This window comes from Metopolophium dirhodum, chromosome 3, assembly GCF_019925205.1.
Source record: "Metopolophium dirhodum isolate CAU chromosome 3, ASM1992520v1, whole genome shotgun sequence".
In the NCBI taxonomy this organism is placed as follows: Eukaryota; Metazoa; Arthropoda; class Insecta; order Hemiptera; family Aphididae; genus Metopolophium; species Metopolophium dirhodum.
The window spans coordinates 27,295,932-27,418,843 of record NC_083562.1 but is presented as its reverse complement, the minus strand read 5'-3'; the positions used below and the strand labels follow the sequence as shown (position 1 = coordinate 27,418,843).

General features: G+C 31.8%; 3 protein-coding genes and 1 long non-coding RNA gene across 5 annotated transcripts; 2 read left to right on the top strand and 2 right to left on the bottom strand.

The window, feature by feature from the left end:
• Positions 1–29,481: 29,481 nt before the first annotated feature.
• Positions 29,482–91,695, top strand: LOC132941484 (RNA-binding protein Musashi homolog 2). Of its 2 annotated transcripts, XM_061009571.1 has the most exons (5): positions 29,482–30,200; positions 66,537–66,637; positions 66,796–67,031; positions 88,675–89,218; positions 89,322–91,695. In XM_061009571.1, exons 3-5 carry the CDS (start codon positions 67,003–67,005, stop codon positions 90,144–90,146), a joined length of 1,398 nt encoding a protein of 465 aa, XP_060865554.1. In that variant the 5' UTR covers positions 29,482–30,200; positions 66,537–66,637; positions 66,796–67,002; the 3' UTR covers positions 90,147–91,695. The 2 variants fall into 2 exon arrangements, with proteins under 2 accessions (XP_060865554.1, XP_060865556.1); XM_061009573.1 differs by lacking the exon at positions 66,796–67,031.
• A 1,481-nt stretch (positions 91,696–93,176) lies between these two features.
• Positions 93,177–103,459, bottom strand: LOC132941486 (uncharacterized). Its single transcript, XR_009664169.1, has 3 exons — positions 103,148–103,459; positions 102,395–102,587; positions 93,177–93,649 (listed from the first exon to the last, which is right to left on the bottom strand). It is a non-coding gene; the product is annotated as an uncharacterized LOC132941486 (long non-coding RNA).
• Positions 103,460–112,299: 8,840 nt separating this feature from the next.
• On the top strand, positions 112,300–113,598 carry LOC132940612 (uncharacterized). Its single transcript, XM_061008332.1, has one exon. The coding sequence runs from the start codon at positions 112,300–112,302 to the stop codon at positions 113,596–113,598; it is 1,299 nt and encodes a 432-aa protein (XP_060864315.1).
• A 4,730-nt stretch (positions 113,599–118,328) lies between these two features.
• On the bottom strand, positions 118,329–121,157 carry LOC132941853 (uncharacterized). The gene is made up of 4 exons (XM_061010067.1): positions 120,158–121,157; positions 119,848–120,078; positions 119,538–119,708; positions 118,329–118,784 (listed from the first exon to the last, which is right to left on the bottom strand). Exons 1-3 carry the CDS (start codon positions 120,406–120,408, stop codon positions 119,606–119,608), a joined length of 585 nt encoding a protein of 194 aa, XP_060866050.1. The 5' UTR covers positions 120,409–121,157; the 3' UTR covers positions 118,329–118,784; positions 119,538–119,605.
• Positions 121,158–122,912: the final 1,755 nt, after the last annotated feature.

The following is a 122,912-nucleotide window of genomic DNA, read 5'->3' as shown; positions in this document are numbered from 1 at the left end:
CTCTCTCTCTAAGTACTGTCTATTATAGTTTATAGGTCTATGGGTATAGGTTTAAGGCCTACTAACTATCTGTGTGTTATTATACTTATTATACCGATTACGCATATTTCCATCATAAAATCATACAATCTAGTAATAGTTTCACTTTAATAATGCTAGTATTCATGTTTTACAAAAATATAACATATGTAATATGCAAAGATTGTATAGAAGTTTGTGTTATATGTATAATATTGTTCGTAGCATGTATGGAACTGACGAGGACTACACGCAAAATACACAAGGGGTAAAGTTATTCAATGAATTTTAGATAAACATAAAGTCATAAATTAAATAAACAAACACTGAACTATTAATTCAAATAATATTACTCATAATATTAGTGTTATTATCTGATGTACAATCGTTGTATACGAGACGCATGGTGTATAATTCAATGTATAACTTATAATATCTACGCACAGGCCTATATATCATCAAATTTCACATTCGTGATTTATAATGGTGGGCACTGAACTACTGATTAAAGTTTTCCTTGAAATTAAAACAAATTTCAAATCTTATACCCTAAAAATATTTTTATTTTATTTTTTTTTGTAAATGGGCGTGATGAAGAAGTTAAGTCCAATTTCCCATTAACATTAATTTTAAAAAGTTGACGGCGCATAATGAGTTTAAATAAAGTCGTAAAAAGTATAAATATTTATTTATATTCCCTATATAGGCACCTACGCGTGGGCGTGGTAAAACATTTGCATTTTTTATGAGAATTTATAATGTTATTATTAAGAGCATATTGAATCACCAGCAAATACATTAACAATCGATTTGAATATTTCGTCTTAACTTTGGAAATTAAATGACAAATTGAAAATAAAATCACAAACGACTTTGATCGTGAAAATAACTTGACTCGTGATTTTAGGGCACCATGATTTATATTTAATGAAATTAGCTTTATAGTATGGTATACTGTGTAGTGTAGACGTAGCAATACAATATGAACATTTCGGTATACTCGTATTGTATTTATATATAATATTGTTGCGTAATACGATTTATTAAATTTTCAATAGCGATGGAATGCCAGTTAAGAAAAAGGAATCTTCAAATCAAATATATGTCAAGTACTTAATACTCTCCTGAACATGACACTTATATGGAACGATTTTAACGATAACGCACACCATAATATCATATGTACTGTGTTTCGAAGATAATTGAGCTTCTGTTGAAAAATAACTAACACGATAATTGCAAAATTAGTAACATATTTATCGACTGTTCAATTGCACGTATACCGTAAGTAATGTACTAATACATTACAAAAGTACCCAAAACGATAGTTGTACATATTAATATATATTGTATGCATTTCATTAACCAACATTAATAGTGTTTACAAAAAAACGCTTGCCAAGTCAGGGATCGGCATGTAAACTTTCCTGAGTTTTAATTTTTAGAAATTTATCAACTGATAATCACACCCAAGTGGTATAACAATTTAAATCCAGAAAAATATCGGTGTGAACAGCCCCACAAAATATAATTTTCATTTAGTGAGATAGATCTCCGAAACTGGAGAGCGGATTGTGTTGTTTGGGGTTTTGTTAGATTCACATTGGTTAGGAGAAGTGCAGTGAAGATTTTCAGAAGTTTATCTTTAGTAGTTAATTCACTACAGAACATTAAAAAAAATTAAAACAAATTTTATTGGGCGTTTTTGATGTTTTTTAGCTTTACAGCTTTGTAGTGAATTAACGATTGGAGATTAAGTTCTGAAAATCTTCACTGCACTTTTCCTAGCCAATGTGAATCCAACAAAACCCCAAACAACAAAATCCGTTCTCCAGTTTCGGATATCTACCTCGCTAAATGAAAATCTAGCAAAAAATAACTCTTTTTTTATCAGTGAAAATTTAAATATTTTTAAAAAAAAAATTTTAATACGACATTTTGAAACTACTTGATAATCTCTTTTTGATGAGTTATCAACCAACTTTCTAGCTATCATAGTTGAGGATAAAAGTTAAAAAATAGAAATTTTGGGACTGTTCACGCCGACGTTTTTATGGATTCAAGTGGTTATACCGCTTGGGTGTGATATCAAATCTCTCTCATTAATATTTTATATTAAAGCTAGCTAAATTACCCACCTACTCATCATAACTGAGTTACATTTTTATTATTTTCCTATTCAACACAAATTCTTGAAGTGTTCAAAATTCAGACTTTTTTCATTTCAATTACTATACTTAATTGATTAAAAATCAAGAAAGTAAAAAAGACCTAATAAATAACTTACAACCTAATAAATAACTTCTCGATCCGTTCAGATTCTAATTTCTAAGAGCTAATAGTCTATGAAATAAATGATTACGTTTTGTTTAAACATCTGGCACGAAAGATGAATTCGGGAATTCCTGCCCGAGTTCTTGCGATTCCGTGATAATATCGTCAGTAGCAACTACAGATATGTTTAATAATTAGATACCCGGCTCCATATATAGGTACAACAACATTATTAAATTATGATGCCCGACGCCATTTGTATGACTTTGGCAATGCTTACAAATTCTAATCGTTTTGATTGGGTACGGGCTTGTTTGATATGAAATGTTGTTGTTTATTATCATATTACCTTTCTAACGATTAGTAAACATTGCCAAAATTGCAAATGGCTGCCAGCGTCATTGATAAGAAGAAGTCGGGTATCTAGTTATTATATAATATATACCCGTGGTAGCAACAATGTCAGCATTTGGGTTGTAATATTTTCGTGATCTTTCTGAAGTCAAAATGTGAAATAATATTTGTGCACGAAAACATCGATATCATAATACCGTCTAAGCAATGTTGAATACACCGTCTTTATGTTTGGTAAGAGTTATTTTGTCTACGCGCACGTGTGTGTACCTATATATCGATGTCATGATAGGTTATAAAAGTCTGAAATTAGGTTAAGTCTGTAACTGAGCTAAGATTCCTGTAGCCGATGGCCCAAATCGCCGAGGCAGTTCACAAAATGTAAAAAAAAAATTTTAAAAAAGTCTGAAAACAAGTTTTTTGTAAGACCTGCAAATATTCAATATTATGGAACAGTAAGATTATTATATAATGTCAAATTTAATTGTGATTTCAATGTAAAATTATTGTCAAATCCTCCTGCACACACACACACACTGCACCTACACCTGTACACACATAATATTATTATACAGTGTGACAGTGTGTAATGAGTATATTATTATAATAATATGTCGTAAGTATTGTGCGCGAATGAAAAATTATTGAAGCACGTGTTCGTCTGCACGAGAGCGTCACAGGGAAGAGTATATAGGCACACATCATTATAAATCCAATAGGAGCTAGGTTGCTGCTCCCTCCGTTCGGAACACATCATAATATTATTATACTTGCTGTTGGATTTCTACATAACCACCTCACGAAATCATTATACAAATAATAACGTACGTGGTGGGTACGTGATTATAATATTATGTATACGCTTATTGACGATCATCGTCGGCAGTCGAACAATTTTATCGAATAGATTGTTTTTCTTTTAAGTCTATACTGTTTAATATTTTTATACACGTGGGGGTATAGGTGTATAGTCATACTTAAATACTAGACGATCGGGCGCGGAGTTCGTTATAAAAATGACGGTTACAATTATATTTTTGACATTTTCGGGCCATGTGGCCTTAAACTATGTTATTTAGATTAACAAGTAAGAACTGCAATAATTATATACATACTATATAAGTTGGAGAGCGTAACTTTTGTTATTGTTATGATAAAATGATGGTTTTTTTCCTCCGACGAAAAACAAATTCGTTTTCGTAATCTCATTTAAACATCGAAGAAGATGCACTGACGCCTTTGTCACATGCACATACAATACTATAATATTATATTATTATACTGTATACGCGCGTATAATATAATAATAATATAATAATAATAATAATATAGTCATTGATGGCTGGAAATATTGTACGCGTGTTTTGTGTTCTCCGAAAACAATAAGCGTCTATTGATTTTTAGCTCGTCATTGTATTTGCCGTTTGGTCGCGGACATTCACAATGCGGCATATAACAGTATTATAACGCGACCCAAAGGATTTTGCAAAACGTTCAGATTTTTTTTTTTATTCAGAAACATTTTTTTCCCCTACCCTGCCGCCGTTTTCATTAGTTATCGTAACCAATGCGATTTAGACATCCGCTGCAACATGATTAAATAATAGGTAACAATTTACGTCAATTATAGTTTATATATCGTATAATATGTGCACGCATTATTATTTATTATTAGTACCTTTTGTTAGCGGATGCTGCGAATTTGCTAGTCACATTGGTAATAGCATAAAATTACGATTTCGTGATCCACGCACACCCGACGACATCGTACGACCTACCTCTACTCTTGGCCACTGCGACTGTAGAAACCTGCACACACCTTAATATTATTCTTGTACACACCGATTAACGCTATAATACGATGACCTCGGAACGTATGGCGTGCGGATCAGCGTAGTGTACGGGTTAGGGGCAATAACGTCCCTTGACCGTGTCGCTGCGATTTTGGACATTATATCATTATTGTTGTACATTATTAAAATATATACATCGTATAGCCGTCTGGTCAGCGCAATAACCGAGTGACCACCCGGTGAGCCCTGCGTGTAACACCCATCATGTCGCAGTTACGATATTGTTGTATTATTGTAACAATATATACGCGTATGTATACACATTCCAACCGAATTATCTTGAAAACGCTTAGTGTATTATTATATCACACGAAAAAAAATCCCCACTAGACGTTATAACTTATAATATCCATCACATATGTACCTACGTGTGAAACGTTATACAAACTTAAAAGCCAGAATTGCGGATCATCTGCACTTTAAGGGGTGGCATCATTGTTTTACAAGGTGCAGCACAATGCTGTGACTGAATCTTTTGATTTTTTTTTTAGAAATATTAACCTCAGTTACTTATTTAAATTTTATTTCCGTAAATAAATGTTCACAAATAAGTTAACAACGTTTATTACTATTATTACTCTAATAGAAATACGGATTTTATAGCATTTAAAAACGTCTATAGATATAGAATACGTGATACAAAAAAAGTAATCTATAGACGAGCGAAAACTACTAAAAACGCTAAATAGAAAATGTAGTGAATTCTTTTTTATATTAATTTATTTAACAGTACCTATTGTAGTTATAATTAATATTAGAAAGGTAAATATGAACTAGGAACTCTATTATTTACATAATATATGTAACTCATAATATATACAATACACAAATACCTATATACATATACTAATTATTAGTTTAAGTTATAATAACACTAATATAATAATTTTCGATTTAAATATAATCTATGTAATATGTATTTTAGTAAATATGGTTAGGTATCATTATTTATTTATCAACATTACCTATATTGTTAGATAACATCAAACCCTGATAACTATGAAATCATTTTGCATAAAACATTTTTTTCCAATTTATATTATAAGAAAATAATGTTTGATTGTGTGGGACATGTTATAATACAATTTGGCGTATTTGTGATTCAGCTAATTATTCTTATTAAGGAAAAATGTCGAAACCGGTACGACTGCAGATCTGACGATGCCGAAACCAAAGTAGAAGGAACCCTCGTTGTCCGCTAGATACCGCATCGTCTATCTTCCCCGTAAAGTTTTGATTTTTGATTTTCAAACGGTCGTATAAATTACTGTGCGATTATAATATTATATTTTTAATAATATACGGACAGCTTCAGGAGGACGGCGTAAATTGTACGACCGTTTAAAAATTCCTTTGAAATTGTGTGTCGGCCGCCGTCGCGCCACCGCACGCGTGTTTCAACGCTACAAAATACCTATAAACTTTTATTTGTCGACTGTTTAATGCGCTTCGTGAACGAGCGGCCTGTCGTCGGATAGTATACATAATAATATTATATATATGTTTAATAATATTCACAGACTTTATAACGTTCGCGAAGTTGTAACGCGTCGTAAACGTCATTGACAAATTAATCTAATTCATATTGTACACCATGACGTATACATCGCAGCATAATATGTACATAATATATAGAATGCATTCTATTATTATATTATTATGTTTGCATCTTTAGATATTTTAAAGCCCGACAACCCCAGCGCCGGACAATATTATTTTTATTTATGAGATGACAAATGCGTCTATGTTAATATTATATTATGTTATGTGTACTACTGTGTTCGAGTGAAATTGACTCTTTATACAATGCGCGCTAGGAAATTATAATACGTTTGACGTCTGTAAACAATATTAACATCACAATATCACATCGATTATAATATATTATATTTTATACAAAGTATTAACACGAATATACTGTGTTATAATATTTATATTGTATATATAATATACAATATAAATGTACACACATTGAATAATAAACGAATGACGTAACACATTGTAAACAATGATTTTTTTATTTTACATAATATCCTTTAATCTTAAAGTTTATAATATTCTTGACCCGATTTCAAATACCTTAAAATTTTATTTATATAAAATGGCATATTCTGTACATATCACATCAAATATGAATATTCAAAGTTGTATTGTAAAATATAATATGTGATACTTAGGTATAGGTTAAACATAATATTATTATTAAGTATTATTTAGTTTTTGTTCTACAAAAGTGACATTACGTCTGTATGGCGGTATCCCTTTAGTAAAACGTTAACTATGAAAGATTATAGTCTATAGATATAGATACGGGCATACTATCAGCATTGATTAAATATACATGTATATTTAATCAATGCTATCAGTAGGTACTTGGCGGATTTTGTGAATTAATTCTTTAATACATTTTGGTCCCTCTTTTGTTTGGTACAGTAGGTAAGTGCAGACGTGCAGTAAGTAACGCTTATGGTTTAATTTAATTTGGTACGTTTCACTACATAAAAATAAAATATTATTATAAATGAAATATACTATATTTGTATCGTAGATAATATTATTATAGTCGAACCGAAAACGAAAATATCGAAATTTGAGCGCATAATATAATATAGTAATAATAATAATAAAATACGTTTGTCGCTATTTCGGTCGAATGGACGTGCGTATACTACATATTATTATTATAATAATGTGTGGTTCAATACGTTGGAATAAAGTACCTACAAAAACTCCGAATTTAAAAGTGCAAGTAGAGGAGAGGCGGCATATTTCTATACTAATAATAATAAACCGATGAGGGAAACGCACATCAAAATGCACATCACGTTATTCACTCACATGGCATTAGTTGCCATGATAACCATATCTTTCGGAACGCAAAAATTTCCATCGCACGTTTACGTATAATTTGACAACCTAAAGCCTACCCGCGTCACGCGGAATACGATACTGGTGCACTGACGGCGCAGCCATCACGAAACGTGTTGGGGTCGCGACGGCAATCTTGTGTGTTGGTAGGTATTATTATTATTATTATTACAATAATGACATTATTAATTATTATTATATGCGTACCTGCGTACAATGCATTTTTTTTCCTGTGCATATAAATAACGAACGCGTGTGTGTGTAAATTGAATAATATAACCTAATCTAAATATATGTACACGAGTGTGTGCGATTAAAATAAAATAAAACGCGAAAAACAACCCTCACGCGAGAAATTAACGACCTTTTATAATGTTTTTTTGTTACGGGAGGAAATAAATATAACGCGGTACGTCTGCAGCAGCGGTGGCGGCACCGGCAGTGGCATCATCGGCAGGGGCGCGGTGGCGGCGGGAGTGTCGCGGTCTCCATGACTACGAGCTCGGAGAGCCATCGATGCACCGAAACCCCTTTTCAGCTTACCCTCCCCCACGCCTATTTCAAACACCAACCCACCCTCTGCGACCGTATGTGTTTACTCGCTTTGTTCGCTTAAATATATATATATATATTCACACACGCGCTCTGTCCTAAATATGTGTGTGTGTGTGTGTGTGTGTGTATCGTACTCGCGTATCGTCTCCGAAAATCTAAGTATTATGTATAATATTTGTATATAATATAAATACACAGCGGTTGCTTGTGTGCCGGTACATAATATATGTAAGTATAACAGACTGCGATGAAGACTACGACTATACTCGCCACCTATATGGACCTATGCGTATAATATATGGACATCGGTGCTGCAGGAGACCTGGACGGATCCTGGAAGATCGCCGCCGTCGGTGTTGGTCGTCGGATGTTGTGAAGGCTGAAAGGGGGATAGAACAGCTTATGCGATGCCGCCTTCAGGAGAATATCGCCATTATTGACACTAGCGCCGTCGCGGCCATCGAAATCGTACACCAGAACGCTAAATACCCCAGCGTATTTTTGCAAGGGTACCCAAAATGGCACCACTTGGCACCCGCAATTCAACTGCCTATATACATTGTTATATTATTATCATCATTACACCATATTATTATCCTCTGCAGGCGACGTGTATGCCCCCCCCCCCCCCCCCGAAGAGTATTATTGTACGATGCGACCCTCCAGTGACGACTATAACTTTCTCCCGAAAAATAAATACGTCCACCGTTCTCAATACAGTTTATAATTATGACTACTTATGCGGCTTTCGTCCGACGGTGAAAAGATAACCCGGTCTTGCAACCCTCCCACCCAGCCCAGATTCGTAACCGAAGACGCAGTTTGGATCGTAAAAAAAAATTCACTTTTACGAAGCAGAAATTAGAAACGAAAAGTTATCCGTCGCATTACCTTAAATTATAAGGCGTTAAGAAGTAGTGTTGCAGCGAAATGAGATGGAGTTTTTTTCTATCCACGTGGTTTTTACGAATTTTTTTACCGGTTTACTTTTAGCCTTTGGGAAAAAATATATCCAAACGACTAATTACTTCAACAATATATAATGTATATCATAATATGGCGGAAAGGATACCTACTCAATACTTTAATGTTTCGCATTGCGTATCAATGTTTCAGGCCTTTAGTGTTTCTATTGTTTTAATAATTCAATAATTTAAATTTAATCAAAGTTTGATTATTACAAAAACATAACGTTAATTATCTTGTTTAAAATATACATATGAATATTTGCACAAATACTATACGATAATTATCGATATAAGTCGTGTAAAACTGCATAAGTATACAGTACCTATAACAATACAATTATTATTTTCCAAAATGGCCAAATCACATATTAGTGGTGTTTAAACGATTTGCTAAGGTCGCCACTTGTCATAGACTATATTTAAGTCTATTCAAATTCGTTTAAAATTTTAGGAACCCGATTTTTTCTTTTAAACCATGTAATTTTTAAGTATTGTAAATTTTTAAGATACTGAATACTGATACCAAAGATAGCACCCCTGTTGATATTTATATACAAAATTATGGAATGATGTAAAAATGCTATAATGCTATTGTATGTATATGTATCGACCGGAAGAAAACTACTTCCACTACTAATAATAAGCGCATATACCTCAAACACGCATTATAATCTATTATAATCAACGACAATAAAAATATTTTATTTCTTTGCATTTAATTAAGCATTTGTGAATGTGCCCATAGGTACCTACTATGCATAAAACATTAAAACTATAACATATAAGTAATACAAAAAGTACTCAAGTATAATATTATCGGGGGCGTATGGTAGAAAATTACAATCTGAAACCTGACTGGAATGAGATTAAACGTTTTCCGCGGAAATCCATTATCGAGATTATTAATTTCAACTTACTATTCTTAGATAATTACACGAATCCCATGTATCAGGCTTTTAGCATATAAATTTGTAATAGCTCTCGATAAACATTGAACAGTATTGATTTTACGTCTATTATAGGTTTAAAGCCGCACACATATTATTACTATGTACATTGTACACAGCATCATAATATGTTAAATGGGATTTATTGAAATTGGTACACAACGCCACGCTGCACCGGTCAGTGGATATATTATGTTTTGATTTTTATCTTATTCTGAGAGAGTTTATAGCTATGTATAATAATATTAATTGACGATAGACAATTTCAGTGCTTTGCAGCGCCATACGTAATTAATTGAATGTTTGATATCCATTTGTTTTGTTTGTATTATCTGATTTCAATTTAAAATCGAAATTAACTCATTAAAATGTATTGCTAATTACTACCTATACTTATTTATAATTAGTAGAATATAAAAATAATAATATTCTACAATACTGTTGTAAGTGTGTTGTACAAATAACTTGTATACACTATACATAATTCAAAATTATTTTATACATGATGCGTATCATATAGTTGTTTAAATCTATAGGTAACAAGGGATCAATAAGAGCTGAAAGGATGAGAAATAAGGAAGATAAATGTTCTGTATAAAAAGTGTAGTAAATAGTGAATCGCGTGTACAATGTACATGTACGCTCAAAAATTTCTGTTTGGTAAAATTATCCCTAGAGTCTTCTTTCCTTCTAGTGCCAATGATTGTTGATGGAAAATTCCATGTAAGACCATACGTACCAAACTACCAACACCTAATATTTTTACAACAACGATTCAACAAATAAGTTTCACAATGAACGCGTCTGTTTTGAATTGAAACGTAAAAGTAAAAGATCAACGCCATTGTATCTCAGACGTGATTTTTGCTGAATCCAATTATTTAACCAAAAACAGCGAAACCTAAGTTTTATATAACGATTGTACAATTTAATAATATAACAAAAAACAAAGATAATATTATTATTAAAAAACCAGCTATTACGAAAATTATATTCACAAATTTCTTTCAAATTGATACATATTAACTGTATATTTTGTATTTACTTATGATAATCACAACAAATTGCAACATACCTAACTATTAAGTTAAATTAAAAGTTGAAAAATATTTATATTAAAATTACAATAATAGTCGAGTCTATCTCTATATTATATAGTTTAGACAAATAGTAAATGTAACTAATAAAATACACGCAAGTACATAACTGTATCTACCATTTAATCAAATAGACTGTCGTTCTAAGGTGCAGAGTAGGAGAGCGGATGCCATATTTGGTATTACAATTTACAATATAATGTGTTTATTTTACGTAAAACACTATTTGTATAAAGTAATAAAAATGCTTCAAAAGTTTCATATAGCATGTTTATCGATTGAAATTAGGTGCAGATGGTACTTCAGGTCTGCGAGCATTGCAAAGTGCGCAACACTTTTTGAATAAATTGCAAAAACTGCGAAAAAGCTGTGACATATTTTATACATTTATTATGAAATTGTTATTTTTTTCGTAGTTCTTAAAACTCTTTTACGAAGGTAAAAATGTTGTAAAACTGTAAAAGTTTTATATGACTTAATTTTCGATTAGAATTTATAGTGAGATATTGGGACTGTAAATTACAAAATTACGACACATGAGATTTGTAAAAAACTTGAGAAAATTCACCAGAACAACTGTGTGTTAAATGCAGTAGGTACGTATTATATATAACTGAATTGTTTATTGCAACAAATATAAAAAAAAAAAAACATTTTGAACTTGTTTTATTAATTAAACAGAAATAAAAATATAGATATATTTTACTATAAAAATGACTAAAAAAACTCGTCATTTTCTATTCGCATTTTTTAGAATTCCACAAATCACAATGAACACAATTTTACATTTTAAATATACATACATCCCAAGTTCCAGGGCCGAGTGGCTCATACAAAACAGCTGTACTTGTATACATATTGTAGTCTATATCCACGATGAGTAAAGAATGCTTAGTGTTATTTAAAAATGAAAATAGATAAGCTATGACAGAAACAAAAGCTTTTTAACAAATGAACTTCTGCAAGTTTTCAAGCAACCGTCGACTCGCTGTTAATGAATGATGAACTACCTAGCCCATACACGTATATAATATAGGCGCTATACAAGTGAAAATCACCAAATGACACATGATGTTTCTTGACATTTGATTTCACACCATGAGATCATTAATATTAGTGTTTGCTAACTATTCTAACATTAGCGTAACTAATATTTTGCACGGATGGTTCCAATCAAAAGTAAGAGAACAAAAACCTGAGTAAATATACTATAGATATTAATATATTATAATATACTAACTGCAGTATGTACCTATATATACAATCCAACAATGCAACGACGAAATATTCTGAATGTCGTTAAAGTTAATGTTTAAAATATGTTCAGACTCGTTGTACGCAATAGTTTTGACAAAGTTGAAATATAAATTATTAATTCAACTCTGTATAGTTGTTATTGTTTATTAGTATAACAAGAAACACATTTAACGAAACATTTAAGAAACTACTTAAATGAAAATGGTTCAACGAAACAATTGTAATTATTTGCATCAGGCATCAGCTAAATACTTTAGTTGTACTTTTTAAAATATCATTATATTTTTAAATTGAATTTTTATTGTTTAAAGTTATTTCTTACCTAGGCACTTAATATTGTTTAAATCGGAAATGCAGTGTATATTTTTTTTTATACGTCAAAATTTTAATTGTTTGTTATATCAAAATTTTAACACAGTAGTATTCATTCATTTAACATTATAATAGTATAATTTTTTTTAAGTAATTACATATTTTGCATATATCCCATAAAGGAAATTAGAAACTTCAAATAGATTTACAAAATTAATTTAAGTTTGTTTTTTTTTCTAGTTATAAGGATGAACTTTTAAAACACAACATTGTATTTTATGAATTTATGACGATTATCCATACAATTATATTATTAATAAACTTATAAAATTGATGTATCCAAAGTGTCAATTGTTCATGTAAAATGAATTTTTCATTAAAAAATGGTGGTACCTATACCGGTCGAATTGTTTTTTTATGCCTGATGATTTACCATTCATTATCGATTCAAAATCGTCAATGCCAATTGACCAAATTACTTACCAGCTCATGTCTGAAATACTCGTTTCATATAATCGTATTTTTCAATAGTAATTTGTATTTATAGTTACATAAACACTATTCAAGTTTGAGTATAACATTTTATTTTTTAATTCTGGTTTTTTAATAATTATACTTAATTTAAGAATTTATTGTATAACTATACACTATTATGTACTAATTACCAATTTTTGTTGCAAGCTAATAACCTTAGCAGTTGATGCTGTACCATGAATAAAAAAAAAAAATAATAATTATACCATATAATATTATTATGATACAATTAAACTTTTATCGACCTATGCTATAATGCATAAATCATATTTTTTTAAATAAAAAAAACGAACTAATCTGACGTACACGTGTTAATTCAAAGACACCTCCCAAATAGATGTTACACTATTGGAATTTTATGGAATAACAATTTAATCATAAAGATAATATCATGTACGTACATATCGTGTATGAATGGCACATAATTATATACCTACTACAGTCTACAAGTAACGGAGTTACTTACTTATAATAATTGTAGTCACCTATAAGTTATAGGATAGAGCAGTATTGAAATGACACTCGATCTGCTAAAATATTATGACCAGGATTTTGTGTACCTACCTGTGGTAAGTCTGTGCTTCCGAGTAACATGGGAACGATTAACGAGTCCACTCACCCAACTTGAGGTTAACGTTTGTTTACCCGAGTTACGGAAACGTTTATTGCCGCGGTGTGTTCAAGGCCACCATCGCACGCCAAACAGTGTCGGTCTAGGCCTGTTTGTGGGTAAACGAGTAACAAAAAAAAAAACACCTGTCTGGCGACCGTATTATTGAGAATATCCCATGTATGCATAAAGTAATGTCTGTATTGGATTTTGAAATCAATGGCATACTTTATAATTTATGGATCTTACATATTTTATAAAATAAAATTAGGTTAATTGTTTTCCGTTCACTATTAATTAACTGAATATAATAGTTTGAGTAAAAAACCTAAATATTATTTTATGATAATGATAATTTATTATAAAAATACGATCTAATATTTTATCAAAATATTTTTATATTATTTTAAAAGAGTGATTATGTAGACAATTTAATTGAAACTACTCTATTTCTAATATCATTACAAAAAATGCATTAGCGCCTAGAGTTTTCTGTGGACTGTTTTTCATGTTCATAATATAAACGATTTATTTCTTGAATCAAATTCTTTTCGGTAGACACATTTAAACGTCTTATCATTGTTTTCATTAAACTAACTCACTAACTAACTCATTACACAATATTATGAAATTTGAACATTTTAAGATGTATTAACTCATTAATAATGTTGTACTATATATTTATATGACGTATACTATAATTACAATAATACAAAATAATACGGTCAAGATTTATAATGTGACCACTGACCGCAACCCAGTTTTTATTATTTATTATTAATTAAGTATTACTTAGGTATAAACTAGAAAGCAATGAAAATTCTCGTATTCTATAATCAATTTTTACCGATAATAGCAGCTTTAAATACCTACTATTATAGTATTATATACATAATAGTTATCATATAACTATATTATACCGAATTACCGAGTACCTATATAAATCGGTGCTTACTTGTTGTATTACATACTTGGAAGGATGAAAATTAATATTTAATTCTAGTCTAGGTATAAACGAGAAATATCGTACAATCTATAATCAATAAAAACACCAAAAACGTACAATTTAAAATTACTAAACAAAATCTAAAAAAAAATCTTAAAATGTAAATTATTATTGTATTGTTTGTTTTATCAAATAGTTCACTCATAGTATCAAACTTAAATTACCTATATTTAAAAAAAAACAATTGTTAAAGCCAAATTTTAAACATTTGTTAGCCTGTCCTAAATAATTACCTACCTAATGAATGTTTCATGCGTTTGAAGTATTATCTTTACTATTTTTTTAATACTAATATTTTTTATTGAGAGTGTAATAATTTAATTGCAATAAAATAGCCTAAAACCATATTTTTAAAATAGGTAATATACCATACACTTTATACATTTCCAGTAAGTTATCCTAAAGCCTAAGTACCTATACCATATTTATTTTAATTATCTTTTTTATTTAGATAATTAGACTGTAATACATTTAGTGTGAAATAACCTACCTATTAAAAAAATTGTGATGCATCATGATAGTTTTGAATTTTGATGCACTCGTGTGCTATCTCCTTTCCTCTAAATAGTGGTCACATACTCACATGCATAACTTTTTTTAGTCTACATATCACAAAGCACAAGTATAACACTATAACGATAGTAATATTACTAATTAACTAAGTAGTATAATTCAGGGGCTAAAATACTGTGTCCCCTGACACACTTTGTATCCCCTGAAAATTAAAGTGTATCCCCTGAATGACAAATGTGTGTCCTAAGCTTTATAACGTGTTTTTAGTTTTGTAGAAATAATAAACATTAATTATTTAATATTTTAATTTACTAGTTACCTATTCTGTTAACTTAAGTTAATTACCTACTTATTTTATTCCTATACTATGGACAAGTTTGTTATACAAAAAAAAAGAATAATTGATAATGGGTCAATTCAAAGTAATTAGGTAAGTGCCTCAATACAAAATAACTAAACATGCTGGTACATGAAATATTTAAATAATTCTATGCTGTGTCTATTGAAATACAATATTGCTTACTGTAATACCTACTAAAAAGTTAACTAGTAGGAGCATCGTAATTTATAGAACATTGTCATAATATTATATAATTAGGTATATTATGTTCTATAGCATATTATAAATATGTATTATTGTTTATTTTAAGTCTAAAATATGTTGAAATATTAAAAAATTTAACTTATTAAACTGATTATAATGATCATAAATATGATTTTAAAGAATTAGATAGTTATTTTGTCTTATTTATAAATATAACTAAAAGGATCTACATACATAATAATATACATATAATATTATATTATAAATTTATAACAGTTTATTTAACAAACCCAATATTATTTTCTAAACATAATCAAGTTTGTTTTTTAAAAACCTTGAATATTAATTCTTATCATCTATTTCGTTACATAAAATATATTCTAATTGATGATAATCACATACCAAAATATTTAAATATTTTTCAATTTACTAAACACATAGGCTTTTACTGCTTTTAGTGATTTAAAATAATTATAAAAGTTACCTCACTAACTCACTTTTGTGTGTTACAACCCCAACAGGTTTTTTTTGCTATAGAAAACTGTCAAAGGCCAAAAGTAGGTAACAGTTAAATTAATAAGTGTGGGGGGTGTCCCCTGAAATCAGATGTATTTTAGGCCCTGGTATAATATTATTTAAACGGAGGATGCTTTACGTAATTATATATAGGTAACCATTAAATTTAATTGTTCCTATCTTAATCATTTTATTATATTATAGCTTTATGATTAATTTCCATAATAATTCATAGTATATATATCGATTAAATATAATAGACCGAAATAAATTAGAATCAATTTAATCAAAATTTAAATAAAATATCAAAAAAATGAATTAAACGTAAGTACCTAATTAATATTTAAAAACGACAGATCAGACGTTATCGCGAGTAATAAATTAAGTAATAGTACCAATAATTTTTTTTAAGTACAATAAATAGGTACTGTTCACGTGCCATCAATCCATTCTCTAAACATAAATTTGCGCTTTATATAATATAATACATTAATACGTGATATATATAGGTAAATACATTAATATACCATCGCAAAACACGATTCAAACATCAAGGTCATTTTTACTATAAACTAGATAATAAAATTATGATTAATTATCATTGAATTAATTAAATACAATCAGATTGACTATTATACATTTACACGGTAAATAAAAGTTGAATTTTTTTCGTAAAATTGACTAAAATGTAAACAAAATCGATAACTTGTTGGGAATAATATACAGTTTTCAGGCTTTCAGCTGCTTATTATTATAACTGAGTTAATGCTGATACTACAATATGTATTATAGTTATAATATGTTGATAATTGGTAGTCGCAGCCGGTAACAGATGAATAGATGAATACTAGGTATAGATACCTACATTTTAATATACGTTTTCCTTATATTCCGAAGGGTTAGACTGACGCAAAGTGTGTTTTTGTAAAATATAATACGCACTAGAATACTCTTTTACATTTCTTTAATACCTACTCAAAGGACAATTGGTCAAGGACATTTTAAAAGAAAATCCCGGATCCCCGAGCCAACCTCTCGTGTAGACGTAAAGTTGTGTATGAATAATGCTCTTCATCGAGAATGCGTGCTTTGATAAAAGGATTTCAATTTAAGTACTGCAACACAATGACGTTCGAGTCATCAATAATAGGAAATTGTGTCCATTGTTTCGTCTTTTTAAAATTTTTTCATCGTATTTATATTTATTAATGAAAATTGTTAAAATATAAAATGAAGATTTATTAATGATTGTTTATTAATTATTATACATTATAATATTAGAGATATACTTTATTAATGGGCTGATACGTGATTTAGACGTATTGCACATTTGCAAGTATAATCGTGCAATAAAAATAATCGTTAAAGTGTGATATTAATATATATGATAATATAATATACATACAAGGTAATTAAGTTTTAAAAGTATCTATAAAACACTAATTTTCTCGAAAAGTATTAACGTTATTGTAAATATTTTTTTTTTGTATGATTTGAAGTCATTACAAATCATCATTTAAAAAAATTATATTTTCACTTTTATTATCTTATTATTTTAAGTTTTAAACCAACTTGTTTGAATTACAGAATATGACGGTACATTTTTAATTTAATGTTCTTAAGCAGAATAATTTTATTGGAATTCTCTTAGAATTGGGATGTTTAGAAAAATTTTGAAGAGTAGTTATAATGAGTAATAATTTAAAAGTTTTTAAAATTATCCTAAGCAGAGTTAAGTAGCACAAAGGTACCCCGCAAAATGTTGGCCAATTACTCATCTATGCTTTAAATACTTATAATTTATAAAGTTATAAGTTATAACAAAAAATTAACTACACATTTGAAATTTGATTTTTATACATGAAAATTATAACAATAGTATTCTGTTTTGATGTATGAAATTAAAAATCTATGCAGACATTCAATATAACATTAAATTTAAAATCATAACGATAAAAAAGGTAAAAATACCTTATTAAAACTTTTTTTTAAATTTTATTTTGTAATGACTTCAAATTATGTAAAATAATATTTTTATAAAAGTGTTTGTATTTTTTTCAAAAAAATAAGTATTTGGATTTAAAAGAACCATCTTGTACCTCTACCTATAATTTGCGCGTTATTTCAGAAACGTTTCGAGATAGATGATCTCGATTCGATATCCTCGGAGTGACTTGAAAAATGCGGTCCAATATATAATGAGAGAAGAAAAGTTTGATGAGGATATACAGTCGAAACAGTCAAACAGACGGAAAAAAATTACAGCTCGAATAGGCGAGCTGCAGTGGAGGTAGGACGTTATATATAAATCACGTGTGCACACGAATCAGTCAGTCTGCAGTGAGGAACGTTACAAACATGTGTAGGACACGTGAAAAGGGCAATTCGAGATGCTGGAGTGAGGGGGTGTGGAAAACAATAGGTAGATACGTACAGCATACATTTATTAATAGAACGGACGTTATAGTAGAAAATCGATCAATCTGTGCGGTTTTTATCCAATTTCATAAAATATTATCACGGATAACTTACCTTCGCGTAAGGTACCTTCAGCGGAGGCGGCAGATTAAAATTGGGCCCGGGGTAAATGTATCGTTTTATTCTTATGTCGTAAAATCTTTTCGACTTAATCACTACAAGATCGAGATGCCATCCAAAACATATGTCATAGAAACCAGGGAACTCGCTCTGCCGTATAGTAGATGTGAGTGTGCCTCGTATTGAGTAGATCGCTGTACTGGATGCGTGTCCAATATTTTAATTTGAATAATTCAATACATTTTTTTTTTAGCTTTTACCGATTATTTAGAAAAATATGTACAAATAGTAGATATTATTTTCTTTCAGAAACACCATCAATATTGAAGATTGAAACATTTTTCTTTCAAAAAAGTATCGCCAGACAAAAAAACTACATTGCGTATCCATAGTATATTTTAAAACCAATACATTTATCGCTATATCCACTCAGAATCCAAAATATATTGGACCTAGTAATATATATCATAATAGTTACCACCTGTATAATATATAGTATATGTATTATATAGTATCCTGGCGTGAAAATAGCAATAATCTAATTAATCAGTTTTACTAATAATTATTTTTTTTTTAATGTGACTTATTGTCAAATACTTAATACAATACGTTTCTGAAGAATCTGAATAAAATTTACTATATTTTTTGTTTTTCATATTTCATAGTACCTATTACTTTGTTTTAATAGGACTTACGTATCATATTATACGGTAAGGATTTATATTTGTTTAAATAATTTCAAACTGATGTAATACAATTTTGAATCAGTATCGGGCAGTTTGCACCAGCACTGGAACAACTAAGTACAACCGTACGAGCCAGCAAGTCAATTTAAGCATTCAACAATTTCTTTCCTAAAGCTCCCAGTGATCGAGTAGTAAGATTAATCGAAGTTTCCCTCTAAACCTCGCTCCGTGATTTATAATTACTGCTGATCTCCACCAAGCCAAAGCGCCATCAACTATATAGGTACAAAGAATTTCTGAATAAATAACAAAATGTAAAGTCAAATGCCGACTTGTGATCTTACTAAAAATGTTACATTTTATTTTTAACATAATATTTTTATATTATTATATATATATTTATGTAACTAAATTGATTAAATTAAATTAACATGACAATTCTAGCCTTTTATGATATATATAACCATAATAGTCATATACGCCATTCGAGGCCCATTTGCGCCCCCATTAATGTTTTTACAGCACTTTAAAGGGATGTGTTTGTATGAGGGGAAGGGATGAGGGTTTTGTCTTCGTAAATACAAAGACAGGAAATAGTGAGACCATTTTCGCACTATAGCTATTCACGTCTTCTGGTGCCTTAGAAAGCGAGAGCGTTTCGGAAATTGTGTTCGTCCGGGGCATTTGGACACTATACGTTTCCGAAACACGCGATATTGTTTATATTCGGATCCGTCACTGGAATATAATATATTATTGTTATTATTATGGTATATACGCTAGGCTAGTAGTCTACAGCACAGCGCATAATTATATTATTATACTGTATCGTGTTTTTTTTTTTTTTTTTTGAGGAGGAATTTTTAACGTCACCGTCATAATAGTAAAGTGGAAATATTTTTGAAAAAAAAATTTAACTAAATGTATACATAATGTAATCACAGTTCCAGGGTAGGCATAATTTTTCGAACAAAAATAAAATTACTTACACTTATCTTTCTAATGTCTGAAATTCAGCGTCTGTATACTTTATAATTGTGTATGCGTTCTATATTACATAAAAACTGTATAAATACTATGTAGTATTTAATAGGTAGTTATATTCATAGACCTTTTACTTATAGATCGGCTCATTCTAAAAAAGATAACGGAGACATTTACGATAGTAATATACATATTATGAAATCTTTAACCTATCGTGTTTGAAAAAACTTTTTAGACGGATAAAAGTAATTCAAAACTTAAACATTACTCATCGTTCGATCAAAAGTTTTATGTTTAGTTAATTATTTAAACGTATATATTCTAACTATATAAAAATAAAAATTTGCTATAAAATTAGATACAATTGTTTACATTTCATAAAGTATATAAAACACCGGTTGAATAATTAAACTTTTATATAATGAATTATGCAGACTGAGATTTTAAGAAAAGGGATACAAGAATAAAATATGTTCGAGTCACCGGGGCTGGTTAAAAGCAATGGTTTCATTTACAATTTACAATTTTTTTTTAACTCTCTAAAAAACCAGAGGAAAACGTGAAAAATTGCCTGCGGTAGGTCTCTATACCAAATTAATATTAACATTGTTTTATTTTCGAATTGTTTAGTTGAATAACTGATGCAAATAATTTATTGAACTATATATTTTTATATTCATCAAAAACCTACTTAGATAATCAGTACCTATATAAACCTAACAAAGCATACATAATGTCTTCGTAGAATCGATAGAACTATCGCTACACTCAGAATCTAAAATATATTACACATAAATACTGTATAGTATACTAGTATATATTGTATATCACGGTTTTATTGACTATTACAATTAATATTAGTTACTGTTTTCGCACTTTAAGTAATTTATATTTTGTAAGCCAATTTCATGCGTCAAGCCTTTATATATTTGTTCATACACAATTATCACAATTGATAATCCTCAATGGTTTATTTTCCAAGTAATTTAAGTGAACATAATGTACTATACAGTGTCACTAACCATTAATTTATTATATCCTACCATAATTATGGTTAAAAATACAATTTTTATTATTAAATTAAGTATAAACTTAAATATATTTTATTTATAGGTCAATATTATATTAATATGCATAATTATGAGTTAAGTTAAAATAAAATGCTTTTTTAAAACAATATTATATTGTATACTGTGTAAAGCGATATATCAAGCAGTTTCCCCGATTTTCAAATTTTGACCATTTTAGACCCTAAACGCATAGTAATTAATTTTTAATTGGATATTTCATATATGAAAACATATTATACAAATAAATAATAACCGTTGTTACGTGAATTGGGATTTTGTACAAAAAACTAAACTTAAGATCGTTTTGTAAATTATTTCCAAGTATAAAAAATTAAGTTATTCATAATTTACTTATGCGTGCCCAAGGCGTGTTTTATTTTTTGCTATTATGTATTATACAAGTCGCATGTGGATATATACGGTAGGGTTGTGTTTTAATTATACATTTTTTGTGCCCACCATTCACTAACGCTAACGACTAGCTGATACATCAAAACAAAAAACTCGGAAGAAATAAAAAAGATTCTTTAGCTTGTTTTTTTATGTTATTAAAACAGAGAATATCAAAGACGGTAGTAAAATTTCACCCATTCAAAAAATCTTATCCAGTTATGACCTAAAAATAAAATGACACAATCAATTTTTTATGGCTTTCCCCAAACATCGATCACTATAACTTCACCTTTTTTAGTTCTGATATTGTCATAACTCCGCCAATAAACTACTAAATATCGTAAAAATAAAAACCTGAAATTGTATCTTAGACAAAAAATCTGTGTCAATAAAGAACATGCCAACTTAGTATAATACATTGCAGTAAGTTAGTGTGTTACATTTAACATACTATACTTAATACTTGTATTATCAGTAAATTGTCGTTATGAGGATGCTACTGTTTGTCTAGGTCTTACATATTATAAACAACATGGCAAATTCTTCGTTCACAACAATCGATTTTACTCGGTTATTTTTTAAACAAAATATTATCACTTTCGTTAAAACGATGTACAATTGAAATTAGCCAGAACTTAGCATCTCAACAATTAAATACATGCTGAGAACTAACTACTAATAGTGAGTAACATCGCTTAAAAATTCATAATACTATGTAGTTATTTTGTACCTAATGATCAAATGCTCGGACTAAAACTTGGGTGTTCTATAGGTAATGTATTAAAAACTAATTGCAAAATTACGTTTATATGAGTATTTTTATTATTATAATAATATAATACACGCACCCGTTTTAATTTTTCTATGTATATTTTTAGTGATCATCATATTGTAATCTATATTATACCATATTTAATATTATCACATATTAATATACTTGCCTAGTTTATATTATGCCTGATAGAACATAATAATATAAGCTATTTTTTTTTTACTTTAAAGCTATACCCTATAAAACATACGATTTAATATTAATATTATGTTTATTGTACCACTATTTAGCTTATACCTAACTATATAAATTAGAAAATATTTATAAAAATGATAACATTTTTGAGACATTTATAAAGCTTAATTATAATGAATAAATATTAAAAATAAACTTACCTATTCATTTATAAAATTATAACTATATTTAACTACAAACAAATATTTTTACTATTTATTCAATGTTGTTATAAACATTTAAGCTTTAAAGGTAGAACTTTGATGAATTTAATTATTTTTATTTTAATTTTTAATAATTTTGTTGTACTACATTTAATAAAATGTTTAATTTTGGGTTTTAGATTTAAAATGTTGAAGACTTGAAATTGAATTGAAAAATTAATTTTACTGTTTTTATAGTATACATTTTAACCTATACATTTTTTTTATCTTTTATTTATTTAATTAATTGTGTCAACATACTTAGTGGCGTGTTTTTACAGTGTTACAATAACATAAATATTACACATCCTTATTGATTTATTGACCATAATCGGAAAAATTTATTGGATTATAAAACAGAGAAATATTAGCTAATATGCTGTCTAGTTGGTCTTGAAATATGTTTATATCGACATTTTCGTTATAAAATGTTTGTTTATAACCGTTTGAAATATGTAATTCAGAAATTACAATAACGTTTTCCAATTCTACAAGAATAGCAATAAATAATTCCTATATAGAAACATAACTACTGTTTATTATTGTATTTTTTCTGTGAAATATTTTCGAACAGTTGGAGTGCTCAGTGCTCTAAAAGTTTCATGTAGCCCCCTCTAGAGATGAGAAATTGAGTCTGGAGAATTCGACCTGATTACTCTGTACAGATCTTTTATCGATTTTCTAAATAGTTTTTATAATCATAAATAAAAACAACAGACAGCAACTAGAAAATATATAAGACATATCAGAATTTGTGACTTAACTTTACTCAAAATCGTTTTTCCTAATGTCATAATCAACACAACAAATTACTATCCATCTATGAGGCGAGTCGAATGACCGGCACAACAACAACTCATATAGTTCCTTAGTATTCAAAAGTTTAAATTTGAATATAATATTTAATTGTATCATATTAGAATATATATTACTTTGCTTTTCTCAGAATAGTTTTTATTATAATTATTTGTTATTATATTTGTGGTATTTATATATAGATGAAATTGGGAAATTCTTTTTGTGAAACTGAAACAAATTGAATGTTAACTCTATGTATTATAAATGTTTATTTAAACTTTAAAGCTCCTTAAAGGATCACGCCTCCTAAAATTCAACTTCATAATGGTTAAGAAAATTATGCAAGAATAATTAATTTTGTTTCAAACAATTTTAAACACAAATATTTTTTGGATATATTATACATTTTAATATACGTCAAATAAACCTATAAACAATTATTATTATTAATTATTTATTGTTAGTACAGTTTTTTAAATAAATATTTTTCAATAATTTCCATAACGTACTTCTTCGAGTCTATACCTATATAGAACATTTAATTCGTTAGCTTTTGACTATTGTACTATAGTATAATACGTTATAATTTATACTATCTATAGATTCTTACACATTAAAAAAAAATTTATTGCAAGTTTTAACTCTTTTAGACATTTTATATGCCAATGAATATATTGTAATATTGAATATCGTATTGTATATATAAGTAGATATTAAGTTTTTTTGAAAAATCTAATTACTTTTAAATCTGACTTTAAATTAACAAAAAAAAAAAACAATGGACTTTATTGATCTTAAAATTTAATTAATGCAATTAAAAAAAGAAATGGCGTTATTTAAAACAACAGTTTTCTTTAAAAGTTTTTTTGCATATTAAGCAATATATTATCTATTATTATTGTTCAAATTAAGATTACATTAGGTATATATATAGCTTTAAATTTAATATCGAAATATACAGTTACCTATATATTAAAATAAACTAATGCCGTGATATATAATATATTATAGTGTGTTGTGTATTTTTTTTCAATCAAATTAGAACTAATAAATTAAACCTTTTTAAAATCAATACCAGAAAACATAATTATTATTATAATAAGAGTGCAATGGATACTAAATAAGTCTGAAAGTTAAGTTTAAAATGCAATAAAATCATTAATTTAATTTGTTAGTTAGTTTCTTCATTAATCAACCAACTTATTGGGTTGAGTTTTTTTTTTGTACGAATTAACGTCATCGCGTTTTAAAGTTAATTAAATTGAAGAATATAGTATAATATACTTTTAATCAATAGTTGTAAAAATAATGAAATATTATTATACGCTATGTGAATACGTTAAGTTCGTAACTTTTACTTTTACACCTTAATTAAATTTGGTATAGCCGCATCATTATATACATTTGAAACATATAATAAAATTTAAAAATGATTACATATGCAACATAATAATACATACATATAGGTAGGTAATAAAATAAATAAACTTTCACTGTGTTAATCATTATCATGTGATTCACCAATAAGTATGGTCACCCCCATTTTTATTTTTAACAATGCATTTATTCAAATTCCAAATGTATGCGTTTTAAAGTACCTACCTATGCGTCAAGACCATATTTTTCATTTAATTGAATATTATCCAAATTATACATACAATTTAGTAAATCTGCAGAAAATTTTATATATAAACATTTTCAAAAAAAAAAAAAAAAAATGGGGGAAGTAAGTAACCACCCTGCTAAATAGTAGGATTTGAGTGTACCTATTTTGTCATTATAATGGTAGTGTTAAATAACAATTCAATGATACCATTACATATAGGTATGAAAAGCGATTCTGAGCGGAAATGGTCTGTCAGTCTATAATCATATGAATAAATATATTACTATTAATTATTATAGTAACTTATTTTACTATAAGCTTTAGGCATTGGCACACAAATATTCTAAATTTTTTGAAAACGTATAATTTTGTATACAATAGTATATGTATTGTGTGCAGGCAAGAGCGTAAGTGATCTATTTCAGTTGCGGACAACGTGTGCGGCACGAGCTGCAGACGAGGGCCGCATTTCATCCAAGACTGAAATTGCCTTCTCGCACGAGCCACACATACTATTTTCTATCACGCATCTGAGTTCATTGATCACAGCAAAGGTATTGCAGGGACCTATGGGAATTACAAATACGCTGTGGTAAAGCATTACAAAGACAATTAAATACCACAATGCCTGCAGGAATGGAGCCACCATGCTAAATACCTCGTAGTGACCCTGAATTACAATCTAAGATTTGAAAAACATATCAGAAATAACTTATAAAAAGCGCGTGGCGCCCGGGTGTAACTGTGTCCCGTGCTAAATCGTTATAGTGGAGTCCCGTTACCTGACAGATTGAAAATCTACAAAATATATCTCAGACCCATCGTGCTGTATGAGGCATCAGTTTGGAGACACCTCACTGGTCAGCGCACGTGGACCAAGATCGAGACCTTCCAAAACATAACGTTACTCACTATGACCGGCGTCCACTACCTATAGTAACCAACCAAAATCTCCTCAATACCACCAATACTCCTGCTCTTTGGGACGAAGCACTGCGCCTAGCTAAATCCCTTGCACGCTATCCCACAGCAAGTACCCACACCTTTCACGGCTAACCTATTACAGGCCAAATACTATCCTGCACAACAACACCTCACATCATCATAGCCTGATGCTCTTGATAGGCCTTTGGTCGTCCAACCAGAACGACTTTGACCATTTTAAAATGTTAGTAATTATTAATGTCTAATATACCAGTAATGGTTTTGTAAAGACATCAAAGGAGGGGGGAGTAAATTTAGTATCATGGTAGATAATATTATATGCAAAAAAAAATGTTTTTATCGTCTGCCGAAGATCTTCCAAGTGAACCTTCGTTTAATTATTTTATATTTTAAAACTTTTATAATATTTACAATTTATAATATTTACTTTTATAATATTTTCCATAGATTATTATTTTTAATATTTACATATTATTAAAAATAATTAACCCGGTCCCGAGGATGCCCTATCCCCACTGTATATAATTGCAGTATAATATATTATATAATTTAATATAGTTATATGCCCATTGGCAAATATACCCAAATATATACCCATATAATATATACCCAAGCAATAAGATGTTTTCCATTGATAACAACAACAAAATTGTGTCACACATTAGTAAACAATTTGTAATTTTTCGTAATCTTCAATTCGTAATTTGTAACTTTATTTTAACCTTATTTTTTAACCCTTTATTTTGTAAACCCCCCCCTCCAAATGGTCTGCTAAATTACTATGCAGTAGTATACCTGTTAGTATTTAGTAGCATTATATTATATTATATGTTAATATTTAATAAGACAACATTAGTAGGTATACGTAATACGTATCATTCACTATAATGTCTAATATTATGTATATCGTAGGGTACTTATTATATGATACCTATTTAAGGCTAGGTGGTTGTAATTATAATAATGACAATTTAAAAATATTGAATTATAATACAAGAATGGCCGAGTGGACTAAGACGTCGGTCGCACCGTCGCCGGTTCGAACTCGGCCACGGCGGCATTTTTTTCGGGCAGTCACGGAGGCCGCCATCCCCCACTCGGGCATGCCAGATACCTACGGGTGTCCTTTTAAAAATTCTGCCAAAACAAACAAACACGTGTTCAAAATCTATAATATACCCTCCCCCACAGTTCCACAGGCTAATGACCTCAGTTATCGAAGCCTCAACCCATAAAAAAAAAATATAATTACATAGGTAAGTTGAAAAACAATAATGGTATTTATCATCATCATAAGAATCGTTTGCAAAAATTATCGTAGTGAGTCGTAAGTCTCAATGGATTTACAGCATCCAAATTACACAATTACACGAATTACCTTATAAAACTATCTAGGTTGGTTTGTTTTTTATTCGAATAAAATTACCCTGCACCATCCTCTCACTATACCCATGTAACATATTATTATTATTTATTGTATAGTTTTATATTTTATTATGACCGTTAAACTGACTATTACGCATGCACAGTATGATGGTCTGCCGCACATCCCAAACGACAATTTAAAAATTGCAAATTCTCCAAGACAAATTTCTGAGAATAACACTCACAGCCTCTGATTAATTGAATTAAAAAAACTACATACATTATATATTTAACGTATTATCCGATTATCGATGTACATATTATGTATATCAATAAATAATAATTGTTTCAAAAAAATATTAGTCGGGAGTAGCACGTTAATTGTAGAGACGCTATACAGTAACACACGTAAACTTTATTTGTACGTAATATCGATACATTACACGCAATGTATAGCGAAATATTATATTGCGCTAAAAGAGTACCTATAGATTTGTATGCAAGCTATTAATGATTAGCATAGCGAAAATCACTACTGCTTCCTCGATGATAATTAAATTATATTTTATTGTAAGACACACTTCCAAAAATTTGAAAACGATTTAAAATTACATTACCTACCTACTGCATAAAGAGAAAGCGCATTGTCTATATATAGGTACATTATAATTTATAATATACTATACATAATAATATGATAGGTAGGTGCCTATTATATGATATTACGATAACGATGAATGTATTTTTCGGGTATAATAACCTTTGATTAGACAATGTAATTGATTCGATACAATTTAAAAAAATGTAAAGAAAAAGTAGCGTGCGTTTGAACAATACCGTTGGAAGTAAGTATAGTGTGCAACAATTTAAAATCAGCTGTAGTGGAAATAGCGAGGTCCTTTTTATCAGGAAGTAGCTGCAGGCTGTAAAACAATAGTAGTGTCCAACCACTAGGAAAAACTAGGTAAGTATCAGGTACTGGAATACATTTTTTTCTACTATTTATTAAAATCATATTTTTGTAATTAAACCCATGAAAAATAGACTTAAACGTACATCGGAAGCAGTTTATGTAAAAAGGACAACTATAGGAATTAGGAGACAATTTGAGTCACTTTAAATAAATCATCTAAGGTAATTCCAGTGCATCGGCTATACGCTATTGGCCATTTTAGGCAATTTTAGTCACGACGTCCGCGAAACCCCTCGACGAATCCGTATTATGATGTGAAACTTCGGTGCAGGAACTTCGAAAACGTGCAGAACGGTCGAAAGTCACAAGCGGACGTTGGGACGTCTTGCAGTGGACGAGGAGGAGAAAAAATAAATAAATAAGACTCGCACGCCGAAACGAAAACATCGCATCGCCGCAGCAGCCGTTGCACAGGCGCCGTGGACGCTCTTCTCGCGCGAACCTCCGCCGCCCTGCCACCGACGGTACCCTCTCATCACCACCGAACCCGCCGCCCCTCCAACCCGCACCATCATTGTTGCAGCCGTCTTCGCCCTTCGGCTGCGGCCTCACCACCACCGCCGCCGCCGAACACAAAAGAATAGAACGCCGGCCACGCACGCACGCACGCACGCACCGGCGCGCCCGTACCACATGTGAACTCGACGGCGGCGACGAATCACTGTGGTCGGCAAGAACGAACGACGCGGCGCAGTGCATTTCGTACCACCACCGAACGACGGTCGACGGCGGCACGCACTCACAAAAACCAGTACACACGACGGCGACGACGGTCCACGCTCCACGCGCGTCACTCCGCCATTCTCTCTCGCTCTCGCTCCCCGCGCTCTCGCTCACCTATCTCTCTCGCCGCGCGCCGTCGCGACGTACGACTGCTGCTGCAGCTGCTATATACAAAAGACAGAGAGCGCGCGTGCGCGCGATAGCACGCTCACACAGGCACACTGACGAACGGTTCGCGGCCCGTCGCTCGTCGCACAAAACCCTTCAGTGTCTCACGTGCTCCGCATACGTTCAGTGGTTGTTCGCTCTTATTCGCACGTTATACTACACTTTAGTACACCGCATACACCACCACCAAACATATACAAAACGTTATTGTTATACCCACCGTACCATAATAATATACCATAGTAATATTGTGTTTATACCGCGGTATATTATTGTTTTAATACATGTACTCGCGTTCGTTTCCGGCAATAAATCCGCTAGGCCACAGTTGAAAGAAATTTTGATAATTATAAAAAAAAAATCGTTTGCCACATACCGCGGATTTCAAGTGTTGCGATATCGCTACCGCCGTCGTCATCTGAGATATTCCACCCCCGATCAGCCGACTCGCGTCCATGACCAAGGTCGTCTGCGTTTGCTGCTGAAACCGTTTTCGCGGTTTTAAGTTTATTTAGGGTGAGTAAAATACTCTCTATACCATAATAATATAATATTATACATTATTACTTTTTATAATTAAAAACATTGTTGTTGTTGAAGAAACGTATGAAAATATTTTTTTACTCGCAAACAATTCGACCACATAAATATTGCACAGGTAGTAGGTACTATACATCGAAAACTGCGTCGTGTGTTGTACAGGGTTTTACCCAATTTATTAGGTCGTACCGCCATCCGGCATCCCGGCTGTGTGTTGGCCTCCCGCCGGCTTGTTGTCACGGCGACCGGACGCGCTTGCGAGTGCCGCTGGTAGTCCGCTACACGGGAGTTTCGTTTTCGATAGGTATTCGTAAATCTAGAGGATCGCCGAACAACCGTCCATTGCTCAATAACATTGTAAAAATCCAAAAAAATATAACGAAACAAAGGCGACAACAGGCCGAGTACAACAAACCGTATCACGACGGACAACAATAAAACGTTGAGAATATTCTATGCACGCGGTCTTTGTCCAAACGCGCAGGGTTCTTTTTTTCTCACCGACCCTCACCCTCTCGTTGTCGACCCTCGTGGTGGATAAAACACCCTACAGTGGCGGCAGTATAATACGTATATTGGAACATGTTTTATATAATATTTTGTTTGCATGGTGTGCGAATTGATCGGCCGAAATACTAAATATCAATAATAATATTGTTGTAAACGTGTTTCGAAAGCAATCGATAGTAAAATCACTACCAATTATTATTATTATTTATTATAAATTTATAAACACACGCGGACCATAATTTTCAATCGATTACTACCTCGAAATGCAACAAATATTGTGACTTATACGTAGGAACAGTTAAATCTCCAGTTATAATTTTATATTATATTATAGTATAATAAAATATTAAAATATATAATAGATAATTGTGATTTATAATACAGCTGATTGTCATAACAATCAATGTTATTATTACCTATTCAAGACTAGAAAATATAGGTACCTACGGGTAAACTCTTGTGTTTTGAAGTAATGTTATTTATAAACGGTTATTTATAATTTTTTTCTATTTAATATTGCACCGTGTTACGTGTGTTTCGCAATAATTATAAGTTAGAATATTTTAAAACCGTAGCTCATATACTAGCCAGAACACAACGTCGGACGGTCTGTATAAAATTAATAAAATATAAATTTCTTCTCGACGGATTCTGACCATGTACCCATGCCAGTATGTCTGTAGTATAGGTTTATAAACGTCGCGTTTATGCTGAATCTTTCAGTTATCTAAGTTTTTCCGCGAATTTTCATCGTTTCGTCCATCTCGAAATTTACCGAAATCCGGCGAAGACGATGAAGTTGTAATTATATATTATAAAAAAAATAATAATAAAATAAATTAGGTAATGCAGTTTCAAACGCGTGTTGTAAACATTGTCGTGGAACCACCACCATCAATTATTACGCCCGTGAATAAAATATAGACGACATGTGTCGGCGGGCCCTGCGAGGTCTCGTCGGCCCAGTGGTGGTGGTGGTGATGTTGGTTGGTAGTCTCTGGTGGGGGTAGTGGTGGTGGTGTGATGGTCGGACGCAGCAGCCGGCCGGCTAGCCACGACAACCGGTCGTCCTTCGCAGTTGTAGTTCACCTAGTCGTGTTCGTTCGGCTCTCTCTGTATACAAAATATTACACATTAGCTACACTCTGTATGTTAGGTTGTATAGTGTGTTATAATAAAATGTATTACTGACCATAATGTGACATAATATAATGCGCGAACGCTGCCGCTGCATGTCGGCGTATACAATTTATTTAGGTGGCCGACACAATCGGAACGTTTGCAGGGTGGTGGCGGGTGGGAAGGGCTACACAACGTGCAGAGTATTTTTCGGGAAGTCCTCGGGCCTCTGATGACGAGGAGCTGCAGAGGGCGTATGGATCGCTGTCGTATGTGCAACGTATAGTACGTACATATATATTTAATATAATTCGACTGTGATTTACCGTGCCGTGTAAGCTGCGCGGTGAATATAAAAATGCAAAACAGGGGTTAAAGCGTGTGTATACGGAAATGGCTGTGTGAAGGGGAGGGGTAAAAACGACGAAGAAAAAAAAAAACGTTCTGAAAATATCCTCGTGGTGGCTTTTTGCTCCCTCGGCATCATAGCGACGACCGACATACGTACCTATACATTATATACCACCCACGTTCCCACACACTACACTTCGTCATCTCATGAGACGCGGTGGGGGTTATATATTGTGGCTGAAGGGGGAGCCACTTGGAAATTCCGACGTTGACTTTTACAACCCGAAGTAATTTGAATAGGTCGTTGAACAAAAGCAAACCGCTGCTACGGTTGCCGCCGCCAAAGCCACCATCACACTTTTAATAGTATACTTGTGCTTGCAATTTAATCCGAAACGACGACTGCGTCGAGGAAGATGTACGAGGCGCATATTATTATAATGCAATATCGAATGCCGTGGCTAAACGTGTTGTAACTCGCAGAGACGTGTTTCGATAGGTAGACGGTGTATATTATATCCACGCAGACGCCCGCAATCCTAAAATTGTAGAAGTATAGTACTAGATTTTAATTATATTTACCATTATTAGTATTCAAATTTTAAATCTCATGATGTTCACAATATGATGTATCAGACCCAAAAAATAATTAATTGTGAATTAACATCAACAATTAACATTAGGTAATTCAACATAATATAATTTATTTTAAGCGATAACAATATTATATACCACGTACCTACATGCATACACTAATTATTATATATAAAAATAAGCTTTATAATACAAATGTATAGGTACACTATACGTAAGACTTATAATAATTTATGTTTTTTTAAAATTATTATTTCAATAATACGTAACGTACCTGAATAATATAATAGATAATGTAATTCAAATTATAAATATTGTAGATACAATAATAATTATGAAAACCTGCTTTGGTATAGTTAATTTAAGATATTACACATTTGCATTTTACAGACTATTAAAATTGACCTCACTTGTAAAAGGTCAATATTACATTCGAAATATTATTTGAAAAAATTTCCTATATTCTAAAATATAAATAATTGGAAAGACCTTAAAAATAATACATTCCTATATATACAATATTATATTTTTTATCAACCGAATAAATTATAGGGTACCTTACTACCTTTTATGATTCCTTTCACGTTTAAGTTCATTATTTCTCTGCGATTTAATATTTATTTGATTTTCTATATACCTTACAATTATTCAGTAAATTTGATAATAATATGATACAATACATATTATATTATTATCGATGATGTGCCTCAAACTAAAACTCGTTATAAAGTATAAATCTGTGCGCGTAATAATTGATTTGTTTGATTTATCGTTAGGATACATACCGGACTATAATAGTAACCGTACCATTGTTATACACATAATAATATATTATTCTCCGACTCTCTTTATACCGAGCTTTATACATTTATTTATTCACGGTGATTTTCGCAGTTATTACATAGTTTGCATGGTAACACATTTATCCATCGCCTAAACTAGAGTAGCCTGTGTTTAGGGGCGGGGGCACATCATCTTGTCACCGGGCCAGAGAACGGTACATGTATACTGTTTATATATAGGTACTTCATTATGCTAATGGTCGTACAAAACAGGCAGCCCAATAATTACACCCTGCCGCTGGTTCGGTAAATTGCCAGATAGCCGGTCTGCCAAATGCCACTTGAATAAACGCTGCTACAGTAATAGTCATCAGTAGGTACTCATCACGTAGTGCATTATTGGAGATAATATTATTATTATTGTATAGACTTAAGTGCATACCTATTGCTATTTGCTGCAGACACCGAAAATCGAGTCTCTTCTAATCGTACCGGGTACGTTGCCCTTACGACAAAGAAGGCTTTATCATTGCGATAAAAAAAAAAAATGTTTGCGTATAATACATTTATATAATATTAGACGTGCAGCGTGTATGAAACCGGTACTGAACTGCTTTTAAAGACAGACGTCGAGACTGTGGCGGTTCGAACGTTGCGGACGAAACGAAAGGGATACTTTATTTTTATTTTATGTTTTTACTTTCACTCCTAGGTACGTGAAATGAGAGTGAATTTCTGTATCTGTGCGTGAAAAATATAATTTAGACTCACGTGCATATAGGTAGTTTCTATTGAAATTTGAAATACAGGAAATATGCGTGTTGGGAGAAAAGTGTTTGACTTCATCAAAATATGGTGCCTATATATATTGTATCGTCCAAACAGTTATTATTATTTTTAACGACACGCCTGTCACTTGTGCAACAATATATTGTATTATATTGTAGTTCTTTACTTCTGTTATTTACGTCCGTATTCGTTTAAATGTTTAATGATTTATAAAAAACAGTTTGTTCAATATTTCCCATTGGCATATTATAATCTGAATTTGTAGTATTAAGAAGACCCGCAGTGGTTGCTCTGTCTTACAAACGTATAACATGGCAAATTCTATTTTGTGTTTTAATATATAGTTTTAATTTTATTGACTATAGTAGATATAATATTATTGTTATTGTAATTGTAGCATAATAATACCGTTAAATTTCCTATGTAAACAAAGTTAATTAAACAAATAAAATAATAAAAAATTAAAGTAAATTGATCTATTATTAAATTTAAAGGTAAAAATATTATCTGCGTTCTATTCTCGTTTTTTTATATATTTTTTTATTTTAAAGCAAATTATACGCATTTTAAAGTTTTAATATTTTACATATTTAGATTTTTAAACTTGCCTTAAAATTAAAATATTAAAAAACTAACGATAGAACACAGATAATATTCTTACATTTAAATTGTATAATAGGTCAATTTACTGTAATATTAAAACGGACAACAAAAATGGATTCTGCTGAACGCAAATTTGCTTTGTTGTAAGTTTATAAGACGAAAATAACACATGCGGGCATCACGTCCTCATAAATAATAATAATGAAGACCATAATATTAAATACGTAATATAATATGCGTATATAAATATATAATACGCCTAGTATTGATTTTTAGAAAATATTTCAAGTTCTAGAAGGGTTCAATACAAAATATTTTTTTTTTCATTAAGAGTTTTTTTTATGTTTAACAGTACGGTCTACTAAAATACTTGTCACATAATATATTATACTTGAGTATTATGAAAAGCATAAAATATTTTTTATAAAATACGCTAAAACATCCACAGGTGAATATACCAACTATTTGCTCATATATACTATTATACTAATAGTCAAATTCCCACCAGGCACATAGGGCCACTATAAGAATAACAATTTGATGAGCAACAAATGGCCGACCTTTTTTTAAAAATACAAATTGGCTCGTTTTTCCAAAATTTGAAAGGTCCTATTGTTTTGAAAAACAATACCCTGCGAATTATTTTGTTTAAACTTATTTCTCTAACCACAATTCGTGGTTGTTTTCTTTTTTTCGTGGTTATTTATGGTTTTCAATTTAAACAAAATTTAACATATTTTCATTCGAAAGACAATTGTTTATAAATCATAAATTTAGACGTTATATGTATTTCCATTTTGTAATAACTATACATTTGACGATGTCATTTATATAATAATAGCTTTTCAATTTATAGTTATGAACTCGAGCCCATTAAATTCAGTACACTCGAATAGGTATGGATTTGAGAGAGTAGAATTTCCGGTTCGGCTTTGGATGCGAATATCATAATATTTATGGATATTAGAAAAAAAATATCAGGGAAAAAGCAACTCAACTGTAAATTTCCATATTTTTGGTGTTATATGTTGCATAAAGTATCGGTGGTATCTAAATATATCTTAAAATAATAGTTCTGTGTCCCCTGTGCAGTCTGTGTAGATACTGCATATAATTTATAAACCAAAAATTGTACAACATTTGTATAATTATAAGTAGTAGGTACCTACATAAAATTAATTAATATTTTACATAATTTATACATATATTGTAAGTACCTATATTAATAATATTGTGCTTGACGAATGTATATGTTTAAAACATTATCAATATAATTTGTATAAATAGTAATTGAATATAAAATGTATTCGTCCCTTCATTACTGATTAGTGATTACTGATAACTATTAGAAAATCAGTGTCTATTTTGTAAATTAATTTAGGTCTTAACTTAATGTTCATTATTTATTTAACTGGTTTATTTTGTATAAAGTATGTTATGAGGAAAGTCATTACCTACGAAATCAATTGATAGCATTAGTATTTATGATATTTAAATATTATAATATACATTATAATGTACACAGTTTCAGTGGCGGACTGGATAGGGTGGTGGGTGGGCGATACTCGCCTGGGCCTGGCGAAAATTTGAACTGCTTGAATAAATTTGGGTCGATAACTTATAAATATTTTATTATACTAGCCCAAGATTGGGCCGAATTTCTGTTTCTCCGGGGCCAATTTTTATTTCCAGTCCGCTCTTACACAGTTTTAAAATATTAATTAGGTAGCTTAATTTAGTATAAGTATTTAGTACCATATGGTAAGATTTGATTACTACCTGTATACAGAAAGAGATAAAAAATTAATTCTGATAATATACATATTATTATCCAATTTTAAATACTTACTGAATTAATTATAAATAAGTAATTATGTAAGTTGTAAATACACGTTTGCATCTTAAAGTTTAATCTGTCTTCTTTAAGTACTAATGCGATGCATTAAGTAATGTAGATTGTAGGTACTGTTTAATGTTTTGTTATACTCGCACAGTCGTACATAATATTTTCATTTTAACTACTAGTCAATTACTATTTACTATAAAAAAAGACGACTGCTTATTATTTTTCTCACTAAAATGCAATTCACGATATTTTTAAACAACAAAACATGTCGTTTAATTTATAGAAACGATAAGTGGATAAATAAATGAGTGTATTACCGTTACTTAATGAAAAACCGATTGTTTTTCTTTGTACTGTTAGTTAAAATAAAATCATACGGAAATGCAATGGATTACAAGACTGATCAGTGATGACACTATAATGTTGTGTTTTGATATTTATGTATTGTAGTCTGATCGAGTTATTTTCGACGTACATTTAACGTACGTTTCATTGATTCTTGGTAGATATAAAATAAATAGGAAAAGTGGACAAGTGGAGAGAATAATGTAATAACACATTGTTGGATACGGAAACTTCTCGCGGGTTAACCTTATTGAATCGTCACGAGGTTGTGGTATAATGGTTGAGAGGGGGTAGGAGGGAAAGAGAACAATAACGAGGCCAAGTAAAGCGACTATAGTGTTATCTAATGTACGTGTATATTTTTCTCTTTCTTCTTCATCTCAGACGTCTCTTATTTTTTCGTAACAAGGACAACGAAGAGAAGATTTAAATTGGCGCAAAATCATGGACCCAAAATAAATTAACCATTTTTCAAGCACCGTACCAGATGATGGTTAGTCTACAGCTGCGTTTGATAATTAGGCGTTGTATTATATTGAACTGGTTTAATATCTATATCGTATAATATACAGATTACAGATACCTATGAACGAATTAAAAAACATTATTCCTCAAAAAGTATTAATACAAATTACCGGGTAATGTTTTTCGCGTTTGTTTATTTCATTATCTCTCTAATGAAATCCCAACGTTGTGTAAAGTAAACGATATTTATTCTACAACAAGCGCAAACAGTCTACCCTGCCCGAGAAATGTCCCGTTAACAGTTTTTTTACAGACGCTGGCAAATAATATATAATCTATAAAATATATCTCTAGTTGTGCAATTTTTCTTTGAATAATTAATCTTCACCTTTCGATATAATATGCAATGTCTGTGAAGACGCTGGCAAAATGCAGTGACCTATATTAAAACGGAACAGATGTTTCTGATGTATATTGAAACATTTCTATAGAAAATCGCATTTTAAACTATATTAGATATTATACGCTTCCATTTTCAGTTATTATTTTTAACTTTTCACTTTAATAAATTAATTTGAGTATTCGACCAGTTATAAACTCTGGATACAATATACCAAAAAAATAATTTGATTTAATTACATATACTATTAGTTCATAATCAAGTAGATACATTGAGTAATGAGTGTTGTACACTGATTTAACTGATAAATAGTATATATTTTTTTTTACTCTTGTAAGTGCCAATAGACAAGTCATTATAAATGAAATAAATAAATGTTTTCTCTTAGGTTTCCGTGTGGTTTCATTTAATTTTCATGTACCTGAATCATATAAACGGTACCTATTCAATGTTATAATGAAAAAAAAAAATAAAACAACCTAATTAGGTAGGTAGTCTAAATTCTTCCCATCTTATTTTCTTATGAATTCGAACTTGGTGCGCAAATATGATTGCGTTTTGGCTGCATTTAATATTTACTTACATATTATTTATACCATAGACCTAAATTAACTATACGTGGACTTGTTGTATATTAATAGGGCTATATGGTTAACACTAATGGTATGTAATAATATGTACCTGCAGTGCTTAGGTAAAATCGATTTCCGGAATGAAATGTGTCTTCGCCTGGGATCCTGCAGTGTATGCGTTATCGTCCGTTATCCGGACAACATAAAATATATGCCGAGGGGACAGATGGTTAGCAGACGGCGTGGTAGAGACGCGTGCCCGGTTTCTCTGTCGACCCCCTCACTCCATCTCTTTCTAATTTTTTTTTTGTTTCCTCACCACCTGGCTCCTTTCCACGCAAACCCGAACAGATGTCCCTAGCATAGCGCAAACAGATCTACCAACCCCTGGAATAATCTGCAGCATGAAGTATTAGGTCTATAAATTCTTAATGATTTCACCAACCGCGTGTAGCTGTCCCCGGCTGGTACGACTCCAGAATAATCAAACCATAATAATGTAATAATATATTGATCGTGGGTCCAAACTTCGAATGCGAAAATTATGAATGAAAACACGGTTTAACGGTGTATGCCAAAAACACGGCCGATTTCTGTCGAAAATATATTGTATAATATGCGAAATGTCTGCCTCTCCGATCGTTATTTAATAAGGATATTTCAATATTTGTGCGTGTTTGCGTATACATCGTCGTATTTATTCTTTTCCAATGCAAAAGCGGATACGAACAAATATTTACTGATACCTATATCGTTGTGTACATTCTATGGGTATATTAAAACCTATATGTGTACCTATTCGATTTTCCACCCTTACAAATCGTTTTTTTCTCGTTTGATAATTAATTATTGCTCGATGGACTTGTAAGTGTATTATGTATACTTTTTAGAGATCATAACGGTTTTTTGTGTAAACACATCTGCGGTAATTAAGTATTTTCCCGCTTGGCTTCATTTATCATTTCTAGCGTGATTTACATTTGTTAGTTTATAAACATCTAGTATTGTATATTTAATCACTATATACGTAACTGGACACAATTTTATGTTTTCAAGGAATATACATTCATTTTTTTTTTTAAATGACTTACGTATATAATACTATATATTATAATGTTTGCCGATTGCAGGGTAGTTTCATTCAATTTTTCCATGTAGTCCAATCACACGGAACAGAAATACAAACTATGATAAATTCCATTAAGTATCCAACTATGAGGTAATCGGCTTGTGGAAAATATGTATATAGTTCCATGATAGTTTAAATATGATAATAAGAATCTAATAACAATAATACATTGTCATTTTATGATAAGGATATTCTTCTCACAGTTTACCTAGTTGCCTCTAAAATGTCGAAGACATCATTATAATATACGAGTATTATGCTGGGTAGCACAAAGGAATTTGATCCGTTTGATTCGAGTTGTTTATTTATTTTTATTTTTTGTCAATAACGAGCTCATATAATCTCTATATGTTTAAAAAAACTAATAGTTTAAATAGAATGAGCAGAGGTGGTTTATAGGTACATTAAAGAAAAAAAAATCCAAACACAAAATGACAGTGCTGAAACAACATAAATCGTATACGTTTGATTTAAAACGTTTTTAACATTTTTAGACCGTCTCAAACGAGTTCCAGATGTTACTCGTAGAAATTGTCTTTTGTTGTCGATCGACATTTTTCAGTTGAACGTTGTTTGGTTAATGCGTAATATCGCGACAAGAATAAATTTGCGTGAAATGTTCGTGCATTATAAAACTTGTAAGGACTTCTCCTTGTTAGGTTAGGTTTCTGGATGTAGGTAAAATACCTAATAATATTATATTATACTAATATTATGGTGAAAATGTGAGACAGAATATATTTTAGACATAGATGATTTGACATAATAGTATAATAATAATATGCTATTCAACCGTTTCAATATACCTCCGTAATACAATAAATAAACATTTTTAATCACAGAGTGTTTTATAAACATTGTCAATATTATCATATATTATTGTACCTAGGTATATGAGTTTAATATAGCTTATTATAATATTGCTAATAAAAAAAAAAAAAACTTGCCCTAAATATTAATTAAATTCCCTAACTTAAGAATAAATTAACAAATAAAATTGTTTATGTTTCTCTAAAAAATGAATGAAATCATTGGAACCAGTGTCATTGAACGTGTTCCTTCCAAACACTGATAAAGTCTTACTGTGGTCTTGAGGTTCTGTGACAGTATTTTTTACATTTTAGGTTATCCAACGTATGCAGTCGTATAGTTACCTACTTTATTTTTCGTTTTCGTTCTGTTCGCTCGATTTTCATTAGACTAAAAGAACCACAACATAATATCATATTATAATATGATTTATCGGTAACGTATTTTTTTATTGTTTATTTATTTTTCATCGTTGTTATGCACTACATTGTCGTCGTACACCACGCACACTGCGATCTGCACACCGCTGAAACCTATGGCCGAGCTCCAAAAAACATAAAAATGTAATCATAAAGACAGAACGCACGTAACCCCTTTTTTCTCTTATTTTTTTTTTATCTATCTCGATAAGCATCTCCGCGTACCACCGCCGCCGCCGCCGACCGTTCCACCGCGCAAACAGTGCGTGACGCTCGCTACAGCTGAAAACGTTTCCCGTTCGCGCTCCATTTCATCGACCAAACCGTCTTCGTGACTTTTGGCTTGTGTCTTGTGTGATATGTTTTTGGAATTGGTTTTTCGGGTAGAAAAAATGAATTACACGTTGTATAATGTAATAGCTATAAGGTATTAGGTAGGTACATTGTTTCGAACCACATTCAGACGTCGCGTGGCATAGAGAACCGGCGGCGGTAGCATTGGTGGTACATACGAATAAGAAAAAAAAACAATCCGTTAGAAAGTAGCCTATATATTTTTATATTGATCTCATATCAGCTTATTCGTCGAAAACCGATTACATTTTGAACGTTCACTTTGAATTTGTTATATTGTTTTTATTTTAAGTAAGTACCTACCTACCTATATAAAAAATTAAAATATTATCTTGTGTATACCCATATACGAGTATAAATTATATACTACACCTAACTGTACATACTGTACTTATTTAGGAATACAAACCTATAAAAAATAATATTTTTTCCAAACTGCAGCTGACTTATTCTAATTAGGGGACGTAATGCTAACGCAGTCCTCCTCCGGTTCTCGATACTACGAAAAAAAAAAGAAAAATGAAAGATTTATTCTAATTTACTCGATATTATTGCCAAGAATTTAACTGAAAAAAATATATTATTTTATTTTATAAACTAGGCGACCAATGTATGTAAATAATAGAAAAATGTATTTAGTTCTCTTCTTTCGTAATCTATTTTGATTAAGCTTATACTACCTTTATACTGTGTGAAACTATCTCCTATTCTATCTATGCCAATAGTCTTTCTATTTTATGTCTCATTTCTTTTTTTCTAAGCAAATCTTTGTAAATCGTTACTTTTATGTAGGTACCTCGGTACATGTATAACAGTACATTATTTATATACATATATATATATATTATACTACTTACCATTTTTACTTATGTTATTAAACTTTATCTTTTTTCGTTCTTCGCTGTACTAGTTTCTTCATGGCACTACATCAAATCTTTATCTAGATTTAAAAACACAATAAATTTATAACATTGTTTTTAAATGCTTATGTGAGTTACTGTATACATCATGTGTGTTAAATTAAGTTCCGTTCTATTATATAGGTAATAACTAATAACATTTAAATACACTTCAACAATATTTTTGTTTTTAATTATATGGTCTACACCTTTGACAATTAGTGACTTATAGACAGAGGTATATGATTTATGATTTATCTATATAGGTATTTATATTAAACTATTCTTAATTAGGATTTGTTTAAATTTGAGTAATAATATAAAATTACATATTTTATATAATAAAGTAACTTAATATTGCAAAGTAGTTAAGCTGCAGATTTTATTATACTTACATAATTTTCACAGCCCTATTAAATATATTTTATTAGATCTTTGTAATTATTAACATTAGTAAAAAAACTAACAATATAATAATGTTATTATTTACATGTAAGTCAATTAATTACATTCGTAGTGATATTAGAATATGTACCTGTATGTATTATATAATGTTTAAGATAACTCCGCAAAAATGTTTCTTTATAAAATTGTATTTAACGAAAACTAATGTTTATATGCTCAAAGAATCACAAAGGTACCTAGTGTGTTTTATTTATGGTGGACACTCATATATCAATGAATTGACGTTTCAACATTCTCATTTTTATTATTATATTAATATTCTGTTAGTAAATTATTGAAAAAGTACCTACGTACAATATTATTATTGTTAAACATATAGGTAACTTTTTATTTGAAAATTTATTTTCAAATTATATTTACAATATTACGATTAACGAACATTGTTAGTTGATTGTTTATAGAGGACAGGATTTTTAAATATAATATAATATATTTTATTCAAATTTTAAATATATAATTGAGAGAAATTAGCGGTTACTACGTGGAATCGAAAATTTTCATTCGAAAGACGTATCGGAGGAGTGAGATTATTCGATAATTTAATAGTTGTCTGAGATAAATATAAAATAAATTATTAAACATTACTGTATTGATGAGTAATGATTTAAATATAACACTAGAGAAACTTTTTTGATTCAATTTTGGGGAACATTGTATTACTTACCTAATCTAAATCGGTCATTTTGCGAGCTATGGTTTAAAATTAAAACTGATTTAATATTTATGTTACCTACTCAATTTCACGGCATAGATTAATTTTTAGATTAGGTACTTACAGGTAGAATACAAAATACAATTGTTTTGTAATTTTACATCAATTGGTTATTTTTTTTTTGTTAGGAACAATTTTTTCTCAAAAAGAACAACGGCTAAAAAACAATTTCCGATATGATATAGTTTAAGAAACGATAAGATATTATGTATACAGTTACTCTGTCGCTTGAATTTCATACGTTTAAATATAATATATAACCGATATAGGTAGGACGTTTTAAATGTGATTAAATTTTGCATAAGTTTTATTTTTTTTGTGCTTGCGTCGGCTTGTCCGTATAATTTTTCACTAATACGTCTACCTATATAGATTGAATTAAACTTTTTTTTTTTATAGTTTACAAACTGATTTTCTAAACAAACTTATTATACGTGTGTATATATTATAATAGTGTAGCGTTCACTGTTCAACCGATCGAACTAAAAAGAACTGGTTAAATGTGGAATTTAATTTGAGTATACAACGCATTGTTATATTAAATACCTAAACCGATGCTGTGTTTTTAGCGCTTCGATCGAGTACTTTAAATTTAAAAGCTCTATATAAACGTAATATAATATCGCCGCTATAAGGGTTTTGTATATAGAATTGAGGGCAATTTCAATGTAAATACAATCGTACACTGTGTTATTAACAATCGTTAATTTATCGTGCTCGCAAAATGTATATATACGCGAGTGATTCGCTTGGAAATCGGTTAATGGATTTTCACCGGCACTGTGTCCCACAATTCATGTAACATTGTCCTACTCTTACATTTTAACATTTATACAATACACATATACATATAATATATTTATAATATGGATAACATTTTGCACAAATTGCACGTGTTAGCGTATTGAACCGGAACTATTGGATTATTTTTTCTAACAGTTGATGAGTTTTGCGGGTTTTTTTCGGTTTGTTCGTAATCGATTCGTGATTTAAAAACACATTATTTATATTCGCACACCGGCAGTAAAGCAGCTCCGCATACAGAAGTACAAAACTAATCGAATACACTTTGCTACAGCAGTAAATCCCATTCGCCCACAAATAGATTCAAAAACGTCGAAATAATAATATAAGGTCTACGAAAATGCCCCTAGATTGCTGTCATCTATGAGCGTTTAAATAGCCATCAATAGTAAAACGTAAACAAGTACTTATCGAAATTACTGTTTATTTAAACACATAGGTACCCAATATAATATTATACACGTCGATTTTCAGTGCAAGTATATACCTATACTTCAACACAATATAGAAAGTCTAAACTGACGAGATTCATTCCCCGCGGTAGATTATTTATTTCGATTTCTTACCGCACGATAATAATAGTAATAATAGTAGTAGTAGTAGTAGTAGTACGAGCGGGCGAGTTTTATCTTCGATTAAAAACTACTATACGGCGTCGTTTGCGGGAATCGTTCCAAAAAAAGTTAATCTTTTGTGCGGGTGCGGATATCGACTGTCGCCGTTGAACTTTAATTACGACAACGGCCAGAAACCACTATAATATACAACTGCGTAGGTACTATTAAATAAATAACAGGAAATAGAAGAAAACGACGATTACTACAGAGATAACGCCCGAGTTTTTGTGACGAGAGATAGAGAAAATGTACTATAAATATTAATACATTATTATAGTTATACCGTTTGAATACAACCTCTCCTGTGGGCTCTTCCTCTTTCTAGGCGAGTACCGACCAACCAGCAGTAGGTAATACGTACATAGTGGTCCAAGTTTGACTGCCACTATATAATGTACTATTAGCTAATTTTGGCTTTCACTATTTCTATAACTGGGGTGGTTCTTGACAAGTCCAATAAAGGGGGGGGGATATTTTGCATACCGGTAGTCACGTATACATGCACATACACATTTTACTTTTTACGAGTTGATAATATGAGTACATGAAAAGTAGTTTTAAGTGCCATACACTTGTATCTATATAGGAAATATTAAATTATGTCTTATGTTTACTAAAACACTAAATACCGCCATTGACTACAACTCTACTTTACTAATGCCGTTACAATAGGGTAAATCGGACAACGATGACACTAAATACTACTACTACATATTATACTATTATTATTACTACTACTACTACCACGGTGGCGGTTGAGATTGGTGATGTTGTGTGCGCTGCAGAGTGCGAGCTCATCGTCGCGGAATTAATACGTTCCGGACCATTTAATCCGTGCCGTCCCCACAATGGACTGCTCACTACAGCTAAAGTTACGGGGCGTCTTATCACTGCTCATTCCGCGTCGCTGTGCTGATAAGGCGTGCCCGCGTTTCCATCATCGTACACTATTATTATTATTATTATTTTGTGACGATTAATAGTACCACCGCCGTCACAGATAACGGAATACGCGAACCGAGTTTAACCTCATAATATTTAGTAAGTAAAATGTACGCATTATGTATGTGTAAATAATATAATAGGTACGTGTATAGCTGAATGTCGGGAGAAAAAAATCAAGGCAACAAGGGCGGGGACTGAAAATCCAGCAGAAAATAAATAATAAAAACTTGGCGCTTAGACGATATTAATTAATATTTTTTTCTCTTCTTTCACTTTGGGATTTTAACGTTATACATTCTCGCGTGCGGGTTAGCTAATTAATTATTATCATTATTATTATTTTTCATTTTAATATTTTATACAACAGCGTCACCGTGTATTGTGTGCGCTTTTTGTTTTTTTTTTTTTTAAAAGGCACGCCCCAAAGAATTAATCGCGAAACTAGAACGTCGACGAGGGTTGGCTCTGGCGATAGAAGTAATAAAATAAAAATACCAGATTTTATAACCAAAATAATATACCGGGTTTATTATATTAATTTATCTAGGTATAGATCCATTCCGCGGCGCAGCAGTGCGTGCATAGAACTCACAGAAAACGGTTCGTTGTTGAGTTGTGGGTGAAAGGCAAGCGAGTAACACACATACACATATAGAATATAAACTATATTTATATATATATTGAAAAGAGGGAGAGAGAGAGACCGCTCAGCCACCAACTTCCACTACCTATGTAATATAATAATAATAACTTAACGCGTGTATGTGCGTATATCGTATGTTAAACCTGAGACACGACCGCAGAACGAATTGTATTGTACACGAATGCCTTGGACATTATAATATTATATACGTATTATATGCATTATGTTTTGTCAATTTTTTGATTTCTCCGTATATACTATACCTACTCGCTATATATATATCATACACAATTTTAATAATATTATGATAAACCCGAACTCTTGGCGGTAGTGGCCGAAATCACGACAATGGTATTGGTCGTCGGGCCAATGAGGAAATCTGTTGTCGTCATTTGCATATAATATTATTCTAAATGTTTCTTGGCAATGGTATTTTCACTCGATCGCGAAATTGTCTCGGAGCGAAAATCTGGCGTTGGTGCAGCAATGCAGGTGTTGACAGGACCCAATTTGTTCGATGTGAAATTTCACATCATATAGAACTCAAGGAAAAATTGTTGTTCGATGCTTTCTAAACGTTCAGTTTGATGTAGTGATACATATTAACACCGGATAAAATAATAAAAAAATTCACAACGCTAACGAAGACACAACTTAATGAAATAATATGTGAACAAAAATGTGAGAATAAGTCACAATAATGTTGCCGAAAAGTATTATATATAATGGCCATCCTGACACAGCTAAGACATTTCGAGACATTTATTAACGCTATAAATGGACAACAGTAAAATATAACAGTCTATATAATCTATATAGATGTCGGAGAATATTATAAATATGATATATGTTTACTGAATTATGATTCTCGAGTTAACGAGCTATCAAAAAATACATTTATTCGATGATTAATACTTCGATTTAGTATAATTCGTTTTACTAGACGGCTGCTGCAGGGGTGAGTGAAGAAGAAATTTGAATCCGTAAAAGTTTACCCGCTCGCCACAAGAGCTGGGTAATAACTATGAATTATGTTCCAACTCTGCGCATTATACTATGTATATATACATTGTTTTGACCATTTAAATTTGTATAAACGTGCGATTATTTTTGAAACATGGTTTCCAGTAAATCAAGACGTATTATATATTTTACGATATTAAAAAAATTACGATTTCCATCTAGTCCATTCGAATGTAAAGTTTTGAAAAGACGTCGCGGATACATTACAATACCTATTATGATTGTTTTAACTTAATTCAATCTTGCAGATATACGGAAACGTCATGTCGATGGATTTTGGGCACCATTATATTTAGATTTTAGGTACATATATGGACACTGGAAATACCTCTCGTATAATATACATACCTAATATATCAACAAAACAGAACTTTGTTTTTTTAGCTATTATAGCCAACTAAACTGAGACGGTAAAATTAAAAAAAAAAAATATAAAGAACAAAAATGGTCATCGTCATTATTGTAATCTGTCTTCTTTCTTTAAAGAATATAAAAATAAGATACGCGTGCATATAATATGTGCGGAAAAAAGTGAATTTTTGTACTTGGTCCAGTTATACACTTTTTGTTGTTATGTATCATCATGGCCGTCGTCCGGTATCATCGACCTTGAGCACAACCATATGTATACATTATCATAGCCATTATATGTATACCATATAATATAGCGGGTGCATAATATGTAGTATGTATACCGACTTGTCGCACGTATTTATCGTTTTAAAAACGAACGGTTTTCTCCTATTTTGTACTTATATTATATACTAGCCGAGTGTGTGTGCCATTCACGATACGAGTTAACGCGAAACGCGTTTTATACTTTCTTTCGCCGTCTGTGGCGGTACATTTTTTAGGGCTCGTGACACGGGTCTCTATTCTCTAAAGTCTAAATAAAGACGGCTGAAAGGTTTCGGGGTGCGGGTGTGCGACGAGAGAGGGTTAGGAACGAGTGCTTTAGAAAATTACTTTAACCGGGTGAGCCACACCCATCACCTGTCAATTCAACCTCTACAAGACTTTTCTTATGGGTTTTTTTTTTTGTTATTATACTTTCTTATATAGAACGCACGCGTTTCCTGCCAACAAAAATAGCCTATACCTGCGTGTATTTTATTTCTATAATCCCTTCTCGCCTCAGTATGTTCCACGTCGGGATATATATAACAGTCGATCCGATCGGTAATCGGATCGGTGCCCGTAGAAACGGACGATGGGTTATGAAAAATGATCTTCTCCGGCCTTACTCGGATTGCGGAGCCTAGAAGAAAAAAAACTCACGGACATGTATGTTCTTGACGACATCGTATTAAATGTCATACCAAGATATACCCACTGCAAACGTCTATTTTTAAATAATAACGTGGAAATGTCATTCAAATTCAATTTTTATAATAACAAAATGTTCACGTCACGAATACTTTGCTTAGAAATGTTAACTCTGTAATCAACATTTAATTGACATTAATGTTGGTATCCATTTACTCAGCTCTTCGAATCTTTATGACACTTTGGGTTTGGAAACTGTTGAATAATGTTCTACCGTGCACACATATAATAAGGCAAAAAGTCGTCACTCTCCAATATAATAAATAACCGTAATTTCGGATCGACCACCAACGACGAATTATTACTATAAAAACATATCAAATAACAGTATTTGTGGATACTGTTCCACTATATGCAAATGTTATATTTTAAAAAGAAAAATAGGTTTTAAAATAATATTAATATTTTGCTAAAGATCAATATTTATCTGTTTCATGTATAGAATACCATCGAAAACTTTTTTAATTTTTCTTTAAATATCAACAATTTTTTGTATACTTACTGATGTAACATAAACCATATTATACAAAATCGCTGAATGATACGTAAAATAAATTACCTAAGAAAATGCTTTTTTTTTATGTTCAAATTTTATGACACCATGACACGATAAAACGTTATATATTTTTACATTATACCTAGATATATTTTTGAATTTAAATCTTTCTTTTAATTTTTATTAGGTGTACCTACAACAATTCGTTATCATACAAAATGTAAGCACTTTGTGTTGAAAATTATGTAGTTAAAGCCTTTCAAATATCGTTTGACGCTCGTCGTCTATATACGCCAACCTTCCTTTTATAGCAATGATTATGTAGCTGTAGCAAATGTATGTGTGCCCGGCCTAAACCTGTTTCACATTGCTATATCAAGCGTAAAAACACATTCAACCAATTGGAAAATTTTCGATTTTTTATAACATATAATATATATATTATTATTTATTATATAATACCGGCTCTTGATAAATTAATCATATTCAGTGTTATTGTTTCAAAAAACTAAATATTCGATTTTTTTCATGTTATTTGTTCGCAGCTATAGACATAATCTTTTCATTCGGTTTTTGACGATGGGAAAGTAAAATATGAAGACCCCGAGGTCTCTTCAGCACATTATAATAGAAATTCCTTACAAAACGACATGCGCGTGTTGCTGTGCTTTCGAATTATATCAGACATGAGACATCATCATGACAACACAACTGAAAACTGTGATAACAACAATAAAAATAATAATAAGAAAGCCGGGGTCCCTTGACTGAAAGAGGGTTTGTTGTTAGACGGCAGGGTTCCCAAGGGCGGTCGGGCGGAGCTGGAAAAATCAATAGTTTTGTTTCAAATGCAGTACCAGCGCCCCCCTAACCTAGTGGCATATACACAAAACAGTTGTAAATTATTTTATTTACTTTTTACGCTTCTGTTATACTATGCTATGCTGTACGTTATCACTTTATTGACCATGTAATAATAATATATGTAATTTTCTAATTCATAATCAAATATCGGCGCCTTATAAATAATTCTCATCGCGGGTAAAAATAAACCCCAATTTAAATGACGATTCTAGAAAACGACGTATACCTAACCTACATAATACAATAACGTTCGCAGGCTGTAATATTTACTTAAAAACATGTTGTGTCCGATAATAAACCGAACGTGTCTTACGATTGAATTATTAATCATAATTCATCCGCATGTAAAATATTTATGCTTGCAAAATGAAAAATGTATGTTGGTATAGACTGTTAAGTGTTAACGCACGTTTAAAATTAATGATTGTTGACCTAACATAGGTATTTGGTATACCTATAGTAGTAGAAACGTTGTGTCAAAGAACAACACGAAATATAGGTTTTGGTCGCGTTTTAACAACATGTGATGATGTATAGAATATCGGTTTAATGTGTTCAGCTTTTCCTACTCGTTATTTTTGTTTCCTCTTCAAGTATAGATTATATACTATACATCTATATCAGTCGAATAAAAAAGTTCAAGAAGCTGCCCATTGATCGAATATTTCCCGGAATGTCATACATGTTTTTTTAAAAGACAAAACGATAGAATACGCTTCACGAGTATTTTTCCCGATATGATATTACACACTTAGATATCAGAGGGGCCGAAAAGGATTTTTCGTGTAAGCCCTAGGATTTGCTACCCAGGATTTCAGATTCGACCAGTAACTTCAACTACGTTTATTTCTGGCGTGCTAGAAGACTGAATCAACTTCGTTTTTGTAAATATACCTAGTCTCCAGCTGGTCCATAGTTGACCTACCAATTGGTTTGTCTAAGGATTTAAGGATAGTGTTTGGGTGCATTTGTATACACTGCGGCAATGCGGTTATATAATAATGCATATTTCCAGAATCATGAATCTTTCATGCGTCTGTCTACTAAAACTGCGGATACTGTGGGCAACCATATATATAGTGTACTCCTATACTTAATAAATTAGTTGTCAAGTCAAAGGAAATAGCTTATTATTTTCTTATTATTATTAGGTAGTTTTCCGTAGAAATTAATTTCTATTTTTATTAATATTGAATTAATTATATGCAGTTTAATAATAGGTATAATCAGTTAATTAATTAATTAGTCATCTCGTATTGTACACGTTGTAAACATACTCTTAAAAAATTGCACTCAATATTTTAGATTCAGAGCGGAGCGATAAATGTATTGATTTTACAATGATGTGAGTTTTGTCTGTTATCACCTTTTAGGACAGTAATAATGCTTGGATTTTCTTCAACGGTATCTTTTCTGGTAGTTGGTATTTTGGAGGGTAGTCAAAATTCCTAATAGTTTTCGATATCGCAGAGAAAAACAAAAGAAAAATTAAGGGAAAACTGAAATTTTTTCGACAAAATCGATTTTGGTTTTTGGTGTAACTCTAAAACGAATTACCGTAGATATATGAAATGTTCGCTGGTTGTTTATATTAGCATTTTCACGATAAAATTATCAAAAAATATTGATTTGTTTTGAACTGTTTACGGACATTTTCGGTTTCAAATTTTTTTAGTACTTATTTCTTATACAATGATTATATTATATCATTGAATTCAAATTTAACACAATCCATTACAGTGACTCACTTGTAACCTACTGTACTTGCCACATTATAGATTTTCAAATTTTTGTTGTTTTATTTTTTCGTATTTTACGCCATAAAAAGGTTTCTTCATTTTTATCTAGAATAATATATTAGAGTTTATGCTGAGTAATCATTTTTTTCGGTCAACGTTCTCGTGTTATAGACTTAACGATTCTGTATATTATGTTATGTATATATCACACATTATACTGTAGTATATACACGTTGATCGATTGGCAAAATAGTTTTTCCGTAAAAAAAACCGCACAGTAAGCGCCTAGCTGTGTAACCCTCCAAAAAAATAGCTTTTTAGTGATGTTTTCCCTGCAGTATCTTTTTTAGATAATAAATTTAAAAAATATATATATATCACGTTAGTATTATACAGACCACTGTAGCTTATAATATCCGAAGTTGATACTAAATTAAACATGTTTAAGTGGAAAAAAACCTCTTTGGACGTTGCTAATGAATCACCGGATCATCGGATCTCGGTCCGAAAGATAAATATTTGTTTGGTCGAACAAAGTAAAAATCGCAACGCCGCTCTTTTCTCATAATACGTTTTATAATTTACCGATTCCTACAACCATCATGATCACTGCAGACTCACACTCTTTCACGCATATTATTATTATATTTATATTATATATAGGCATGTAGATATACACACGATAGCCGTTCGCCGCACAAACGGCGTCGGCGGCGGCGGGTCGTACGAAAACGTCGAAAATCGTTACTTTTCAAGGTCTCCTACGATAATCCCCTCGTCTTTCACACACACACACACACACACACGTCGTGAACCATTCAGCTATATATAATATATATATATTCGATGTATATTATGATGTCTACTCTAATCCGCCGTTTGATTTCGCACATTATTTTCGTATGTATACGTCTTCAGTCTTGTCTTTATTTTTCACGCCGTTCGTCGTCTTCTTCTGATAATAAATTAATGATAACGCAATAGTCACTGGTGATGATCGCATTCGATCATGCGTTAGGACCCTGCAACCCTGCAAAGTCGATCAAGGAATGAAAAATGAGAAGGTGGCCAAACTGCACAAATTATACACCTATATAATTAATATAAATTAAACACTAGTAGTTTTAGAATGGGGTATTGGGATCGATCATAAATATATTATGAATTAGAATAAATGTTGTAGATACCTTCAGAGTCGGTTTATAAAGTATTAAGTAGGTATCTACATATATTATTAAAAATTAATCAATAAACGAGAAAGTCATACTTGAAATATTAATTAAGGTAGACTTCAACGTGGACATAAATAGCCAAAATGTGAACCGACGATGACGTTTCCTGTAATATTGACAAAAAATACGCGGTTCCGTTTCTTCCATAAAGGGAGATTTTCTTAGCGTACCGTAGGTTGAGAAACGTATCATAGAAAATTACTTTATGTTTCGTATTTATATAAGTTATACCATTTAAGAGAAATACAATGTCACAAAAAAAGGTATTGAATAGTTTTTGTATTTTATTAATTATCATTGACTTTATTTTTAAAAAGCATATAAACATTGTAATTAAGGTATCTATGTACCTTATATTTTATGAGCATTTTTAAGCCTAGAGGGGGGGGGGGGAGGAGGCTTAATCTCCATTATTTGCGCTAATGCATCATAAACCTTTTTATCTGTCTCCGGGCGTACCTCGTTTGATATTTCCAAACGACATCGTAACTCGTATTTTGACCCAAGTCTTATGGAACGCAATTTTGTGTAAGTTGTTGTGTTTTAGCATTGTGCAGGATAGGTACTATATATTATTTTAAACGTCTGCGGCAATGTTCCTTGTAATATCTTAATCCATAATATACAATATACACGTGTATATGTATAATCTATACATAATACATTATTATAATTCCGGCACGTGTAATGTGTATAAAACACATAGTAATATATTAATAATATAATTATGCCTAAGACGAATTTTTATCTTACGAATTCGGAACACGCTAGCCGCGAAAGCACTTCCACTCACCTCTTGACCATCGTTTTTGAAAAATCGTCGTTATAACTACTGTTGAAATGTCAATAATATAATATTATAAGGAAAACACGGCGTACTGAAACGACGGTGTGCACGCGTGCATGTATGTGTTATATTATGTTACATGTATATATTATATTGTTATTTACTCTGTCGCTCGAACGTGTAATAAATAATAATAATGTTTTAATATCGATCGGATTAATCGTCACGGTAAAATTTTACAAAATACAATATTATTACCTATTCCCCGTGATTATAATATTATGGGTATAAGACAACTAGATACGTGTTGGTAAGGTAGATTATTATCGTCGTATTCGTGCACGGCGGACTTGGATTTTACCATATTATTATAATATCGTTGCGAATCGATACTCCGCCCGCGCGTTTTAATGCGCCGTACGACCATTGCGGCGATTATTATTATTTCTCTCGACTCGATAATGTGTATAAAACTGTTCGTATACCCATTATCTTTTATTACAATTTTTTTGTTTCTCTTCACATAATATTGATAGATATTATGCGACGTCGTCGCGGTCGTCACACACATACGACCATAATCATGTATAGGTATGCTCAGGTACCTACAGGATTTAATTGCACGTGAAAGTATTATGTATATCGTAGATATAAAATTAACTATTATGTATATTATTTGTCTTTCTTTATTTTGTGTCGCCGTCACCATGAAATCGCTTTTTCATGTAAAAACTTTTAAATTTCCCAAGCGTAATACAACACCTATATATTATTCTATGAGATTTTTTTATGGTTTTACACTTGTTTTTTGATTAAATATTTAACACAATTTTCCGTAACATTTTATTTTATGTATAATATACTGTGTTTTTTTGTTGGTGAACATCAACTTTTTATATAATTTTAATCTGTAGAGGCGTAATTATTTCTAACGTTTCGTCGTAGTATCGTTATGTTTATTTATATATATTTGCGCGACGCTATTAAACAAATTTAACTTTCGCTCGTCTGATTAGCAAAACTTTTGGGTCCATGTATCATGATTTTTTAATAATTTTTGTTCGATAACCGTCACTCGTGATTATAATTGAGCTCTTCTCGTATTATAATGCTCTGTAATATTAATGGCGTAGATATAGGTATTATGTGTGGGATATAATATTATGTACCTACGTGTGTTTAAAACCTAAGTTATCAAAAACTGGGGAAGCGGGGTAAATATTAATAAAAACTGCTCGCGAAATTAAAATTTCACGGTATGTGTTTGTGAGTACAAGCGTGTTGTAATTTATAATGTAGGTATACAGAAACGCCGAATCCGCTGCCGCCTGTTGAAATGTGATATTTTAAAATTCGCGTAATTAGTATTCGTGTACACGGAATGTATATCACGTTTCTCGAGGTAGTTTGAAAGCAAGCAAATAAAGCTGCAGTAGAAAATGAACGAGGTTTTCGTTTTTAAATACATATACCCAAGTGGACCGCCAGCATTATTATTATTATTGTGATCATCGTATACTATTACTATACACCTTCACTTTATTCTTTTCTCATTTCACCGCGGCAATAGGTCTTATCATATTATAATAAACGTTGGGGAACTCTCGCTGGCATATTTGCAGCGTTGAAAAAATACTAAAAACCGACTCCAAGCACAAATCGGTTTTGATTCACGTACACAGTACAAGCGCATATACCAACAACTGTCACAATTTTATTATACATATTCTAATATAAAATAATTATTTAACCATTTATTATTATTAAGTACCTATTCTTCTGTAGATACTTAATAGTAAATAGGCAATATCTCGGAAAATATAATGAATTCAATTTTTTTTAAACGTTGAAAAATTAATAATACCTAATCGTAAAATTAAAAAAAAAAAAGTTCCTAATATTTTCTGAAGTATTTTCTGGTCCGCGGATAAAGACAATGACTCATCCTATATAGTGTATACACTATACATACGTGAATACGATTGCAATATTATTGAAGTACTCGATTTGAAAATTGAAAACTGAAATAACTATATAAAATCATATAATATCCTCGCATCTTCCGGGAGTAGTGAATGATAATAATATTATGAAAATATTATGACATTCGATTTAGGGAGTTTTATTGAAATACTGAATTAGTTTTATAATTTACGGTTAAAACCCTTTCATATTAAAATTGAATATGTTATGGAAATTTGAATTGGACTTTAAATGACCGCAAATAAGTTTAACAAAAATAATAATTGTGCTTATTGTTATTCTTAAGGTAAATAATAATAAGAAAACGTCAAAAGATTGTTTATACTGCAAACAATATTTTATACGAAAACGATTATAAATCATCAACTTAAACTTTCTTTGTAGTTTTATTTAGTCGAGACCTAATTTTACCATTTAAAAAAAGTAATGTGGTTTTTTCGCGAGTGTTTTACCTTGACATATTATGGCTACATATTGAAATAACTATATGGCGCCTATAGTTCCTGCAGCGTATATATATACAGTTAACGCACAATATTTCCTGTATTACAAACTGCGAAATATTCAAATCACTGAGTATTTGTTGTGTAAGTGCATATAGAAATTGAAAAGTCGAGTTAAATATCTCATTTGTGACGAAAGACTGGGTCCACAGCCAGAGCAGCTGTCGAGTGAATAGACGACAGAGACTAATGCGCGATGATTTTAAAAATAAATTTTCGAACAATCGCCGTGTGTTCTCATTCAACCACCTCTATATACGTTTTTTTCGCTCGTTATTTTTATCTACGGGGGGGAGGGGGGCGGGGGCGGAGAGGAACTGGAAAATTACCAAGAGATTTTCGCGGAAAGGGAGGGGGAGCAGCCTTTTTGGCAAACATTGGACCCCGTGATTATTATTACTATTATTATTATTACTATTCTTTTTATTATTTTATTTATTTTTTGCGTACACGCTCTGCCGGGTTCCAATTAAAAACTCTACAGCCGCCACCGTAATCGGGTTAGTGAAACGAGTTTACGTGCAATCTGCCTTGAAAAACCGTAGGTAACTATATGTATATATATATGCATCATACACTTCGGATGTAGATATATATATATGTGTTCGCGTTCGCCTAGTTTACACAGACGCCCGAGGATATATTATATTATATTGTGTATGGAGTACACGTGACGAATTATTTCAGGACACCGTAGACTAGACTCGACGATACTGAAAATGCACATGTATATAATCGTCGACTGCAGTAGTATTATAATAATTCTATATAATGATATATTTATGCAGTTTCTGTATCCTGCAGACATGCATGATTGCTGCAACCTGCAGGGTAGCACAGGGTGTACAATACAACAATACTTTGTATTGCTCCTATATAATTTAATTTTTATCAAACAAATATTACTGCAGTATAAGCCTCTTTTACAACGTAGCGGTATTTGTTTAATGAGTTGGACTTTGATAAATAAGACGCAATGCGCCTCTGTTCTCTCGTGTACTTTTTAGTTTAAAAACATCGGGTAATACGCGCATTTGTTGAAATTAATCGCTTATAAACGTGATGATGATGTATTTGCGTATAAAAACGATTAGGCCCCAAGTCGTTAGAAAAAAAAACTCACTGTATAGGTACATTAAACTAATTACTGCAGTGTATAATAATAAATAATAATGACCCTTCTTAAATTTTTGCGATCGAATTAAGTTTGCCATCTCATCGTGGAAAATATATTTTACTCTCGTTTTTTCCATTATTGTATCGAATTTTTCAGACGACCGAAAATGATTAACGAGATTTCGAAAACTGGTTGTGAACAATATTATTGTTTTAGCCAGCTATATATAGTACCTATATCTCGTTAAAATAATTACCCGTGGTGTTATGCAACGACGAAAACCAAAACAGTAATACTACGGTCGCGGTATATTCAGCTAATGGCCGAAAACCGATATCGCGCCGACAATAACGCAGGATAGTATTATATAACGTGATTTAGTCGTCACCGAAAATTCGAACATAACAGTAATCAGGAAAACAACAATAATTTACCACTCGTCAATGTCTGGCACAATAAACTTCGTGGAGTCGCGTGTACAAATATGTAAACATGTCATATATAGGTACGTCCAAATTTCAAGTTATATACAAAACCTGTAGGGAACATCGTAAGCAATTTCAATAATTGTTGTAACGCGAAATAATGACTTCACTATACATCGTATAATATATATAATTATGTCACCGGAAAACAATACGAATTTCGGCGTGTATGCTGTTTGTAGCGTGGTCACTGGTCGTGGTGTCAATCAAAGAAGCGTGCAGTTTTCACGATTTTAATGTACTAAAATAATGCGCTTTTATGCGAGATGGTCTGCGCACACACAACAACAATAAAATTAATGCATATATACCTAATGTATAATGTATGTACGAAACCTCTTTATAATATATATGATGGATATTATAATAGATATATGTAAGAATAAGACAATGGATTTCTTGCAGCCTTCGCGGTAGGTAAACTCGTATAGTTTTATAAATTATAATTTTATATAGGTATTCTAATATGGACTGCTTCGAAAATGCTCTCGTATGTACGAAATAAATTAATAAGGACATCGTCAGCGTAACGTACATTTGCGTCAGGTGAAAACGTGATGTACCGCGAAATTCGTTTCGTTTATATTCAGAGCGATTTTAATCGCGCTATAGATTCGAGTAAAATCATTATTACTCGATATTTCCACCCAAGTTATGTTGTGTAGTTATGGTAACTATGAAATATGAATGTAGTTCAATGTCACCGTCCTACAAAAAAAAAAAACAGCTGTTAACGACCATCACGCAGAAATCCACACGTTTATAATATTGGTATACTTCAAACCGATAATAACATATAATACTTGAACTGCAGTTTAACGGTCTATTATATACAATTGGTGGATACAGTTCGCACTTCCACATACTATACCGGCGCGGATGCTCGTCATAACCTAACCTATTATATATATTACATACGCGTATAGGACATTGACCTCGTCGAAAAACTACTCATCTTCGTCCTTCCACCTTGGAAGTCGGTTCCGCTTCAGCGCGACATCCAACTCCGCACTGTTTATATTATATGTGTAAAATATGCGCGCGCGTCCCTGAAAGTTTCAATAATAGCGACGCGAGTTTCGAATTTCTGCCGGCGAAATAATCGACTTATCAAATTATTATATATAGCAGCACATTATTATATTAAACTGCGTTTTAGCGTTTGACCACAGTAATTTAATAAATGTATAATCATATGTATTATACGTCATACTGCGTAAACGTACTACGGTGTACACTCCAATGTTTAGGTTTATTGACACAAATTGCAGACGAAACAAATCCTACATGCGATGCCCATCTAATCCATTACGATTATTCTCCGAAAGCACGTTTCGCTTCGGAATACGTATTATACAGCCGCGCCTTCGTTTGACGCTCGTCCCTATACTTACCTGCAGTTTCCCATCGTGTAGAATCTATATCGTAGCTGATGGTTGTGCTTATTACCTAATTCCTACGATATAGTGTGCGGGGTGCACACATTTTGATCAACACATACAGTGCTATATAGTATTATAATATACATTCATGTCGCGCTGTATACTGCGTGTGTGTGTGTGTGTTTGGATTTTGCAGCCGCGCCGAGTTTTACGCGTCTTTTTGGCAACGCGTCATCGATCGGCAACGCCGCCGTCGAATTCGCCGACGGTCCCTTCAGCGTAAACGGTCGCTACCACCGGAAAGTGCCCGTCGTCGTCATCATTTGTACAACAAATAAAGGTCTCGCAAAAAAATAGTAATACATAACGCTTCATTGCGCACGCCGTAACGAATATTATAATATTATTATATTATAATATAATTTGTAAGAGCGCAGAGAGCCCGACACTCGCGGAATCTCTGCCGCGCGTTTACAAAGTAAAATATGTATAACAATAATAATAATAATACCGAACACGCCGACGGTGGGTTGGGGGTGGGGGGGAAGGGGCAGGCAAAACTATTTTGACCGTCAACCGTCCGGCGGCGGCCACGGGGATGGTTGTGTACGCGCGTGATGCGTGGGATATAGCGGCGCAGTGGCGTGCGGCGGCCGCAGTGGATGGTTGTCGAGAGGGTAGTGGTGGCGGCGGCGTGCCGCGGGGGTCGAGTATTGATTGGGCACCCCTTTTCACCCCTACCGCTGCCTGTAACGCCACCACCGCTTTATCACTGTACGAGTGTTTGTCTGGGTCCCCCTCCTCACCCCGACGGCCCACAGACTATACCTACCTATATAATATACCTACCCGCCCGGCCGCCCACCCTACACCGCCGCCATCGCTTCGACATCGAGCGCAAGGATTAAGCTGCACCTTTTAACCGCGTGGCAGGCCAGTCAGGGTACGTTATTACAAGTCCTAGGTCGGGAATCATCAGTTTATTCAATAATAGAATAATAATAACACGACAACAGTAGTGTATAGACGACGAAAAAAACCGTCATCGTTGTCGTCGCATTTACAGCGATCATGTCACCGCGTAAACCTCTGAGTTTAGAACCGATAATAGTTATATAGGAGCTGTTCGTAGCTCATCAGGATAATTCATCAGATATGCTCATCCCCATCGTTTATTTTTATTAAGCATTTGTTAAAATTCTGATAGTTGGAATTTTTAAGTTCACCATATTATCAAATACTAATAGATTTATTGTGCCATTTTAGGAATTTCCTGTAAGATGTGGTGATACAAACTTTTTTTCTAAAGAACCGCTGTTTTTTTTCTAAACATTTTTGACGGATAATTTATTGTTATGAAAATGTTGAAAGATCATCAATAGATGGATAATATAAATAATTAGAAATTCGAACGAGTAGTGAAACTTGCAATGTAGGTACTAAATACGATATTGTAAATCGTATACGCTAAACATGATACTAAGTTTAAAGACATGAGTCTTTGATGATTCGAAAATCGTAGTAAGTAATTAATAATAAGTAAGTAATAATATTACCTAATGAATAAATATTTTATTATTCGTAAAAAAAGTCTGAGCATAATAATTATTAAGTAGGTACCAGATTAAATATTACACAATATATTTTATATTTTATGTGTACCTAATCATTATTTTAAAGATTGTCGACCTTAGTATATAAAATTTACTAACTCATACAGAACTGGTTCAATTTTCATTTAAATGCATTAACAAAAAACATGCACCAAGTGTAAAAATATTATATAGGATATAATATAATGTTAATAATTTATTATCTTCATATTCTTCTAATTTGGTATTAATTTACTATATAAAGACAAAAGGTTTAATAAAGGTAAAAAATAAAAATCAGGTGACTGATAAGTAACATTTATAAGTTATTTAGGTGCAGTGTAGTTTGAGTAGTTGGAAATGGTGCTATATTTGTAGCGACGCTGTACGGTAGTGAACGATTTTTTTTTTTTTTTGGGGGGGGGGGGGTGATGCATGTATTTGTATAGCGTACTTGATTTGTAGCATTAACAGCTATATATTATATATTTAAAATTTACATACCTACACTAGAATATTTGAATAAAAGCATTATAAAAGGATAAAGGGGCGGGTGAGTTTGCTTGGTGAATCACTCTGTATATCGATATGTAGGAGTATATACCGCGTTAAGATATTATACGCCTATTTTAATTCACCACAACGATTAAATTGCACTTACCTATATAATACCGCATCGCTATATGGTGGAAACGCGTACCTGTATAGTATTTAAGTATATAATTATAGGTATAGACTATTGGTTATATAGTAGTAGTACTGTAGTGGGTATTATATTATTATAATGGTACACTTTTACTGTTTCATAATGTGCGATTGCTTCTATGATGCGTATTATAATAATATAGACACTGTAATTTTATTAAAACGACCGTCATAGTAATTATGACATAGTGCTCGTGGTGAAATTGTGTCGTTAATTATTTTGCTTTTCAATACCTGTAGTCTCTTTTTTTAATTATCAGGTTATTGGTCGGTTGTCTCTATATATAATTATACAAGAATAAATATATAATACCGCAGTGCGTTTTTATGTTGTGATATTATTCAACAGCAGCTATTTACACAATTTCATTTGGCTCCTTCAGCCCTCTATAGTCTATTATTATAGTATATAGACGATATAAAAAAAATAAAAGACCCTATATATCTAATAGTATCTACCTACCACAATAATCAATTCTTACTTTTTTTCGGCCGAATAGAAAATTTAATGTACGTTTAGTTTGGCAATATTAAAATATCAATTCTAAGGTATTTCCTGCAGCGTAATTAGAAAGTAAAACAATTATTTTCGTCACATATTGTACCCTACATTAAAAGTATTTGGTACCTACCAAAATGTGGTGTTTTTGCTTCTGAGATTTTTCAACGTTACAATCGCAGAATAAATTATGCACTGAACTTTTTTTAAAATAAACTTCATAAAACGCGACGGTTAAAAATTGCGTTATCTCAAATAATTTAATAACACGTTTGTAAGTCACGCACTCGAAACACACGGCTTTAATCCAAAAATTCTATATACGTATACCTCCTATAGTGCCTACGCATGTTTTTCAACCGTACATTTTAAAACCACTGTCGTTTAATATTATTATTATTATTATTATATTCTAAAGCGAACTCTGCGGTGCAGTGTCACCATTCGTTTTCCGACCAATTACTCCACACGGTGTCTGGTAACAACTAAATAGAAGACATTCCCTGGGGTAATTTTTATATTCGGTCACCTTGAGCGAACGTGTCGGCTCGCACGGTTGGACGCGTCGCATCTATAGATAGGACGAACCACACATCGGCGCAGTTCTCGCGGCCGACAGACGGGAGGGTTGGTTGAAAAATTAACCGGCTGCCCCGCCGTGTGAAGGTGTGACAGTGACGTGTGTCCAAATTACATCAGAACGTTTCGTACTTGCGTACACATATTATATGTGTAGAGAAACAGAAGCCGCCGCATGTGTCGACGACAGGGACGGTCGCATCCGCGTGTCGAATTCACGACACTTCTGATCAATCTCCTTCCCGCCCCCCATTGCCACGATTAATGGCCTAGAAAACGTCAAAAACTTACGAAAATGTCCCAACGATTTCGTCCCACCGGCGTTAAAGCTTCATTTCAGCTCGTTTGTCACCGCGGTTGCCTCCAACGGGAACGTGATGCTGATACACGGACGGTGAGGGGGGGTGACGATGAGAGTCCCTTTACAACGTTGCGCACCTCGAATGGGCCTGAAAGCCGCAACGCGTAAAAATTCCGTCGTCGTGTGTGGCATAAATCATTGGTAGATTTTTGTCTTGCAAAAATCACTAACACTAGTCGCCGCACCGTGTATACCCGAGCATAATAATAATCATACAATTATAATAATATGTCATAATATAATGTAATATATCATTATAACATTAACTTTATATGCTTTCAATTCGCATTCGCTGGCCGATATCTCGTGTTGATGTTGTAGTTCGTGTTGTTTTATCGCCTCCGTGTTTCGGGGCCAAAAAACACGACGTATGTGCGTAATATATTTTAATGAAACTAAGAGGTTTGCACTATATTTAGTAAAGGTTTGTATATATATATTTGTGTAATTAGTATTATGCCAGTACCTTTATACATAATTTATGTGATCGACATAACAAAAATCATACTTCTGCAGCTAGCTGTTCAATATAAATTATATTATACACCGCTTGATGTGTATTAATATGATATATTATAATGTATGTAATATATTAAGATAATTTACGGAAAAGTAGACCGGAGCAGAGAGTGAGCGCGATGTGATGGATGAACCTGCGGGGACGTGTAGCGCAGAGTGACGTCGTGATGGTCCCCATTATTTATAGATGCGCGTATAGTGCGTGTAGCGGCTATTTGGATGGCAAACGAACGCCGCCGCAGTCACATTACCGCGGCCGGTGAATAAAAATAAATTTCCGAAGAAATAGTGAAGAAAAAAATTTAAAAAAAAATAGCTATAGTCCAAAAGTAAACATATGTCCGACGGCCCTGTATAATAATATTATGTAGGTACACGCACGGCGTTTGTTGCTTTTGCCAGACAACCGTGTGCCGACGCCAATCACGTGTCACTGTTTCGGCAACGTGTTTTAATTAGACGCCATCGCGGCGGTATTAAGTCGCGGAGGTGACGAAGGACCCCTTCCGAAAAAGTTTTCCTATCGACTTGCATAATAACAGCCCGATGTCGACGTTGCTTTTCACAGTGGCAAACTTTTCAGTACATTATGTAATATATATATGCACACAATATAACACTTGATACAATATCGTTATTATTTTATATTATATCGTGTATATACCACCCATACGACAAACATTTTACAACACCAGAGTTAGCTAGGTAGTTGAATAAATAAAGTTGAACCTAATCGAATTACAGAGTTGATTTTATTTCATTTATTATCCATTCGTGTAAATATTTTGACCGAAAAGTTGTTCACACGTCCGCGGAGCATAATCCACGTGTACCGTGTCTATATATTGTATGTTTTTTTTAAATTATGTACTATTGGTTTTCCGAAAATAAATTGTATCTATTATAAAACTACCAACACAGACAGGAAAAATACTATAAAAAAATATTATTTTTTTACAAATACACTGTATAAAAATGTACTCCGAAGTATTATTGTATGTCCCCTAGTGTATGTCACTTTTCCCCTTAGCGACTAGCGTACATAACAAATATCATATTGGACAGGTACCTAGTATTTAAAAGATTATATTAAACGTCAATATACATAATTTACCTTTGAGTGATTTAAATTCCAATCTCAGCTGGATAGGTATTAGATACTATGTAAATACATTACGATGGTCAATTTCTCACTAAACATAAATCAATTGCATTTAATTGTCTATATTATCTCAGTAAAATTCTCCAGAGTCTTGTTCTATTGTATCACATGATTGAACATTTAAACCATAACAATCGTTTAAGTATGTACAATGTATACATTGTTGTACTGAACTGTTATATATTATATAGATTTAATTTAGTGTCGTTGTATATTAATAACTAACTATGGATCAAATACAGACAATAGAAAACGAATTGGAATATACTAGTTAGGTACCTATATTAAAGTTATTATTGATTATATTAACCGTAAGTAATTGTATACACTTCAATAATTGAGGGATTTGTGTATCTAAAAACGTACTATTCGGATAGTCTTTGAAATATTAATTTTCATACATAATCTCAAGTTTCAATGATTTTTGTATAACACAAGCCACAAGATAATTATGTTTACAGTTGTAAGATCAAACTTCTTGGACCTTAATAATTAACTCTGCGATCGAGTGGGTTTGAATATAAATTATAATTTGAAGTTATATAACAATTTTATCATTCACATAAAAATCATATTATTATATTTTTTGTAAACAAACTTTTCAGTCAACTTAAAGTAATGGAATATATTAAGATATAACGTAGGTACACGTTTATGTTCTTTAAGTCAACTAGACTGGAAAAACATCATTAATGTTATTAATGTACTTGAACCGAAATGGAATTAGTTTGCAGATTATAGAAGGTTGTAAACAAATTCCACTCGAAACTGTATAATGGTGCACGTTGTTCTGTCCATACCATATAGTGCTTTGCGTTTTTATGTTCCATATGCAGTATATAATGTTATTGACGTCACTACAAGCCAAAATTATTCCCTATCACATGTACAATAATAATACTATACGTGCCTACGTGTATACGAATATTTGTATTTTATTAAATTTTACAGTTTCCCATCATTATTTGTGGATTTTCTTCTATCCATCGAATAAAATAAAACAAGTGTTGAAAAATTCAATGTGTATTATTTTTACAACTTAGGCCTAAATAATGAACAATAATATATTCCAAATTAACGTTATTTCCACATAAATTAAAACATATTATAATACTTTACGATGCGCGATTATATAAATAATAATAATAATAATATTGTGTAATAATAATGTTGGAATGATTTCTCAAATACAAGTAGAATACTCCAGAACGTCCAGGTATATATTACTACTTATTTGGTCTATGTAATAGGCAGTATTAGGTACATATTAAATGTTTTTGTATTTGGTTGTTTGATTTATTAATGGACAAAATAAATAATAACACATTTATATTGTAATATACATATTTGACAAGAATCGACTGCTACTATCGTAGGAGACCCGATTAGTCGGTGACTGGACGATATAATATAACCCCGTGGACGAATAAGCGACCATAAAACAAACACGGGGATTAGACATTACTGTGAAAACTCGACAAAAAGTCTCTTTGTATAAACATTGAATATAATCCCTTTCGGGGTTGTCGTCCGCACGAGATAAATGGTTTTGTTTGCTCAGCCTGCTGGTCATTATATATACATATATATAATAATATATATTAATATACGTCTCGAGTTCCGAGCTTTTTTTCTCGCTGCGTCTCGTTTTTGTCACAACCCGTAATATACCTAGCGCACCACATGCACATCATATAATGCATAATATATATAAACAATATAAGAACCACGGCCCCCGTATACTTGTCCGTTAATTAATTTGTTTTTTCTTATGTGTGTCCACAGATTCCAAGAGATCACTTCTACGAGGGTTACCGAAAAGGTTTAACACTGGCTATCGCTACTTCCAAACTGTATTCCCAGGCTCCTTTACGAGTGTCAACGAGGTAAGAGACTATAAAACATATTTGCACATGGCGTTTAAAAAACGACTTTATTTTATCAAAACTTAAAATTAATTAACAATCAACGAAACTTATATACATACATATTGCATATATACACACACACACATGTATTCTCATATGTACCGTGGTTCTGTTAGGCTATACTAATGAACGTCCTTGACCGAACCGTGTTCAAAGTTGAACACAAATTATTATAATGCCGGATTTAACGTTTTCGTGTCGTTGATGTGGTTGGATAGAATTTTCCGACCCCAGAGGCCCGAAGGAGGACGGGAATACTATTCCTCCTACTTACATGAACACACCCGACATTCGCGTCCGTTCGGCCGTGTTCATACCTGTTCATGACAGACCCTCTATTTTTCAGCCTTAAGTAAGTCATATGGGTAGTCAGAGGAGTCTATTGTTGTAAAAAAAAAAAAAAAAACTAAAAAAAATAACTTCGTAGATGTGTAGACGTATGAGTAGAAGTTTGCGGTTGATATTATGATAGTGTCCGTTGAAAACTTTTTATTTTAATTGTTTTATTTGATTTATTATATTGTTTTTTGTATACTTCTTAAAATAACTTGACAAAAACGGCTTGATCAAAGTTAATACATAATATTATACATAGATTTGTGCAGTACATCAATATTATAGAATCATTAAAAAAAATTCACTAATCCACTAATGCAGCGATCAAACAGCTGAAATGTGCACATGGCTTTCAATATATTATTATAATCATAATTAATACTGACATTTATCGATTGACGGACGCTAATTTTCTCTTGCATTAACACATGTATTAATGTATATATTAAATATATATTTTGTTCTCTTCTGCTTAGACTATTATATACATATATATTATATATCTTCATTCTTTTATTATTATTTTGTTACTTACCGTGTTTAAATATATATATAGTTTTTAGTGTGTTTAGAATTAAAAATAACACAAAAACATGTTTTTATTTGATTTAATTGTTATGTAAATACATTTGAAGTCTCTAGATTGGGTTAATAATCGTCCCGAATGGTATTTCTTGCATGGTTATCAAATTTTATTGCGGACAATATTTTTTTCCGATGGATTTTTTGTTTCCTACATCATATTATTATTATATCAAGTCAAATGATTTTGTACTGCAGGAAAATTATCATGTCAAATATTCCAATATGTATCTATTATTATTATATACCAAAAATTAATATAATACATAGGTATTTTATCGGCACTCTATGATAAATTATGACGTCGTCAATTAATGTTGAACTTGTCGTTACAAAAACCAAGTTGTATATATATATATATATATTTCGTTTTTTGACTTATGCATTATTCAAAAACGTTTAATACATGTACGCATTCAGCCTTTTGGCAAAAGCAATTTTTCTCCGTACATATTTAATGTATATATCGTAAAAGGTCACTATGGCTAAAAGCTATATGGGTTTATATTTCGCGCGGGACAAAAGAGAGACCACTTGAAATTGAGCCTTTGCTTTCATACATATAGGTACGGACTCGTTTACATTACGGACTAGCTATAGTCATTAAAAAAAAATGTTACCAATAAATATGAGCCTCGTATACAAAATACCACTCTTTTTTTCACAAGTGCATATGACGCTATTAATTATTTATCGGCCTAGAGTTTACATATAATTTTCACATAAAAATGCAATCTCTTGAATATTATTTTCACTGTTTGATCAACGTATCCCGTGTTTTCCTATGAATAAAAGAAGTTCTTTTTTTTGTGTTATGGCTCAATGGAGCGGTAAATTAATGTTCATCTTGGCCGAGCTAAAAGGTCTTCAGATAAACAATTTGCAAAAAAAAAACCGTTCGCAAAAGAATGGTTGATATGTAATAAATAAATGAATAAAAACCCCATAAACTGAAATTGAAACCGTTTTATAAATTATATTAGCCTGGATTAGGTACGGGTACAGGTATGTAATGTACAACATTATAAGTAAAAAACAACAATAATATGAAACAATTTTACGCATAAACCTATGGAAATGCTATACATATGTTGACGAGTATTCAATTACTTTAGTAAATTCCAAGTGTTGTAGTTTCGTATAATTCACGTTTATTATAAATATATTTATACATACAAAATATAATATAATTCATGGCGGATATTAAAATATAGTTACCCTTCATATATTATAAAAAATGACAAGTTTTAAAAAAACATTTCTAGTCATAACGGTCGGTAAAACTAAGTGAATTTAAAAAAAAAAAAATCATGAAACAAAATAGGATCAATTCAATAATAAATTGTGGCTTGTTATATAAAATTAATGTATATTCTTTTTAATTATATCATTAATACTTATGGGCGCAATCGTGGACCATGGGTGTTTAGGCGGGGTAAGCTCCCACAAAAAACTGATCGAAACATGACGTGAAAATGTATAGGTAGGTATACCTATTACCTATACAATAAGAAAGATATTTCTTGAGTTTCTTCAAAATAACCTACCTAGCCCCTCCAAACAAAAACGTGAAATCTATATTCAGTATATCTATATTTATAAATTTGTCCCTATGATAATGTTTGTTATTTATTATTATATTGAGGTAAAAGTTATAAATGTATGCTAAATGCTTAGAATCTGTATGCATACCTACAAATTATTATTATGAACATTTAAATCATTCTTTAATACGGTTTAACAATTTAATATCAAGCAGAGTTTCACACCGACTTATATTTACATCAACTAACTAATATTTTTGTAAATTTGTTCTGTATATATAAGACTTCCATCTTCCACCCACCATACATAATATTATTTTCTTACTTTGGTGCGATAAACTCAAAAATAATTGTTTAAATCATTAATATTCATAGAGTTTAGCGAAATTGTACTGTTTGACGACTCTTACAGTTACCGCGTGTACACATTTGTCGAATAAAGTCAAATATATGTTTTTAGTAAATTTAAGTCTACAACCTTCATCTCAAACTGTTAAATAACATTTAAAACGTCACAAACAAACTTATAAATAAGCTTTATAAGAAAAAAAATCAATTTAAAAAAAGTAATGCTATGTAATAAAAATAAAGTTATTACAATACTACTTACAATTTGTGTGTATTTTTTATATTCACAGCAGTATAATACCTATTACAATAATAAATTTAAAATTAATTTCATGCGATTGTATATATTATTATCACAGACATTATATAGTAGTAATGATAATTCATTATTATAATGAACGCTTCTGTATATAAATAACGGAATTATTTTGTTATTGCAGAACACAAACATCTTAATATTAGTTTTTTTGAAAACGGCATAATAATATGATACACCGTGTTTATGGTTAATAATATGTACCTACCTATAATGTATTTCATATTATTGTTATTATCATAAAGATAACTGGTGCAGTTGAGCAGTGTGTGCACCACGCCGCACAAAATTTATGTCGCGGCGTATATTCCTCGTTGGAAATACGTTAGTGGGGGGGAGGGGGGACTGGGGAAGGGTGGTCGTCAAGTGGTGGTTCGTGTTTTCCAACAGACGACTGGCAATATACGTATATATAAATTAATGTATATATATATATATACACGTGTAGTATACAATGTACATCCGTGGGCCGAGGCCGTCTGTCGGGCCGTTAATCAATTTGCAACTTTTAACCCGCTGTAGATTTATTACACCCGCCCAATGCATTCGGTGCCGCGCGTTAAACGGATATGCCACCGCTGCGCGCACTGCACTATCACTAAAGCACCCTGGGGGTCAAGTGTTATTTGATTTCGACGGCCAGAATCGCGAGAGCATGACGTTAACTCTGGTTAATCCGCGGGCGTGCAACCCTTCCTCGGGCACAGTCACAAGGACGGAGGTGGGTTATTTTGGTTCCACGGGGCGTACAGGATAATATATAGCGTCCAGCGTTAAGGCGTTTTTAAATAAATCTCGTATTATACAATACATTAATATATTATAATACTGCACGTATTTCGAACCACCTCGATCGAGTGGGATCAATAATTATAGTTGCGGGTGGTGTCGAGTCCGAGTGACTCGTTGACTGACCGTACCTCGTAGACCAGAATAATTTTTTTTAATTTGTAGGAAATCGCCCGTCGCTATAGTTGAGTCATGCATTCGCGCATGATTATGTTTGAACTGAACTCGGTGACTAAATCTTGCAAGGCAAAAACCAAAGGGCCAAGGGGTGCGAAATAAAACACGTATTGACAATTGAAATTTTTAATTTTGATGTAATACATAATGATGCCTTATTATTATTTATGTTATTATACTAGGGCACTGAAATAAAATCGAGATCAATGCACTCGCGGCGATGATGGCTTTTATTATACATCACTGCCCGTCAACGGTATTTTTCGTTATCGCGACCATCATAGTCGTCATTCGTGAATACAATGATATATATATACAAGCGAGCACCGCTTAGTGTTTTTATTATTATTATTATTATTATTATTATTTTTAATAGCCCGCCATTGCCGCGGGTTTTGTCGTAAACATTAGAGTTCTATTTTTACAAAACGACCGGTACGCACGCCGTAGACCGCGGACGTGAATATATATATAATATAGGTACACCTCATAAAGGTTTTCGATAAACGTCGCCGAAAAATAGAGCCACCTCCATGCGTATGCCGTCGACGGACCCCACCCCGCCGCTATCATTAAAAAACGGTAACCGTGTGTGGTAAATCAACAACATACACGGTTATGTTTGCCGTGACCGTGTGCGATGACTGTGTACGTATATAATAATATTATTTATTATAATATATATACGCTGTTTGCGCGTTCGGTATAGTTGTTGTTTCGGACAGGAAATGACGACGATCCACTCCATTCAATATATATTGTACATGTACGCGTATATTATACAATAACGGGGTCTGTCTGCGATATATAGCCTATCCTTTCCCCTTTTTATGGTGAAGGGGTAGTATATATATTATAAAGTGTATAATATATTATAATACGTAATATACGTAGGTATAATATGTATTTATATATATCGTTCAGTATAACCATCTCTCGTTTCATACCACACCCCTCGGCCCTCTCCACTATAGTATAGTTAAAATCGGTACCGCAAAACGTCATGGTACTCACGGCATAATATTATGCAGTATATAATATTATATTATAGACGAATGAAACGTAAATCGTGTCGAGTGTCTTATACATAGTATAATTTATTTTAGAGTTACCTGCCACAATAGGTATAAACAGCGATGTTTTCTGTTCGTGTTATGATGTACGTCGCAATTATAGCCGAGTACACATAGGCAATAATCGGGCACACGACCGCGGTATGTTGAATTTCGTTTCGCAGGGCACATTAATATTATGGAGCATAATATTTCATTATGCGTATTAGGTATATCCGTCATATTATTACTGCATTTCTAACGGGTATGAGCGTATTTATACTTTATAGGAATCGGATTAGTTAAAAATATCCTAAATAAAAACTAGGTTCTCACCGTCGCATGACATAGTTTTTCTTCACACAATCATTGGATCGTAAATAATTACTATATAGTATTATATAACGTATAATGTTTATTTATACATACGTGGACACTGGACACGTGTCGCATAGTAATTGTTAATTAATTTCTCAACGATTCCCAGAAATGATTCCGCATTGATTCAACCATTGTACCTTGAGCTATCTGCCGCCGTTTATTAGTGTCTAATAATAATTTTTAATCGACAGTAAAAAAAAAAACGAGGTACTCACTGGTTTTGTCACGTTTGACTGGATACTATGACACTATTTTAATGTAATAAACTATAATAATATTATTAGTACCTATACTGCAAAAGCTGATAATAAACGATTAATTTATTCAATTAATAGATATATTAAACATTAAATTATTTTTTGTAAAAATGTCATACAGTGATCATAGTACCTATGTGATATGTGAATTTAAATGAGTTATATTTTTAACTTTATACATAATAGTTTATATTAAAACTTTAGTAGGGAGTTCAAAAAAACAAACGCGTAATTCTGTTAAGTCAGTTTTTAAATATATTTTATAAATCGATTCAGCTTATACAAGTCTTAAGTATTTTCATTTAGTAAACTTTCCAAGCTACTCCAAAGCACGTTCTGTAAGTGCGCCAAGTATAATACGTTCTGATTTTAACTCGCCAATAAAGTTTTACTGGTGTACAAAAAGAAAAGTTCAGAAACATTATCATCGTCATTGTGATAACATAAACAATACTGAAATTACCTCGAACAACTATAAAAGCATGTGTTACCACCATTAAAAACTAAAATGTATGATACAATTCTATGCAGATGCCGTGTACATAATGGTTATCGCCGTTTAGAATTATTGACAATTAAAATTATAAAACAGTCAGCAAGTAATAAAATATATAGTGTAGTTCCCTCGTTTTATTACTTTAAAAAAAAAAAAAAATGTTTTTATTTTCTAAATAAACGATAAAAATATAAACCAAATGTAATTATTAATTAACTTTAACAGTATTAATATTTGTCTGATTATCATAATAAATATTCAATTGTAAATAATAAAATGTTGACATTTTAAGAGGTAAATACCTATGTTATCGTTTCTTCATAATGTTATCAACTATTTTATGCACACATCAAGCTGTTGATATTATATTCCTAACTTTTTTATCGATACAACTTCTAAAATCTTGTATTCCCAAAAACAAACTTGTAGGTACTTTCACGTTATATTTAAAAAAAGCAAATCAATAGGTACTTTCTTGTTTTTGTTCAAATACATGACATATTAAAAGATATCAATATAATATTGTTAACTTTCAAACAGCTGGCTAAATATAACACCGAATCTTAGTACACGGTAACTAGATGTAAGAAAGACGTTTTATCTCGACTTTACTTGCACCTGTTAATGATTGTAATATTATATTTTCCACCACCACCACCACCACCTAGTCACTAATCAGTAATCAGTAAGCACCCACGTCCCACACAATAATGGTTTAATTTTTCCTAGGAGACAATGTAGAGCTCAACCTCTCATACTATTTGTTTGTAAGTTTATGATAATTTACAACAATATATTACATCTAAAAGACTAAAACTGATTACGTGATCATTTCTATATTGTGTAGGTACCAGTCGTGTTCAATCTCTGCCGAGATCGCGCTCGGAGGCGGTTGCCCGTGCCAATATAAGGGTCTATCTAACGCTCAAGTGCTTACATCTATATATATTATAGTTGCATACGATAATAATGTTTCTGAAGAATCTCCTCGGCATTCAACGGAGCAACTTGGAGGGTGTATTCATTATCTCCTGTACAGCCTCTCGACTCAATAATATATACTCGCAAAATTTTGTGCGTGCCGCTCGACTGCGATGTATATATTATTATTATTATATAAGACGTATCGTGTTACACTCCGATTCCTTTGGCAAGTGGTGGCTGGGAGAGGTGTAGTATCTATAACGGTATAGGATATTCAGGTAGTTGGAAAATTCTGTGGAAATCCCGTGGTTGAGGGGGGCTGCTGCAGAGAGTGCGTATAATCTCTTGGCAAATTCACCGGCTATATACGTCCCGACTGAATATAATGACGAAAATCGCTGCGGTTGCATTTTCTGCGCGCACAATGCATCGCGCAAATATTATTATATGAACAGGGGCGGAAAAAAATGATACAAGAGGCGACACGGGGGTGTAGTGGGGTCAAGTCTCGACTCGTCTATATGTATACATTATATATAGAATGAAAACTTTCCAGTCGGATGCCCCTGCCCTCGGTCGGTATACTCGCTACATATACGAGTATAAATGAATATATATATATATATATAATATATATATGTATATATAATACATACATTCTAATCCATCGCCAACGTCAGTGTGTAACGAATAATATTATGCGTGTGCGCGTATAATATATAAAAGCGCTTTTATTAATCCTTTTCCGCAACGAGAAACCGGAGCCAAAAAATGTGCCCGCCTTGTTTTATATGATATACGCGACCAGCAGTACTCGTTGTTTGTATATATATTCTCGCTGTTATAGTATATGTGGGGGTACCTGCAATGCACCAAAACGCGTTTTCATATAGACGCGAACGATAGGTCACCGCACATTTTTCGTCCGAAGCCGTATTCCGGTCTACACGTCGTATTATATATATATATATATATTATGTAGCATTTACGATCGCGCACGTGTGTCTATTTAACAACGGTTTTGTACGATTTCCTCGACGTCGGAAGCCCTTCCGGACATCGTACGGGTTTCCCCTTCGAAACCAAGTAATATATATTGCAGCGTTGATATATACTGCGGGTCAGAGCGGGGACGGATAATCCACTTTGGCGATAGATTTTCGACGATATACGAGTAGTAGCTTGTACCTCTATATACATGTGTACTAGCCTAATGCGAGGATACACAAACCGTATATAATATATATATACACGACGACAAACACACTTTACCGCACAGACGACTATACAACGACAACGCGCGATGCATCAAGACCGGAAGGAATACCTGCAGTGGGCACTGGGTAGGGTGATAAAAACCGTTCCACGGTCTCTCGTGGGTATACAGCGTACATGTGGATTCCGGAACTTGTCACGTATTGCATCGTTAATATATATAAATATATATATGTGTGTGTATGCGTGCGCGTCGTATATGTCTAAAAGCTAAATCCCAAGTACACAACGTTTGACAACATTTTGTGTACGTCTTACTACTACCCCTATATAATATAAAAAGTAGGGTACTGAACATTTTAGGAAGTCTTGGATCTCGTTGCGCCGCACATGTACGTCGATTTCGTATGATAAAAACAAAATAAATAATCATTTTAATACTATACCTACAAAATACAACCGACAAACCATAATATTATATTCGCAGCACCTACATTATTTACTTATCACGCACAGAGGCTTTTTTTATTAGTCGGGCGTGAATAATTTAGGGTTGTCAATACGTAGTATATATATATATAAGTAGTAAAAGTATAAATGGAAAAATACGCATTACATAATAATATATATTTAGGTAAAATACATTTAGAATCACACATAACGCGTGGATCTGTTGACAGTAAGCTCGGTATCAGTCTGAATTTATGAGGGTTAAACGTAGTTAATGGTGCTTCGTCACTCTCCCATTATAACGGTCCTCGCCATATTTTATACCGATATTGACAAATAAACTTAACTCTCAAACTAAATCAATTATAATAAATAAATATAAAGTGAATAAATTCACACGAATAAGTCGTGTACAAGTGTGATAATATTTGATGGGATTCTTTGGAATAATTTCCAGATAAATTAGGTGTTAAAAATATCACGATCTTGGAATTTAAGCACATCTAGGTATTCAGAAATATTTTCTGTTATACAAATGTATTTAATTTTATAATAAATATGTATTATTATCTGTTCTCCTGAAGTACCCATGTACAGATTAATCTTTTTTTATAACTGATCATAGTCTAACACAACAAGTAACAATAGATATAAATAATTATTACTTAATCTAACTGTCATTGTATGTGGAGCTTGATAAATTTATTTGAAGAGGCTGAGTCTATTTTTTCTTAAGCTTTAATATTTACATGGATTTATAACTAAAATGAAAAAAAAAATGGAATTTATTGCCTTAAATATAATATTTCCGCGCATTAGGTATCATCTTATAGATTAGAATATTAGATTTTATTATTAATTAATGCATTTTATAAAAAATTATAAACATATTACAAGAATAGAGTAAAGAACTACAATTATATTTGGGAGAGCTGAACCTCCACTAATGCTGTGAATATTATGTATTATACCATGATTAATATATATAATATTTGTTATTAAAATGTGAATTAAAATACTCAATAATTAAAATAATTATATATATTTGGGTATTTTCGTAAACATTTAATTTCTAAAATACTAAAAATAACTTTTAATAAATTCAAATTATTTTTTTTAATAATTAGTGTATTTGTCTAAATATGTTTAAAGAAACTCAGTTTAAGTTAATTGGTGGAAAATGTTAAACTTTAATTCAATTAAAAAATACCTATATATATGTTGATAAATATGAAATAATATGTTATGTATTTACATAAAACTGTAATAATAATTAATAATACGTACAGGTAATAAACATTCGAAATAATTATATTATAATATTTTTATTTTACGATAATTAAATTTAATACCTTTCACGTCTTTGACTTCGACGTGCTAGTTAAGTTAATCTATATTGTATTAAATATTAACGTTAAGTATCAAAAAAGTAATTATTACTTAATATCTAAGCCATTATAAAATATCTTTCGAAAATTAAAACATTACTCTTTGCACGTTTGGTAAATGAGGTTATTCGAGCTGGTATTAAATAAAAGATTAAAATATTATGATTTATTACTCGATACAGACTAAAAGTTCTGTTTAAAGTATTATTACATTTTTAAATTTATGTGTTGAGTACAAAATTATGGTCATAAATTATACCAAATTATTTTAAACGATAATATTGATATAAAAAAATAACTATAATATAATATAATATGAATAACACATTATCACATAACTTAAAATTATTTTGACCTGTGCGTAAAGACATTATGCATATAAATGTATTATAGTATTAACAGAAATAAACCTTTTATACCTATATAAGTATTCTTTCACAATAAACCCTTATAAATGTAAGAAATCAATTGTAAATACAAAAATTTAAATTTTAAAGTGTGATATTTTGTAATTGATTTTCCAGTTGAGTTACGTTAAATTAAGTTTTAGAACCTTAACAGACTTCATTTCCAGCATTTTCGTTTCCTCGTCCACGAGGTATTCATTCTGTTTACTTGGCGAATGTTGTCGGAAAAAGAGTATTTGCTAATTTTATATTTCACCCATGCGTTAAAATCGGAAATAGCCATTGTTTTATCTCGTTAATTCTACAGATTATCTCGAGAATGTGTAATTTACTACGATAACGTGATCAGAATTTTATATGAAAAAATAGTGCTTTGGATACATAAAAATAATCTTAAGTAAACTCTCGGCCTAGTCTTATGCAATACAGTTTTTGATTAAGCTGTGCAGTGTGCAACTATGTTATGAAAACACAAAAGGACCAGAAAAATAAAAAATAATATTTTACGAATCATACATTTTTTCCTATTCAAATTAAACGTAATCTTCTGAGTATTTTAAGCTCGGAGGATACTGCCCACAATGCACACTCGGACACCGCGTAGGATTACATTTTGTGCGTGTATAATATAATATAGTTGATACACATATATATATATATTATATTCGTAATCCGTATACGTCACAAACTTGTTATTTTTATTTTTTCGACAACTTTCGTTTTACCCTAGAAAATTACGAGATTTTATATTTAACCAACCATATCCCTATATTTCGACTGAATACTCGGCAATGTTGCATAGTAATAATATAAAAACTGTAGGTAAATAGAAAATGTATTCTAAGCTAATAGCTATTCGCATCCACTGTAAAAGCAATTGCAGTTAATCGATACTATACTCGTATATGTATGCTGCAAAGGCTCGACGTAAAATGTATGGTTTTAATGCATAATAAAGCTACAGAACTTTATACAATATATATTTTTGAGGCCATACAGTTATAGTTCTGTGAGGATGTTGTTTGAATTTCGTTTTTATTTTTCATTTTGATGACCATCGATTCTAAACGTGCTGTGTTCCTATATTATACAATGATAAATATCGATTTAGAAAATGTATTGAACTGCAGGTATAGCTATAACCAATACAGACGATACTTAGTGGAAGTTTTATAGCGGAGAATTTTCGCGCATATATCTTGATACGGTGTAACTTGCATCGCAATCAATCGCTACAACCTCTTCTCTTTTATTTAATTTGTAATTTATATTATATTATGTATATCTTTTTTTTTTCACACACACGACACGCGGTTTCCGAGTACCACCATCACCTCCTCTTCGTCGTATTATATCGGGTATCGATCGGCCGGCTGAGGATGCCGACTATATGTAACATATAATAACACGGTGTATATAATACGCACGCCTCGAGCTGGTATTTACTAGGTATACGCAGTGTAACCTACCTATCATAATCGTCTTTTGAGCCGTGCACCCGCGATGAGTTCAACCGAGAGAACCCGTGGCGGCGACTGTGCGTGTTTTATGTGTGCGGTGCGCGTATGTAGCCTCAAACCTTTGGATTTACACCTATATGTGGCTGTATGTCCTATTCACAGACAAATAATACGCGCATCTCGGCTCTTTATATTTCGATCCATGTCCGTAATATCCGTTTATAAGTGTATAATAATAATGTAGCATACAATACATATAGCATTAGGTATATAATGCATAAGGTATATGGGGACAGTGGTTTGTGCCAGTCAAATTTTAAAAGGCAGACTTGGACGGGTTGCCTGTAGACCTGAAGATTATGAGTTATTAAGTTCAGTTTTGATACATAAGTAGTATATAGTACAAATTGTCTTGAAGTTCTGAATGGTCCACTCTTCATGTGATTCATGTTTTTGTATTCTTTTCTCTTTTCATCATTATTACTTTTTGTTTTATTTTATAAACAAATTGAATATTTAAAAAAATTTAAAAAGTATAGTACGCACGCTGCGATCAACCATTAACGATGTACCTAATATATTTTTATTAAAATTGACCTTAAATTTTTAGAGATCGGTCAGTCTACTAGTTAGGTATTATACAATTCAAATATTAAAATATGTATTATCACTCGTAATGTTCCTGTTATATGTGCATGATGGTTAATAACGTAAACCTAAATGACAATTCATTTTTGTGGGCCGCTTATAACGGAAAATGTGCTGGTAAACATATTTGCTGCTCCTGACCTGAAACTACGCATGCCTTATGGGCCATGTTATATTATATAAGTTTATATTAAGTGCAGTACCGTAATTGTATTACTATTATATTATATATTTGTGTATAAATGTTTAATGTATTATAGTATACTGTTACACTACTACTACTGTTGCCGCTACCGCGGCCGGTATGCTACACATTGATATTGATAAAAGTCGTCTATGCACGCTATAAATTTGACCCTATAGATTTCGTGCCAGACGCGACGCGTCACGGGCATCGTATATTGTTATATCATTATTATCATTGTTGTTATTATTATTGTTGTTGTATGTTTCCCGTAGGTACTGTGAGTGTATAAGAACAATAAGTTCAGATTACGACGTCTGTGATTTTTTTTTGATTTTCTTTCTACAAAACTTGAGTGTCAAAACCGAGAAAAATTAACACTCCTCAGTTTTTCGTTGTCCTTATATTTTATTATGTACGTGAATACCAACAGTGACGTACATAAAATTATACCGTACTTATATGTTCATATATCATTGTTGTCGGTACTTCAGCAAATTCCATTATTACTAAATAATGCCTATACAGTACAGAGCATTTTTGCGTGTTTTCAAGTGTTCTATAATACATAATATCAGCATATTATATCCTCCCCTTATTCTTTTAACAAGTCTACTCTTCGAGATTTTTTGCCACTTTCATAACATCTATACATGTGCAGGTTAGGTTAGGTGCAACTTAGTACCTATTACCAATTACAAAAAATTGTAATTGATATTAGTGTAAAATATAAATTATCTTTTGGTATAGTGGTATACTGTATATGCTCGTGTGTTCTTACGTAAAAAGTTATACAAATCATATTCAAACTACCTCTGTTATAAGTTTCTTAGCCCCCCCCCCTCAAAGCATCCTGTTTACACTATAGGTGTATGCTGCAGTGTACACATCTGCAAACATTATACTAAATTATATGTTAAAAGGAAATCCGGATGAAAAATAAATATATGTATTTAAATTAACTAAAAACACCCACCCCGTTTGCATAATAATATGTTACTATAAATTAATATTATTATACGCAATTAAATTAATCGCCTCTATTTGTTTTGATCACAATTATAATATTATTATACGCGAGTAATTCGATTGCTGTGTGTGTGTAGAGTGTGTTTTGCGCTTCGCGTTTTTCTGGTTAATCTTCGCGGCTATATATGAGTTTCGTAGACGTTTAAAACGCCGCAAATATAATTGAGTGTATACCGCATAAAATCCACGCCAGTAGTCGTAATCCCCTCGCCGGCAAAACCGTTCGAAATCCCCTCCTCCCCCCACCTATCCATCCCGTTACCGCAGCCAAAAACAACGCAATAAGTTACTGTAATATATAAATATATATATATGTGTAAGTTCGTTGAAATCCTCTGAAATAAATCGAAACCGTTGTACCGCAATACCGCGATATTTTTTTTGGCCGCTTCGTTCGGATAAATAATTCTTAACGCGCCTACGGGGAATTTCGTGTATATATATAAAAAAAAAAAAAAAACATAAATAGGATTTAAAGGCAATTTACTTAATGGGATGCCATTGGCCGTGGCCACCGGTATCATATCGCAACTAAAATATAATATATTATCAATAAATAATTCGTAGTGTAAATGCGATTTTTATGTCGACGGGATCATCAGTAAACCAAACCAACCCAGTCCAACCGCGTTCGGTTTTTCCCGCCACTGCTTCTCTCGCCAAAGAGGTTCGGTTCCGCGTACGTCGGGTCCATCGCCTGTCGCCCGTCGTCCGTAGTTGTCATCGTCGTCTTCAACAGTCCGTCCCGCCGCAACCACCCGACCGCCGTCTTCACTTGCGCAGTGCGCACCAACCGTTCGGCAATAGTGTTCATGTGGTATATTATGTTTTGACGTTTTCGTCGTTTCCATTCGATAATTATTATCGCAACGCGATCGTCGTCGTGTTAAATTTTTTTTCGTACGACCGTCAATCTCCCTAGTGGCTTAGTCCTTTCGAACTTGATTGATTATTTGCCGTACGATGTTCGAAAAAATGTGAGTATCTTATGTGCGATATATAATTACATAATAATATTATAATGGCGTACCTAAATCACAGAACATAACAGTAATTATTAATAATATTATTACGATAGTGGTGATGCCGTTTGACTTTTTTTTACGAATTTTTCGCGCTGTACCGGTTTTATCATAATAATATTTAACATCGCGTACGAAAAATAACGGTCGCTTCGTCTAGGCGGTAATCTGCGTATAATATATTTCGCTGCTCGTTTTCGCCGTTTCTGTAAACACGGTGGCTGCATCGTTCTCGGCACGTTTTCAATTAATGTAAAGTAGGTATATCGCATACATCATATACGTTTATCCCGAGACTATAATAATAATATGGTTTAGGTGCGAAAAATCAGATTACATATAAAAATAAAACAACCGACTGTGTTTGAACAATTTGCAATTTGCGATTTCGTCGGGCACTCTGTATAAATTATTATTTTTGGTTTATATACCTACGTCGCGTTTAATGCTGTACGTCGTGTGTATAATTATACACGCGTGTTATAGACTTGCAAACAATCTAATCTATTATCGTTTATCAACAAGACAATATTTTTCGTTTGCTAGTTTTTTTTAGTGCTTTTGGGTCGTAATTGTGTAACGCAGCGTTAAAAAAAGTAAATTCTTCTGACATTTAGGGGTAAAAAACGATTACCCCGTACTTATTATAATACCTAGAATACCTATCATGCACTTTCGAAGTTTTATCTTGTGAAATGCTGTTCAGTACAACACACGCCTTCGTAATTTGGTTAAATAACTAACTCGAGCGATTAGTAAGCCGTGCGTGTTGGCAATTTTAAACGGCAAAGTACATAATATTGTTACTGTGGCCGTCGTCCTATACTACCCGGTATTAATTTTTATTCCAGTGATGACACAGCAGGTCGAACTATTATACCTGGTTGTAGGTAGCCAAGTTCTTTTTTTATTTTGTACACGGCCGTTTCGTCTCATTTTACGACCGTGGCGTCGTGGTGTTGACGATGAGACACAACAAGAAGGGACGAAAAAAACCATAATAATGTACAATGCGTTATTGTCGGTTCTTCTTATCTGGGTTTTTCGTTTTTATACCCGTGCCACAATTTATTATGTACAACTGCAACAACAATAATAATATGTCTCTTCTTCGGTCCGACCAGGTCGTCGGGGGACCTCCACTGGAAATTCAAAACCTTCATTTTATTCTTTGTTTTTTCCACGGTTTCCAAAACCGTCACTGACGCACGCACTCGAGCCTCTTTAATTATCGGTGCGTGCGATAGTATCCACTCGCAAACGTCGTCCACAACTGTTGTTAGATATTTTTTTATTATTATTATTATTATTATTATTATTATTATTATTATTATTACACGAACACGCGACTGGAAGATTTTCGCCGATAGTAACTGCGATCGTCGACGTGAAGCATTCATGACTACGTCAGCCAATATTTTCCAATGTGCCTTGTTATATTCGCGCCTCTCCTCTTCAACGACGACGTTATATTTTATCCTCAATGCCCGTTGTTCTAGAGAGTTGTCGTGCACACTTTTCCCGAACGGTTTTTTTCCCACACCATCATCCTTGCTTTCTCGCGACCCGAGTCCATACCGCCTTGACATGTACGGGGGCGAGGTGGCGCGCATATTTCACACATAATACTATAATAGTATAACTTCCACTCAACGTTTTTAATAAAATAAAAGCACGGCCGAGTGTTTCAGAAAATCAATTTTCTTTCCGCGGCTGTTTCATACGGAATCTCTGCAATAAGTAGCTTCTACCTACAATATTACTATATTATTAAATTAATTATGAATAATAATATCGGTAGACGCGGCAAACCGACGACTAAATGTGCAAATTTGATCGCGTTAAGCTCCACCTACAACCCCCATTCGCTCAACAATATCCAACACCACCCCCCCCCCCCCCACAACTCTTCCAAACCACGACGGATAAGGGTGGAAATGTGTACTCGATCGCGACAGTCACTGCGGGAATCGGCGCGGCACGCCGCCAATCAACGGGCGAGACATAGACGTGACTGTGGCGCGCGGGTTGAGCGCGTGCTGCCACTGAGTTCCGCGTCACTATAATATAGTCTCTACTGGACGGATTTCCTAATTTATTATTACGTCGCTGCAGATCGCTCTGGTTTTGGAAACGTTTGTGTAGTCATTACTCTCACCGTCTGATTCGCGGTGTTGAGAGGTAGACGCGGGTTATCGTCATCTGCCCGAGGACTCTTTATGGTACTATATCATCGTATATTGTTTACGCGTCAGTAGTCCTTTTCCGTACGACAAATCTCGACTCCTATTCCGACTTTTAGTTTCGATTTTATATTTATAAATAATTATAAATGTCTGTGCACTCTTATACAATAGACAAAGCTGTTGATAAAAACGATATCAGTACCAACACGCAGACACTTGCAGCATTGTATTGTAACTGTCTTCAGAATCGATAAAGATCGACCGAATGCTTGGCATACAAAAGGATGGCGTGGGAGCAATTTGTCGTTGTGACAAAGGTTAGTGTGGGGGCGTCAAGTAGTAATTTTTCTGTCGAAACATCGGTTATAAGTTATTATTCAACTCAATTATTATGAATTATGACCGACGCGCGTTATAGTATAGTAACTATAGTATTGTATGCAATATTCTATACTACTGTATATAGGTATTAACTGTAGAGTTACAACGAAAGTATTATTTTTAAAGGCTATAATATTATAGTTAGCAAATATACAAATACTTTTGTTTTCCCGTGTTAAAAATAAATTATTCATGAAATACAGTCTGCGTCACTTTTAACTCTTAACACTATACTCTATACTATATACGTGGCCAAGTATTCCTGACATCTGAAGGTTAAAAACCATTTTACTTTTTCAATTTAGCTCGAAAGGGATACTTCATAAATATAGTCTTAACTTGCATTATACACTTTGTAGGGAAATATACACTTTAGCAGTCGTCGTAGTTTTGGATTCCACCATATCGTGATAAAATGTGTTTTTTATAGATGTTTTTTTCTTCTGTTCATATAGTTATAATATACAGCCGTTAAATAAAACTTGATGGGTTCAAAAACATTTTATAAATATTACTACATCTTACAACAATGACAAAATTAAAACATTTTTCAAACACTGCCCTTTTAGAATATTAAAAAATTCTATTTTCACAACGCATTCAATTTTCATTTAAATTTCATTCCCGCTTTATAGTTACAACGTACACACATAATATATTATTTCTAATTATGTATGCTAATGTGTGAAGTAATTTTCGTAATTATAATTGATAGTAGTAACTGCTGTGACAATTACATAGTTTACTAAACGTACATTTTAACAGATTAATATTTGAACTATTGTATCTAATTTTTCAGTAAGAAACAATTTTTTTCTGATTAAACAATTAAGTATCATAATTATTTTTATTTTTTCATTTCCGTCTTGACTAAAACATTCATTTTCATATTTTAATACATAAAGGTACTTGATGGAAATATAATAAAACTATTTCAAGGCTACTATGGCACTTTTAGCAGTGTAACAGTGAATAAGAAATAATAATATTATAATATTGTATTCATAAAATCGAAACAATGCATTTTACTCAATGGAAATATGATCAATCGTCGTATTTTGATTTGAAAAAAAAAACACTGACCAGTCTGAAACTAGTTCATATATATATATCATTCTTCTCCCCCGTTCTTCTCCTTGTAGTCAGTTTGAATTTTTTCTTCGATGTACCATCTTGAATACGAAATGCATCCGTCTCCTCCCCTCCAAACACAATGTCAGCTCTGCATACTGAATAACATTTATTGATTTTAAAGTGTAAAATATAAAACGTTCAATTTTTTTTTATCTTGGTCTCGTTTGATTTAAACGCAATCATTGACATCTCGGGTTTGTTGGAACGTATTGGAGTATTAATAATTTTGAACTATATTTCCTTTTAAACGTCAAAATGCGTTTGCCATTTCCGTTTCTTTTCCTCGGTCAAAGTGTTTTTATTTTTATTTTGCTGTCGTCGATTAAATTAAATTTTTTTTAGCCTTTATAAAAGTGGCTGTATAATATTGTTCTATTCATTGCTCTACGTGACGAGTGACGACCAAGTTAATTGAAAAACTGTACCTACAGTTTGAACGTGACAAAAAGATAAGAAATAATTGTATATTATGTTTTTTGTATAAACATGTATTTTATTATATAAAATAATTATGGAATACGTTTTTATAATAATTTATTAAATGCGACCGGTTGATAAACTTAAAAAGGTCGGAACGGTCTGGTCTGACGTGTCATCATGGGGTTATGGATTTTCTTTTTACCCTCGAGCTGTATCATTGTAATCGTGATAATTAATTCGTGAAGCACAATAGTATAATACTATACTAGAGTCTATTAAGTTTAACATTGACTGACTGATGATTAATACGTTTTTGGTCTGTTGCAAAGTTGTGTATAAAGGTGCTTTGGCCAAGTTCCGAATAGACGGATGCTAGGGGGGGGGGGGCGTTTAAGTAATAAATATAATATATCAAAATGATTAATGTACACAAAAAGAGAGTGTCTCCAACTAAATGTTATCAATTTATGTTCCGCGTTTAAACGTGTAAAAAATATATAATAAACGATATCGTGTATCCGCCCGACTTGTGTTGTAGTATCATCGTATAAGACATTTAAAAATAAAATCTCGCGTCATATAGTTATAAATACAGTACAAACATAAACTCATTTACGTAAAGTCATCTAGAGTAATTGTTTTTTTACATAGACTGTGCAAAAAAATAAATATATATACCTATATTGCCAATTGTAATGGTTCTGTTTCACATTGACACATTTACTATTTAATATGATTCACTGTTTAAATTACATTTTCAATCGTTTGCATTCAATTTTTTCTTCGTACTTAATTTGACTTGCCAACGTTAATGTCTTTTAATTATTATTGTACTTTACTTCTACGTGTTTGGTACCATTACAGATTTATGTTGTCGTTATAGTGTTTATACCACTATTACTCAAAAGTTATTATTACTGACTATAAATAAGTTCAGATACATATTTTCACTACATTATTGTTCAGCTTATGCTAATTCATTACTTACACAGTTCTACAGTAGGTTTACAGCTATATACATTTTATTAGAATATTTAATTGGCCGACAATACTAAAAGTGAATTATTGTGTGTGTTTTGTACTATCATGTCATATGATGTTCATTCACGCACCACAATGCCATATAAATATTAAAACAAACTGTTAAAATTGTATTTTCTAATATTTTACTGTTCGTGTATTATACACGGAAAGTGTTAAGGTATTAACTTTGATTTCACACTTCTTTTATTATTCTATAAAAATGTATTAACAGCATAAAATAATTATAAAAACTTCGTACAAAGAAATTATTTATACACTACCTAATACAAATAAGTCTTAATAAATATTATTGGCTATTAAAAGTTCGAATATATAATTGTTCATTTAATAAGAAATTCTTTATCTAAATAATAATATACCTACTACCTACCGTTATTTAAGTGATTTTGAAAAGTAACATTTAAGTTATAGTTACATTTTCTGTATACAGAAAATGTATCGTATACGTGGATTTTTATAGCTACATCTTTAAGGAACATAGTTAATCAATATATATGACAACTTCGTGTGCTAAATACTATTAAGATACAACTATATTATACATAAATAATAGTATCGTACCTACAATCGTTTGAATAATTATTTGATTATTTACACATTGACAGACTATACGTAATGTGTATTTGTGCTGGCAATATTTGAAGCCGCAGCATAGTTTTTACCTTTAAACAATTAATAAAATCTACAAAACTTAATACTATGTATGTACTTTATAATATATTAAATTGCAAATAATATTATTAATCAACAATTTATAGTATTTATAAACCGAAAATAATCATGTCAGGAATGAAATGCATCATTGAATAATAATCAAAATACATAATAATTATGATAATAATATTAGCTTTAATATTTACAAACTCGGGAGTCCAAAATAGTTGACGAAAGTTCGAATGTTAAACATTGCGACTAGGTAAATATGTTTGTATACGTTTGAGTGAGTATAGTAAACCCTTATTTTAATGTAAAAAATAAAAAAAAATTCATCATCACACGACAAGTACAAATATTAGGTGTACACATTAATACTATAAATGCGATCCACATGTCTGGTTTTCTCGACGATTTCGATAAAAATAACATAAATAAACAATGAAATAAAAAAAATTCCGCACGTTCGTACTACTAAAATATGCGATTCTTATTTCTTCCACTGAATTCCGTTGCTGCGATTAATGTTGTCCGCCGTTGTTGTTGTGTGCATCATTGAGAGATTGAATGTTGATCATGCGGACGACAGCTCCGAAAATGTCCCGCGACAGCAGTACGATTCAAATACGTGACATTACTGCTGTGACAGGACAATATCGGAGTGTTATCCATTAAACGTTGTTTGTCGTAAAAAGTATTTCGTCGATGGGTGTCTCTCTCCGAGGCGTGCCGCATTTTGTATGTTATATTTCGTAGTCCGCGAAACCCTGCGAAGCACACATACGAGATATTATGTCATCGTTATAAACGATTTTTAGCTGGTTTTTTTACTATACATATTATTATTATTATTATTATTATTATTTACGTATTAGAGCAAAGTTTGTGTAGACTTACCATTTATGTTGTTGTTGTTGTTGTTGTTGTGACGTAGCTGTTGTTGATAATGATTGTATGTCGCCGTAATATTGCTGTTTATTATCCGTACTTCTTGCGTTGATAATAAATATTACGATCGCAATTATTCACCTGTAGACATACAAACAAAAAAAAACCATTAATAATAATAATTATAAACGCAAAACGAAAAATAATATAATTCGCGCTTAACGGCCTAACAACGTCATAATAATTTTTGTATATTTAACACAACATTTTTTTTTCTATATAGTTTGGGAGTGGATCAAATGGCTACGCTGGCCGAACACGCGGCTGACTTTAGTGGCATGCTGGCCGCAAGTGGCATGGGCATGCCGCAGCCGATGACCGCCGCACCGGTGCCGCTCGCCTTGCACCCGCACCACCAGTCGGTGCGCGGCCCTCTGCCGGGCCTGGTGAAAATCGCTCAGCCTCAACCGACGGCGGTGTCGGCGGCCAACAAGGCGGGTTCTCCGCTACAAAACGGCAATCAGTCGGCTCAAGACGTCGCGGCTGTGGTGGCTGCACAACAGCAACAACAACAACAGCAACAGCAATTACAACAGCAGGCCATCATCGGCGGCGGCAAACAGAACGGCGCCGTGGCGGTCGAACAAATGGTTTCGGCACCATCGCCCAGCGGCCGATCAACGCCAAACAGCAGTACCGAGGGCACTTCGGCCAAACTCTTCGTCGGTGGACTCAGCTGGCAGACGTCGGCCGACAAGCTCAAACAGTATTTCGGCATGTTTGGTGATGTGACCAACGTGCTCATCATGAAGGATCCCATCACGCAGGTGAGAATTCTGGCCGTCGGGAAGCTTATACTATATATTTATGTTTGTCCCACGAATACAATTTAATGACTATATTGTCTTTTTGGTTTCTTTTTTATCGCAGAGGAGTCGTGGTTTTGGATTCATCACGTTTTCTGACGCAGAAACGGTGGAGAAGGTGTTAGCCGTGCCCATACACACGTTGGACGGCAAGAAGATCGACCCGAAGCACGCGACACCCAAGAATCGCCCAAAGGCCGGCAGTAAGACCAAGAAGATATTTGTAGGCGGTGTCAGTCAGGACACCACCGCTGACGAGGTAAAGGCGTACTTCAGCCAGTTTGGCAAGGTAGAGGAGACAGTGATGCTGATGGACCAGCACACCAAACGTCACCGTGGCTTCGGGTTCGTCACGTTCGAGAATGATGACATAGTGGACACGATATGCGAGATCCACTTCCATACGATCAAGAACAAGAAAGTGGAATGCAAGAAGGCGCAGCCCAAGGAACTGGTGCAGCCAGCGGCCGCGGCCGCCGCAGGCCTGTTGCTGGGCAAGCGCCCTGTGTTGGTCGGTGGACCGCTGGGCGTCCGTGTGGCAGCCGCCCCGGTGTCACAGGCGAGCCACCAGCTGGCAGCAGTGCAACAAGCTCAGGCACAGGCCCAGGCGCAGGCTCAAGCCGCCGCGGCCGCGGTGGCCGCGCACAACTACAACAAGCTGTTCGCCACTTACCCAGGACTGGCCAGCTACCGTTACGCCCCGTATCCAGTGCCGGTGTCCGCAGCTGCGGCCCCGCAGCAAGCAGCCGCCGCCCCGCAACCGGTGCCCACAGCTGCCGCGGCCACGCAGGCCGCGTATCCGGCCTACAGCCTGTCCGGCATCGACATGAGTGGCTTCCAAGGCATCGACTGGTCGTCCATGTATGGCATGGGCGGCATGTACGTTTAGGCCCGTTTCAACCCTTATTACGCGCGTCCTGTGCTGTTTGTATGTTGTGTGTTGGTCAGGTCAATTTTTTTTCGCGTAAATGAGAAAACCGAACAAAAAAATAAAACGAAAAACATTCTCTTGTTGCTCAGATACATTCTATCATTGAAATTATTTTTTTAATATTCAACCAAAAAAATCTAAAAAAAAATCCCAACTAAACCCTCCTCATCCCCACCCATGCCCAACCGCGTTTCATTATCTTTTTTGTTTTTTTTTTTATTCAATATCGACGAGGCTGACAGCCAGATCTTCGGAGATCAATCCGCGCGTGTGCCATACCACTGCCTCATTGTCGTGAGTTATTTTTTCATCGGATTAAAACTAACGATTTCTAGTCAGAGTTATCATTAATATTAATTAATTATTATTATTTTTTTTTTGTGTATTATTATTATTATTACTATCAATAATTATTATTAATTTTTAATATTTCTCAACTTTCTAATAGTAGTGTGGTTAGTGTCTAAATAACGTGTAATTAATTAATTAGTTAATGTATTATTTTGCTCTTTAATAAAAAAATTCCAATGATCAGTAGAGAAAATACATTCCATTAAGGACCAAAGCTCACAAGCATACATCATGACAATTTTTTTTAAATACCATTTCATAAATTATATTCTCTTTTCTCTATATATTTCATTCTCTCACTCTCTCTCTCTCTCTCTCTCTCTCTCTCTCTCTCTTTATGCATGTATACGTATATTTAAATTTTGTATTAATATGTGTATACATGCATATACATGATAATTATAAATCTTTCGCTTCTTATATCAAACGCTTCTTTAAAATCAGATTTACTAACTCGCTATAGTATAGTAGTTTAACTTAGAGAGAAAATATAAAGTACGAAAATGTATAACAAAAAACAATAATTCTTATGATATGTATATATTTTTTTGTTTATTTTCTCACTACTTATTGTGTACTTAAATCAGTAGAAAACAAGACATTGGAGTTGTTCAACAATTTAATTTTAGCTGTCCGCCTTAGTGATCAATCGTACATTGTTTTTTTTGTTTTTTTTTTTTTATTGTCTAAGTAATGAAAATCTCACGAGTTCAATATTTAGTTAGACACTAAAAGAGTTAAAACGTATAATATTATCTACTATGAATATAATAATTTAATTTTTCAGCGCGTTTTAGTTTTTAGTTTGTTAGAATTAAACAAGTAAAAGTTACGAAAAGCACTGATTCGACTGGACAATACTAATTAGAACATTATTATATGTATGTAAAGCAATAATACTTAAAAGGTTATTGATCTCTTTGTTTATTTATATATATTTTTTTTTTAAATCTTTTTTTTAGTATAGTTTTACTCTAGTGGTAAGCCCTCTATTTTTGTAATATTTTGAGAGTTAATAAAAAGGAAGACAAAGCAATTATACGAAAGAGGGTTAGCGATGCTTTTACATACTCCGGTTTTGTGTCGTATCCTAGACCTAGACTTTTTAGTACATTTAAACCTATTCTAGGTGTATATTTTTAATGTCGAAGTCATTTAGACTTGGTGTGTATTTTAACAGTATTTTTTAGTTTAGTACTTTTTTTGTAGAGTAATATTATTAACTACTATTTATTATTAAAAAAAAATATATAGCTGTAAGAAGTATTTAAGTGTACACTTTTTGACATTTTTTTTTATTATTACTATTATTATTATTATTATTATTAATTTATTTAGTTTCTGTGTAGATGTTCTCTACTATATATTCGTGTGTAGTCCTACGTATAGATGAAAAATCGTAAAAAAAATTATTAACAGTAGTATTAGATACCTCTATATACGTGGATCCTTCATTTCTTTTATTATTTACAATTATTATCATTATTATTATTATTATTTTTTATTAACAATTTAGTTCTTTACGCACTCTAGTAGTTAAATGTTTAAAAATGCTGTGTTGTTTACATTATAAAACGGAAATAAATAAAAGTAGTATTTGTCAGTAGAAAATCCGACCGATCCGCTTTTGGTTATTTAATTTAAAAGTTTTCAATTTAATTTTCGAGTTGTTTTTTTTTTAGATCATTATTATTTAGTCCATATATATATATATATGCATATATTTATTTACATATTATGTGTATGTATATGTATATATATATATATTCGAGCAAAGGAAATAATCGTATATAAAAAAAAAACAATCTTATTATACCATCCTAACACCACACTACCGTAATGTTGTTATAATACCAATATCTATGTACCTAAATATATACTATTACCTATATACTAATACAGTACTATACATACATAATAATATAATAATATATTGCATGAGTATGACCGCGCGAGTGATATGTAGGTAATATCGCCGCGTATGGTCCGTCCGCAGGGCCGAGACTCGTCTCTCTCCCTCACCCACTCCTCTTTCCAGCATCTATCGAATATGTGTGTTTGTGTGTGTTTTACACACTATTATACATAATATTCAATAATTATTCTGTTGTATAGAAGCCGTCTGTACACCGACTATATATAATATTATTATTTAGACAGTAGAGTGATGATAATATTATATCATTATCATTATTAACCCTAACCGTTGTTGTTGCTGTTGTTATAATTATTATTATTATTATTGTTGTTGTTGTTGTTGTTGTTTGAAGTAGTTAAAAATATTACTAACCCATTAGAAGAATACAGTATAATATATTATTATACTCTATAGCATAATACGTAAACGGCTGCTGAGTATGGACTTATACATATTTGCGTCGTAATAATAATAGTATAATATTACGTGCCGCTGAAATTAACCCCGACTATACATATATACGTACATATATTAATACGTAGTCGTATTATTGTTGTTGTTGGTATTGTATTATTGCCGATAATACAATACATAATATTATTATGTAATATGCTGCTAGCAGACGAAAAAAAAAATGAAAACGACATTTTGGTTTTGACAGAACGTGTTGAACGAAATAGTTTAATTTTTTTTTTCACGTATACAATATTATCATCATGTAATAATAATTATTTAATAATTTATACACATTTGTATACCTCCGCCTATTTTCGACACAGTATCGCTCGGGTATACAGCCGACGAGAACGAAAAAAAAAAAAATATTTATATATAAATATATAATACAATATATTTTATTAAGTAGGTACTTTTTCGGCTGGTACGATATTAGAATTTTTTTTTTTTAAATTTGTTTTTACTCACTATATATATAACTGTTGAGTTTGCGGTAACGGGTTGTGGTGTGGCGTAGAAAATAATGTACTGTTGTTTCGTCGCCTTGTATTGTATACGGCCCGCGTATTATCGCGAGACTTGGAGCATTAACAATAATATAATAATAACGTTCGGTAATATTTTATAATATTACTAATCGTTGTTATTTTGTATTATTATTATTACTATTATTCCGCGTGGAACAAACGACCGGCGGTGTCCGGAGGACAATATGACATCGGCGGCCGTGTTTCACCTGTAGAACAGAAAATAATATTATTAACAACGTTTGCAGCAGTACATAAAATACATTATATTATTATTATTATTATCATTAGTCGGCGCTTTGTATAGACTCGTATCACAATAATAATACCTATATCAGCTACGCATAACATTATAATATTAGAAGCGTATTACTGCGAATTTGGCAAAAAACGAAACTGAAAAAAATTAGTGACCAATTGATATTAAGTGTGTGTGGGTGTGTGTACGATTTTGTGTTTAGTTCTACAACGACAACGACGAAGGACAACTTCGACCGCGACAGCAGCTGCCGACTTCGGTCTCCCGAGACATATTACATAATATATTATCTTATAACCATATACCGTGCCGTAGGTAAGTATGGTATATACATTTTTTTTTTCTTACAGACGACAGGACCGGACACTGTACTACCGTAGTATCGTATATAATATTATAACGCATTACGGTCGTCTTAGAAACCGATGAGAATTTGACTGTTCAACAGATCCTCTGGCGAAGCGGTGCATCGCTTGTAAATAATAATTATAAAAAAAAAAAGTGAAAATTGACGAGCACCATTGATCAAAAAAAATCGACAAATTTCAGAATTTTTTTTTTTTTTCAAAACCAGCCTAATACATATATTACTATATTATACTACTACTATCCGTAGCTCGTAAAAAAAATCGTAGTTGATGCCGATTGCATGTGTTTCCACCGTTGTTGGAAGTAGTATCTAAGTAGACATGACATATATATATATTATACCTATATAAAACTAACACCAAATAATAATTATTTATGTTAATATAGTCTAACAACGGATCTTGTATTTATACACTTATCATTATATATTAGGTACATTTAGCTCTGTGCCAGTTCTTTTTTCACATACTTTTCTGTGCGCTTTAGTATTATGGGTTTTATTCAATTTCACTCGTGTGTACTGTAATATTTCGGGGAAAAACGAAATTCACGTCCTTTCCCCTACATAATATCTGAGAAAAAAAAATGAATAAAATGATGTTATATTATCTTATTATATTATTATTATCATTATTATTATATATTGCTCAAATAGTTTAGCGTGTAATTAATTAATATTTAGGTGTACCATTTTTTTATATATTATATATTCATACAAAAAAAAATATATATATATATTTATGTATAAACACTTAGTTTTAAACGCCAAACTAGTGGCATAGCGTACAAAAACCTATTTAGTTAAATATATTAATTTGTTATATTTACGTACCTAATATATATATATATATTTATATATAATGTAATGGACGGAAGTAATATTTTAGATTTTTTTTCTCGTTGTTCATCGTGTATTTTTTATAGTGATTTTAAAAATTAGGCATATTTATAATACGTATAATATATATAATATATACATATATATATATATCGTTCACGGGAATAATACGAATTGTAAGATATTTACGTACTTATATATATATTATACATATTATAATATATATATATACATATATATATAACATTTTTTTTACTATTATTATTATTATTATTATTATTATTATTATTAATACGATCTTTGAAATATGTAAAATTTGTGATATTTGAACCTTGTACTAGTCGTTTTTTGATCTAGTCTTATTTTTAATCAGTATATATATTTTACTAATTATTTACGGATTTAATTAATATATCAGATGTCGTGACATATTATTTAAACTTAATATTCGTCTTTGTAAGTCTTCCTTTGTAATAATAAATTAATACGAAACATCATTAGTGAGTATACGAGTAGCACCTAAACCATGACTGTCTAACAATGTAAATCGATATGTTATTTTTTATATAACAAGATATATTTAGACGTGTATTTAATCGATATAACGTGTGTAAATTTTGTACAACAATTTTTTTAGGCTAGGTCTAGTCATGTTTGGTTAGTCGCCTAGAATCAATAAATATATATAATATATATATATATATATTCGTATTTGTGGTTAGCTTAGGCGTAGATGATGTGATTAGAGTTTGTATTTATTATTATTATTATTATTACTACTATTTTTTTTCTGTTAGTTCGAAAAAGTTACTTTAAAATACATTTTTTACCCCATAAAAATACATAAACGTGGTTTTTTTTTATTGCAATCATAATATTGTGTGCTACTTCATACCTTATTTTAGATTATTAGTTAACACTCCAATCAACGTACCTAGATATATATTGTTTACAACACTATAATATCTGTTAGCGTTTTTTAATCATATTATACCTATTTTATTTAATATGATAATATACATCCCTGAACTAATAAAAGTTTTGTTTTTATGATGATTTGTACAGTGTACCTACTGTACCTAAACATTTTTTTATGATATCCAACAACGAATTCGTAAACTATATGGAATGGTAAGTTCAAGAAAACTATTTGCCGAATTTGTTTTGCCTTGCAGACCATATAATATCAAAGAACTTAGAGTTGTCACACTCCGACACTCGTGTAAATAATGTAAAATAAATTGTATAATATGATATGATATGAATAATATTTATTCCAGAAGATTTCAATCGACGAGAGATCAATTTATCAAATTTGCATAATAATTAATTATATTATAATATTGTTCTTATAACTAAATATTTTATATTGTACATTTGTTCGTTTTTGTTGTTTGTGCATTTCTTTTTTATGAATTTTTCAGGGACTTAGTACATATTCATAATAGTCGCCGCTGAATCCAAAGAAACGAAGAAGACCGTCTTTATACAACTTACAATATGTCATGTTTTTAAATAAATCGATCATTTTAAAATACCAAACATTATAATATTTAAATGCGTTGTCTCTCTTTATGCTTTTATTATTGTCTCTGCGAAAGTACAAAATGCTTTATGTTATACATTAGGTTAAGTTTAAAATCCTAAAGTCTGTAATATTATTATTCAGACTACTTAAAAAAAGATGAAACGAAACATTTTGTGCCAACTAAAATCTCAATTATGTCATTAACGACGGTGTACATTGTACATACCTAATATGCCTATTTAGGGAGCTGAACTCATGCTGTCGATAAAACAATTTACAACGAACGTGTGTCGTCTTAGGCGTGAAATCTCTTTATCGTCGTAGGGTAGGTACTTCAAAGTTCAAACGAACTACAAATTATATCTTACACGGGCAACAGACAGACCTAATCAATCCGAAATCGCTTATTTTGAGAGTTGCTACTGAGTACTGAGTGTAATTTTTTGCCAACATTATGACGAATTCGGTTGGGCAGATCACGCTGTAGAAATGTAGTAACTACCCATAAAGTAATCATGTTTTTAAAACACTATGGAAATTGTATCTATTCATAAGAAGATTAAAATTTAGGAAATTAAAATATTATTAACTACTTCATGATAGATACCCGCAATCTGAGAACAATAGAACATAAAAAAATATTTAAATCATAACTTTAACAGTGCCTATATAGGTATTATTTTTAAGTACTAATAATTCTGAATTATAGATACATATTACATATTATAACTATATATTATATTACATGTATTACTATACACATTACATTTAACCCCTCTATCTACCAATAGCATAGTTGTAGTTGTTAACTTTCGACATGCCATCTAGTCATTTATAATTTTGAACAAAACAACGATATTATTTTTAATAGTCATTGGGTTTTTTATTCCAAAGACACCGTATTAACTACATTATATTCCTGATGTACAAGTTTGTAACCAATTTTAAAAATATTAATTAATTTCAAATGTTGATGTCTTGGCTGAAAAAAAAAAACAAAAAGGTATTTCCCAGTGGTATATATAGGTAGTACTTATTTCCATTTAGGTACCTACCTATAAATTACGGTGGCACGCAATGCGTCCAAAATGTGTTTAAGCGATCTACGCTTATTACGAGGTCAAGTCAGCATAGTTACTCAGTCAGTCAGAGATATTAGGATTGATTTTACCAATAAAATTCATAATAAACCTATAAATAGTTAACCGTTAAAATACAACCATTATGTGCGTATCTGCTCTAAATTAGATACCTGTAGGAGGTATCGCGTGTCTTGTTTATGAAATTCTGCAAAATAATTATTTTCAGCTGCTTATACGATTTATTAAACTATTATAGCTAGGTATTACTCTATTATCTAAAATAAAATACTTAGCAATATTTAATTTTAATATACCCTTTTAAAAGTGGCCTATGGATGAATTAGCATGTTATTGAAAACAACTATTTAAAATCATGTCTATTGCAGGCTGGGAATTCGAAATGTGCATACCAAATCACAAAAAAGAACGACGAAATTAATTTATTGAATCGAGAAAAATCACAAAAAATATATTTTAGAGACTCCTGAAAGTTATTCGTTCACCATTGAACTGCACGTATAAGAAACAAATGAATAATATACTTCTATTTGAATTATAAATATTAAATGGGGGTTTATGTACCTACCTACCGTTTCTGTAGGTACACAGTTAAGTGACAGTAGATAGCGGTACTTGAAAGTGTACATAAAGATAGTACAAGTCACAAGTGTAAATACAACGTTGCAAATGTGCAATTAAACCGAGTTTGTGTACCTAAGTCTACTTAATAAATGAGTAAATGACAATACATTATAAATAATATATATGGTGTAGGAATTTAATTGGCATCCGTACTTACGACTGCCCGTCTATACGATTAGATAAAATAAAGGTAATATAAGAAATAGCGTACCTATAATGCTCAATGGTATCAAGATCGCAAACCTTTTAGCTATATAGAGCAACAACAAAAAAGTTAATTCATCCTCTATTCAGTGTTTACTGATGTCTTTAGTAGTTTGTTCTGAGTCTATGACTTATATAGAATAATATACAAGACTCCTGTGCCAGAATCTGAACTTTTGAAATTTCACACATTTTATACCCACGTCTGTTTTGCCTTATCTATCGCGTTAGAAATTGCATCGCCATCGATGTAAGTGAAAAACAGATAAACTGTGCGAAAGATATCAGCTATTATACTACCTACATTATAATTATATTATATTATATCCTATTACGTCAATCCATCGTACAAACACGGCCTGGCCTCGAATTTTGAGTACCTGCGGTAAAAGTAGTAGGGTGAAAATACAAGTACGAATTTGAACAGCCCTAGTGCACGCGATCTCCGCTGGTGCCAGCTGCTGCGTCCGGCGCCGGTGGCATTGACCCAAACTACAATAACGGACATCAGCCGCCGAATTTGAGTGCCCTGTGCAGGTAACGCATTATATTATAGTATAGAATATCATCATCGTGGTGACGCGACATTGAACACATTTTATCATAATGACGACGGTGATGGGTAGGTCCGGTCGGTGTATAGGTACCGATGACGTGGTTAGGAATTGCATTTCAAAGCGTATTAATCGTAGATGCTTTTAAATTTGATATTTTGGGAACTGTAAGAAGATTGATTTTTATAGATGTACCTGTGGAAGTGTACCTACGGAACGTATCTTGAGGCTATTTGGTTGGTAGCTATATAGGTTAGGTTAGCCTAAAAAACCTAGCCTAAGTAACCTAACCTAACCTAACCTACCTACAATATAATATAGTGCAGAGACTAATCGCATTCAAACTCAAATTAACGTTATTATTATATAAACATAAATCAAAATGTAGTCCTAAGGTACCCAGCAGGTATCTATTAAGACATAAAATATATGAGGATTCGCGAGTTCCCGTGTAGTACCTGTCTACCCGTTTCCTATCATCAATAATAATATAGTGTGATAAAGGGTCATTGAAAAAACACTGGGTGATAATATTATACAGACGTATAATAGTTAAATGTATTTAAATGCGACTGTCCTACCCTTGTAAATGTGTTGGTCGTGTGCTCACGACGATAACCGAACTTTGGCCACATCCGACGTGCGTTTTACAATGTTATGTTTACGGTGTGCACTCTGAACGTGGCCAGCGATTGGGGCCGTAAGCACAGGGTATAGACGGTATAGTATATATAATGTTATGTACCATCGTACAATGCGCGCGCGCAAGCGTCTCCGACGGTCGTCACGACAACGCCGCCGGTATAACTCTCGTCGCGCGGTCCCTATATTCCGTCGCAAATGGATTTCCCGGCGGCATAACGCCACCAAATGCCCACACGGATTGTGCGTGATATGTATATGGCCAGATGTCTCTGAGACTCAGATCAACGTCACCCTATACGTACACGTTTTCCGATGTATATGTGCGGCGGCCCCGACGGCAGAAATCGCGTTCGAGCCCTGCGAACTAACCGCTCAAATCGTCAGATTCTCCCTATCGCCCCACCGTCCGTCCCTGCGGCTATATCGCGCCCCTATTACAATATTATATCGTCTGGCAGACCACGGCTAAACGCCACTTCGAATCCTCCTGCTGCGGGGTCGTTAGCCTCAGTCCGCGCGCGAAAATATAAGAGGAGTTCCCCGCAGAGGGGCGGCGTAATATATAATATACTATCGTTATTTTCTACGAAAGCGTACTTTATTCAGTCTCATGCGTACCCAGGAAAAAAATTAAATTTTAAAATAAATTCTTCGTATTACAACTTGTAATTTCCTCACTTCACGATGGACATTCGCAATTTCGAAAAACAATTATTCCCAAATTGTGATTTCGTATGAATGGCATTAAGTATAGGTACTGTTTTTATCAGTATTCTCAAGAGGTAAATTTGCAGTTTTTATATTTTCATAATGTAAGTTGCAATATTTAAAAAACAATAATGTTAAAAATACTACTTAAAAATCACAACAATTAACCTTTAAAATTAATGCTTCAGAACGTCGAACGGATCACCTTGTATGTGCTCATTAAATTTAAAGCGATAGGTACCACGTAATGACGTTTTTCTTGTCAAAAAACGGCCTGATAAGCAAAAAGATTCTTGGCGAACGTGGCTTCTGTGCAATTGGTAGTCGGTAACCTACCTACGAGTTTTAAATTGTGGAACTGAATACTATTTATCTACTATTGCAACTGTCGTTCTACGTTATTATAAAAATATATCACTCGAATTCTCGTGACGTTGGGAATCATTTTACGATCGAAAATTATAATAGAAATTAAATTGGTAGCTTTCGATAAGTACCTATATCTAAGGTATCATAAAAATAACTCAATTTCTTCTAAATATCGAAAATATACTTTGAAACTCTATACACTCTTGCAGTAACCCGGTAACCGCGATAAAATTAAATGTAGGTAGTTGTACATATTGTTACCCCATTAAGTACCTATTCCGTAAAATGGCCTTTCCACTGACTGTTAAAAACGATTAAATTTGCGATTTGCATTTTTCTATAGTTGTTTTGATATAAACGTTGGTATTACTTAACATAAAAAACAAAACAATTTGTTACCAAAAATATGAATAGTTATCAATATGTATTATTAAAACTCCTAAGAAAATAACACTATAGGTACTGCAGAATAAGTAAACTTTTAAATTCCTGAACAAGACAAAACGCGGGTTAGGATCCAAAAGGTTCTATGTGTAAATTTGAAATTTTTCAGAAAAGCAAATTTAAATGTGTTTAAATATTTGTCAGCTTGTAATTATTTGAGTTGGACGTATAAGCTATCTAAACCTTTTAAATTAAATCAGAATTTTTATTCTCTCAACAGTTAATTGAGAAGAAATTTGGTAGGTAATCAAAAAATAATAAAATATTTACATAGAACCTTTTGGATCCAAACCCGCGAAAACTCGTTATAGTTATGCAGGTTACTATATCATTACTCATTATAGGTTCAAAGAAACCACGGTAAATTCTGCACGATGGGGTCAGGAGTGGAAGTGCAGCATTGTATTTTACATTTTTAGGTTTATTCTCGTGTAAAGCTACGCTCGGGAAGGCATTAAAATACCGGTTTATTGATCAAAAACAAAACCCTAATGATGAAAATGAAAGTGCCTATACTCCGCCGTGTTCTCTCTGAAGTTTATTATTTATAGTCGTCCTCCACCCTGTACATCCATTTAATATATTATACATGCCGCGGTAATAGTATAAACTATAAAGTATATTATGTCGTGTACTCGTGTGCGGTCAATTAATATCAAAAAAATAAAATATACACGTGAATTGCGTGTAAAACGATTTCCTGCGCAAACAGTTATGGATTTTTCTGGTGCTCTAATAATTGCGCGATCAGATTAATTTGAAAATTAAAAATAAAACCACCGGTGGAAAGCACTCTATTGGTTTATGTAAGTATATAACCTCCAATGACCTCCTTCGAAGAACTTCGGGGTAGCATTGAAATGGCTTTTAACACGTCCACTCGACCGACGCCCGTTTGAGTTTTACGAGTGTGAAATAGAGAATAAATAATAAATAATATGACGAAAAGGGTGTGACCCGATCGGCTCCAGAGATATAGAAAAAACACAGTATTTTCAATTACGCTAATTCGTCGTATTCATGCAGGCACCTATTTATTATATATACTTACATAGTACCTACCTATATATATATATATATAAACGGAAAACGGGGAAATTATATTATTTTATAGAAAACAGGTGGCTGGAAGAGAACGTGCGTCGGAAAAGTTCGCGGTCACCAGTACAGTCGCGACCCGACCCCCTCCCCGAACATACCCCTTACCTACACCGTATAGCGTCTTATTTATTGTGTTTCCGTCAGAACATTTTCACACTATAAAATAGTGTATACAGATCGTTTTTTATATTTTTTCGTAAATCGTTTTTACCTTTAACCTCAGATTTATCCGTCAAACCCAGTGTATGTGTACTCGTCCTCGGGCGAAATCACGGACGAGTAGATGTACCTATATATTGTGTCCTGATGCTGCTATTGCACTGTTTGATCGGTCGGAGCCCCGTCGTCGTGTACTTGGACTGTGAAACGGCAGTATATCCAAATATCCAATGCGCTTGAAGTTCCTGAAATGAAATTGCTCACGCTGAATAATGTATACGATATAATATTTGGACATTGTCAGCCGCAACAGCTATCGTCGTCTGGCACTGGCCGTGACTATATAGGTGCCCACGACTGTAATATAATAATAAATATAAGTTGGTATATATATTAGTATATACTAGCTATTATCCACATCATCGGGATCGTGCAGTTAATCGCACGACACGATTATATAACGACGATAATTTTAAGTTACGAGATATGAGTATTATAGTGACGTCTGTACGACGGCTCGTCGTCGGCAGTCTGTGGCCAAGAAGTCGTCGTTATATATTGTACATAAATAATGTTACGTTTTGGCGTACTTGCAACTCTACCGCCGCACATACGTATATTACAGTGTGTAATAGGTAAATAATAAATATTAATATATACGACGCCGGTGGTTTCGGGTGCGGCACACGCTATAATAATAATAATGATAATAAGGACTCCTAAAATAGGTATATAGGTACTTGAATCATAACATAATAATTATATGATGCATAACATTTTTAATATATTTATAATATATACGTACGTGATCTCGGGTGGGTATTCGCGACGGTTTCCGGTCGTCGGTTCCGCATCTGTGCGCCTACAGCCCGCCGTCCCTGCAGCCGCGGCCGTCGTTCGAGTCACACTGAAAACGTTTGCAAAACGAAACTCGCGGGGCCGACTTGTGTTTGCGTGCGCGCGTGTGTCTGCAGTGTGTGTGTGCGTGCGCATGTGCGCGTGTGTGCGTGTGTGTGTTGGTTCGCCGCGGATGAGATGCCGTGCCCGGTCGCCGTCGCCGTCGTTCGTCGTTCGCGCCCTTCGGAAGGGGCGCGGCGGATGTGTGCGAGGGCCGCCGCCGTTGCAACGCGCCGTTGTTCGCACACCGCTTTCCACCACCGCCACCGACTCAGCAACGCCGCTGCAGGTGGAATCAATAGCCGAACTTGAAGGGGGTGGAAATGGCGACGGTCACAGTGGCGGTGAAGACGGCGAAAGCGGTGGCGGTGGTGGCGGCGGTACTTTTCCCTTTTATTTCCCCGCCGCCGAACGATTCGTCGGCGGGAGAGAGGTTATCCGTGGCAGATAGGGCGGCCACACCCTTCGGACACACGCGACCCTTGTACATACGAACTCCACCACCACCACCACCACCCCGACTATGCCCACCCCTCTACTACGGCCGTCGCCACCACTGCTGAGTCTCCATCCTCTGTTGCAGGCACTCGGCGTGAATGAAAATATTATGACTGTACGCGCGCACTTTCCGTCAGCGGTGGAGGCCGTCCCTTCCATTATTCATAATTAATTTTTCCGACGTGGCTAGGGGAGGGCGAGATTTCATCGGGTGATATTTCGCCGACGGAATCCCTGCGGGGTACTGCAGCAAGCTCAGACCCCTCTTGGCTCTTACATTATATACATCACGACAGCCATTGTGTACTGCACGCGTATATAATACTCAATACCTACTTATATATTATATTATATTGTGCTGAGCGTGCAATAGTACATAATTTTATATTATGTACCAATATAACGTCAGATATTATACTATTATATATGAAGTTAGGTTAGGTAACCTAACCTTACCTATAGTAGTATATATTGTAAGTACAAGTACTATATATTATATATGATCTATAATATATAGGTAATAATATAATATTAATTTAGTAGTTATAAGTTATAGCTTATAACTATTAAGAAGTTATACATGAGGTGGAAATGTAGAATAGTATAGTGGCAGTAGTAACGATAGTGGTAGCAGTTGATATGAATGTATAATATTACAGATCATACTGCACACATTGAAGTGTAACCAGATTGATCGACAAGGGACAACGTTTCCGGGTTATTTAATTATTTGATATAGGTATCATCGACCCTTCTACTAATACACCAAATACGATTATTCATATTCAGGCCCAGATAAATAAAATGTAGTCAAAACAACATTGATAACTCTATATATAGTCTACATATCATAAAATCAATAGGGAGGATAAAAAGTGAAAAATAATTGTTTTGTTAAAAATCCTGCCGAGGAGCCGGTTAATAACTTTGACTGTGGCTTGAGTCATTAGTCATTATGATACGATAAACAACATTATCGCTCATACAATACTTTAACTGGACCCATTATGATAACTGGTAAATATCCACCAGGACAACGATTACTTACTTTTTCTGGGATGGCATAAAAACAACATAACGTATAACAATTAACAATTATTTAATAAAACATTTTAAAATACTATTGACAATGATGATCACCAGCAAAACATTAAGTAAGTTTTTGCTTAATAAAATTATTTAAATTAATTAGTAGGTAGTCGTAGAATACACCGTTTCTGATAGATAAATACAAGCGTAGCATACCTAAAGTAGTTGTTTTGTAGGTAGCATACTATGCAGTATGCACGAGTACCATAACTTTTTGTTTCATTTAACTTTTTTAAATTTATTTTTGCAAATCATTAAGGTATATTATTATCGCACGCCTGGATTTAGTTATTTTTTGTTTGAATTATAAAGACAATTTGCTTACCTACGGCTAACTTTTCTAAATAATGTAAAAATTAAATGTATATTTTATTTGATCTACATATTTTATATAGTAATGAGTAATGACTAATGATATTTTCAACAACATTATTCTAAACTCTTCAGCGATACACATCATTCAATGGACAAATCCTCAGAATATCAGTAGGTATTATTTTCTATTTTTTTAATCGATTAAAATTAAACAATTATTTAATAGTTGGTTGGTGTGTTTCTATTAGAAATTCCAACACGTTTTGTGTAAATATTATAATATACTCACCACGGCATGGTACATATTATGTAACATTTCAACACGCCCATCAAGTAACATAAAATAATAATAATATGTGTACCGTAACGTTATATCCGGTCTTACGCATTCCTTTGACGATTTCGGAATTGAATCGGTCAATTAATAAAAAAAATTTTAATTAAACTCATCCGTGTACCATTATAATATTATAATCTCTGCAACACTCGCAGTCGGCAGTCAAGGCGCCACGGTACGTTTCCGCCAAGCACACGCGACACACATGACACATAAGACACTATAATAAGAACAAATGCTGTTAAATACGTTATTTTCATGAAAAATGTTCATGGTTTGTAGCAGTTTTATAGCTAAAATCCGTATATAACAAATATTCCACGGGGTACCATCATTTGGTGACTTCCTTTCCCGCCAATCAACCCACATCCCATTTACTTATTGTACTACATGTAAATACAGATTGTAAATATAAATTTTTGTTCAATAAAAAAAAAAAAACAACAAACATTCTGAGTGTTTGTTTGTTTTTTAACTAACATTCATTATTATATTTATACATTATTATATTATGTATACTCCCATACACGGATAGACAGATAGGACAATCGATTGTTGAATATATATTAGTTAGTTCTAGCATTAATTGAAATTCTGTATATTATGAGTTATAATATTGGTTCATTCACTTAATCTTCAATAATATTGCTTACGCGTTTGTTAAAGGTCAAAGTAATTTTTTTCACCCACAATATTATAATAGGTATGCTTATATCTGAGTTTAGTAGGATAATTTTTAAGTTTTAACTCTATTTTGGTGGTTTTTCCCGTGGCGTTAAAAAATTATTGAGAAAATCGAAAAATGACCTTTTTAAAGTACCATCTTTATACAATTTTCTAAAAGAAAAGATACTATATATTGAAATCAAAGCACTCCTGGTAGAAATTTTGTTTACAGGATAAAAAAGAATAAACATCATTGTAAAACCACTATAGATCCCTCGCTCCGCTAACAATGTAAAATATTAATATAATATATTGTAATATTTATTTATTATTTATGGTATTTTTTTTTTTAAACGACGCATATTGACATCGGGAAGTAATTGTTCTGAGATAGTTAAATTAATAAAAATATTGTTATATAAATTATAGAAAGAGCCGTAAAGGTACTTGAAAAATAATATTAAAGTTTTTAATCAAGTATTTAATATTTATACATTATTATAGTACTATTATATGTTCTTGTGAGTTGAGAATTTAGATAATAGGTAATCTTTTCTATTTACATGTTTGAAAATCCGTTTTTTCGAAACGAGTTTTTTAAATATTGTTATTATATGTACATAATATAATTGAATGTATTTTTTCATTTTGATAATTTTCCGAACATTTTCTTCGTACATACTTTAATTATTTTTCTTCGTTTATTTATTATTTTTCTTATAACGCTGTTTATTTTTAATTTAATTAATTTTACATAGTTTTTGTAAACTACGTAATATTTTTTTTAAATAATTTTTTTTTTAAACATAGATTCACTAGAAATAAAAATTCAAATTGGCAGTTGATAGTGGTGTGGTGAACTAGACATTTTTCAGAGGGTAGTGTATAATATTCAGTGTTAGGAACAGATAACAAAAAAATCATCTGGGTAAAGATAAAGATAACAACACTAAATGTTATCTAATTATGTTATTTTACGTACAAGTTGTGCCTCAGATAATGAGAATAAAAATGAAACATTTTCGAACCGGTCTAGCTAATTTTCACCAAAAAATTTATCTTGTTAATTTATCTAGAGAAGTTCAATTTTTATCTAAAATAAATACTTAGATAACTTATATTTATTTATCTAGATAAGATACAAGATAAAAAAATAATTATCTGGATAATTTATCTAGATAAGTCCTAACACTGATAATATTTCACCCACCCTGAAGCATTAATAACCCGATAAAAGTGCATTTACTATCATATTTGTAATTACCAATCGTATATAGTTATTACCATAGATAATATTAAATTATTACCTACTGGCCATTATCCAACCACCACCCCTTGAAAACTTCAGAGACGATAATCTCTCGATTACCCCATTCGCCACGCCACAGATGGTGCAGTCATTTACCGGACTTACATATTTTGTACAACACTTTACAACATCACACAATAATTATGTTCACACGGCGTATTAAACAGGCAATTTAGCTACACCACTGTAGAGAATTAATTTTTGTATCATAGCTTAGATTTTTTATGCATTTCGAGTAGAAATTTTCAACTACCAAGCATTTTTTACTGTTCAAAAATTAAACTTAAAATATTTATCGAAACGAACTTTCTGACCATGATAGTTCGGATACCAAAATATATTTGTACAATTATTCAAAAGTTATTTTAATAATTTATAATAACTATTTACTGTTTAGAAATAATTAAACTATTTAGAAACCGCGTGCCTACATTAATTGGTATTTTTTTTATTATATTTGTTGTAACGGGAATAATCTATTTTGGGTAAACCCTTGGTAATACTCCGATACCGCTGCTGTGTTGTTGATAAAAACGTGTTTACAATTTGCATTCTATATTATTCTATATTATACATTTTTAACTACAAAATAATTATTAAATTTTGTCAAAATTCGAACTTTAAATGCTTATAAAAAAAATTGTGCCTATGTATTTTTAATATTTTTCAACTACTATTGTAACATTATATCAGGAGCCTTGCATTAATTTTTCACGCATTTTTACCCAACAAATAAAATTTTACTGATATTTATAGAAAAAAAAAACTAAAATAATTGAAAACTGACAATGTCCGTAAACAGCTCAAATAGTCAAAATATTTTCAAAATTTTATCGTGTATAGAAAATGCTAATAGAAACATTCAGTGCAGTTTTTGAGTATCTACAGTCATACGTTTTTTAATTACAACAAAATAAGAAAATCGTTACACGAGAAATCGAGTGAATATCAAATGTTGTAAAAATATGAATTTCAAACGATCATAAAAATTTAATTTGACTTTCTTGTAGATATTTTTTTTTTGATAAAGGTAAATAAACTTATGGATAATCTTGTATTACATTTTCAAATCTTAGATTGAAAAAGAAAAATGTTTATGAATTCTCAACTCAAAATAATTTGCTAATTTTCGTGATTTTTTCATATTTTGTCAATATTTGAACTTTAAATGCTTATAAATAAAAACTGTGACTAAGGATTTTTAATATTTTTCAAATGCCATTGTAACAATATAGTAGGAGCCTTGTATTAAATGTTCAAGCTTTTTTACCCAACAAATAAAATTTTATTGATATTTGTAGAAAAAAAAACTAAAAAAAATGGAAACTGAAAATGTCCGTAAACAGCTCAAAATAAGTCAAAATATTTGGAAAATGTTATGGTGTATAGAAAATGCCAGTATAAACATTCAGTCAAAATTTCATGTACCTACGGTCATTTGTTTTAGAGTTACACCAAAAACCAAAATCGATTTTCTCGAAAACAGATTTTGCGTAAAAATTCACGTTTTTCCTTAATTTTTCTTTTGTTTTTCACGTCGCTTTTGAAAACTACTGAGAAATTTTTACTTTCGACCCCCCAAAGTACCAACTAGATTCACTTTACTATCAGAAAAGTTACTGTTGAAGAAAATCCAAGCACTCTTACTGTCCTAAAAGGTAATACGACACAAAAAAAAAAAAAAATAAAATATAAAATTATATCATTATAAAATAAATACATTCATCGCTTCGCTCAAAATCTAAAAAATTTAGTTTTTGGACAAAAATTTATAAAAAATGATGTGAGAGAATAAACGCAGATTTTTATCATATGTGCAATAGTTAGAGAGGAACATAGGAAATAGCGAGGGATGTGTTGTAAAGTGGGATGCCTGTACAAAACACCTTCAAATCCGTATCCCAGTGTATTGAAATACATGTGTTTAGCATTTAAGGTTTCTTTAACTGTATCATAGAAGAATCAATCGATGTTTTTTATTTCAATTTTTTTACTAAAATGTATAGAACTTGCCTAGTTTCCTGTATAAACCCATTCTATTCATACTTTCGGTATTGTAATATGGGGAAGGATCTTTAATTCCCATCTCATTAAGTTAAAAACCACTATGAACAAAAACTTATTAATAATAATATACTAAAACTATCAAACCTTTATAGCACAGAACAGATTTACAGAGAATTTAGTATATTTAATCTTGATAAACTATTTAAAAATAATGTTCGAATTCTAGCATACAAAAATAAAAATCTTATTCATACTTTTGTTCATGATCATAACACAAGATACAAAATAACTAATGTAATCAAAACAAAGTGTACTAAGTCCTTTGGGCTTGGAAGTAGTTTAAATATACCAGTTGAGTTGTACCGGTCGCTAAATATTACCAATGAATAGTAAAACTTAAACCGTAATAAAAAAAAAACACAAAATGTTTCCACAACTCAAAATGATAATAATTCAATAATTGTTTATACGATTAATAGTAATAAATAATAAAATAAATATATAAGTGGGTAAGTAAATGCTTCTTACAACAAATTGTGTGCTTAAAGTTACTGAGTTATGTGTTTAAAAAAAAAAATAAACAGTTAATAATTGCATCATTTGCAGTGTTCAGATTTCCCAGCAATCCGTTACACCGTCGCCAATTCTTCACCTACCAGCCAGGTCTAAAAATGTTGCACCAGTCGCCGTCCAATTGTGCATGGCAGTCGAGCCAGCGACACTCGGCATCGATCGTTGTGGCTGCGACCAGCAAAACTAAAAGTTGAAAAAAAAAATTAAAATGGTATATGTACCAACAATACCTTTGGTATTGTACGAACAAAGTGACAATCATTTTAGATTCTGAGCGGAGCGATGAATGTATTGATTTTACAATTACCTGTGTGTTTTATTTTTATTATTTTTTTTATCTTTTGTGTCTATGTAGTGTGTACACGATAAGTAGTCGAAATAATGCTTTGATTTTCAATTTCAGTATCTTGTTCTATGGGAAAGTGAATCTAGTTGGTGCTTGGAGAGGTCAAAATTTAAAATTCCCAGTAGTTTTTAAATGCACCAGGAAAAACAAATAAAATTAAGGAAAAATTGGTAGTTTTCACTGAATGTTGATATTTTCATTTTCTATACACCATGAAACTTTGAAAATAATTTGACTCGTTTTGAGCTGTTTACGGATAATTTAAAATTTCAATTTTTTTAGTAGTTTTTTTTCTATAAATAAATAAATTTTATTAGTTGGGTCAAAAAAAGTGAAAAACTAATACAAGGCTCCTGATATATTGTTATTATGGTAGTTGGAAAATAATAAAAATACATAGGCACAATTTTTTTTATAAGTATTTAAAGTTCAAATTTTGACATCATTTATCAAATTTAATATTTATTTTGTAGTTAAAACTACTTAAAAATTTATAAAATGAATCTAAATAGGTGTTTTATTGCAGTTATAAAATAATATACATTCAACATTATAATTATTTTATTGTTATATTTTTTAATGACGAGTGGGGTACGCTTTTATTCTATGGTTTATTTTGAACTATGGGTTTCTAGGACCTAACCCCTGTAGGCTGTTAATAGTTACATACTAGTAAATAATTATACCCAAAGTTTGATTTTATCGAAAATAAATAAGACAAAGGCAGGTTTAGGCTGATGCAAAGCCGTATTATGAAATGAATTTTTTTCAATTTTTAATTTTTAACTATACAATAAATTAATTGTAAAATGTTCCTACAGTTGTCAATAACCATATTGTGACTATGTGAAACACAAGTTAAATGGACATTTTATTTATTAAAATATGCTTTATTACCTTTATATGAAAAAAGAAATTCCTTAGCTCTCAGTGGTAATATTTCATATATTTTTGATTAGTTGTGGGACAGATTTCTCAAAAATGAAAGTATATATTTTAATGGTGAAAATATATTCAGTATATTATGATTTATGTGGATATAACAAATATTTATACATTAAAATATAATGTTTTCCATAAAAAAAATAGTAGGTATTATACAGCATCAAATACTAAATTACTGTTCAAACTATAAACTGCCATAAATAATTTATAAAGCTCCAATTGATGTTATTTAATTTCAAGTGCTGACATTTTTGAAATTATATATATTGTTATACTTTTATTTATAATTATAAATTTATTTATTTGTAATAGCAAAAATATCACGTGGTTAGGTACATGGTCTTATTAATCAAGATATTAATGCCAGTGAAAAACTCATTTAAATGTTATGAAATGATTGATTATAATTATAAGTTCTTTACCTGGCTTTAAAACGATACCAAAAGATCTATTACAAATGTGAAACGTTGTTGGAATTCCATAGACGGCAAGTTACTATAGTCCGCGACATGAAAAGTGGCCCCTGTGTACCGCGACCCGTTGCTGCTTCCCTACCCGTTAGCCATTGGTTCTCAACCTATACCGCATACTGCTGCCGCCACTCGTAAATCGTAATACACATTTTAGTTGACTTTTTTTTTTTGTGCATCCTTACCGGCTACCAACGTTTTACAGCTGTCCAGACTAAAAAACCAGTTTTTACTGGAGTGTCTGGAAGACAGCTGCAAAACGTACTGTGGAAGGGATACAGTGATGCACATAATACATACAGGTCCTATGGCTCACGTGTTTTATCGCATTGTCAGGTACTCAGTTGTTTACCGTCCGTTCGTTAACAACTATTTTTTACACCATTTTTTCTCCTCTGTCACCATTTAACGTTACCGTGTAAATTATTTAAAAATGTCTGTTAATAAAGATACTCACAGCCAGAGTAAAAAAATTATTTATAGTGTGTATACATTTTTAAAACAAATGTCAGAGAAGCCAGATTTAACGGCTGATTTTTTTAAAAGTGCTCAAGTTATTACAGCTCAAGCTTGTGGAATATCTCATCGTACTGTAAAACGGATTTGTGCTGAAGCAAGAAGCAATGTTAATCCAGAATTACCAGATGCGAGTCCTACGTTTATTTCTCCGCGTAAAGGATACAAACGCGCAAAAACTGTTTCAGAGCTTGATGATTTTGATTCCGATATTGTGAGAAGGACTATTTACGAGTTTTATGACCGGGGTGAGTACCCAACTGCTCAATTAATACTCAATGTTGTAAAAAAAAAAACAAATTATACCGGGTGCGTTCGATCGATGCAAAGGCTCCTCAAAAATTTAAAATTTAGTTACAAAAAATGCAACGATGGTCGTTTGTTTTTAATGGAGAGGAACGATATTGTCGCACTTCGGTGTAAATTTCTGAGGCAAATATGTATGCTGCGAGAAAATAAAGACGATCGGCCTGTTGTATACCTCGATGAAACGTGGGTAAACCAAAACCATTCACGCACGCTTATTTGGCAAAATGAACACAATTCGATGGGTCTAAAGGTACGGACTGGTAAAGGAGGTCGACTTATTGTATGTCACGCAGGATGTGCTCGCTACGGGTTCATTGAAGGGTCGAAATTGGTATTTCGTAGTAACAGCGGAAATACAATCGATTGCCACGACCAAATGAATGGTGAAGTGTTCAAACAGTGGTTTATTCAATTGTTGAGTAACCTTAAAGAGCCATCCGTTATCGTAATGGACAATGTGCCATACCATTCTACCCTCAAAGAATCATACCCTAAAAGTAATTGGAGAAAAGCCGACATCCAACAATGGTTGAAGGGTAAAAACGTTGAATTTCATCCATTAGAAACACTACCAGAACTTCGTCAAAAAGTTAAGAACCTAATGCCACGAGAAAAAAAATACGAGCTGGATGAAATCGCGTTGGAAAAGGGTCATGAGGTAATCCGTCTACCACCTTATCATTGTAAATATAACCCGATAGAGTTAATTTGGGCTCAGGTAAAGGGTGAAGTGGCAAAAAAAAACAACACGTTCAAAATGGTTGACATTGAACGTCTAACACATGAGGCATTAGATGCAGTGACTGTAGATGATTGGAAGAAATGCGTCCGACATGCGGAAGAAATTCAAATTGAAGACAACAAAAAAGAAATTATGCGGGACACCATGATTGAACCAATAATTCTTACCATACTTCCGGATGACAGTGACTGGAGTGACGACGACGATCAAGATGATGACGAAGGAAACAGAGAATAAAATATTTTATTTTTTTTGTATTTGTATTTGTATTATTTGTTTTAAGTTTTTAATGTTTTTTATTTGGTTTGAATAAACAAATTATTGGTTTATAAAATATTTAAAGTATTTTCAGTAAATTAATTTTTAATTCAAAAAAACGCGGCAATTAGTTTAATTACGTTATGGACCACTGAGGCGAAACGGCCGCTAGGTTCATGACGGGCAGGGGCCACTTTTCATGTCGCGGACTATAGTTAGCCATACTGAATAAAACAGCAGTCAATTGCAGATACCAGGCATCAAAACATTTTACTCCTAAAATATAATATAAGTACATTTAAATGATTATTTGTTAAATACAAACAAGTTGAAATGAATGTTACTTACTTGAATTTCTTGGTGGAGCAAACTAGCTCAAACAGTCAAAGAATTATCAATTGATTTTAATTCATTCATCAGTATTGAATGCAACTGCTTAACATATATTAATGGAACTTTACCCGCAATTTTACACTCGCTCGATAGCTGAAAAACAAATTAGCATTGCACACTGTTAATATAAAAAACGCTTCCTAAGTCATTTTCATTTTCATTTAGAGAGATAGATCTCCGGAACCGGAGAGTGGATTTTGTTGTTTGGGTTCTTGTTAAATTCACATTGGCTAGGAAAAGTGCAGTGAAGATTTTCAGAACTTTATCTTTAATAGTTAATTCACTACGAAACCTTAAAAAAAATTAAAACACATTTTATTGGGCGTTTTTTGATATTTTTCAGCTTTACAGCTTTGTAGTGAATTAACAATTAAAGATAAAGTTCTGAAAATCTGCACTGCACTTCCCCTAGCCAATGTGAACTAACAAGATCCCAAACAACAAACTACATTCTCTAGTTTCGGAAATCTACCTAGCTAAATAAAAATCTAGCAAAAAATAACTTTTTTTATAACTGAAAAATCAAATAATTTATTTTTTAAATTTTTAATTTCACATTTGTATCTACTTGAAAAATCCCTTTTTAATGAGTTATTAACTAACTTTCTAGCCATCATAGTTTAGGAGAAAAGTTAAAAAAATAGACATTTTGGGACTGTTCATGCCAACGTTTTTGTGGATTCAAATTGTTATACAGCTTCGGTGTGATATCAGATCAGTCTCATTAATATTTTATACTAAAGCTAGCTTAACTACCCACCTACTCATTATTATTGCATTACATTTTTATTATTTTCCTATTTAACGCAAATTCTTGAAGTTTTCAAAATTCAGACTTTTCCATTTCAATCACCATAAATCTTAATTGATTAAAAATCAAAAAAGTAAAATATAATATAATAATATATATTACCTGATCAATAAGTTTTGATTCAAGATATTTTAGTTTGGGCATATCATCAAAAGTTGTTTCAAATTCAAGGTACACCATTTCTAACAAGCTCAGTAACACTTTACCATCATCTTGATCTATTTAAACAAATTAGTATAAATTATTATTTAAACTATTTTACCATGGTCTCTAGTTAATGTCGACTGATCAAATAAATTGTTGGATGATTGGGATTGCAATAATTCTGATCCAGGTACACTTTAAAATATTACATTATATTTTTATTCTAGATTTTGTAAAGAAATATAAAAATTTTAATGTTGCTTACTTGCTCTTTTTCTCAGCAGTTCCAATGAATAATACTAGCTCTGTCAATGTCATCAGCAAATTTTGATGCACATGCATTTTTATCTCCACGGCAACATACATGTAACGACCAATTATTTTGTATTAAATTACTACATATTATTTAGTTATTTCTAAATTATTTTTCGTTTCCAGTCCATTATATCTTAGTCCATGTTCGTAGGAAATACCGCAACCCATTCAATTATATAATTTATATTGATAAAAATTATAATATTATTATGATGAAAGCACAGACACGGTCTTAAAAGATAAGGTCGGACAACTTCCCACCCACCCGCCAATTACAATATTTCCGCCATGGACTAGATATAATGGACTGGGAACGAGCAGCTTATCAGTGGCCTCGAAAGTATGTACAAGAGGCAAATGCACAATTGGATCATCGCGGGAAAATTTTTTTGTGATCCATGTCAAAAATGTCCACCACAGCGAGTCACGTCGTCTAATCCCTATCATCTTATCAGTTATCGTTGATAAAAAAACCCAAAAATAACCATGAAAATAAAAACTAAATTTTTAAATTTTGCTATATTATGTATTTATGTCTTATTATAATAAATTATTATCGTTGTTTTAAATTTTCATTCCTTAGCTATAAAAATTGAACATTTTATAATTTTTAACTACGTTTTAATAATAATAATAATTTAAAATAAGTTTCAAGCTTTAAAAAATTGCCAATACAAACATACAGTCTATAGTTATAGTAATAATATTTTCAAATAAGTTTAAAAAATTTTAAATTTAACATCGTCATGTTGTAAATCGTCATATATGTAAAAAAAAAAAAATCATAAAATAATAAATGTTAAAATAAATTATAATTAAATTATTAAATATTGTTTACAAGTAAGAATGATCAAACGCTGATGTAGTACTTATAGTTAAAAATTCAGTGGAATTTTTCAATGACTCTCTAATTTGTGTACCCTCAATTGATGATAGATGTTGATTTGGTAGTTTTTTTTAAAAATAAATCTTGCTTGCGGTTCAATTTTTATTTTTATCGTCAATTCTAAGTTTGATGTTTTTTTTTAAATCTATTTTTTTTCCTAACGTTGTCAATATGTTATCGCACTGTTTAATTATATACATTTTATCTTCTACATTCATATTTGCTCGACTATGCATACCAAGTATCATTTCTAATTTGTTTTTAATTTTTTCATTGTTTATCATAATATTTTCATTTTGCTTCAATTTTTCTTGTTTTTGTAAAAACCCATTATCTGTTAATTTGTATTTTATTAAATTATACTTTTTTAGTTATTAGGTTACATTTACAAAACTGACAAATTCAGTTTATGAAATATTATTATAAAAATACATACATGTCCACAATAACATCAAAAGTAAAAACCAATATTTTCAGCCAAATCACAAGAAATGTTAATATTTGACCTATAACATTTAAACAATATTAATACTGAACAAACATTTTATAAGGAATGATACTTCCCAGTAGTGGCTGTCAAACTTGGTAAATGAAGAATTGTATGCTATAAATGTTTTAACAAATTAAGGTTGCATCCTCCACTCATCTTCAATTTTCTCTTAATAACTGAGTCATAATATAGATGAAAAACCAATCACAGCCAAATCACAGTAAATGTTAACCAAATATAAATCACCTTTTCGTGGCCGTCCCCTGTCCCCCGCCAACCATGTCATTTCCAGTCCATTATATCTTAGTCCGTGGATAAAAGTTATACAATGATTCCGCCCTTTATTTGAAAACCAATGCAAGTTATCATTACCCATTAATTAGTTATCAAAAATTAAATCACTTGAAAAAGTATATTAATTAGTATTTATAATTATCATTTACCACATTATTAATATTCAATTACAAATACGTAAATTTTATTATATTATTAAAAAAATTATACATTATAAATAATATTTTGTTTTAAATATTAAGTATAATTCAACTTCATTAATTTAACAATTTCACAAATATAGCATATAAAAATATTTCAAAAGATCGATACGTCAAATAATAAAGTTAAAAACATAGTATACAAAAAATAGATAATAATAATAATAATTATCAAACAATAATTTATTAAAATATGTAGGCATGAGGCATATTACACATAATATATTATTGTAATTTAAAACAAAATTTTATTTATAATATATAATTTTTTTAATAACATAATATAATATAATATACGTATTTGTAATTAAATATTAATAATATGGTAAATGGTAATTAACGTTTAAAAAATATTTGTTCATGTTGCATGTGGTTGTCAGTAATATTGTAGTCTAGGGATTGATTTTTTGTCCAGGGTTGTTCTTCGGGGGATTTTTTTCCGATTTCCGAATAAAGATGTGGAATAGAAACGAATTCAAGACTTGTGAATAAATACTGTTGGAAAGTATTTTATGGAATCCACTGTTATAGATTCAGTTGAAGCAGATGAATAAGATTTTTTGAATTTTCATCTACAGAACAAACAAAAGCTGATTCAAAATCAAATTTGGAAGTTATACAATTTTTGAACTATAAAAATTAATTGTTAGGTATTTATTGTCAATTTTAAATAATTATGTTACGATAAAAAACTATTTGTATTACGTAATACAAATCTCTATTCTTCTCTTCCGATGGAAAGGTTATTTTTATTTGCAGGGTTCATTCATTGTCCTACTAGAAGAAATTGATCTGACAACAATTTTGAAAAAATAATAGAAAATAATTGGTACAAAATTACAATTCAATTTACAGTTTTTAAATTGTATTAGCATAATATATAAATACCATTGACTTTGTTAATACTTTAATATTACTACCCATGTTTCATGCGCCTATTTTATAAGAAGAAAAACTACTAATTTTATGACTGTTGGACAATTGACAAATATTTTATCATCATGTTTATCTATAATTATTTTTACTATGATTTATTATACAGGTATGCCGTATGCTTAATACATTAAATTACTTTATTATAATTGTAATTTGTAAAGAATATTTTACACAAAGTAATATTAACTATTATAGTATTGTTATAAAAACTTTTAAAATGTGTTAATTATAATAAATGAATAAATACAAACATATATTATGTATCAATGTTAACTTTAAATGTAACTTTTATCCATTTACACAACATTGATGTATGATGTATCTAGTATCTTGTAACTAGTTATACATTTTTAGAGTTACAATAAATTGAGTATCTTCAAACTTGTCCAACCCTGCTTACAAGCAGTGGTGTGTAATATAAAAAAAATTGGTGTTGCTCAAATAATTTTTGGTGACCTACACTTCATAATACTGTTATACCGACCTATTTTTTCATAAATATTTCAATACCCTTTCACCCATATTTAAAGAGTTGCCCAAGCAACACTTGGCCCCTAAAAAAGTTGTTAAAAAAACTAAAAAAATTTAAATGTCCAAAATAACTCAAAAATGTTAACATAATAATTTTGTGAAAATGCAAGTACTAACGGTTATTCGTTTTTGAGTTATACACTGACAGCTCCCAAGGTCCGTTGCCTAGGATTATTTATTTGAATAAAAACAAAAAAAAATGATATATTTATACATTTATAATGTACACAACTTTGTGCATGACAATATAATAAATAATATTGTGATACATTCCATCGATCCGTATAATCGTTTCAATAAAAAATTGTTTCGTGATAAAAATTATGAATGTTTGCTATAGTCGGTTTACATATTATTATTATAGATGCAATCAAAATTAACATAACAAAAAATTTGGTAACTATATTTCATATTAATATTAATATTAAAATAGTGAATAATTCTCATTCCACAGTAAAGTAACAATTACCTACTATGAGAAATCATGTGTAAATCAAACAAATTATACTTAAGTTACTACACTAATGTACTGACATGTGAGAATTATGTCAAATGTATATTAATTTATAATATATTGTTATTTATATTCAATTATTTTATTAACGGACAATATCCTTTTATAGCAATATTTTACTATTTAATAGTAAATAGAGATTAAATATAATTCATACAAGAAAAATAAAAACACAAATAAATGTGTCCATAAAATATTCTAATATAATCATAAATATCTACAGAGTAGATAAATTACTATACACTTATATAAGTAATATTATGTACATTTTTTTATCGGTACTTATTATTTAAAATTGAATAAATTAATATAAGATTTACTTATATTATTACCATATATGTGACTAATTATATAATAGCTTATTAGTTATAACTTATAAACTTAAAGCAAGCAACTATATTTACCTGGATAGGGGATTTTGAACTGTAGAAGCGTAAATGGCATTATGTGCTTCATTCAGTGCAATTGCAAGTTACCCAATGTCAAGGGGTTGTCTTGGAAATCTTCGACGTCTCATCTTTTTCACTCGCTCTTGAGCCTGAATAAATGTGTAATTGGGAGCTGCTTCTGGATGGCTAACAAAACCAAAAAAATCAGTTCATAATTGACTTAAAATATATTATTTTGCATTGTTCATTATTTATAGGGATAACTAATACCAACAAGTTACAAATAATAATTTAGAATACACAGATAAGTTTGAATATTACTCACTTGATAATTTCATTATTGTACAAAGTTCTCATAAATGGGGTTGTAACTGCTGGATCAATTCCCTTTTCACCAATGGTTTCTCTCAAAAATGGCACATTCAGATCAATCACTCCAGGCTGGTGATCGTGGTAGTACCCTAGATGAATTCTATTGTCATTCAAATTTGTACTAACAGTTGCAGTGGAAGGGCAGTACTGGTTTCGTTTCTTTTGCCGTTCGCATACTAAATACCTATAAAATATAAATATATAATATTATTATCAATACTCAAATAGGTAGGTAATTATTTTGGATAAACTATTATACGTACACGCGGTGTCCTCGGACTTGTCGTTTGTAATACTTGAATCCCAAGTTGTCAACATATATCCTTGATCTGTTATGAACTCCAGGAATTAATGTATATGTTTCCGACACTTCAACAATTTGTTCCTCTTCCTCTTCTTCTTCGACTACTTCTTCTTCATGCACTGTATGATCAACTTCAGATACAACTGGCAAGAAGTAGTCGTGGTCCACCAAATGATCTGGGAGAGCAATTATTTCGTCGTTGTTCATCATTATTAATATAAAACTAGAATGAGTACACAAAAAATACAAAAAAAAAGGAATAGTTACATTTATAGTAATATTAGTTATTGCAAAGATAATTGGATGAACCGCCAAAAGTAGGTAGGAAAAATAAAACGAAAAAAATCAAACACAAAAACAAAATGTACTGAACAAGTAACAACCAAAGACACCTAGACACCTAGACAACCTAACGAAGTTAGTCGAAATTTTAAATTTAGGTGGTATGACCTATGGTCAGTTTTAGAACGACGTGCGGCAGCACAGATAGTCAAATTTGCAAAAAAACACGTGCGAAAGCACGAACAGAGTCGGCGGTATGAACTATGGTCAAAATTTTAAACAACGACAATAAAAGGCGTAAACGGCAAACAATGGTAAACAGGACTCAGTTCACAAAAATGCGAAAATCGCACGAGAGTTGTGCAGTTGTACTAAGTCCAGATGCTGTATGGCGAGTCCTCGTTACTCGTTCATCATTGCTCGTTGGTCGTTCGTAATTCGTAGCTCGTACATCGTGAATCGTGATGGTGGGAAACTGGAAAAAACGTCTCGCAAAAACCGTTACAAGACACAACAATAAAATGTAAAATCACGGAAATTATTAAATATATAATTGAATACGTATTTTAAGACGGCGCATTTAGGAGTACTATATCGATTTTGAATTGAAAATTTGAACTCATTTGGCGGTTGGCTAGGTTGGGTTATCTTTTTTTTTCCTCCATGAAATTTTGGGACAAGTACCCCAATCCCTTTCCTAAAATGAATAATTTCTATTTAACCGTTATATTATGTATTATTTTTTATTGGGTATAATAAATAATAATATCTATTGTATTGTTTTAATTTAAAGATAACATTGTATTACTCAATACTCTTTGAGCCCTTTCTGGCGTTTATTATAATAAAACAAAAACAAAATAAACAATACAATTTTCAATGACAAAGTCATACCATTTGTCCCTAATGGAGATATTTTTTTTTGGAAATCAGGAAATTAAGTATACTTGTTCTAGTTTTTGTATCCACCAAATAATTTAATACTAACTTATGAAACGTAATATTTTCATATTTGGTTGCATTATTCCGTGTTCTTCCACAAACAAAACAACTTGGCATTTTAAAAATGTCAAAATCAACTTTATGAATTAAAATTCAAAATTATAAACAAGACATAATATTTGAAAGTACAAAATACAATAGTAAAAATACAATGGTATTGATGTGCACTGCGATCTAGCGGATTAATTGTCGTAGACTGCCTCTTTATTCGGGTCGGACCGACAGTTTGCTCTTGTAGTACCTATTAATTATTATTTACAAATTTAAACAAATACCTATATTTTTTTTTGGCATAAAGAAATAATAAATATATATATATATATTATAGGTATTATAAATTATAATGTACATAAATAAATACAAATTATTATTTAAAATGATTATTTAATAAAGCAAGTCCCAATCTGTCAGGGAACTTCACTTTGACGACGATGTACGCTCGACTAGCTGACTCAATTGTGTTTTTTCATACCTAGTTGGCTAGTTCGAATTTTGAACAATTCGAACCATCACCAGTAAGTAGTTGTAGGTACTTACTACTTAAATATAAAATAATGAATTGTTTGGTGCGTGGGTATGAAGGAATTAGTCAATTTTTATATTACTTACACTGCTTTAGAGAAAACAATATCATAAGTAGTTTTTATACTATTAGTTATTACATATTAGGTATAAATCCCTTGTGTCTTCTCTAGACAGTGGACAATTCAGAGTATATGATTTTATCTCATTAATTCTGTATTTTTGTGATAGAGCGGCAGTACACGGAGATAAGACAAATATACTGTTAACAATAAAACTGTTATCAAGTAGTAAATACATTGTTTTCAAGGCCACAGTTGTAGCCTAGACAGTGTTGTCGCAATCTCGCATGTTAACGAGAAGTGAGTAGTCGTAAACGCCTAGTTTGACTATTGTACCTATTTTTTTTAGTTCAAGTTAGAATAATATTGAACTTTCAGATTTTTTTTGTGTCATTGTCATACGCCTGGTAAGCTACAATTTTGAATGTTATGATAATTGTTGTAAGAAATAAATTATTTTCCTGCGATATTGTGTTGGGTATTTACGTTAGTTCAGCAATAAATAGGATAGGTACCTAATACAATAACATATATTTTGTCATCATTTAATATTGTTGATTCGTCTTCTAAGATTCCTGATAATATGGCAGCCGAAGCCAACGAGATAGACCTAGAAGAGACCACCGATGAAGCCAACGAGATAGACCTAGAAGAGACCACCGACCAAGCCAACGAGATAGACCTAGAAGAGACCACCGACCCATCCATGGACTCGACACGAGGCGAGAACGAAGATGGTAATACTGGTCAGTAAAAAATTATGCAATGTCCTTTGGTTAGAATATTAATTACATATGTGTTTAAATGTTATCGTAGTCGTGTACAGGTTACACGAAGAGATTGACA

Bases quoted from the DNA above. Each gene is read 5' to 3' on its own strand.
- LOC132941484 (XM_061009571.1), top strand. From the start codon at position 67,003: ATGACAGACCCTCTATTTTTCAGCCTTAA. The intron at 67,032-88,674 runs GTAAGTCATATG...TTTTCTATATAG, and splicing joins CCTCTATTTTTCAGCCTTAA to TTTGGGAGTGGATCAAATGG. The intron at 89,219-89,321 runs GTGAGAATTCTG...TTTTTATCGCAG, and splicing joins TGAAGGATCCCATCACGCAG to AGGAGTCGTGGTTTTGGATT.
- LOC132940612 (XM_061008332.1), top strand. From the start codon at position 112,300: ATGTCAGAGAAGCCAGATTTAACGGCTGATTTTTTTAAAAGTGCTCAA.
- LOC132941853 (XM_061010067.1), bottom strand. From the start codon at position 120,408: ATGATGAACAACGACGAAATAATTGCTCTCCCAGATCATTTGGTGGAC. The intron at 120,079-120,157 runs GTACGTATAATA...TATATTTTATAG, and splicing joins CAAGTCCGAGGACACCGCGT to GTATTTAGTATGCGAACGGC. The intron at 119,709-119,847 runs GTGAGTAATATT...TGGTTTTGTTAG, and splicing joins TACAATAATGAAATTATCAA to CCATCCAGAAGCAGCTCCCA.